The following is a 144,179-nucleotide window of genomic DNA, read 5'->3' as shown; positions in this document are numbered from 1 at the left end:
GTGCCTGTGCTTCAGACTTGGTTCAGAGCTAATTCAATGAAGACCACGGAGGAAAAAGAGAGTTCAGAATTAGATTCTTATTCCCAGCCCCCCCCCCCAATATCCTCAGAACAACATTATAATATACATGGGGTTGGGGGGTGGGGAGCAGGAAGCAGGATTCTCTAATAACATTAGTAGAATCTGAGTCTGACACAGGTCTCATACAGTAACCACTAGTATCCAGTATTCCATGTGGGCACTCCTTCCCCCAAATCTTTGGCTGCTAAAAGGAAGGAAGGCCTATTTATTTTCTAGACCAGGGTTTCTTAACCTTGGGCACCCAGATGTTAATAGACTACAATTCCATCCCCAGCCATGTCCATTGTGGCTGGGGATGATGGGAGTTGTAGTCCATCAACATCTGGGGGCCAAGGTTAAGAAACTCTGTTCTAGACTATCAAAGCCCACTACCCATATTTGGTACAACTGCCATATTTTCTTCATATAATTGTCCAGGATTACATGCCTCCCTCCACAATCTTATGGAAGGAGAATGAATGATCCAGAAGTATATGTTTGCACTTGTTTGCACGAATGCAGCAATTTCTGCAGTGGCTCAGAACAAACTCACAAACCTTTCTGTAGTCATGGGAACCACTGAATCTTCACCACTAAGTGGACATGTGTAATTTGAGTTCATGCATTACTTCATTTGAATGTGGGGAACATGAGCCTGAGAATGTGTGAAGGAAATTGGCAGTATTATTAAATTGGACCATAGTAAATATACCTTTTAAATACAATTACAGTGCCTGCTCTTATTCTTTGATGTACAAAGTTTGTTCTAAGGAAAAGAAAGTGTAGGATAAAGTAGATTTTTTTAAAAAAAATGATTGTTGAAATGGTATTTGTACAGGTTTCAAGAATGTAGAATGTGATGTATGCATTTCAAAAAACAAACTCAAGAACAGTCAAAAAATTGCAGATATTTGGGCAGCTACATCAGAAGTTGGAAAAACTTCCTGAAAATGTAGAACTGAAAAATCAAATTCTAAATGTAAAAAATCCAGATTGCAAAATTTGGATTTTTGAGATTTTGATTTCTACATGTTTGGTTTGAAAATGTTTGTGTGGCTTCATCTCTGATGATATAATACCTGGCCAATGCCTGGATGGGAAACCTTCTGGGAGCCCTAAGGAAGGGCTCCCTAGGTGGATGAGATACAAAAGTAGTAAGCAAATACATTTCAAAATCTGAATATTTATTTTAGAAGTTATTTCCTGTCCTTTGACGTGGAGTAGGATTCACTTGGCTTTCTATGTGTGAGAGAATTTTGTTTCTGCATAGGTTTTTTTACAACCTATAATTTAAGTAAAAAAAGAAAAATTAAATCATCATGAGTCATGCTATTGATACTTTACATATTCCACATAAATGACTGTTCACAAGAAGCGCCATCTTTCTTATGCAGCACATCAAGAACCCTTAATGGATTGTCATACAGGTTAACCTGAATGGGAATCATGATCTGAATGTGTTGCTTTGGACATAATTTCATTGAATGGGGCATTCTTTTGAAGTAAAACAAAGAAAAGGCGCTTCTCACTGTCACTACAATGAGCTAGAATAATCAGAATGCAACAGAGGACAAAACTCCTGTACTTTAGATAATTCTGTAGATGTCAACAAGTGCAACTTGACGTGTGATCTGGCAGGAGGGCCAAAGGCCAAACTAGCTGCTCTTTTAGATGCATGGATCAGTTCCATGCTTGAGATTCCTCATGTCTTTTTTTTTTTTTTTAATCCAAAAGCAGTTGTGGGCACTCTTATTCTGGATTGCATTAGGCAGAGGAAAGGGGTTTAGCCCTTTTATCCCACACCACTTTCCCACTTAAAATAGCCCTCCCAAACTGCTATTTCTTGCAACTTCAGGACGGGGAATAACCTTCTGTGGGAGGGCAGCTCAGGGGCCAAGTTAAGTAAGAACTCTACTAAAAAAGAGCTGTTCAACACTGAACAGCCTGCTTTGTGCAGTGGTGGGCTCTCCTTCTGTAGAGACTGGAAGACCATCCACCAGAGATCCTTTAGCTCACTCTGAACAGGAGGTTGGGTGAAAACACCTCTCAAGTTCCTTCCAATTCTAAAATTCTATTCTAAGGTCAAACCCTTCTCCTCTGGATCATAGCCCCTCCATGGCTGCTTTTGGAAAACAACAACAAAACAAACCCCAAAGACATGGAGAATCACAAGCATGGGATTCACTCATGCATATAGAGCAACATCTGCATTTTGGGTCCTATGGAAAGCTACACCCAAATGAGTCAATAAGTTAAGTGCAATCACTGCTGCTCCAGTAGACACATGCACATCTTGCTGTGCCTGTCACAGGACTTTGCTGGGTGGGGTGCACAAGTTCAGTTGCAAGCTTCCCAGCCCTAATGCTCAGAGGAACTTTTGTATCATTCAAAATATTTTAGGAAAATGGGTGATTGCTCATCTGACTAGGCACTGACTAAGCACTGATGTAGCCCTTTTAAAAAGTGGGGAAGAGGGCATTTTTGAGTTGCACGCCCCCCCTCCAATTCATGGCTGAATTAATGTGCTTTTATTTATATATTTGTATGTATATATTCCCCACCAAATTTCTGCCCATGCCTGCAGAGTAGGTCGCATCTTGGGGGGAGTAATTTTCAATGGGAAAATAACACATGGAAAAGGATCCCCCACATTCCGATTAGCAATACAGTCTTTCACAGTCAACAGGAATGATGGGGAATCCCTCTTTAGCATCATTGTTCTTCACCTTTTAAAAAACACAAGAGATCTTATTCACTGATATCCCTTGCCACATCTAGGTTGGCCCAAAGGTAATCAAAATGGTTTGGAATTTCATTCTGACATGGACCTCTGGGAGGAGGCACAGAGTGGACAAGAAAGTTTTGTGGGAGGGCCTTTTCTATCCTTGGCTCTGTGGGTTGGGCCTTAACTCTGTGTGGCACTACCTACCTATACAGGTGCCCTCATCTGAGATCTCAGGTCTGCTGTGGCTCCCTATTGAGCATATGTTGGGTTCTGAAATATGTGGAATGGTTGTGAAGCAGGATCAGGGCTAAAGGGGTACAGATCTCCCCCTATGCTTTTGAGGAGTTCCTCGTCTTTTTAGGAACCCCCACAAAACTTAATAACTCCCTCCCAATCTTTCCTCCCTCCCTTCCAATCTTTCTTTCCCTCTCCCCACCAAAAAAAAAAAAAAAAAGATGAGGAGTTGCTCCTCAAGTTTTCTCTCTGACTGCATCCTGAGGGCTAATATCACAACAGCAATAAGAGGTTGGCCCACACGTCTGTCTATAGCCAGCCTTAGCATGTGCGGTGGAAGCTGCTATTGAGAAAGATGTATGCCGTGAGAGTATGTTGTTTATCTACAGCTGTGGGTTTACTATATCATGGGAGGGAGGAAGTGGTTTTTTGTGATGCTGGTATGCTAACATCAGCTGTGGGCATAGCAACATTGACCTTATGATAATCAGCAGTGCTGATGTGGGGACTACCAATTGTCAGCTGCCCTGTGAGTGCATGAGCAAGAGCAAGATCTCTCTGGCCCAGAGGACCAAGGCGCAGTGAATAATTTCCACCACCTTCATCTTAGCAAGAACACCAGCAAGGGGGGGTCAGCATGGCCTCAACTGGACAACTGTGCTCTTTACCAAGTCTACTAGCAGTGTCAAATTGATCTCCCTCTTATCTCCACTCCTATTCCTTGGCATGGCTTGTCTTTTAGGCCCAGTCCACATGCAATGGGACGAGATGGCACAGTTCTGAGTGGGTGGGCAGAAGGGAACTCATCATTTCTGACTGCAGACAGGGGGAGCTCCCTGCAAGTAGAAAATTAACACAGCAGGACGCAGGCTGGGCCTGGGACAGAAGCTTTCTCCCCAGTGCTTTATTATTTTTGCAGCAGAATATTTGCATGGGGGAGCATTTTAAAAGGGTGTCCTCCACCTACAGCATGAAGTGGTACAGTCCACCCTTAGCTAAGGATTGTAGCAGCTCATTCTGCTGCATATTTAGACCAGGTCTAAGTATGAAAGCCTGTGGGCAGAGCCTGTGTCTTATCTTCATTTATATACAGAATATGCCAGTGACAATATGTAAGAAATTTTAGTTACAGCAAGCAAGCCACTTTGGGAAACAATTCTTGCCTGAAAAGTGGGATAAAAATATAAATAACCATAATGTAATATATTAAAGAAATCTTCAAATGGGGATTTTAAAAACAAACAGTGAATTATTCTCTGTCTTGAGCACCTCAAGACCATTTTCCACTTTCCATTGGTTGAATAATATGTATGCAATTAGTGTTCACCAAGAGACTAAAAAAGGTGAGCAACATTCAAAAAGGGAAAAGGTAAAGTGTGCCATTGAGTCAGTGTCGACTCCTGGAGACCACAGAGCACTGAGGTTGTCTATGGTAGAATACAGGAGGGGTTTACCAAAGGAAAGGTCAGTAAAAATGTTCTTGAAAATGTTTCTTTTTGTATTTAAGAGCTTGGCTGAGCTTTTTACCCCACTGCCTATTTTCCTTCATTTGTTTCTGATAATAAACAATAATAAAATCTTACTGAAAACATATTATCCCACACATTACATATCATAAGCTCAGGTAGGAGGTCATATTTCAGTGTAAGAAATGTGGCTGTCACCTGTCAATGCCAGTGAAGTTTTTTAAAAGAAAGCTTATCAGAATTCCTGCAGACACATGAAAACCCAGACCAGCAAGTAAACATAGTATTTCAAATACATCCCTCTTGTTCAAGGACAAGAGAGAAACTGAAAAGTTGAATCAAAGGCCAATTTGGGGAGGCTTTGACATTATTAACAGACATACTGGTTTGCCTCCATTTTTGAATGGAAAGCTCAGTTCCGCCAAGGGAACAGTAAGCATTTCAGGTAGGCATGGCAATGTATGGAAGTATCCCAGCTTCTCACTGTATTAGATTTTACAGCAAGTGAGAATTAAACTCAGAAAAGAAAGCATACTCTTTGTGCTCTCGTGGTGGCCTGTCTGGTACATCAGAATATTTAGAGCTTTCTGCTGTGGTTGATGAGACATGCAGGATGTGGGCGTCAGAGGTACATGGGAGGGTGCGTAAAACAAGTTCACTAGAAATCATGCATGCTTCAACTGCAATAGGGAGGATGTCTTCACATACCTCTGGCTGGAGGTAGATGGCAGTTTTTCAGAATGTTGCAGGTGATATGATACAGGCATCATTGCCCATAGGTGTACATACACATCCTGTGATGGTTTCTGGTAATTAATGTTTCTGTTTTCAAATTGTTCTAGTTTTTCAGCAACTAGAATACAGAAACTTGTTTGGCCAAGGCAGCAATAAAGAGTCTTTGTAAGGTTCCATCCAGTCTCTGAAGGGAAAGTAACTGGAGTGTCTATTTATTAATTACATTTTTACCCTGCCCTTCTTCCAAATAACTCAGAGCTCTTCTAGGTAGGGGTGAGAGAGAGAAAGCCTGGTCCAAGGTCATGGTTGTTATTTATTAAAAATGTAATATGATAGAGGGCCATTTTACATTTATACCTATGTAATGACATCCATAGATACTTATTTATTTTCATTTAAAAGTGAGCTGACTGAGCCGCAAGCAAGACGGAATGCTTAGGAGTGATTGTCTCAGGCCAGGGGTCAACAAAACTGCTCTATAATAACATGAAAATCCCCCAGAATCCATCCAGATCCATTAGATTTAAGTATATTGAATGCCTACCCGTCTATACACAACTGACTGTTGGCTACACCAACTGACTGTCTACCACTATAAAATAATACATAACCACTGGTTGACTTCCTGTCTGTTTGATCCTCAGCCCAGTCTTCATTGACATAACCTACTAATTTGGGTCCACTACTAGTAGGCAACTTTAATTTTAGATGGATTGTCCCTTTTAGGCATTTGCCTAGTGCCTTTACCACAGTCCAGTCATCTTTGCTGGGTGTGCTTACTTTCCTACTTAAGATTCTCATAGCTGCAGCTCTATCCTGTCTTGTCATCATAGCTACATAGAAAAGTTTTCCAATCGCTGTCCTGTACTCACTGTTGTCTGGCAGAAATTCACTCTCCTCTTTCTGTTTTAGGTAACCTGTTTCCATAGGTGTACTTGTTTCTTTGGCCTCTGTAAGTCCCAAATAAACTAGCAAATCATTTATTTTCTGTTTTTGGTTAAGCAAATCGCTTCCATCCTCTTCTCTCTCTATGTGTATCCCTAGATAGTGTGAAACAGGCCCAAGTTCTTTTACTTCTACCTCACTATTGAGGTGCTTTATTTTTTCAAGGCTACCCTCTCTATTTTCATAACAAATTATCAGATCATCAACTGAAGTAAGTATATAGGTCCAACTGTTGTCCTTGAGCCTCGAGTACAGGCAAGGGCCAGCCTTTCCTTGGGTAATTCGCTCATTGACAACTGTTTTAATTTGACATTCCAGGCTCTTGCAGCCTGCTCTAGTTCATAGATAGCTTTGTAATGCTAGACATCTCCTTCTGCATTTTGTTTAATTTTAAAATTCAATTGCACCCCACAGTCTTTCTTCCCTCAGGTAGCTCTGTGAGTGTACATGGGTTTATTTTTGTGCAATTATTCCATTTCTTCTTTCTCAGCTTCCTTCCAGTATTGTGCTTCACTTGCAGGTAAGTTATCCATTTCTTTCCATGTGCTTGGTTCTTGAAACCTTTCTCCCTTTGCAATGTAGTAAAATTTCTTAGGTGACACTCCTTTATTTTGTTGTGCTGAACGCCGCACCCTTTGCTCATCATCAGCATCCTCCTCTGCTGAATTGCTGCTAGGTGTAAAACTTCAAGGGGATCCTTCCTTTCGGGCATACTGCCTTGATTCTTTCTCCAACTGAAAATTGGGCTCTAAGTTTGGCAGTTGACTAGTAGCTGGTTTTTCATTTTCACTGAAGGATGCTACATTGCATAATTCATGAATGCACCACTGAGAGACCTTAAAGGTCAAGTTGAAGATAGGTAATTGCGGGAATCTATCTATGTGGTTGCTAAGAGTCGACACCAACTTGACGGCACTTAATCAATCAATCAATGCTACATTGCATATTTTAATTGTTTCTGTGACAATTTCTTAACTCCTATATTCTTTAAATCCTATGGAATAGCCAACAAGTATTCCTTTCTCAGATCTACAGTTGAGTTTGGTCCTTTTGGCTTTTGGTATATAGGTGTATGCTTTAGATCTAAACACTCTACATGACTCAAAGTGGGCTTGTTGCCATGCCATAACTCATGCCATAACTCATGCGGTGTTGTCCCTGTGGCCTTTGTTGGCAATCTGTTTTGCAAGTAAGTAGCAGTCATTATTGCCTCTCCCCAAAATTTAGTAGCCAACTCAGCATCTACAAGCATATATATGCAAACCAAATCATTTCCATAAAAGAACGGTTCTTTCTTTCCGCCACTCCATTTTTCTCTGGAGTATAAAGAACAGTCTTTTGGTGTTCAATGCCTCCCTCCTTTAGGAATCTTATGGCAGCATTCCCAGTGTATCCTCCACCATTGTCAGTGTGGAGGATCTGTGGCTTTCTCCCAGACTTTTTGCACACTCCTTGCAGTTGCCTAGGAACATAGGAACATAGGAAACTGCCATATACTGAGTCAGACCACTGGTCTATCTAGCTCAGTATTGTCTTCAAAGACTGGCAGCGGCTTCTCCAAGATTGCAGACAGGAATCTCTCTCAGCCCTATCTTGGAGAAGCCGGGGAGGGAACTTGAAACCTTCTGCTCTTCCCAGAGTGGCTCCATCCCCTGAGGGGAATATCTTACAGTGCTCACACATAAAGTCTCCCATTCAGATGCAACCATGGCAGACCCTGCTTAGCTATGGGGACAAGTCATGCTTGCTACCACAAGACCAGGTCTCCTCCATGATCTTTCCAACATTTCATCTATGTGCTTGGACAGACTTTTTCCTTCTCTAAGTCTTTTATTGCTCAGTTTTCATACTAGATGCACTTTGGAAACCACAGACTTCTTTTTATATAAGCCCTTCAGAGTTTCCCACATATTATTTGCATTTTCTTTGTCTTTTGGTTTTGGATGCACTAAGATTGGGTCACTCACCACTAAGCAAATCATTCCTGATGACTTTTCATCTGATCTGTCCCATTCTTTCTGCTCCTTTCCTGCATGTTCAGGATGCTGGGTGTGCAGAATATTGTCAAATCCCTGACTCTTGAGGAGTATCTCCATTTTGAAAGACCAGAGCTCATATTCAAGACCTTGCAATTTTTCAGTCATCTGGAATCCTTGTGTTGTCTTCATTTTCAAAGCTTTTCTCTTTGCTTTGCTTTCTATTTAATTCTCTAGGCCTTTCTCTTTCATTTACTGGCTTCTGGGCCTCATAACCCATTATAGGGCAAGAATGGCAGTTCAACTCCCATTAGCAGAGCAAAGCCATTTGGGAGGGAATTCAGCCAAGCAAGAGGTCTGGAGACAGTTCTTTAACTTTGAAGAACAACAAGGATTTATTTAGAAGTTACAAAAGGATAGGAAAGCTGATCTTAAGGCTGAAAGGGGGAGAGACTAAACAAACAGCCATCTCTGGAGAGACAAAATGGAGACTAACACTGGAAGAACAAAGAGGGGAGGAGTCCAGTACTTTTATCCATGACCCTAACCCCCACCCCCAGTGGTCACTATGAGACATTGCAGCTAAAAGCTGATGCTGCCAGTGTCCTAGCTCCAACACAAACAAGATGGTATCCTGCCCTCCCGCAGTGAGGTATTAATGATATCAGCCAGGCCAGCTCCAACAACCTTCCTGCAAGATGAAATCAGCCATGGTTCTTTAGATCAGTGTTTCTCAACCACCGGTCCCTGGACCGCTGCCGGTCCCCGAAGGGTTGAGTGCCGGTCCCTGACTGGGAGTCAACCCACCCCCAACTGAAATCAAGGCACTCACTTCCTCAATTTTGCACATGGCATGGAAGAGGAAGAGTATCACGGAGGCATGGGACCCTTCTTGTGCCTTGCCTCCACGTGCTGCTGAGATCTTCCTACAGCTATCTTATTCCCTATCTTTACAGCTTCAAACTGTATGCGATGCGGGGGCATGGAGGAAAAAGTATGGCAGTGGGCGCCACTTGAAGGGCTGCTGGTTCTTGCATGCTCATTGTTTGCAGCCAAAGGTTGGTTGATTGAAACCCAGCTGCCTGTTGTGGTCGAGGCGCCTTGAGAGGGAACGCTGTTTCCCTCTTGCATCAGTGGGGCTTGCTTGTATGTTGTTTTCATTGGCCCCATGTAGCTTTTGAATTTTTCTAATGGCCCAACATCCCCTCTCCATTGAGTAATCACAAGCACCTCCACTCCAGACATACTGGAGACAAATTTGTTCACCCAGGTTTTAGATTCAGGGGTTCTCAACCTTGGGTACCCAGACGTTGGTGGACTTCTACTCCCATAATCCCCAGCCATAATAGCCAAATGCCATTGTTGTTGGGGGTTATGGGAGTTTAACTGAGGGACCCAAGGTTAAGAACCCCTAATATTCAATGTTTGCAAAAGATTCCAAATTTTATTATTTTAATGCTTATATTATTTTCATTCTAAACTGCCCAGAGATGCAAGTTTTGGGCAGTATAGAAGTCTGATAGATAGACAGACAGACAGACAGACAGACTTGAAACCCCTTTACTAACTCCTGGTCGGGAAACTGCGCATGAAGAATGTAGCGGTCCTTGAAACGCTGCACGAAGAATTTAGCGGTCCTTGACTCCAAAAAGTTTGAGAAACACTGCTTTAGATCCTTTTGTTTGGTTGTTGGATCCATTTTATTTAGATTTAGGAGATTGTTGACTAGACGATCTAAATAGGGGAATGGAATCATGATAGACTATTTAAACACAGTCTCTCTAATCACTAGGTCTAGGCTGTGGCTGCACTGAAAAAGCTGGTGGACAGAACTTAGACAAGTTAAGATCACTCAGCTCATCCAGCCTCGTTTTTGTGCTGCATGTTGGCTTACTCATCCAGGATCAGGTCCTGGATAGCAGAGCTCTTGTTCTTTACTGACTTGGCATTTAGCAGCAACAATATAAGATCAGGAGGGATGTCACCAAGACAGCTAGGGAGAAGTTCTGTAAGGAGGAGCAGCCTTCAAGAATATGATCCCCCAATGATTTGTCCTGCTCTACTCTCAACCCGCCACCAGGACATTTTTAAAAACATAGTGAGGCTATTCCCACGATCACTGGAAAGCTCCCTTAGCTGATTTCCAGTTATCATTGGAACTACTGGGCTTGCCCGCGAGCCCAGTGGTTCCATTGCGGCTAGGTCATCTAGGAACGCCTGCCCTTAAATAAGGTTAACGGAGCTCTCGCTCCATTAACCACATTTTTACAGTTGTGAGATAGTGTGGTGCAGCTTTGTGCTGTGACCACTCTCAAGGAGATCCCGACCAGGAGGCTCCAACAAGCCTCCTAGCCTCGGGGGTCTCTCCAGGATGCCCTATGCACTTGCGCGGGGCATCCTGGGACTTCTGGGGGCTGCACTGCCCCCGATGCCTGCCACCCCTGCCAGCTCCTTGACAGAGCCAGCAATCATGTGGGCAGTTGCTTTGGTCACCCAGGGACGGCTTCCTGCCCATGTGTGGGGAGAGTGGGCTAAGCCCGCTCTCCCCGCACAGACCCTAATGGCGCTCCACACTAATTGTGTGAAGCGCCTCATAAAGTGTAAGGGCTCTCATGTATCCCTCACAGATCTCATGTATTCCACCTCCATTGAATTCAAGTTCTCCCTCCACCCAGTGAAGTTCCTTTTAATTCTGCTTGGCCTCTCCAAATGTGGTTTATTTGGAGTACTCAGTACTACAGTACTGCAGTGGTAAGTCTAAGATGGAAATTAGGGGAGGTTGCTCCCACAGAGTCCAGCCCTACAGTCCACCCTAACATTACAAAATAGTTCAAAAAACCCACTTTTTTGGCAGAGCATCCCAATAGTCAAACCCTCCCCCCACCGCCCAAGGTAGAAATAAGATGGTTCTACATTGCAACAAGACACGCACCCATTCACAAAAATTTCAAGAGCCCAATGGAGTTACTCTTGCTCCTTGGAAAAGTTAAAAGGCTTTTGCTCATCATTAGTGGGCTAGACCTAGGGAACTCCATGGCTTTAAACGCCTAGTGTCATATGTGGTAAATACTCCCTGTATTAAATTCTAAGCCACACAATTGAAATATGCTTCAATTGAGTCTATGGAAGACACAAGGGTGTAGTTAGGGAAGAAGGGGCCCGTGCTCACCCCTCTCCCTGGCAGCCCCTCAGAGTGGGGGAGATAATGAAGAAAATAGAGAGGGGTGGAGCTGGGGCCCCCGGGTTCTTTGAACCCATTTGCTTAATTATAGTTACAACCCTAGGGAAACTGCTCAGTTATCTGCAAGACTGTTCATTCTTCTGCTTTGTCAATCTCTGCTTGAAAAAGACTTTTAGGGAGTCCTGAGAGGTTACAAAAAGAAGTAGCTAACAGACCTTGTACAGCTTCTGGACCGTATGGTGTGAAGGCCTGCTCTAAATTTGCAGAATGCATTTGGGGACAGATCCTGCTTTCCCTCTGTGGACAAATAACTTGTATCCACCCATAAAGTTTCACTCATTGTGAAGGAGAACTTAGAGTGAAAGTAATAGTGTGTCTGCAAACTCTACAGATTAATTGGAGAAATGAGCAATGATCATCTGGGGAAGAGCAAATTAATAGTCATTTAATTTTCCCTCGTTGCTTGGAATAGTATTATTGACTCCAAAGATGCATATAATCTTCAGAGAGATAGGCTTGATATTTATATATATTGATATGATGTTTATATTCCAGGAGTGGCCTACCTGAGGCTCTCCAGCTGTTGTTAGACCACAACTCCCACAGTTGCCAGTGAAATTTATTGCTGCTGAGAATGACATTGCAGGGAAAGTAGTCATCACTATCTTGACTCCTAGTTATGTTTGGAGTTCATTGAGGTTTGTCTGCCAGGAACAATGCTGGAAGAGTGTGTGTATGTTATGCCAATGCAGTGCAGCAAAACAGCAGATCATGCTCATGGGCTTGAATTTCAGTTCAGTTTTTCATGTGAAAGCGGCTCATGTTTAGGGAAGATAAATTAACAGGCCCATGGGAAGAAGGAAAAAAAAATGGTTTCTACTCTTACATCATTTTCCCCACACCCATTGTTTCCCAATCTGGTGACTATTTATTTGCTTGAAAGGGTTTCTTCACTCCATGATCCCAGCCAACGAGAGATCATGCAGTAGACATGATGATGCCCACAACAGTATGTAGCCAATCAGATGTGACCAGATAATGATGTCACTGAGAGCAGATATAGACCTCTCATTGCCTTACTCTGAATGGGAGAAGAAAGAGGAAATGTATCTCTTGCACCAGCAGCTGGGTTAACATTTCCTGTCTTGCTGTGCTGGTGGTTTCAACAAGAGTCCCACCCTAATTCAACTCTAGTTCTGCATAATTATGCATGGCTAATTGGTGCAGAATGTGGATGAGATATGCATTTAGATACACCTTCCCATCCATATTGTGCCCCAACTAATCAACTATTCCCAGTTGTATTGGGATGAGTGAGCATCAGCCCAATGTGCATCTGCCTGTTGACAATAAATTGTGGGTGGGTGCTTTGGACTATGGCCAGTGTTCCCTCTAACAGGGATTCCCAGATGTTGTTGACTACAACTCCCAGAAACCCCAGCTGCAATGGCTTTTGTGTGGGGATTATGAGAGTTGTAGTGAACAACATCTGGGAATCCCTGTTAGAGGGAACACTGGCCATGGTTCTCAGGGAACATGTTCAGAGTTGAGGAATCTCAGTGCATGGGTGAGATGGCAGGAAGGAGGAGTTTGGAATGATTAAGTACCGGGGAACATTTTGGAAGAAACCAAGCCTATACAAAAAGGAATAGATTCCACTTGAACTGAAGTAGAACTGATTGAAGGCATGCAACATCAAAGAGATCACAGAGCAGCTTTTAACCTGACCTCCTGTGAGTGGAAAGACAACAGGCACACAACATTTGGAAAGGGACTCAGCGTGTAGTGTTTATATGCTCATGCTAGAAGCCTCAGAGCCAAGACTTGAGTGCTTAGTTGCAACTGAGAACATAGATTTGGGCTGGCACAATTGACACCTGGTGAAATTGAGAGAACTGGTGGCATATAGTTATTCCTGTATAGAAACTCCTTAGAAAGGACAGGGAGAAGTTCGCTGGGGTGGAGGTGGGGGAAGTGTAGCTCTATATTATTATTATTGATTTACACAGTCAGACGGGTGTTATTGACTGGTTTGTTTTATCCAGACATCGAGTCCTTCCCAAGGACCTGGGATGGCTGAATTTTATTGTCAGTGTTGTTGCTGTTAAAGATATCGTCGCAGAATATAGGCTGTTGCTTTTTGTAAGTGGCTGAAGGTGATTTCTGTGGCCTCTATGGTGTTGAGGTGCTCTTCAACATCTTTTGGAACTGCACCCAGGGCGCCAATTACCACTGGGATTATTTTGGTCTTTTTCTGCCACAGCCTTTCAATTTCAATTTGTAGATCTTTGTATTTGGTGATTTTTTCTATTTCTTTTTCTTCTATTCTGCTATCCCCTGGTATTGCTATGTCGATTATTTTGACTTGTTTTTCTTTCTTCTCGACTACAGTGATATCTGGTGTATTGTGTGGCAGATGTTTGTCTGTTTGTAGTCGGAAGTCCCATAATATTTTTACATCTTCATTTTCTTCAACTTTTTCAATTTTATGGTCCCACCAATGTTTGGCTACAGGTAGCTTGTATTTTTTGCAGATGTTCCAGTGTATCATCCCTGCTACCTTGTCATGCCTTTGTTTGTAGTCAGTCTGTACGATCTTTTTACAACAGCTGAATAGGTGGTCCACTGTTTCATCTGCTTCTTTGCAAAGGCGGCACTTGCTTTTTGTTGTGGATTTTTCTACTTTTGCGCTTATTGCATTTGTTCTTAGTGCCTGTTCTTGTGCAGCCAGTATTACACACTCTGTTTCTTTCTTCAAGTTGCCATTCTTAAACCATTGCCAGGTCTTGGTGATGTCTGATTTTCCACTTATATTGTGCAAATATTGACCATGCAGGGGCTTATTTCTCCATTTTTCTGCTCGGTTCTTGACTTGTTCTTTCTTGTAGGCCTGCTTTGTTTCATTGGTGTTTAATAGTTTCTCATTATTGACCATTTGAAGTGCATCTTCTTCACTGTCCTTGATATATTCTGCAAGGCCTCTTTTCTCCTCCTCTACTGTTTGATGGACTTGCAGCATTCCTCTTCCACCTGAGCTGTGAGGGAGGTATAGCCTATCTACATCACTGCAAGGGTGCAGAGCATGATTGATGGTCATTCTTTTCCTGGTCTTATGATCTAGCGTCTCTAGCTTTGCCTGGGTCCAGTCTATTATTCTTGCAGTGTATCTGATAACAGGTATAGCCCAGGTGTTTATGGTTTGTATGGTGTTCCCGCCATTGAGTTTGGACTTATCAGCCTGGAGAATGTCCAAGTATTTGTAATGTTCTTTCTCTTCCAGGTTCTTGATCTTGCTTCCATTGGGCAGTTCTATTCCTTCTGTTTTTCTTATTTTCCCTCTGTTCATTATTAATGCAACACACTTGTCTAGTCCAAACTACATTGTTATATCACTACTGAATATACGGACAGTGTTTAGCAGTGATTCGATTTCTGACTGGGACTTTCCATACAACTTCAGGTCGTCCATGTACAGCAGATGGTTGATTTGACTTGATGTTTTAGGTGTTTGGTATCCGAGGCCTGTTTTGTTTAGTATTTGTGAAAGCGGGGTCATGGCGATTACAAACAACAGAGGGGATAGTGAGTCCCCTTGGAAAATGCCTCTTCTAATGCTAACCTGTCCAAGTGTCTCGCCATTGATTGTTAACTGTGTACTCCACATGCTCATTGCTTTAAAAAATATATATATATCTGAATGTTTTTTCTGACACCAGTTGTTTCTAAACATTTTAGTATCCATGTGTGAGGCAGTGAATCAAAGGCTTTCTTGTAGTCAATCCATGCAACACTTGGATTTGTTTTTCTTCTCTTGCAATTTTCTAAAATCATTTTGTCAATCAGCAGCTGGTCTTTTGTGCCTCTGGTGTCCGGGCAATTTCCTTTCTGTTCAACTGGAAGCTGTTTGTTAGTTAATAAGTGTTGCATGACTTTATCTGCTATTATTCCAGTTAATAATTTGAACATGGTTGGCAGGCAGGTTATCGGTCTATAATTACTTGGAACTGCACCTTTTGCTGGGTCTTTCATGATGAGATTAGTCTTCCCAGTTGTTAGCCATTGTTCAATATCACCTCCTTGCAAAATGTGATTGAACTGTAGTTCAAAATGAATGAACTGTAGTTCAAAATGTGATTGTAGTGTAGCTCTATATTATTATTATTATTTAAATTTATACCCCGCCCAAACTTACGTCTCTGGGCGGCTAACAACAATTAAAACACATATAAAAGTTAAAACAGTTAAACATATAACATATATAAAAGTTAAAACAATACAGTAATTTAAAAACCATAAAATTAACAGTACTTTTTAATTAAAAACCTGAGAAGGCTTGGGTAAAAAAATGGGTTTTCAAATGTTTTTTAAAAATAGCCAGAGATGGGGAGGATCGTAACTCAGCAGGGAGCGCATTCCACAATCTCGGGGCAGCAGCCGAGAAGGCCCGTCTCTGTGTGACCACCAAACGAGTTGGCGGTAACTGCAGACGGACCTCCTTAGATGACCTCAATGAGCGGTGGGGTTCGTAGCGAAGAAGATGCTCTCTTAAATACCTAGGACCTAAGCCAGGGCTTTATAAGTTATAACTAGCACTTTGTATTTTGCCTGGAAACCTATCACAGCCAGTGTAGCTCCATCAACAGAGGATATGCTGAAGAAAGCATAGAAATCACCACCTGGAAAACCTAGGAGGACCAGACTCCTCCATGGAAGCGTTCCCAGATGGCAATTTTACTTTGCTTAACCATGGAAGGGCAAGTGTTCATTCACATATTGTCCAGCTTTAAATCAAAGTCCCTGCGAGCTATCATGGAGCACTTCATACACAATTCAGGTTTTTCATTGTGCATTGGAACTTAGCCCAATTTATTTCAGGGGTAAAAAAAACACACCAACTTTTTGCATTGGTTTTTAAAAGGCAAATTCTAAATATCCGTAACTCGCAGTACTTTACCCCTCTTAATCCTGCAGTAAAGACTGCTATCTGGGAAAACTCCAGGTGGTATAATACCAGGCCCAAAAGTAATTTAGTATTGGGAACATACTCTTGCCCTCATCAACTGGCTGAAAATGATCTGAGTTGGTGAAAGAACTCAGGGAGACATCCAAGGGAGAAAGGTATAATAATGAGTAACTTCAGCTGCTCTCACATAGACTGGATAAATGTGTGTTCATGGCCCTGACAAAGAAATCAGTGCTCTAGATATCCTCAGTGACTCTGTCTAAGAACAATTGCTCAATCAGAGGGGAGGTGACCCTGCCTTAATTCTGCGTCCAGGACCTGGTGTTGAGATGACAGTGTTGAACTGTTAGGGACCATAATGCTATCAAAGTCAATGAGGCTGTTCCCACAATTACTGGAAACCGGGCTAAGGGAGCCCAGCCGAAAGACCGTCGGAACCACTGGGCTCGTGGCCCAGTGGTTCCATGGCAGTTAGCTCACCTAACAGCCCCTCCCTCTAAATGAGGTTTTCTTCATTAACCTTGTTTTTGCAGTCGTGTGTCAGCTGCGGCTGACACACTCGGGGTGGGGGGGAGGGGATGGGGGACCCCAGGAAGGTACCATGCACTTGCACATGGTTATGTTGGGAGGCTCCTGGGGCTCTGGGTGCCGGGGGGTGGTGCAGTGGTGCTCCCCTTCCTCCGGAGCTCCCTGGCGAGCCGCGGCCGGGCACAGGAGCTCCTGACCAAAGCCGCCACTTGTCTGGGCGGTCGATTCGGCTGCCCAGCAATGTGGCTGCTCGTGTGCGGGGAGAGAGGGCTAAGCCCACTCTTCCCGCCGAACCCCATGAGGCGCTACACATCGTGTGTAGAGCCTCAATATATATCTGAGTGCGGAACTGCCATGTCCAACACAGACATATTTGAGTTCAAAAGAGGAAACTTATTCTTTTTTTAAAGATAAATAAAATTGAATCTAAAAGAGAAAGTCAAGATGATAAAATAAACCACAATAATTAAAAACTCAGCTAGAATGTTCCCCACAGAATAAGAAGATACCATTAAGCCCAAACGGATGCCTAGCATAGCTAACTAGTGTGGAGGAAAGGAAGTGGTAAAAGGCAAGAAGGCTTCCTTCAGAAAATAAAGGTTTGCCCAAGTGAGAACAAAAAGAAAACAAACTCTAGCAAAAGGAATACAAGCATAGGGGTGTGGGGTGGGGGTAGGGTGGGGAAATACATTGAGAAGTGTCTGGCTTAAAACATCAAGACAAACAATATACACTTATTTAAATAGATCAGAAGCAGGAAACCTGCCAGACAGGTGACTGGACTGTTAGATGACAAGGGAGTAAAAAGGATGTTTAAGGAGGATAGGGAGATTGCAAAGAAGCCGAACAATCATTTGTATCTATCTACATGTCAGAAGAGAGATACAGCACATATAGCCTTGCTTTAACTGACCTTCTCAGGGAGGAAGTTTGAAGAACTCAGTCAAATAGAGGTGACCAGAGATTATGTTTTAGGTTGTATCAACACATTACAAATTTACACCCATTTTGTGTGATTTTTGTAGTGGTGGAAGAGTGCAATTGTGTGCACGCAACCTCATGTGTATGTTGTATAGAATGTGGGCTGATATGTTTAAACACAATGTGCCCCAGTTGCATAGGAAGAAGGAAACAGATGTCTGTTTTTAATAGCAAAACCGGCATGTGGGTGACCATTACAGAATATACCTACTTGCAGTTTGTCCATCTCTCCTCAGTTGTTCTTCTCCTCAGTTTAGTTCTGTTATTGAAAATATGCTTGAGTGAAAGAAAAGCAGGGATTAGGGGCTGCGGCCAGATACCCAGTCGGCAGAGGGAAGGTTCTGCACTCCTCACCCATGCAGTGAGGATGTGCAGAACCTTTGGCTGTTAAAATGAACCCTCAGCCACTTTTTCTACATGATTGGGCTAGAGCCATCTGTCAGCATCTGAATCTGCTCCCAGTGCCTCTAGCTGGTCCCTTTAAATCTAATTTTAAAAAGAATGATAGACATCAAAGGCCATTGGGAGGCATTAATTTCTAAAATTGCTTGGTACATCATTTAGGTGTGTCAGAGAAAAGGATTCTATGAATGGGTTCTAATTAAAGCAATTAGTTAAAATTAAATGTGTTTCATGATGGGGTGGGGGTGCTAGGCCTTCACATTCATTGGTTTGAGAGAGAATGTGTCGCCGTGACTCACAGCGTTAGGAGCAAACTGGCTGTCCTTTCTCTGTGAAGCACATTGTGTACCTCCAACAAGAGGTACATGCAGCTTTCACTGCTTCTAGGTCTTAATGGCTTTCTTGCAGTCCTAAGAATCAGGGGATTGCTTTATTCCCTGCTTATCCTTTGGATAAATAGGGTAACTAATTTATTAGCAATGGGAATAAGAGGAGAGAGAGAGAGAGAGAGAGAGAGAGAGAGAGATTGTTAGGGAAGCTCATTCTACCAAATGTCATGAATATGCTGGCATGTTGCTTTTTATGAGGAATTAGACCTCTGATCATTTGCCTCAACTTGTTTTATTCATCCTAGTATAAATGTATCAATATCAGTGAATCAAACGTGTCCAGCTGTATTTCTGCGGACACACAAATCATTTCTCACAGAATCTGATGTCATGTGAACAATAGTATCTCCTGGTCCTCTGCCCTCCTGGCTGTCATGGGCTGCTTCTGATGACTGCTGGGCTGGGTGCAGGACAGGTCAGTCCTGGTGTTTATCCAGCTCTGAAAATGGTCACTCAGATGGGCATTTATAAATGTGCTCCATTCCTTGATGGAGGATTGAGATTGTACCCACCAGTCCTGGTCCCTGATGCGCAGTGCATTTGGACTTGTATTTATGTAATGTATGTGGGCCCAAACTACACCAGGGTAAGCAGAAGAAAAAAGGAGGGTGGATGCATCCCAAAGAAAGAAAAAGGAGAGGGTACCCTAAGATTATTTGCAGGTGTTTTTATTACACCCAATGTATTTCAGAAAAAAAACATTTTTCAAGGGCAGCAGAGTTGAAATGCATGGTTCTAGTCTTCTTTTTAAATAATGTTTTTGACCAAGCCCTGAAAGCGCCCTTGAAAAAGGATTATTCCGAAATGCATCAGGCCTAATTAAAAAAAAACCCTGTGAGGCATCTGAGAGCCCCCCCCTTTTGTTTCAGTCTATACACTAGGAAGTTTTGTTAAACCTATACACCAGGAAATGGAGTGTAAAGTGCATGATTGGGTCTATACTTGTGTAGGCCTGTCCTAAATGCCAGGTATGCCATGGGGGAAGTGGAGCAGGCCAGCAGGATCCCATTTCCCATTGTTTGGGGGGGGGAATGACCAGGTGGGAGCTCCTGTATAATTAAGGGAGGAATTTGAAAAATGTTCTACCTTATTAAAGCCCAAAGCATTCTCTGTTATCAAAACTAAACAATTCATCCAATCCACCTCCAGTTTGACCTGGAGTAACTAGGTGACAAGCTTTACCATCTAGCCAAATTTCGCATAGATCTGCTGATAAATGAATGATATAGTATTTTGAAAACTTACCCCCAAAGAAGCTGATTTTCACATGCTTGCAACCTTTTAAAGGTGAAGATTGTGTATCTTCCTTTTTTCCTTGCCTCTCTAAATGGGTTACAAATTTCAGATCAATTGAATAGAAAAACTTCACGGGCATACAAGGTTTGCCTTGGGGGAAAAAATCTAACTTGAATATTTCTCAAGTTAATAGGCATTGAAGTCCCAAAGATTTTAATAGGGGAATAAGTTCTGGCACACCATACAGTGCATAGCAGTAGCAGGACTTGACAATTTATGATAGACCAAATGCCCTAAGGGGAAATGATTGCTGCCTGCCTAGCAGAATTTGGAACCCTGAATATTCTAGTGGCCATAAAACCCATTTGTCCAATCTGCCTGAAATTTAAAGGTAAAGTAAAGTGTGCTGTCAAGTCAATTTCAACTCCTGGCTCCCACAGAGACCTGTGGTTTTCTTTGGTAGAATACAGGAGGGGTTTACCATTGCCTCCTCCCGTGCAGTATGAGAAGATGCCTTTCAGCATCTTCCTATATCGCTGCTGCCCGATATAGTAGCAGCGGGGATTCAAACCAGCAACCTTCTGCTTGTTAGTCAAGCATTTCCTCGCTGTACTACTTAAGGTGATGCCTGAAATTAGAACAGACCAAAAAGGTGGCAAGTGCCACTACCTGTCCAAATTTGGTGCAGCTCCACAGAGAATTGACCAAAATACAGGCATTTCAAAGCAAATCCCAAATAATGTTTAAAAATGAATTTTTAATTCAAAATTTCTGTGCAATTATAATACACTGAATACCTTAAGCACCTTAACTTGACATGCTTTTTGGAAGATGAGTGAAAATTGTAAGAACATTTGTATAGATTTTTAGCCTATTTTTCAAAGGAAAGGATGCTTATGAGAATGCCCTGTCTGTCTGTGTGTACATGTGTGTGTATGTATCCCCCTCTCGAATAACTGTTGTGTTAACATTCTGATACACGTCAGATTCAAAGTGCATGGGAAGGTGTCTTAGGTAAGAGTCACCATGTTAAAAGAAGCCGAAAGTAAGCTTCAGTGCTGGCCTAAGTATTGGCACTGCCCCAGACCGTGCTATGTTGACACTGGCCACATCCCTTACAATCACCATGGGTCTCTCCCTTCTCACACCACTGTAGCTTTTCAGCACAGGGGCACAGATGAAGTTTTAACCCCATCCACCTCAACATGCTGAGAAGCTACAGTGGCGCGAGAAAGAAAAGGCTGCGGACAGCTCGGGGAGCATCAGGCAGGTGAGGTAAAGCTGGCAGGTGGGTGAGATGATGCCTGCGGGGTGTGTGTGTGAGTGGCGTGGGATGCCTGCACTTGCCGCCTCGAGGTGAAGGCACTGCCTGAGGCCATTACATCATGTTGTCTCATTAGTGAGTTTCCCCTGGTCAGCTCTGTTCATTCTACTTAAAACTACTCGTTACTCCGCTGGAGAGCTGCCTTGGCTACTTTGATAGAAAAGCAGCGTAGAAATTAAACAATAGTATACTATTATTTAATTACTATTAAAACAACATGAATGTGTAATGTGTAATACTATTTCATCATCATCATCATCATCATCATTAATACTGTTTTGTTGAATGTCTTCGAACTGAAGCTATTCTATAATGGACAACCCGTTATATTGTGAAAGTGAGTTTCCTAATTTTTTAAAAAAATTACTATGGTTGAAATTTGGAAGGCACTCTTGGAGAGACAATTGCAGAGCAAATAAGTACTTTGTAAAGCAGTATGGTTTATATGTATTGGTAGAAGGCAGGTGATGATTAGGCAATGATCCTTGAAGAGATCTTATTTTTTTGAGGAGTTAACACAAAAATATATGCCTTTCATCTGTGAAATGTTGGAATGTAATCAGTGATACACATAAGAGTGGATTCCTTCAGTTTAGGACATAATATGGAGAATATCTGTTTACACTTTCCCTAATTGCAAAGGTATATGTGTCTGATAACAGGTGGCACTGATAACAGCAAGATGTGCTGTTTGTTGTACCGTTCTAGAAAACATATAGTGTGGAAGTGGATTAAAAGAAGCCTTTTTATTTGATGCATTAAAAATCAGAGATGTGCATGAAATGAATTTTTCAATTCATTTTGAATTTGAATCTTGTCTGAAAATTTGTTTTGAATCAAATTTGAATTGATTCAACCCTGTTTTGGTGGCTTTTAAAGCAATCAGAGGGCCTGAATGGGCTTTAAAAGGAGCCAGACAGCTCTTGAATAGAATTTGAATCAAAATTTGAAAATTTGATACAAATTCAAATCGAATTTCCCTTTTAAGGGTTGACTTGATTTGAATTCAAATCACTCAAATCACCCAGATTTGAGTCAAATCAATTCAAATTCAAATTGATTTGCACATCCCTATTAAAAATATGTTGTTCTAGAGGGTGCTGCCGCCATCTGCTTATGGGATATCCTTTCTGAAGTTTCTGCTAGGTAATATAGTTTTAATTTTACTTCTGCAAGCCAAAGAAAGTGCAAAAGCAGTGTAAAACAGCACTGATGCAATGCAATCCTTTAAAATCTGAGAGAAACAGGGTTTTTTGTTGTTGTTTTTTTAAAGCTTCCATTGTTTCCTCACTCATTGCACTGTATGATTTTCAGCTCAAGAAAGCTCAGTGCCTCATTTTTCAAAGTGCTTCTGCTGGCAGGGTAGTTTCTTCTCAATTCAGTTCATTGGCAGTACTAGGGGGGAAAATTGAGCAGGGGGGTGCAGAAGCAGCAGAGTGCATTTCTGGGTGGGTGAGCTGTGTTTGATTTCAGAAACAGAAAGGGAGGAAGTTGGGGGAAATGAGGGGGGGTTTGCCCCCCACCACACACCTCTGGAGTCACCTTTGCTTCAGTTCCCAGTTAGGATGGATTTTCAAGGGAACTTCATCAGCTTGTGGACGAGCTCTGTAAAATAAATAAACATCAACATCAACAAATACCTCCCTATTCGCTTCTATGATGGAGTTCAAGACAGTTTGTACTGGGTTAGGGTTCTCTGGTGATCTCCCATTCAGGCAATGACCAGACCAGATCTGTTTAGCTTCCTAGTTTGCTATTTCATGTGCCTGCAGTCCATGTCCTTGGGATCTCGAGGCTTCCTGCCTTTCGTGTAAACTTGCATTGGATGCTTGTATTCATCAAGGATTCATATGTCATGTGGCCTGCTGAGTGCCAAGCCAGAGCTTGTTTGTTCATCTTCCCTTCTGAGTGAGACATTCTCGTGGCTAGTATAATTGGAGGCTCTCTAATTACTCTCCTGTATTGTGGCCATAGGGATTGCTGGTGGCAGAAAAATGTTTGAGGCAGCCCCTGAAATGTAGCAGAGATTTGAGGATATTATTATTATTATTATTATTATTATTATTATTATTATTATTATTATTATTTTGTCAGGGCTGTCTGTACTCTATGCTAAACAAGTCCAAACAATCCTACACTAAGGTAATCCAACTTCTGCAATTCAGGAAAGATGAATTATATGAGCTGCATAAATTATGCAAATATGCACAATTTCTCTTACTTTGCTTAACTTATTCTATGAGGCTTATTCTTATTTGTTCAAGAAACAGCCTTGAAACCATGTGGTTTGGTGGGAGCCAATCCACATACTAAGTAAGTATCCATGAAATGCTGGTACTATTACCTGGCCTCTGTATGACAGCTATATCATGATAAACAGCCCTAAGCCATTCCATTTCAAGGCTATGATCAGCCTAGGGGACACAATAAAGGTCACGTAGGTGGGTGTGTGGTGGTGGTGGTGGTGGGGCTTCAGTGTTAATTTCTACCCAGTAAGCTACTGGAGTCAGCTTACAACAAAGTTGAAAACAATAAACAAAATATAAGAAATAAAACAAAGTCAAAACTAAAAACAAAAAAACCCAAAAGAAATGTTCATTGATTAATCAATTATGTCTGCACAACTTTGCAGCTGACCAAAATAATAGTGCATGGCAGGGAGCACACTCTGCAAGGTGGGGCAATTGCTGATGCCTAAGGAGATCTGAGGAAATTGGAATAAATCTTCAAAACCTGTTCTCTCCTTAAGTAAACTTCTTGTTGCTCTCAGCTGAAAAAACAAAAAATTTTCAAGGTGTACATATATACCTTGGAGTTGTACATATGGAGTACATATACACCTTGGAGGGGTACATATAAACCTCCAGGACAGTATTGTATTTGGCATATGACTCAGCTTGTTGCTGGGCAAAAAACTCTGAGGTATTCCCTGAGTTTGTGCATTCCATTCCCTCTAGTCCTCACTTGTGATAGGAGCTTAATGACAGTGTTTTGTCCAATTGTCTCCATATCCTTAAGTGGGCCCTGGGTCAAAATACAGAACCTTGCCTCAAATGACTTGAAGCAGCATCTGAAGCTTTTAAGAGAAGAAAAGGAAAACCACAGGTGAAGAGAAAAGCACAAAGCATAATAATATGCAAGCAACTATATTCTGATGAGAAGCAGCCAGTGAACTTTCCTGATGTCTGTCTATCGAAAACATTTTAGGCTACTTTCCTCAACTACTCAAAGTGGCTCTTTTCATACCTTAAAATGCATCTGATTAAAACACACTGTGACAGAATAAAACATTAACCACACTGCAAAAAGCTCAAGGAGCTGGCCACAGAATCAACCAAACTACAGGCAAGTTGAAACAAACCTTTAAAAAAATTAACATTAGGAAAACTAGAAACCTTGCAAAAATCAGCTAAAGAGAAGGACCTCCTCACTACAATAGGTGAGTTATGCAAAAGCTAGTGCCCGTGGCAGCAAAGGGCCTACGTTTTGCTGCCTGATTCCATTCTAATCTGAAGCAGGGATGATAAAAAAGCAAATCCTGATTTCCCAACTGCAACTGACACATGGAATGAGAGAGGCAGTCTCTTGGGTATGTCGGTCCCAGACCATGTAGCCTTTCCCTTGATGGGGAACAGATTCCTCCTCGTGGCAGTTTTATCTGCATAGATCTAACTCCAAAGCCTTTCAACCTGTTCAACTTCCATGAAGAACGATAGTGATAATCAACCAGCTCCCCTCAGTTCATTTTTATGATGGTGAAGGCAACTATTGATCTAGATATATGAGCTTGATGATGATTGGTAACTGTCTGGGCTTTGCATCCATTTCCCAATGCTGGATCTCATCCCAGCAGGAGGGTTGAAAAAACAAATTAAGAAAAATGAAAGCTAAAGGATGCCAGAGCTCTGCTTCTAGCAGAAATGAAAAGCCCTTTGAAGCAGCAAATTATTACCTTTATGTGGCTTCAGATGCTGTGCCAGTGACAGAGGTAGGCAGCAAGAGGCAGCTATGTTGAAAGATAGTGAGCAGCATCCAGTCTAGTTTACATAATGATTAAGCACTATGGAAATAAATGAAATGTTAGTTATGCGTAACTCATTCATTTCAATGGGACTTAGCCATGGCTAACTTCCTCTGGATGCTGCCCATTGTTCCCACTGCAGTCAGACTAGTGTTTGAGTGGGTGGTGGTTGCTTAAATAAAAGCAATGAAGTTGTTGCATTTTATACGAATGCGTTTCTTTCAAATTCCATGGCACTAATCTTCTAGATACACTCATGTGTCACCACATGCATGTAGCTTCATCCAGTACTTGGGAAGGCACATTTCCCTCCTGCATCACAAATCCACACTCCCATGACTCTGTGCAGTGTGAATGAGTGCCGCTCAGTCCAGTCTCCTAAGGAAGCATTGACCAAGCATCACTGATTCAGCTCAACATGTTTATTTCATTTGCTCTCTTGTTGTTTCTCTTATTTCATTTCTATTCTAAGGGCCAGTTTCTGAGAAGGGCTGAACTTTTATAATCCCAGAAGTATAGGCTTTGCAGAGTTGAAAGGAACTTGATGGTCATGTTCTCCAATGTTCTCTTGCATTAAGGCAGGCTCTTCTAAATCCAGCCCTTCATTGGATTAGCCTATTTCACCCACAAGCAGGAATCAAGAACGAGGCCCACCGTGCCAGGTGGCTCTTTAGGCCGAGGAGCATGTTCAGTAAAATACAGCCAGCTGGCTCAAACAAGCTAGCAATCAAAGCTTAGAGGAGAAGGTGAACATTTTACCATGGTTAAACAGACTTAGGAAAAATTTCCTTCTTTACTCCAAACATGGGCTCTCCCTCCACAAAACTGACCCCTAACCCAAGCCGATAGGGTACTCCATAGTCCTTCCAGGTCTGATAGGAAACATTTACTTCTAGTGCCAGACTGCAATCCAGTCCCCACTTAATTGATAGCAAACTTGACTGAACCCAGTGGAACTTACTTTTGAACAAGCATGTATAGGATTGGGGCTGTTTGGAGACTATTCCTGAAGCACCAGATTCCTGAAGCACCAGATTTAAAAAGTGGTCTCAGCTGCCGTTCAGTATGTCATTTAGACATACTGTGGAAGTGTGTGTGTGTGTGTGTGTGTGTGAGAGAGAGAGAGAGCGAGAGAGCGAGAGCAAGAGCGTGCACACAAGCTTAAAATGTACATGTTGTTTTTAGAGATAGCCTCCTCCTGCAGGTTGTGTCTTGAATTATTTATTTATTTGACATATTTTTATACCGCCCCAAATTCACATCTCTGGGTGGTTTACAACAAAGCAAACAGAAAAAGTAAAAACATTAGTTAAAATAAATGACAACAGAAAACTTAAAACTGACAACTGAAAACTGAACTTTGAATACCACAAAGTTTGGTTCCTCATGATCACTTCCATGCACTACGTTTATATGACATGTAGCTATGTATGTTCCTCTTTAGTTCCAGAATGTCTATAAACCACAAAGTGGGGAGCCGTGCTATATATTCCTCTGATGTCTGTCTGTCTGTCAAAATGTGCAGCATTTGCATGTTAGTAATGCATAGTTTTAGGGGGAGCTTGTGTTTGCTGTGGGGGAGGGAACTGGAGGCGCCAGTGCACTGCCCCGCAAAGCTATGTGATGCAGCAATGTTGTAGATCAGGCTGGTAGATCTTACTCCCTGTGGGAGCACTGGGGAAGGGCTTCTCTGTGGCAACTGAGGGTGGTTAGCAGTAATATGTCTACTCTATCGGCCCTGACAAAAAGCAAAATATTTCTTCCTGAAATGATGATAAACCTTTTAAATCTAGGCAAGCATTCTGTGGACTAAGGTGAGCAGAACTCTTGAGTCTCCTTAGCAGAGTGGCCAGATGCTACTGAAGACTCTTCTGCTTTCAATGGTTCTGTAGGAGGAGGAGTTTGGACAGGTGAAATTTGTCATGTCCTGGTTCTTCAAGTAGAAGTAAAACAGCACCAGCTACATTATTTTAACCCATCATGAAAGGCACAGGAGCCCTGCCCTTTATCTTCTAGTGGCTAGTTTTTAGTTAATTATGAATAAGGTCAGGTTAAAAATGGAAATAAATAACTGTGATGGGGAGGAGGAATCAGGGGCATATCTAGGGTAGGGCAGGCAGGGTATGTGCCCTGGGCGCCACTTGAAGGGGCGCCATTTTTTTTAAATCGCCACCAAAAACAAAACGGCCACCACGCATGCTCAGATGGCTTCTGTGAGGCCCTAGGCCATGCCAAGCCTCGCAGAGGCCATTTGAGCATGTGCAGTGGCCATTTTGTTTCCAGCAGCCTTTTTTTAAAAAAAAAAATATTTTAAAAATGGCCACCACACATGCTCATATGATCCCTGTGAGGCCCTAGAGGCCAGTGGGGGGGGAAACCTTTGCAGACCCCCCTCTGGCCTTTAGGAAGCCCCTCGAAGGGCCTACAGATAAAAATACTAATTTTTAAATTTAATATAATATAAATAACTGTACACATATTCAGTTTGGCATTATGTACAGAGAATTAGGGCTTGTGAATACTGAGATGAAGCTTATGAGCTAGGACTGTATTCATTTGCTCTTACTTTGCTTCTTGTGATAAGTGTGTTAAATGTGATGTCTTAATAATATGGCTATTAATGGTGAGTTTGTCTTTGAATCAGTGTGAAAGCCTTAGTATTAAGGCCCACTGGGAGTTTCTTGCTCTCTTTCTCTCATTTTAATTGTCTTTCTGAAATACTAGAATATATTCCAAGCAGTGACACAGTTTACTCTGCATATCCTTTAATTATTTTCAGAGTATCTGGGAAAAGTCAAATTCTCCGTTTATTTTTTAAACTTATGTAATAGTGATGCTACAACGCATAACAGAGAATTAGACAGGCACTTTGTTTCATTTTCCAAGTACACCTCCATAGAGTATTTGGGTATTTCATGAGCCCCAGCACACTGAAATTTGTAGTTTTCCAGCATCTTTTGGTCTGGCTACATCCACTGCTAAATAGTTTTTGAAATATTAAAAGATTAACGAGCTTGACTTGTATTTTTCAGCTGATATTATGGTGAAGTTATCTGAAAGATGGGTGTCAGGTGTTTGGACAGGGGGCACAATTTCAGTGCTTGCCCTAGGCACTATTTTCCCTAGATATGTCTCTGGGAGGAATACAGTTAAACAGAAAAACTATATGTGAAAGTAAGTGGCCCAGTTACTCACAAGTCCCCCCCCCTTAACACCTACCTCCCACAAATTGTAAAAGAACTCATTGTCTGCCTAACAGTATTTCAAGATTTAACCTGTTTGGAAATGTTAAGCTGGTTACACAGTGCTAATGTGACTCAAGGTGGTCACTCGCTGTGGCTTAAAGATTTTGAACAATTGCCACTCCTGTTCTAAGGCCAGCATAAAAAGAGCCATTATGATGTGAGGACAACAATCTCTCTTGATTACTGCTGGGCTGACATGCTGAAAGCCCCGCTCTGAATGCCAGCACAAAAAGCTTTGTTGCTTGTAGATTGTTTGTTTATGTAAATGGAAATGGTGCATTTTATTATGCAACCGAGAGGCTCTAAATGACAAGAAAGGTGCTGATTGGACAGCCTCCTGCAAAGGGATCGCTGACAAATCCTGACACTGTTACTCTGTTCTCTGTTTGGCTACAACAACTTGAGGAGAAGGGAAACTTGTTGCCTCTTCAAGGAAATTTTTAAAAAGCATTTGTTGACAGTCAATTGGTATTGATTTCTACAGCAGTTACAGAGTAAAATTACCCCTGGACACAACAAACCACTGGATCCTACAGTAATCATGACAGAAGACATTCCAGTTCCAGCCAGCATACCTGAGTATAATCGGAATGTGCCCTCTGAAAAACCTCAGCTACAGGTCATTGATATTATTGATCAAATAGCAAATTCTGTTGAGATATTTCCATATGAAAGCACAGAGCCTGGCTCTCCATTTATACAAGGCAATCAAGAAGAAGCCAATCATTTAGTAGAGAACGCAGCATATGAAGTTTCAGGTGAGGAGAAGGAACTTCAAGGTAAAATTCTATTCTGTAATTTTGTCCTCAGCTTGGCAATTAAGAGACTTTGATATTATAAAACTAGATTTTTTGCGGGGTAGCTTTCTTTTTTAAAATTTGTGCCTGCAATACTGCAAAATCATTGTGCATGAATAAATAACAGTGAATCAAGGTTATTGGCACCAAAAAGCCTATTCAACTGTTAAAAAAAGAAAGAAAGAATGTTCAAGACAAATGCTGATCTGGCCCAAAACATGATCTAATCAACATTCAGCACTTCGAAGACTACTAATTCCAATGCGAGACATTTCAGTTTGTGCTACATGCTCCCACTGAAGGGAAAAAATGGCGCTTAATGCTTAGCTTTGGCTGGATTGTGCCCACGGCTTGGAAGTTCTATTAATTTTAATTGAATTTGCTTCTAAGTTTTTAGTGTGCTTCAAAAATCTACCATCCTAAAGTGATGTACTTGAAAGTCAGACCATTGAGTTCAGTGGAATGGATCTACACTGTAGTAGATCAAAACGGTCGCTCCAGGCAGAGACATTTAAGAGCTATATTTTATGGCTAAAGAGATTAGTAATTGCTGCTGTAATCACTAATCGCTTTTTGGAAGATGTCACATTTACAATGTCTTGTATCTTCTAAAGGAAAGGAAGAGGGAAACAAGGACAGAAAATCTGGCATCTTTTCCCAGGAAACCAGAGACTGGGGAAAAGAATCTGGAAAAGGTGAGAAGTATAGAGGAGGAATGGTGGTGGTGGTGGTGGTGATGCTGCTCTTGTTTAAGTGGAAAATGTAGTGAAATTTGTGATCTAACGAAGTTAAGCACTTTGAACTCCAACTGATTTAAATGGCCACTTAAATGCATATTGAGATCTTTCCCATTGTAATCAATATGACTTTAAAGTGTATTTTGTCCCATAGGAAGTGGGCAATTGTTTGGGTCCTGAATAAAAAGTTATTGTGTTTATGTCCTCAAAAATGTCAAATGACTTTACAGGAATCATTCAGTTCCCCATGTTTTCTGACAATGGTACAGGATGGTACAGGATACGTGCATTAGAGCACAGCTGAAACCATGCCCTACAGCTGGGATTGTTTATTTTCCCTATTCATTCATTCATGTGTTCATTCAGCTAACAAATATCATTCATTCACTCTCGTAATCTTCTCCCATATTTGGAAATGGGGCCATAGCATTTGTTTTGCATGCAGAAGGTCCTAGCCTCCCAGTTCCACTCCCTGGCATTTCCAGGAAGGACTGGAAAAGACTCCTATCTGAAACTCTGGAGAGCTGCTGCCAGTCAGAGTAGACAGTACTGAGCTAGATGAACCAATGGTCTGACTCAGTACAAGGTAGGCAACTTCTTATGTTGCTATGTTCTAGATCAGGGTTTCTTAACCTTGGGCCCCCAGATGTTGTTGGACTACAACTCCCATTATCCTCAGCCACAAAGGCTATGTCTGGGGATGATGGTGATGATGTCTGGGGATGATGGGAATTGTAGTCCAACAACATCTGGTGGCCCACGGTTAAGAAACCCTGTTCTAGATGTACGAACAGCAAGCATGCAAACCTCTCATGTTAAAGGATGTGAGACCTTTCTAGAGCCTTCCAAAATGGTTGAAAAAATAACATGTGTTATATCCTCAGAATTGAAATAAGACTAATTATAGTTAATTATTGTGAACTGCCTGATGCATATTTATACTGAAGGGCAATGTAGAAACTGAATAAAGGGAATAACAATGATGATAAAGTGTAAGGTAATTTCAGCATGGAGCATTGCCCTAGATTACTTCAGAATAGATGCAAACAGCGGAAAAGCCACTAAGACTGTCATCCTATTCAAGCTTATTTGGGAGTAAGCTTTATTGAACTAAATGAAACCTACCTCTGAATAAGCATACATAGGACTGTGTTCTGAGAGTGGTAGAGAAAACTCAGAGGTTATTCATTGTATAGCTATTTTGGATTCAAAAAGGTGGTGATGGTGGTACTGGGAAATCAACACATTTATTAGTGGTTACCTAGTTTCTCATAAAACCACAACAGTTAAGAACCTGACTCATAAAAATTGGCTTTTCTCACCAATGCAGAAAACCACACTCACACTTTATTGCAAGTGCGCAATAAAACCCATTAAGTAATCTTTGACACACACCCCACTACCCAAACTCCCAGCCACAAGCATTTTATCTCTAAACTGCAGACAGCTTTTTAGTGCCTATCCAATTGAACCTAATTAATACTTGAGACACCACAGGCAAAAGTTGAATGGAACATTTGTTGCAACATTAAAGAACCAATTAAGCCAAGAGAGGAGCCGAACAGGACAAGTGTGTGACATCCATCTAAATGATGTAGCCTACCATCTTTGGGTAAAGAAAAAAGAAAACTTGCAATATGGCACTTGGGAAATCCCTATAGAACACACGTGTTCTGAAGAAACACACACACACACACACACACACACACACACAGAGTACATTACTTATGATTAATATTGTTGTGCAATAAAAAAATAATAATACTGTACAGAATGATAGGCAAGATGTTTGGCTTAAGAGTACAGCTAATGGGAAGCTGGTCTGGACCTCTGAAGCAGCCAGATAAGACAGCAAAGTCAAGCTCCTGAGCACTACGGTGGTGAAACTGCAGCGGGGACATGGACAATAGAGTCAAGTGCCCAGTGCAAACTGGACAAGAGTACAGAATGGGCTTCAACAATACAGCTTTTAAACTATGTTTCAGTTTGGAATAATTAGGCATGTATTCAGGTTGGCTGGTGAAGCATCAGTCATCAGCTTGCTGAGAGACATAGTGAGGGAAGCAAGCCAGGCAGGCTGAATTCTTGAAGCTGATGGTTGGCTCTGTGCATAAAGCCTAACACTGTAATAATAATAATAATAATAATAATAAATTTACTGGGAACAGCCTATATTCTGCGACGATATCTATAACAACAGCAACAACATTGACAATAAAATTCTGGCATCCCAGGTCCTTGGGAAGGACTCGATGTCTGGATAAAACAAACCAGTCAATAACACCTGTCTGACTGTGTAAAATAATAATAATAATAATAATAATAATAATAATAATAAAGTGAGGCACTACCTTGCCCGCCAGTGAGGCACTACCTTGGCGTGGTTGTGGGGCTTGCGTGCTTTGAGGAAGGTGAGAGCTATGCCAGAGGTCCAACCATACTGGACAGGTCTCACCAGAGGAGCCAGACAAAGAGTGCCTCTCCCATCAACAATATGGTGAGACGTAACTTTAATAAATCTATACCGGATCGGTCGTCACCCGGGTCAACAAGGACCGCACCAGGTGCTGGAGTCCCTGGACATCTGGTGGCAAGTGGGCAACAGGACTCAGGATCTTCAGTTGAGCAACCAAGGCTGAAGACAGCAAAGTTACTGGAAGAAATGTCGCTTAACCGAAAAAAATATACAAAAAATGCCAACAAGGAAATAATGATCTGCTATTACAAGTCTAGTCCAACTAGAAGAGGTTATTTAAAAAGAATGTACCAAATTTGGAAAGAGAAGCATCCAGATACAGAAATAACAGAACAAAGGCTAGCAGACCAGAGAAGATTCATAATAAGAAATAAAGTATTCACAGGAGTTGAGCTGGAAGAACTGCAAAGAGCAACACAGGCTCAAGATATGGAAGAAGAATTACCACCAACTGAAGCAGTTGCTCAGGCACAGGTGGAGGAGGTGTAGGAAATCAAGGATGCCAGTTGTTGAACTGTTTCAAAATCAAAACCAGGCAACCGCCCCTTTGCCTTCACCTCAAAAATACAAATGCCGTTTAACAGAAAAGCAACAAGAACTAAAGCAAAAAATAACTGAGCACATGAACCAAGCAACCACCAGGGTTCGACTTCCCGCTCTAAAAACAGTTGCCAAAAAAACAACTTGCTCAGGTATTAAAAGATGTCAATGCTGAACTTGCAGAAATAATAACCAATAATTTGCAAGAAGCAAACCAACTAATGTACAGTGCAGCAACAATAACAACACAAGAGCTCGGATATAAGATCAATGGACCTGTCAAAAAAGAAAGTAGTACATCACCTAAATGGAAGATTAGATTAGAAAATAAAATCTCCAGGCTTAGATCAGATGCTAGTAAATTGAAAGATATGAAAGACAAGAAGCTGAAGAATGAAAACACCAAAGAGTATCTGATCCAAAAATACCACCCAGATTCAAGGAAAATTAGAGAAGTCCTGGAAATAATAAAGCAGCAAATAACAGCAGTGTCATAGAAGATTAGCAGATATGAAGCCAGAACTACACAACACAGGCAGAATCTCCAATTCCAGTCGAATCAGAGACGTTTCTACCAAAGCATAGAAGGAGAAACTGCAAGAAACCTAGAAACATCAAATAAAGAAGAAACAGTGCAATTCTGGGGGAAATTATGGGACAATCCAATAGATCAGTGTTTCTCAACCACCGGTCCCTGGACCGCTGCCGGTCCCCGAAGGGTTGAGTGCCGGTCCCTGACTGGGAGTCAACCCCCCCCCAACTGAAATCAAGGCACTCACTTACTCAATTTTGCACATGGCACGGAAGAGGAAGAGTATCACGGAGGCATGGGACCCTTCTTGTGCCTTGCCTCCACGTGCTGCTGAGATCTTCCTACAGCTATCTTATTCCCTATCTTTACAGCTTCAAACTGTATGCGATGTGGGGGCATGGAGGAAAAAGTATGGCAGTGGGCGCCACTTGAAGGGCTGCTGGTTCTTGCATGCTCATTGTTTGCAGCCAAAGGTTGGTTGATTGAAACCCAGCTGCCTGTTGTGGTCAAGGCACCTTGAGAGGGAACGCTGTTTCCCTCTTGCATCAGTGGGGCTTGCTTGTATGTTGTTTTCATTGGCCCCATGTAGCTTTTGAATTTTTCTAATGGCCCAACATCCCCTCTCCACTGAGTAATCACAAGCACCTCCACTCCAGACATACTGGAGACAAATTTGTTCACCCAGGCTTTTAGATTCAGGGGTTCTCAACCTTGGGTACCCAGATGTTGGTGGACTTCTACTCCCATAATCCCCAGCCATAATGGCCAAATGCCATTGTTGCTGGGGGTTATGGGAGTTTAACTGAGGGACCCAAGGTTAAGAACCCCTAATATTCCATGTTTGCAAAAGATTCCAAATTTAATTATTTTAATGCTTATATTATTTTCATTCTAAACTGCCCAGAGATGCAAGTTTTGGGCAGTATAGAAGTCTGATAGATAGACAGATAGATAGATAGACAGACTTGAAACCCCTTTACTAACTGCTGGTCCGGGAAACTGCACATGAAGAATGTAGCGGTCCTTGAAACGCTGCACGAAGAATTTAGCGGTCCTTGACTCCAAAAAGTTTGAGAAACACTGCAATAGATTATAATAAAAAAGCAGGCTGGATGAAAGAGGTCAAAAAATGTAACCAACAAATGCAAGATCTAATAATAACACGAGAATTAATAAGTGAAAGAGCAAAGAAAATTAAAAATTGGACTGCTCCAGGCAACGATGAACTGCATGGCTTTTGGCTTAAACACCTAACAAGCCTTCATAAACAACTATCAAAACAGTTCAATCACATTTTGCAAAGAGGCAGGTGATATTGAACAATGGCTAACAACTGGGAAGACTCATCTCATCATGAAAGACCCAGCAAAAGGTGCAGTTCCAAGTAATTATAGACCGATAACCTGCCTGCCAACCATGTTCAAATTATTAACTGGAATAATAGCAGATGAAGTGATGCAACACTTATTAACTAACAAACAGCTTCCAGTTGAACAGAAAGGAAATTGCCTGAACACCAGAGGAACAAAAGACCAGCTGCTGATTGACAAAATGATTTTAGAAAATTGCAAGAGAAGAAAAACCAATCTAAGTGTTTCATGGATTGACTACAAGAAAGCCTTTGATTCACTGCCTCACACATGGATACTAAAATGTTTAGAAACAACTGGTGTCAGCAAAAACATTCAGATATTTATTTTAAAAAGCAATGAGCATGTGGAGTACACAGTTAACAATCAATGGCGAGACACTTGGACAGGTTAGCATTAGAAGAGGCATTTTCCAAGGGGACTCACTATCCCCTCTGTTGTTTGTAATCGCCATGACCCCACAAATACTAAACAAAACAGTCCTCGGATACCAAACATCTAAAACATCAAGTAAAATCAACCATCTGCTGTACATGGACGATCTGAAGTTGTATGGAAAGTCCCAGTCAGAAATCCAATCACTGCTAAACACTGTCCGTATATTCAGTAGTGATATAGCAATGGAGTTTGGACTAGACAAGTGTGTTGCATTAATAATGAACAGAGGGAAAATAAGAAAAACAGAAGGAATAGAACTGCCCAATGGAAGCAAGATCAAGAACCTGGAAGAGAAAGAACATTACAAATACTTGGGCATTCTCCAGGCTGATAACATTGCACACACTGAAGTGAAAAGGAAAATTGGAAGTGAATACATCAGGAGAGTTAGAAAAATCCTCAAGTCCAAACTCAATGGCGGGAACACCATACACGCCATAAATACCTGGGCTATACCTGTTATCAGATACACTGCAAGAATAATAGACTGGACCCAGGCAGAGCTAGAGACGCTAGATCGTAAGACCAGGAAAAGAATGACCATCAATCATGCTCTGCACCCCCGCAGTGATGTCAATAGGCTATACCTCCCTCGCAGCTCAGGTGGAAGAGGAATGCTGCAAGTCCATCAAACAGTAGAGGAGGAGAAAAGAGGCCTTGCAGAATATATCAAGGACAGTGAAGAAGATGCACTTCAAATGGTCAATAATGAGAAACTATTCCTCACCAATGAAACAAGGCAGTCCTACAAGAAAGAACAAGTCAAGAACCGAGCAGAAAAATGGAGAAATAAGCCACTGCATGGTCAATATTTGCACAATATAAGTGGAAATCAGACATCACCAAGACTTGGCAATGGCTTAAGAATGGCAACTTGAAGAAAGAAACTAAGGGTTTAATACTGGCTGCACAAGAACAGGCACTAAGAATAAATGCAATAAAAGCAAAAGTAGAAAAATCAACCACAAACAGCAAGTGCCGCCTTTGTAAAGAAGCAGATGAAACAGTGGACCACCTAATCAGCTGTTGTAAAAAGATCACACAGACTGACTACAAACAAAGGCATGACAAGGTAGCAGGGATGATACACTGGAACATCTGCAAAAATACAAGCTACCTGTAGCCAAGAATTGGTGGTACCATAAAATTGAAAAAGTTGTCAAAAATGAAGATGGAAAAATATTATGGGACTTCTGACTACAAACAGACAAACATCTGCCACACAATACACCAGATATCACTGTAGTCAAGAAGAAAGAAAAACAAGTCAAAATAATCGACATAGCAATACCAGGGGATAGCAGAATATAAGAAAAAGAAATAGAAAAAAATAACCAAATACAAAGATCTACAAATTGAAATTGAAAGGCTGTGGCAGAAAAAGACCAAAAAAGACCAAAAAGACCAAAAAAGACCAAAAAGACCAAAAAAGACCAAAAAGACCAAAAAGACCAAATTATCATCCCAGTGGTAATTGGTGCCCTAGGTGCAATTCCAAAACAACTTGAAGAGCACCTTAACACCATAGGGGCCACAGAAATCACCATCAGCCAATTACAAAAAGGAACTTTACTGGTAACAGCCTATATTTTGCGACGATATCTATAATAACCAACAGTATTCATGTTAAAATTCAGCCATCCCAGGTCCTTGGGAAGGACTCGATGTCTGGATAAAACAAACCAGTCAATAACACCTGCCTGACTGTGTAAACAAGAAATCATCATCATCATTAGCAGCAGCAGCCACTGAATGCTTTAGTGTAGGGAGACAACTATTGATTTATTTGAACAATTTCTGCCCTGCCATACAGGCAGGGCCGTATCTAGGGTGGGGCAGGCAGGGCAAGTGCCCCGGGCGCCACTTGAAGGGGCCGCAATTTCTTAAAATTAAACAAAAAAATTAAAAATGGCCACCAAAAACAAAATGGCCACTGGGCATGCTCAAATGGCCTCTGTGAGGCCCTCGGGCATGCCACGCCTCACAGAGGCCATTTGAGCATGCACCGCAGCCATTTTGTTTCAGCAGCCTTTTTTTTTTAAATTATTTTAAAAAATGACCACTGCACATGCTCAAATGGTGCCTGTGAGACCCTAGAGGCCAGTGGGAGGAAGGGGAAACTTTGCAGATCCCCCACAACCTTTAGGAAGCCCCCCAAAGGGGCTACAGGTAATTTCTTTTTAAAATTAATATAATATAAGTCACTGTACACATATTCAGACTGGCACTATGAACAGAGAATCATGGCTTGTGAATACTGAGCTGAAGTTTATGAGCTAAGATTGTATCCATTTGCTCTTACTTTGCTTCTTGTGATAAGTGAGTTAAATGTGATGTGTTAATAATATGGCTATTAATGGTGAGTTTGTCTTTGAATCAATGTGAAATCCTTAGTATTTAGGCCCACTGGGAGTTTCTTGCTCTTTCTCTCATTTTAACTGTCTTTCTGAAATACTAGAATATATTCCAAGCAGTGACACCGTTTACTCTGCATATCCTTTAATTATTTTCAGAGTATCTGGGAAAAGTCAAATTCTCCATTTATTTTTAAAACTTATGTATTCATGATGCTATAATGCATAGCAGAGAATTAGACAGGCACTTCTATTTAGTTTTTCCAAGTACACCTCCACATAATATTTGGGTATTTAATGAGCCCCAGCATACTGAAATTTGTAGTTTTCCAGCATTTTCTTGGTCTGGCTACATCCACTGCTAAATAGTTTTTGAAATATTAAAAGATTAACAAGCTTGACTTTTATTTTTCAGCTGACATTAAGGTAAAGTTATCTGAAAGATGGGTGTCAGATGTTTGGACAGGGGGCGCAATTGCAGTGCTTGCCCTAGGCCCTATTTTCCCTAGATACACCTCTGCATACAGGGCCCTACAATCTGTTTTACAAACGATAAAGAATACCCCATCTAAAACAGTTCAAAATTCCAGCTACATATCTTACCAGCAAGAACTGCTCACTAGAGAAGTACCTAGCTTGTGTCATAGTTTACGAGCTGACTCATTGTACAGTAGCAAGCAGCTGGAGCAATATACCTAAGCAATAGTTGATATCTTGGAATTTCAGCAGCAGTGGTACCCTGAGAGATTCACAGCTATTCCTGGCTCATCCCAAATATTACCAATCACCAGAGCCAAATTAAGATAAGGTAATCTAGGTGTCTGCCCGAGGTATTAAGCTTGAGCATGGGAAGGGTAGCATTTCAGATTTCTGCAGTATTAGAGGAAATTAAAAAATGAATTTATTTGCTTATATATTGCATGAATCAATACAGATTTACAGATCCTTGTGCAGAATAGATATTTCTAGACCATTTACTGAGGGATGGACCTTTGTATAATAGCGTGCTCTGCTGTGTTGTACTCCCTCCACTGTGATGGACCTCTGTATAGTACTGGGCCCTGCTGTGTTGGGGAATGACTGTAAAACAAGAAGAAGTTTGGGGCTTAGGAGTGACTATTTAATAAAGAAAACAGTGCCTTTAATCATATACACAGAGTTTCCTTCTCTCATCATCACAAAGTAGTCTTAATCATCCTCATTCATGTAGGATTAGGATTAAGGACTTCAAGAGAAGGTGTGGCTTTCAGGCAGGCTTGATCCTCATCAGATGTCTTTTCACAGCTATCAGTCAGTTTAAAGTCCTGCTCTCTTTAAAACATCTGCAGTCTTGGTTGCTACACAGAAATCAGGTTTCTTTCCATCTCTAAAGTGGAGTCAGAACTGGAGAATATCTGGAGAACACTTCAGAACAATTCCCAAGAGAGAACAATTCCCAAGCCCAGTACAATATCTTTTATGTCAGAGGGCACATCCAGCCTGTTAAGTTGATATATATTTTTTAAAAGATACAAATTGAGAGGAATTGTACAATTGTTTGAAGAGATATTTCATGCTTTTCTGCACAATGATGTTTCAGGATTCAGGAACAATTCTCACATTGCGGAGGGCAGGGGGAGTCCAGATTTCTCATTCTGCTTCTCAGATATCTGACTTGGAGAGCCAGTTAGGCCATTAGGCCCCTTGTTCATGCAAGTGGTTGTCTGACTGATCCTCCTGAGCAGGGGGGACTCAAGGGGGCATACACCATCGCCCTCCTGCAGCAAGGGCACTATGTTTGGAAGCAGGCTGCTGCAGCATAAGCTTGGACCATGATGGTAATCTTCCAGGGTGGGGTGGACAGAGTCCAGACCTCTTTTCCCAAACAGGAGTGTGATGTCAAAGCTGACAGTTTGGTAATTAAGGGGGCACATTTGTGTGGCAGGTAGATGTATGCAGAGCGGTGGACTGAGGCTGATGTGTGAACTGGCTGATTCCTTGGCTGTTAGAAAACCTGACAGCTAATCTGAATTCAGTTCTAGCAAATCCTGCATAGGGTTCTTACTAATCATGTTAAGAAACAAACACAGTATTCTAGATATTGGTATTGAGCTGGTCTGGACAGCAACTTCTACTTAAGAACATGAGAGGATGACCCCCCCACCCCGACCCTGCCGTCTCCTAAGCACACACACTGAGGTGTCAAGAACATTTACATTGCAGGGGGAAGTAAATGTTTGGGCAGCTCATGCATATGCATATAAGATACATTTACCATTTACCTTTCCCTGACTTGGATTCCCCAAAGGAAGCTTGTGTAATAATTTAAGCAAGGATGAATATCACTATGGACCAACGTCTTATTTGAGAGGGGACTGGTAAGCAACGATAGTAGCTGGAAACACCAAGTGGGGGAGAGGAGATATTTAACTTTGAGCAGAACATTTGTTTCACCATGTTTATGAGTGTAACATTAAAGTTCCCAGCTCTGGCAAAATTGAGCAAATGGTGCTCTTGCAGTGAGTGTTCAGACTCCAGTCCCAGCATGGGCACAGTAGCAGTGTTTTGCCTCCATCCCCAAGGACATCTCTGGAGACTGAAAAAAGATTTGGCTCAGGAGAGGTAGCCATCATCCCTGTCTCTTTGTCTGACAAGCAGGCAGGCCCTTTTGAATTATCTGAAAGGCCTGAAGGCTGAAGGTTCATTTTAGGGGGCCCTTTCCTTCCCATTGTGCCTTTTGTCAATGACATTTCCCCCACAGCTGGAGTATATGGTTTGCCTATATCAATATTGCCCCCTCCATATATGAAGTCCGGTGCAATTGCCCCTCCCCTAAAAGGCAGTGCTGTAAGCAGTGATCGAATTATGGGCGAGAAGGTTGGGGAGCTCTTAATGAACTTCATAAGTCCTGCCTGAGCCCCACAATTGCCATACCCCCATTCTTCTCTTCCAGGGGTACTGTACAAAATATACATATGAATACTTTCCATAATGGAAAAAGTATGGAGGCATTAACTGAAAGGAATAAACTGTATTTTTACAACATGAGGGAAACTTCCCATTTTAAACAAATCAACATTTTCAGAGATTCCCCCAAGGAAAGTGTATTCTGTTAAGTGCTTATGATGCTGAATGAGCACTTAATCGAATTAGGCTGATTCAGTCCACCTCAGTTCAATGTCAGTCTGGCAACTGAATCCCAGCCCGATCTGCACTTATTGGGTCGGCAGTTTGGGAAGGCATTGGTGAGGGAGCAGCAGGTGCAGTGACTTCCACTTTTGAAAAGGTACCTGGAAGAGAGCTTTTCTTTTCTTTTTAACTTTGCAAGTTCTGGGAAAGGCACAGGTGCTCTTGGTACCTACAGGGTTTTTTTGGGAGTTTGGCTATTTGGGAGTTTGGCCCCTGAAAAGACTATAGTTCCCAAGAACATCTGCACTTTTCCTGGGATTTGCAGAGACAAAACCCCATCTCTTCCAAACATATTTTTGAGCAGACATTGCATCTGCTGCTCCCTTTCTACCAGGAACAACAACAAAGGTAAGGAGAATGCCTCCCAAACTCCTGCCTGCCTGGTAAGTACAGAGCTTGGGGATATAGGTTTGAATTGGGGATGGGTGAAGCTTTGGCTCTTAATCAAAGCAGCTGCTTCAGATCAGTAAAATCTAATCAGCCTAGGAACACAAAGCATTGGGGATATATTAAAGATTAAAGCAACAACTGTACAGGTGATGGTACTGAATTACTATGGTTCTGCCTTTCCAAAAGGCCATTGTTCATCTGTAACATTTTTTGTCAGGCAGATATATGTCTGCCTATCTCCTAGTCTATATATTATATATATTCCATATATACGATGGAATACATACACACACACACACACACACACACACACACACACGATGGAAAGGACTTTGATATCTCCCTTTCACTCTGAACATCCATGCAGAAAGCTTGTAGAAATTTCACCCTACAGTATAGGTAGAATTATAATTCTACTATAAATTAGTTTTTATAAGAGAAGGCATTTTTATAATTTGCCTTATAATTTTTATAAGAGAAGTGTATGATTTCCTGACCTCCACACTGCATTAATGCTGACTAGTTGCATTTGTACATAACACAGCCTGGTAAATCATACCACACATTTAGATCCACTGTAACCACATGTCAAAAGCCATCATTATTCAGTGCCATAGTGGAGCACAAAATAATACTATTTATCAGTTTTGCAGAGCCTACAGAGATGCATTGTGGTTTATAAAATGATTTTGTGTAGAATCCTCGAAACTCTGAAAAAGCTATAGTGGAAGGCCTAGCAAGTTATTATCTTGAAGATGAAATTCCTGGTGGTAAACTCATGTCCAAATGCTAGCATCCACTGGTTGGTCTAGACCAGGGCTGCACAACTCCAGCCCTCCTGCAGATGTTGGACTACAACTTCCATCATCCTTGACTATTGGCAACTGTGGCTGGGGATGATAGAAGTTGTATTCCAAAAACAGCTGGAGGGCCAAAGCTGTGCAGCCCTAATACAGACAGCAGAAAATAACACTATGTTTTTCTCTGAATCCCGATCCATTGTTCTGTCTAGCAGGCCATACTAGACATTATGTTGTACATACATTCAAGTTCAAGTGTATGTTCGCATCTACACATATTTGTGTAAATGATTGTACCTGCCTTCATATTAAATTTAAACCTGGTTACAGGCCCCCTAAAATGCAGGTTATAGATAAGAAGTGCACTGCTGTATCTGTGTCCAGAACATGTGGATAACAACAACTATTTATATACGGCTTTTCAACAAAAGTTTCCAAAGCAGTTTATATAGGGAAATAAATAAATAAAATAAAATAAAATAAAGATGGAACCCTGTCTCTGAAGGGCTCACAGTCTAAAAAGAAATGTGTCAGACACAGCAACAATCACTGGAGGGACTGGATAGGGCCAGACCTACAGAATGACTGTACTGGTGTACAGATCTGTACCTGGATACACTGGATACAGAATGTGTGAGTGCTGAACATAATGTGTGAACTACAGTGTCTCCAAGTTGAAGTGGTTGATATGTGGCACAGTGGACACATGAACAGAGGGATGAAATGTATACACAGCTTGGGAATGCTTCTGGATCCCAAATTTTCCTTGGTTTCTCAGGTTGAGGAAGGGGCCAGGAGCTTCGGCTGATACGTCAGCTAGGGATGTGCACAGAACCAGCTGGCCTGACCAGGCCAGTTTGATCTGGAACCTCCCTCAAACCCCCACGGTTTGGTTTGGTCGGGGGGGGGGTTCACAAGCTTCACATGGGGGAGTTCCTGGAGGCAGCAGGGTGGTAGGGATGTGCACAAAACTGATTTGCCTGGTTCGGTTCGAATTCAAGCCAGGTTTGAACCAGGAGGGGGAGGTTCACTTTTGGTTTTGCTTGAACCTCCCCCTGGTTCGGTTCAAATTTGAACCATTTTGAACTGGTTTGAACTGGTTCAGACCTCCAAAAATGGGTGGGGTGGTAGCTGGTACCCATGGGTACCTACCACCCAAACCCCAAAGCAATCGGACATTGGTATGATTTTTTTAAATGAATTTTTGACATTTATTTTTATTTTTCTCTCATAGGTTATAATGGGACTTGAATCAGCCCATCATCCCCTATTTTGTAGCACCTAGGGGCACAAAAGTGGGGTGTATGGTAGGCACCCATGGGTGCCTAGCACTCAAAAAACCCCAAGGCAATCGGACACTCCTCCGATTATTGGTGAATTTTTAAAGTATTTTTGAATTCTTCATAGGAAATAGTGAGGATTGCAGCAAATGTATAGCTTCACATAGGGGGGAAAGGGGTGTCCTAGAGCAGAGTGTGGTGGGTGGTAGTTCCCAAGGTGGTCAGGGAAGCTATCAGAATTATTTGAAAGGAATTGGGCAAAAGGCTGATTTTTAAGTGATTTTTGAAGTTTTTTGAAGTTTACGTGTCTTTAAGGTTTTTCTCCATGAAGAAGCATGGAGGTGTCAGCAAATGTATAACTTCAAGTTGGGGGCAAAGGGGTGGCCTAGAGCAGAGTGTGGTGGGTGGTAGTGCCCAAGGGGGGTAAGGAAGCTATCAGAATTATTTGAAAGGAATGGGCAAAGGGCTAGTTTTTAAGTGATTTTTGAAGTTTACGTGTCTTTAAGGTTAGCAAATGCTCTAGGGCAGGGTTTCTCAACGTGTGGGTCCCCAGATGTTACTGGACTTCAACTCCCATAAGCCTTTGGTTGGGAATTATGGGAGTTGAAGTCCAATTACATCTGGGGACCCACACGTTGAGAATCCCTGCTCTAGGCCACCCCTTTGCCCCCAATGTGAAGTTATACATTTGCTGCCCTAGGACAGGAGATCTGGTCTTGTGGTAGCAAGCATGACTTGTCCCCATAGCTAAGCAGGGTCTGTCCTGGTTGCATCTGAATGGGAGACTTGATGTGTGAGCACTGCAAGATCTTCTCCTCAGGGGATGAAGCCGCTCTGGGAAGAGCAGAAGGTTTCAAGTTCCCTCCCTGGCTTCTCCAAGATAGGGCTGAGATTCCTGCCTGCATCCTTGGAGAAGCCACTGCCAGTCTGTGAAGACAATACTGAGCTAGATAGACCAATGGTCTGACTCAGTATATGGCAGTTCCCTATGTTCCTATGTTCCTATGACACCCCTTTCCCCCCCTGATGTGAAGCTATACATTTGCTGCAATCCTCATTATTCCCTATGAGGAATTCAAAAATACTTTTTAAATTCACCAATAATCGGAGGAGTGTCCGATTGCCGTGGGATTTTTTGGGTGGTAGGAACCCCTTAGTGCCTACCACCCACCCCACTTTTGTGCTCCACAATAAGGGATAATGGGATGGTTTGGGTCCCATTATACCCTATGAGAAAAATAATTAAAAATATTTCAAATATTCATAAAAAATCGTAGGAGTGTCCGATTGCTTTGGGGCTTGGGTGGTTGTTGGCACCCATGGGTGCTCCACAATAGAGAATAATGGGCTGGTTCAAGTCCCATTATACCCTATGAGAGAAAAATAAAAATTAATTTCAAAAAATCATACAAAATTGTACGAATGTCCGGTTGCTTTGGGATTTGGGTGGTAGGTATCCATGGGTGCCAGCTACCACCCCACCTACTTTTGGAGGTTCAAACCCATTTGAACCGGTTCAAATCAAACCATCCCCTGTTTGGTTCAAATTCAAACCTGCAGCTCGAACCTGATGGCTAGTTTGGTTCAAATTCAAACCTTCGAACCACCCCGGTTCGAATTTGAACTGGTTCAAATTCAAACCAGTTCGCACATCCCTACAGGGTGGGGGTTCCACGGAGATTCCCCCTCTCCCTCCCAGCCTTCCTCATGGCCCCCTTGTCCGGTTTGGCCAGTCTTCAGCTGGTTTTCGGCCTTCACTCAGCAGCCATTATGCAGACCATGCGCATGTGCACATGGCCTCTGCGTGGTCCGGGCCATGCAGAGGCCATGTGTGTATGTGCGTGGCTGCATAATGGCCGCTGGGCCACTGGGTGAAGGCCGAAAACCGGCCAAAGGGTGGCCAAACCAGCCGAAGGGGCTATGAGGAAGGCCAGCAGGGGGAGGAGGAACCTCTGTGGACCCCCCACCGCATCCAGGAACTCCCCCAAGGGGAGTAAAGGTTAAAAAATTTTTTTAAAAAAATTGTGAAGCTTGCGAACCCCCCGAACATTGGGAGTGTTCGGTCCAGGGTCTGTGAAGGCAATACTGAGCTAGATAGACCAATGGTCTGACTCAGTATATGGCAGTTTCTTATATTTCCTATATTTCTATACCATCCAGAACATGCTTCTCTATGCATTTTACAATTAAAATCATTTAAACATTAATTCAATTAAACAATTAAAATCATTAACATCAAAATAATTAAAAATCCAACATTAAAAATATCAAAACTATACATCTAATTAAAAGCCTGGGTGAATAAATGTGTCTTCAGTGCCTTTTTAAAAGTTGCCAGAGATGGAGAGGCTCTTATTTCAACAGGGAGCATATTCCAAAGTCCAGGGGCAGCAATAGAGAAGGCCCATTCCCGGGTAGCCTCCAGATGAGTTGGTGGCAACCACAGACGAACCTCTCCAGATGATCTTAACAAGCGATGGAGCTCATCGTGAAGGAGACATGCTTTAAATGACCTTAAAACAGTGGTACATATGCTGGTAATCTCCAGGCTTGACTACTGTAATGCACTCTATGTGGGGATGCCTTTGTATGTAGTCCAGAAACTACAATTAGTACAGAATGTGGCAGCCAGATTGGTCTCTGGGAGAACCTGAAGGGATCACATAACAGCAAACTGCACTGGCTTTTAAAATTGATTTAAAAAGAACTGCACTGGCTGCCAATATGTTTCTGGGCGAAATACAAAGTGCTGGTTATTACCTATACTTAACAGCTTGGGCCCTGGGTATTTAAGAGAACGCCTTCTTTGTCATGAGCCTGTTCCTTATTAGAGTCTTCTGGAGAGGTCTGGTTATGGTTATGGTTATGGTCATGGTCATGGTTACCGCCAGCTCGTTTGGTAGGGTTGCTTTCTCTGTGGCTGCCCCGGGGCTTTGGAATATGCTCCCTGTTGAAATAAGTGCATCTCCTTCTCTGTTTGTTTTCAGGAAGACCCTCAAGACACACCTGTTCTTGCAGGCTTTTAACTGGAATTAATTATAACTAGTTGACCGGGCGCATAGCATCTGTGCCCCTAGTTCTCCCTGGCTACCCCCCTTCAGCCCCTTCTCCCTAACTCTTCCCCCAGGTGTCTCTAACCTCCACCGCCCACCCTCTCGCTTCTCTCCCCCACCCCCGCTTGTGGTTTCTGACCGGCTTGCTGGCCCATTTGCTCCTGCTGCCGCTTCCTCACACTGGCGGCGCGCAGTGCCCTCCACGGCTGGTCCCGCCGCCGTCCACCCACCCGTCCGCCATTTCCCTGGGCAGCAGCTCAACAGTCTCATGAATCCTGCCGCGCGTGAGCTCCACCGCCCAGCCAATCTGGCGCCTCAGCTTCCCAGCCAATCTGCTGGGTTGCCGGGACACATCCCCACTGAGGCACGTCTACGGGGATTAATAATATAGATAATTTGTTTTGTTTTATGAGATTGTTTTTATTGCATTTTGTGGATTTTTAATCTGTGTTTGCTTTTTAAATATCATTTTAAATTTTGTACACTGCCTTGAGAGGCGGTATAAAAATATAATAGATAGATAAATAAATAAATAAATTCAGGAGGGTAGCATTGTCAGCAAGGTTCCCCTTGCTTCCTCATCTCTGCCCCTTTGTGAATATTTATTTAGTTATTTATTTATTAACATATTTTAATACCGTCCAAAGCTTACATCTCTGAGTGGTTTACAAAAAATAAAGACAAAATAAAGTAAAGCATTAATTAAAACAAAAATGAAAAGTTACATTACAACAATTTAATTTTTTAAAAGAATATTTTAAAGCAGCATTAAAACCATTAAAACCATATTAATTAAATGCCTGCATCTTTAAAGCCTTTTTAAAAGCTGTCAGAGATGGGGAGGCTCTTATTTCACTTGGGAGTGCATTCCAAAGCTCGGGGAAGCAGCAGAGAAGGCCCGTCCCTGAGTGGCCACCAGACGAGCCGGTGGCAACTGCAGACAGACTTCTCTAGCGGAGCTCAGTGGGCGGTGGGGTTCATGATGAAGAAAGCGTTCTCTTAGATACCCAGGGCCCAAGCTGTTTAGGGCTTTATAGGTTGTAACCAAAACCTTGTATTTTGCCAATATGGAAACATATTCCAAAAGCAATATGGAAACATATTGGCAGCCAGTGTAGCTCCTTCAATAGAGGAGTTATATGGTTTCTCCGAGATGACCCAGAGACCAACCTGGCTGCCACATTCTGCACCAACTGTAGTTTCCGGGCTACATACAAGGGCAGCCCCACATAGAGTGCATTGCAGTAATCCAGTCTGGAGGTTACCAGCAGATGTACCACTGTTTTGAGGTTGTTCACCTCAAGAAATGGATGCAGCTGGACTATCAGCCGAAGCTGATAGAAGGCACTTCTGGCAACCACCTCAACCTGAGAGACCAGGGAGAGGCTCGGATCCAGAAGCACCCCTAGACTGCATACCTGTTCCTTCCGGGGAAGTGTGACCTCATCCAGACCAGGCAGATCAAAATCGTCTCTCGAGTTCTGACTTCGCTCAACGAGTACCTCCATCTTAGCTGGATTCAGTCTCAGTTTGTTATCCCTCATCCAGCCCATCACCTACTCCAGGCAGGCATTTAGGGAGGTTATGCCCTCTCCTGATGATGCTGACATGGAAAAATAGATTTGGGTGTCATCAGCATACTGATAGCACCTGAGAACATGAAATTGCTGAATATTTATATCTTTAAGATGCTCAAAGAAAGTCCATCACTGGAGGTATCTGGAAAAGGAGACTTGGGAAAAGGGCAGGGAAAAGTAATTATATGACATTTATATTTTTTCCCCCTTGTCCTGGCAAAGTCTGAACCAGGGACTTCCTCATCAGATTTCTACCCACTCTGCTTTCTTAGCTCTGCTACATTATTTATTTACTTACACATTATTTATTTATGACCAATGTTATGTGTTACAGGGCTTTGTGAAGATAGTTCTCCGGGAAGCACCGAAGAACATGAGGTATCTGAGCAGGAAGAAATGAAAGCACAGCAGCCTTGTGAGGAAAAGGCCTACTGCACTAATGAGATGGAGGAGGATCAGGAAGGAGTGCAGTTGTGTGAACCTGTGGAGAAAATTCAAGAGGAAACATCATCAGAAGTACATGAGAATGCAACAGAGGGAGATTTGGATGGCACAGAAGAAGGAACGCAGAAGGAAAGCAATGGGGCGTTTCATAAAAAAGAGGAGAACGGCAGTAAAGAATTCCTTCCCATGAGTCCCAGCTGTAACTCTCCGATTGAGAAATGTGATGAGCAGACAAGCTCAGTGAAAAAAAATGATATATCCCGGCACAGTTATTCTCGATACAATACAATATCTTACCGGAAGATCCGGAAAGGGAACACTAAACAGAGAATTGATGAATTTGAGTCCATGATGCATTCATAAATAGAAGCAGAGAATTTGATCAGTATGCTGCAATCTCCCGCCCCCCGCTCCCCGGGACAGTCCTCCACTCTACCTATAACAACAAGCTATCAAAATATCCTTTGTGGCTTTAATCCAGCTAAATGTCGTCATGACCAAGGCAGTAATCCTTTGCATCCTTTCTTGAGAGTAAACCCCACTGAGCACACTGAGACTTACTTCTAAGTAAATATGTATGGAATTGGGTGGCATGATGCAATCCTAAGCACACTTACCTAGGAATTAGTCCTACTGAATATAGTGGGTCTTACTTCTGAGTAAATATGCATAAGATTGGGTTGTAAAATTCATTGAAATTTACAACAGAACAAGTTAAGCATCATGACTAATTTCAGTTCCACTGCTTTTCAGCTTATTTGAGCTGGACTGAGGCCAGTATGTGTAATTTGAATATAGACTTCAAACATGTAACTTTTCATCATGAAGTAACAAATAAACAGCTGGAGGAGATACATCAGCAGCTTGATATGTTTAACATCACTTGATTTTAATTATACCCCCGCTTCCCCCCACTTTTGGTACTGGAATTGAGAGAATAGACAGTCTTGGACTAACTGGTAATCTTTTAAATGCATACAAAATAATCAAGACCATTGTCTAGTCCGATGATTTCCTGACAATAGACAAGAATAGAGGGTGCGGCTACAATAATAAACGAGATAACTCTTTTGCACTTGCTTTGGTCTCTGTCTTAGCGGGTTATGTTACCATGTAATATAATATAAACCATCTCCAACAACCATCTGTCAGTTTTCCCAGTGTTACTCTATGTTGTGATAAAACAATTGTGTACTAACATTTGCATTAGCTAGTCATGTTGGTCTTTGACTGTAGGTTTTGAAAAATGGAGTCCAGTAGCACCTTTAAGCCATCCGCACAAATGTGTGGTGTAGAAGTGTGCTTCCAGTCAGAAGTGCCTCTTTTGTTAAAAACTACCATACAAGAGGCTTTTGTCAGGACTGGGATGTGTGGGAAAAGGGAGGTTTGCTCTTTCTCTGTTTCAAAAATTGCCTGCCATCTAAAGCAGCAATTTGTTCCTGAAGTGATTATTTCCTCAATTTGCCACTTTGAAGTAAATAGCTTTAGGGCACAAATAGTCACTTCAGGAAGGCAGTTTTCAGTGGGAAAAATGTGCAGGAAAAAATGAGCCTCCTCCATGCATTCCCTGCTCCTGCCTAGGTTCATCCCTGTGTGGCTTTTTTTTTTAAACAAAAAGAAAGCAATTCCAGTTGGAAGCACACATTTAGAGTATACCTTTTGTGTGCACATCTAACTTGACCCTAAGATGAAGGTAGTAATCCCATACACATTTACATGGAAGTAAGGATCATGTAACACCATGAGAATTCTGAGTAAACTAGGGAGGACAGAGCTGATGGACTGCAATCCTGTACACACTTCCTAGCTTGGAATAAGTTCTGTCAAATTCTATGGGTCTTATTCAGAGTAAGCATGCCTAAGATTTGTTGCATTCCCATTCACACTTTCTAGGTAGTAAATTCCATTGGAATTAATGAGACCAATTTTTGAGTAAATATGCTTAAATTGGACTGGCTTAAGTTTCATTAGTAGCAATTTTTTGTTTTACAGCTGCTTTCCTTACAACCACGAAGTAATCGAATACAGATTAACTAAGAAGTTATTCAGAAACAGCTCCATTTTCTCCCCCCCAACCTTTCCCTATAATCTCCACCCTGCACACTCTCTCCAGGATCCCCACTGGAACAAACTTCTAAACAATAAAACATAAAAGATACTGGATAGAATACAACAGTTTTCTTGAGTTGTAGGTGCCAGTGTTGGAATTGTTTGCAGTAATTAATATAGCCCGTGAAACCTTATGCCCAATTCATAAAATTGGTGTTAAACATGCTCATGGGCTTGGTTTGTCATTGCATAAATTTGTAATCCCAATTAGAATTGATTGGTCCATTTCACAAGCAAATAATTATATATCCGATATTCCCACCAAAACAATTACACTTTGCAATTTCATCTGCCAAATACTTTCATCATATTTAAACCAGAATCTGATATTTTCAGCATTACATACTTAGTAGCAACTGTTAATTTACAACCTGAATGTTGACACCATGTACATTTGTGAATGCACTTTTAAAATATATTTACTTCAACTATTAGAAATCCATAGTTAATCTACTGAGAATATTTTGAAAATGCAGGGTTCCATGTTTTGTAAAATCTTTTTTTTTAGAATAAACTTTTATTTTCAAAATGGAAATAGATTCTTTTCCTTCCCCTCATCCTTATATTTTAGCAAATAGGATGAAATACAATTGAAAAACCTTTCAAATCCCACTGAATAATATTTCCAGCAGGTGAAATGCAACACCTATTGGCAAAATGGGGTAATTAGTAGGCTTGTGCAGTCAGATCAGATGACCTCTGCTGGTCTTTGTCAAAGAGACTTCCAAAATGACAGTTGGGAAATGCTGAGTTCTGACATCTCTCTCAGACTCCTGCCTTGCCCCCGCTTGCTCCTCCCACTGCTTTACCTGAGGCTGACCGGGTGCAGCAGGAGGAGGCAGCTTCATGAGGAAGGCTTCTCTTAGGCCCAGAGGGAGCACTACAGAAGCCACCTCACCTTCTTCGGGCTGTACTGTATTTTAAAAGGCACTTTCCCCACCCTTAAATTCTTTTTTAGGTCCTTAAGTAGCATAAGAGTTTCTAGGATTCATTTCCCCCCCCCTGAGGTTGCAGCCATAGACCAAGCGGTACAGTCCAGCTGAAGAAAAAATTGACATTAAGGCAAGAGGCAGTGAGAAGGAAGGTGGACTTCAAATAAAGATTCAGGCCTTGGGCCTTACAGGGTCTTAAAGGGGGCCTTTATTTCTTGAGCTTTGCAAAAGAAAAACTATGTGAAATTTGGCCTGCTAACTGGGCAAAGAAGCACTTTTCAAAGGGTGATTATTATTAAGCAAGGGGAGAGAGCAACTGTCCCTATCCAAGTCCAGCACAGCATCCCTCCAGGGACTATAGTGGATGTTTACCTTTGTGTTTCTTTTTAGACTGTGAGCCCTTTGAGGGCAGAGAACCACCTTTTCCTTATTCCCCCTTCCCCCCACATAATCCATTTTGCAAACTTTTTTTGTTGAAAAAGCAGTATATAAAACATAGTAATAATAATAATTAATAATAATAATGTTCAATGTAATTTCCCCCTGACTTGTTTTTCAAGTGAAAAGCAGCCTCTGGGAGCTGCAGTAAGTGGTGGAGAAAAGGTAGATGACAAGGGACAATTCATTCTTTCCCTACCAGAGGTTTCCTCTCTCCAAATCTTCCCCTCTATAAGGCTGTGCACAGTAGTGGCCTGTACAGGTGTGGGTGGGCAGTAAATGAACCACAGGTGCTCTTGCAAATGAGCAGCCTGCTTTCCTGAGGTCAACATGGTGGTGAGGGAGGTGAGGCAGAATAAGGCAGCCAGAAGAGAGTGGGAACGAGCTGCACCTGAGGCTCATTTACTGCTCCCCGGTTTGCCTCACACCTGCCATATGAACAGGCTGGCCATTGAACTTGCTGGTCTCAGGTAGTATGTTCAATAACCACACACGAAGCCTTTGAAAAACCTGACATATGGAAAGCTTCTTCTGTGCTTGATTCCGCCACTGAAGAAATGTGGGGGAAGTGTTGCTGGGAAAAGGGTAACATGGACATTGGCTTAGAACTGGAGGCTGGATCTATAGGGGCCTATACTACTAAAGGGTTCCTTGATAATGAGTTTTGTATTTCTGGCAGGGTCAAATATTGTTTTGGAAAAAATCTGTTCATCATACAAGGCAATTCTTTATTGTCTAAATTAAAAAAAAAGACTGTCCTGTATTGTACAAACTAAACAGTACCCTCATTGTACAAATGTGAGCTGTTTGTTTGCCCTCTGGCTTGAATAAGCCCTGACGATATCTCTTCCCAAGTTATCGTATTAGAGTCATTATTACTGTTGCCCTGCAAAATATATAAACAAATCCTGGATCCTCAAAGGAGATTTCATATTTAGCAATAGCAATAGCAATAGCACTTACATTTATATACCGCTCTATAGCCGGAGCTCTCTAAGCGGTTTACAATGATTTAGCATATTGCCCCCAACATTCTGGGTACTCATTTTACCGACCTCGGAAGGATGGAAGGCTGAGTCAACCTTGAGCCCCTGGTCAGGATCGAACTTGTAGCCTTCTGGTTACAGGGCGGCAGTTTTACCACTGCGCCACCAGGAGCTCTTGAAATATTTCAAGCTATTTCATTCTGAGCTTATCTTCTGAACAAGACCCTTTAGTCCTTGCAGTTCTGATGAATGAGAAAAGAAAAATGTTGGTGTGTGTGTGTGTGTGTACACACACATACATACTAAGTATCTCTTGAGGTTAAATATTTGAGCGGAAATTAAATCATGGCTCACAGCCTCCTTCAATTTACCTCTTGCTATCCAACAAAACAGATATCCAACAGCTGTAGCTTTTCCTATATCAATGCATAGAGAAATGTAACCAGTTATATATATCTGCCTGCCATGCAGTTTTTAAAGGCATAGAACCCTTTCACCCGTGAAAACTGGTGAATCCTTTCACCTCCTTACAAATAACATTTTGGTGGTCAGAGTTAGCAATATGTTTTCTATCATTATCAAGGTGGTTTCTTGTTGTTGTTTTTGCTTCATGATGACAAGGTAACAGCCTTCAACATTCTTTCTCTTGGCTTTCCTGTAGAGATACCAAGCTAAATTTCCATAGTTCCTGCTCAAACCACTGGAATAGACCTATTGACTTCAATAGATTAAATGGGTTGACTATAATGTCTTTACCCCCTTCAATAAGGGATTCCCCCCGTTCTTGATCAGACTACAATTCAATGTTTTAAACACTGCAGAAACCATTTGGAGAATATCAATTGGCCTTTAAGAGATTCCAGAGAGATGCCAACAAGACCCTTTTTCTGTTTTTAAAAATATCCAATTTGTAATAAGTTTATTGTCATGTTTTGTAATGTTTTTCTTCTGAATACATCAAAATGGAATACTATCTATACATAAAGGTACAATCTAAACACCAGGTATGAAATTTTCCATTTTAAAAATCACATTTTATAAAAGACTTCTGTTCCCATTGGAAAAAATACATACACCTTAAAAATAAGGAATGAAGGCACTATCCTTTAGTTTGCATAGAGATGTGGGTTAATCTTTGAACTATTAACATTGCACAGTACATATGTAAAATTCACAGAGGATAAGCTTGCTCAAACTAATCATCTTACAAAGTTTCACTGGGTTGTGTGTCAGATTTAAAACAACACAGGCATTAAAATCAAACAAATGATTTTTTGCTACAGAAATTAAACATATACAGAGCTCTTATCCAGAATGACATCTGGATCTATATTGTCCTATAGAGGGTAGTCAACAGAATAATAATGACTCAGGCCGCCTTTGGGCGTTACAGGAAACCTGAGGCAAACCCACCCCAGGTTGGCCCTCTGAGACATCCGAATAATTCGAACCATGGTTCCTGGACCCAACCACAGTTCCAATTCCTGCCCCAAACCTCCAAATGAACCCTCCGTTGTAAGTCAGGTTCATTTACAAAACCGAGGGTCTAGAGCAGGCATCCCCAAACTGCGGCCCTCCAGATGTTGCTGAACTACAACTCCCAGCATACCCAGCCACAAAAAATTGTGTCTAGGGATGCTGGGAGTTGTAGTTCAGCAACATCTGGAGGGCTGCAGTTTGGGGATGCATGGTCTAGAGGCTCCAATGTGTCATCTGGTTTGGGACACCCGCCCAAACCGGAGTTGAGGAAGCACCTCCCACCCCTTAAATTCTATTGGCTGGAACGGCTTTCTTTTCAGTGTTGGAGGAAGCCCACACAGTCAGTTCTGTCCGCTTTGTGGTCTCCTGCTGGGGGTCTGGGAGGCAAACTGCAGGTCCGTTGGACCAGCAGTGTAAGGTACATCCGAAGGTGGCCAAAGAGTCAGAGTTTAGTCCATAATTGACCTGAGTTGTGCTTCTTCAGTGGCATAAAGTAACATTCAAGTTTTCTTAAGTGTTTAGGTCATGATTCCATTGCAGATCATGTAGCCATAGAGGAAAGAGGACAACACAACACAATGCTGTGTCTGAGTAATCTCCTTAATCCAGTTCAAGCACTAAACATTGAGTAACAGAATGCTCCTTACTAGCAAGCAAAGGATGAACTCTTTTCCTCTCAGGATTGGCTCACATGTCAAGGCAGTTAGTGCAATGCATGCATAAAAGTGGGTTTCTTGCCTGATCCTTTTTCTGCCTGGAACGGGGAACTGGGTGCTGCAATGGGAGCTATTGCACACACAAAAGGATACTGTGCACAATCGCATGATTCCTGTGGTGGATAACTGCATCTGACACTCTGGGCTGTGATTCTTGGCACTGGAGTGGGGACTGTGGTGCTAATCCAGTGAGTGCTAGTTGTGCTGAAGTTACACTGAAATCAGTGGGGCATTAGATGCAACTAAGGGACAAGCTATATGTTGTATGCACTTCACTAATTAATGGGTTTAATAGAGAAAGTAAATCAGAAGTGCCTCTTTGCTGTAAAAAGCAGTTGTGGGAGCCCCTGATCTAGCTCAGGACCAAGTGTCCCAGGAGGGGGTTGTTAGCATTCCCCCCTACCCGTGCTATTTCCCCTCCTTCCTGAAGCAGCTGCTTGCAACTAATAGCCACTTGGGAGATGATTGTCAGCAGGAAGACAGGACCATGTTCCGCTGAAATCTGTTAACCCATCTCCCCTCCCCACAGATCAGGCTACATCCATAGCTGCTTTTTAGAAATAAAAATCAAAGCAACACTTCCAGATTACTTCTGGCATTACTGCTGCCATTAAGCTTATCAGTTAATGATGGACGTAACATGTTGTTTGGCCTCAATTTAAATCCCTTTAATTTCAATGTGGATTGGGGCTGAGCAGATTCAGTGCTGTCAGTGTTGGCAAATGATCACATACAGTCTTTGGGGAGGTGACAGCAACACCTATTTGTGGTGTTGCTGAAACTGACAGCACTAGCCATCTCTTGGTAGTAGGCACTGCAAAGCATCTATCTGGACAGGCCATTGCTGCACATGTGAATCTCTGGCTTAGGGACATCATGTTTTCCAAGACACAAATCACTTCTATGTCACAACACACAGAGGGGAAGGATTTATTCTTGTCCACTTTCAAAAGAAGAGAACTGCATTATGAGCATGCAAAGTTCTGATTACCAGCTCACCATGATCACATCACACCCCTCAATCTGAGTTTCATTCATGAGCACAAATAAATGGGTGTTAGGAATCTAAGGTGACTGGGCTGAGGCGAACACACAAGGCAACTTGCTTTGGCATGTTTCCGAGGAGGGGGTGCACAAACATTTGCAAAGTTTAGCTTAGAGGAAAAGGAAGATGGAGACTTGGGAGGGAGGGAACCAGTTCTTCCCGGTGTGTTTTGGTCTCTTCTCCTCCTTTCAGCAATTCACACAGGAAGAGAAGACATCCCTGACCTGCCTTCTTCACCAGAGAGGAGGTGCTCCTGTGGTAGCAAGCATGAATTGTCCCATTTGCTAAGCAGGGTCCATCCTGGTTTGCATTTGAATGGGCAACTACAGGTGTGAGTACTGTAAGATATTCCCCTCAGGGGATGGGACCACTCTGGGAAGGGCACCTGTATGCTTGCATGCAGAAGGTTCCAAGTTCACTTCCTGCCATCTCCAAGATAGTGCTGAGAGAGATTCCTGCCTACAACCTTGGAAAAGCTGCTGCCAGTCTGTGAAGACAATGCTGAGCTAGATGGACCAATGGCCTGACTCGGTATAAGGCAGCTCCCTATGTTCCTGCCAGACAAGTCACTTGTGGTGACTGCATGCCTGGATTTTTGCAACCATGCAAAGCTAAGCATGACTGAAAAACAGCTGGAAACATATTTCTGTTAGTAAAAGAGTTTGCAGAAAAAATAAGGTGTATTGTATCCTGGTAAATGGTGTTACACTATTTGAAGCCATGCCCATTTATGTGTTTGAACTGGAAATGACATTTGGATATTCTGTGTAGGGATATCAAGATGGAAGAATGGCACTGGTGCACATTCTTTTGGGACCATTTCTGTCATGTGTCTTGTGCCAAGAGCCCACAGGAAACACACAAGATGCTTAAAAAAACCCATAAGTGATACCAACACTGAATGGACATCTACACAAATGAAGAACGAGAGTGCAAATGACAGGGAGGGAGATGTAAGCTGATCGTGGCATATGGCCATTCTGTGCCTGCTCAGTGACACATGATGGGATGTCAGCACACAGAATGTATTGAAATTCATACCATTGATAAAAACATGAGTGCACAGACATCTGTGCAATTTTTCAGATAGTGACTGCAGGGTAGCTAGACATGAAGGGTGGGGGAGGGGAAGGGAATCAGATAGACAGCTGGAAATGAAGCTGACTGTGAAGTCTGTTAGGCAAATCAATATTTTGGCAAGCTTGGCTTGTCAAACATTGTCAGTGTTGATACGTGATGTGATGGTAGCATTCTACAGGGGCCCTCTTGGGCACAAAGCAGTCTTGTAATGGGCTGTAAACATTATGGAGGATGAAACCTTGGCTGTCACCTAGGGTTTGTCTTGTGAAGTACAAATGCAATATAATGCTCTGCCTATGTGAATTCTCAAATCTGTTACTCTAGTGGTCTCACTGCTTTTGCGGATTCTGAAGATTACAGCAGGTGCAAACCTTGGAGAAACCAATTCTGCAGTGGTCCTTTTGTGGGGACTGGTCTGACATAAAATGGTCTGAGAATCGCAACTAAAGGGCTCAGTTCTGCAAAATGACAAAAAGGCTCCTTAACTAGGGTTGCCATTCTCAAACAACAAAGAGCCAAGGTACAGCCAACAGCCCCACATACTGAATCCTTGAAAAGAGCACGGGTTCATGACTATTGTTTTTTTATATCTCATATTAACCAGAGAGAGAGAGAGAGAGAAAGAGAGAGAGACTGTATGTATGTGTATATCTATCTATCTATCTACACACACACACAGACACACACACCCCTGAGGATTAAATTACAGAGAAGGGAGGATGATTGGATCCTATTCTTAAACAGTACTCCTATTAGGTAGCACTTTAAAAAAGAAAAGAATGAACATTCCTAGGATTGATTTTGCATCGTCAGTGGGAACAGCAGATATACCAGGTGGGGCTGCTGACTTTGTGCTTTTATTTTTTACTCTGGAAAGGTTCCACTTTACTCTGCCTTAAGTATGTATATTCATGTTTTGAGAAATCAACTCCTCAAGATAAATGGTGGAATCATGTTACTATGTACCAGGCAGGGGCTGCTTTCAAACACTGGTGGCTGGCAAGCAGCATAGTGAGTCGGTTGTCCATAGCCAGGTTGTAAGCCAAGTGTTAATGCTATCCCCCACGTCCCTGTATTTCCAAGTGGCTGCAGGGTGAGAATACTTGGTTCTCTGTGCAGCTGAAAGCTAGAGACAACTGGCTCTTTATGTGGTTAAAAAATCACTAGGGAGTTTTAAAGTGGTTCCCACATGGTATGGTTGTGTGATTCTTTCACCAAAGAGTTTTAGCACAATAATGAGAACTTTTATTGCTGCTGCCCACACAGGTTTACATGACCCCTCATGAAGACAGTATTTCTGTTCCTTGCTAGCCAGAAACGTTGGCCTACACTTCTCTCCATTCTTTCTTGAAGGTTGTCAGCATTAGGGCTTTGCCTACTCACCTCATGAAACCTTTCCAACCCTTTGCTTTCTACAGTCAAGTCAGACTTTTGCTATGACTCCAAAGGAGGCACTCAGCTGGAAAACAAAATCAAACCACTTTGACAGCTGCCAGCTCCTGTGCTCAGCCATGCATTTTGGGATGGAGGCTTTACATACGTAAGCCTACGAGGTTGCTAATAGGCTGATATTCTGAGAGAGAAAACTGCCTAGCAAACAGTAGTTTCCAAAATGTGTTTTTAAAAGGTCAACACCGCTGCATTGATTCATTTGCTTTACTCTCTGGGAGTTAAGCCCCATAAGTCTTTTAAGGAAGTACTTTGGAAATACTTCTCGATTCTGACTCCCCCCACCTGCTGGATTCGTGCCAAGCACCCCTTAAAGTTACATGCCTGGCTTGTGTTAAGTCACATTAAACCAGCTGAGCTCTCGCTCCCTCTTCTGAGCTCTCCATATGCTTCTTTTAATGTGATGGGTTGCAGTTGTAGCATGGAAGTGAGTTGCCAGTTTTGTACTTGCTATCAGAAGTTGCACAGCTGTCATTCGCTGGATTACAAAACGACCCCCATGTCTGGTGTGCTCATCTTTCACCTCAGTCAGCATAATAATTTCCAAACTGCCACTTCTGATAAGGATTGGAAGAGGAACAAACATTGGCCCTCAGGACTTTCTGAGACTGATCCGCTTCCAAACACGTGGTCCTCGGAAGGTGTTCTGAAATAATGTGATTCATCTAAAGAAAGAGAACAAGAAAGGAGATTGGCAAGGCCTTGATGAGCTTGTTAGTTATCATTTACTTGGGACTAGAGAGGATATTAACAAATGATGGTGGTGATTAAAATATGCACATACTGCTTTTTGACTTTAAAAGTTCTTACCTTGCAAAAATGTAAAGAAAATGGTGCCCTGTCCCAAAGGGAGACACCACCAGCAACCACTGGATAGTTGCTATTGTGGGCTGAATAGGGCCAGTTGTTCTCCCCCTCCTAAATGCAAGACACTACTCTTAAGAGCAACCCCCCTTCTCAGCCCATATTATGTGCTTATGGGTTTCCCAGACAATGCCAGGACTTTTCAGGTCCACAGTGGCACTACCACAAGCCAAACAGGAAAAGACACTTAATAATGAAAGGTCAGAGAAGGTTTGGCATCAGGGCCCCTTTCCCCATTCTTGATAACCATAACAAAAGGGTTGAACAGGTTGCTCAGTGAATCAGATGACTTGACAGGTCTCTAGAACAACCACAAGCAGGTTTGGTATGCATATACTAAGAAACCTTCTCCAGAATAGTAGAGGTATCACTAATGAAAAAGTTCCTCAATGGAGCAATCTGCATATCCAAATATAAAAACCTATTTCTAGGGATGTGCACAAAACCGGTTTACCTGGTTTGGTTCAAATCTGAACCGGATTTGAACCAGACCAGGCATGTTCAGTTTTGCCCACCCACCCCCAGCTGGGCCCAAATTTGAGGGTGGTGGGGGTGTTAAAATAGTGTAAAATAAGGGAGTACTAACCACCACTGGTGGCTGTGATAGCTTTGGGGGGTACTGCAGCAGCTGCAGGGGGGCTCTGGAAGCTCCCCTCCCCCTGCCGGTCTCCCTCCTGAGTCTCCTGGGGCTGGTTTGGCCCATTTCAGGGCTGTTTCAGTCCTCTGCATGTGCATGGTGGCCAATTTTTGGTCTGCTGTACATGCACATGGGCCATTTGCGTGACCATTGCATGGTCACGCAAATGGCCTGTGCACACGCATGGCCGCCTCCAAATGGCCACTGTATGTGTGTAGAGGGCCTAAATGTCACCTTAATGGGCTGAACCAGCCCTGGGAGACTGTGGGGGAGGCCAGTGAGTGGGCAGGCCACTGCAGCACTCCCTGATGATGCCGCAGCATCCTCTGAGGCTGGCGGCATTAAATAATTCCTCATTTTACCATGCCCCACCACTTTTGAACCGGGCCAAAACCAGCTCGAGAGGTTCGGTTCTACCTCCGTCTGTATCAGGTCCAATTTAGTTTGAGGTTGAACATCCAAACCGGCCTGGTTTGAGTGCGGACCGGTTCCATATTGAACCAGTTTTCACTTCCCTACCGATTTTCCACTACTGATTAACCAACCCCCCAAATAGAACTGCATGATCAAATCAATTCCAGAGGTCAAGCCTCATACCCATAGTTATCACCTGCAGGACAGGTAGATATAGCCCCTTATCACAAGCATCCACTTCAGAACAGGGATTCCTTCCCCCTTCTTTCTATTTCTCTTTTATTATTTATCGTAAATTCGGGGGCTTGGGCTTTCTGTGTTCCCCGCCTTGCAAAAACTAGTCTAACTGCACGCTTTCAGAGCAATGTGCAGCTGCTGTTAATTTAAGCCACCTGATAAACTCGAAATGTAGCTGCATTGCATTAATGTATTTTGCCTATCTCCTCCTTTTCTAACTCACCTATTTCTCTGATTTGTCATTCCCCATGCCAATTAACTCCTTGCCTGTCTCAGGAACCATGCCCATGTAGTGTTTCTGTGTTAAGCAGCTCGTTTAACACCAAAGAGACTTGCTAGGAGTCACATTTCTTAAAACTCTAGTTATTCCATTCATTTCAGTAAACGCTATTTAATGCATTGCTTTTCTGTGTTCTGTGTGCCAAGAAGATTAGTCTATTGAAATTCTTCATGTTAACAATTCGGTTTGCTAGCAATACAGTTAAGTATCTATTCTATTGAGTCCCCCAAATGAGAATGTATATTTTGATTAGAATTTTGCATTAGACATTTGTTGTCTCCCAGTTGTATCATTCCCACGTCTTCGCCCAGGTTAGCCCTCACTGTAAAGTTCCCACAGTATACACGTGTCTTGCCCTGCAAGTTATAACGCAACTTCAAAGGTGCCTACATTATGTCCTCTCTAGCTGCCTCTTCTTCAGTATGTTTAACTCATTTATAAGCTGAAAAGTAATGTTGAGCAGTATCCAAAATTTCCACCTGTTCTTGGACCAGACCTTTATTACACCTTCTGTGCTGCATGGCTTTTTAATTCTTTGATGAGACAACGTAAAGAGCAGAACTCTTACTGTCTGAATGGTAATTATCAGGCAAAGGAAATAATCCCAGATGGCATTTGCAATATAAGATAACTTATGGCAGGAGATCTTGGCTTTCATATTGTATTATTTCTCAGCTGATGAAGTAGAAGAACACTTACCCTGATGAAAAGTGGGCTGGGTAATTTGTTAATTAAGTCTAAGTGCTGGGATGTAAAATTGTATTATGAAATCGTGAGAAGTTTGAATGAGCAGGGATTGTATTCTGATTATTTTGCATTTAGGTGCAACTGTCTTTGTCTAATTATGCAGAATGTTATTATGACAATACTTCTTTCCTATATTCTCAAGAGAAGGTCTAGCCTTTCTTTGAGAAAGATGTTAATATTTCATAACATCATTTCATCAGAATAGCTAATTCTAAAAATGGAAATGTGTGATATATAGGGAAACATAATCATATTTATACATATTAAATATTATAAATGTTAACACATTAATGTTAATGTTAATAAATGTTAATACACATTAAATATTAGAGAGTCCCAACATTTAATGAATGTCAACATTCACAAATGAACATTGAAAATCCTCCTGAATATTTCCCCATTTTTCAAATATACACAAGTGAATGCTGCCAATCACATTTAAGTGACTGTTATTGCTCACTGGAGTATCTGTTTTAGATATTCACATAATGTATCCTTTTCCATCTGCAACTGAAGCATTTCCAGTATCCAACCTAGCATAGGGGCTGGTTTTAAAAGGTATGTGCAAAGCTTGATTATTGCCACATCAACTGCTGATTTCCTTGTGTGAATGGGGCCTGGCCATTCCAGAGCTGACACCACAAACACAACTGTTACATCAGTGCAAATGCAATGCTTTCCAACGGAGTCAGTTCACACATTCAGCCACTATTCATTTAAGTGTACAGTAGCTCGGAGCTGGTTTGTGCATGCATGTTTATTATGGGATGATGTCATTGTGTACTCCTGATTTACTTCACTGGCTGTCACTTGCAAGGAGTGGAGAAACCCTAGCATGATACACCCTGCATCTTCTTTATCTTGACATTAGCAGGGAAATGCAGGGAAATGAAGATACAGGTCAGCAGCAGCCACCCATAACGTGTGGTTTGGGCCTTATGCTGTTTAGAATAAAGTTTGTGTCTTAAAAAAAAAAAAATCAAGTCAGGTTGATCTTATTACAACACCAGGAAACAGTTGCCTAATATATGTACCTAAAGGTGCTCTTACCCTGGGGGCCTCGGGTAAGAGAGGCCTGCATACCCCCTGGGGGTCCCCAAATCCTTTTTAGTCTGTCCCACGTGGTGTAGTCACATTAAAAATGTGTTAACAATACTTTGCAGGGGGAGCCTCCAGAGGCCTTTAGATCCAGGTTCCAAAATTTTCATAATTTCATAATTTCTTCTGTTTGTATCTGCTGAGCTTTGGACTTTGGTTTACAGGATGCAAAGGCCACTGGCTGAATGCAAAGTGAATATGTTCCACATTAAGCAGGGGGAGGCAAGGTAGCTGCAGTGTGGATGTGCTCACAGCCAAATTTCTTTATGCTGCTTTGGTGCATTGTGACTTATCATAAACCTTGGTCATTAGTGGCCAAATGTCCCCCCCCCCCAACCCCCGCCGGAAAAAAGATCATATAATACAATGGATATATCCCATAATATGGTTTTAGGTGGTATGTTCTTTTTTTACCGCCACCTGCCAGTATCTGAGGCACTGGTTGGCGTTTCCATGTCTGATATCTTATTACACTCACATCGGTGGAGCAAATATCTGGACACAGTACAGAACTATTTGTTTGAAGATGACATTCATTCAGCATGCATTCATCTTTAATGATTTATACTAGTTAGTATGGACATTTATGGACATTAGCCTTGAGTATCATTCCGTCAGTATTCAAAAACATATTTATTCTGATATATGTGTTAGGGATGGGCCCGAACCGGTCCGGAGCTGGGTGGTTCGGTCCAGAGTGGGGGGTCGCTTTAAGAGCGGCGGGAGGGTTTACTTACCCCTCCCGCCGCTTTCCCTCTCTGGCGCCATAAACATACGAGTAATTGGGGCGGCAGGTTACCTCCCTGCAGCCCCTTCCCCGACGTTACTTTGAAAACCTCCCAGGAGTGCATTGTGTGCGTGCGCAATGCACTCCTGGGAGGTTTTCAAAGTAACGTCGGGGAAGGGGCTGCAGGGAGGTAACCTGCCGCCCCAATTACTCATATGTTTATGGTGCCAGAGAGGGAAAGCGGCGGGAGGGGTAAGTAAACCCTCCCGCTGCTATTAAAGAGACCCCCCCACCCCAGTGCCGGACCGCAGTTGGCGGTTCCGTGCATACCCCTAATATGTGTACATATACTTTTTGTTCATTCATTTATTCATTCATTGTTTCATTTTTTCTTATTGGTAATTATTAGGATTTCATTTAGAGTTTATATATATTACTATTATCCTTTACAGTGTTGTAATCATTTTCTATTTTGGTTTTGGTTTATGCAGTAAATGTCCTTGTTCATACTATATGGTGTATGGTATTTTTAGGGGCAACCAATTTCCCAGTATTGAGTACATGTGCACAACTTTGTACCCTATAGATGCACAGATTCTGGTAGTATTCTTCAGACACATACTTTTTTGTCTGACACAGGGTTTTTTTTGTTATTGTTTGTAGTATGCCATTTCCAGTTTGTAACCATCTTTGGAATGACAGAATAGTTTCCATGAGTTGACATTTGCTAGAAACGTGGAAAACACCCCCATCTTTATAATCTCTGAATTTGCTTTCCTTCATGGCCAATTTTACTTCCTGGAAACTGCCTTTAAGATTCCAAACGTTTACAGCTTTTAATTTTCCCTAATGCTGCATGCAATAAAATACAAAATGTTAAATCACAACCAGTACATATCTCAAACTAATTTGTTTTTTTAGAAATAGCTCTATAGGGTGCCAACAAATTCACTCTGGGAATTAGGGCTGAAGAAAGGACACACCTGAAATTAAAAGTACATACAAAGAACCTAACCTGAATTCTTATACTTCTTAAACGCAACATGATTACCACTTATCTACATTTAAAAACCAGTGGCTAAAATGTTGGGTAGAGGTATGGGCAATCCAGACTCACTGGATGGCCCTAGGCAAAGCACAGCTATGTCTACCTCACAGAGTTGTTTATGAGGCTAAAATGCCACTAACTCCTTGGAGAAGGGATGGAATACAAATAGGGTTGCCAACATTGCATTGACCAAAACTGGGACAAAAGCGGGTGGAGTCAGGGGGAACGAGGGGCCAGGAGTCTTGGGGGTGAGTGCACCTGGGGGGTGGGGACTTGGCTTCAGGTGGCAAGGTCATGCACTAACAGTGACGTGTGCAGAGAGGTCTGAAATTGGCCTGATCTGCCTCATTTGGGGGGAAGGCAGGTCCGAGGGAGGAGCTCCTTCACCGCTGTCTGTCCGCCTGCTTCCAGTGTGCTCACACTCCTGCCCTCCCACCCCGACCTCACCTGTTAGGGTTTGGGAGGCAGGCGCAGAGCTCTCATCGCCATCTCCGTTGCACTGCTGCTGCACAGTGGCAGCTTTAAAAAGTAAAACAAAGTCAAAAAGCGGGAGAAATTGAATCCCGAACCGGATGAGAATTTCTCCCCAGGAAATAGGGACATCCTGTGCAATGCGGGACAGTTGGAAACCCTGAACTCACTTTTTTTTAACAAGCGAGGAGTTCAAAATAAGTTATCTTTACTTTGTTCCAATCTTAAAATGGCTATGATCTCTGCTGCCAATGTAATGACGTCAATGCATGATGTCAGTATATGAAGTGTGGGTTACAAAGAGGGAACAGAGACCATGATGTGGAGCTGCTATTTTTGGTGCAATTTTGGTGCCTGAAAACATGCAGTTCCACCCGAGGCTTCATCAGGAACAGATTATTCCAGAGCTTCAGGATTTGCACAAACATTCCAGAAGCAGAATTCAAGAAGCTAGTTTTGACGTAAAAAGCCCAAAATGGCTTAGGTGTTTGCTTTTGTTTTTACAAAAGGAAAAGCAGAAGATTCTCTCCAGCAGGTAACTTCTCTGCAGAGTAACATGCATCGTTTTATAAAGTAAAACAGTCTTTAGTAAAGGCCAGGCAACATGGGTTTGTGGCATCAATCACCTGCTGGAGAGAATCTTCTGTTTTTACTTTTGTATATTTGTGAGCATTTGCTTCAGTACATTCCAATTTTTATTCATTTTATTTAGCCCTTTGGAACAGTTTTCTTATATCCTGCTGGTTTTGTGCTGCAGATTTATTCCAGTTGTGTGTATATGTTTTAATGTGGTTTTGAATCGTGTCAGTTCATTTTTTATAGTTTTATTTTTGGTTCTTCTTGATCGTGTATTTCCTTTTTATATTTTAATACTTGTGTGTTTTTATTTTATAACCACCTGCAGAAGCGTTTTTCACCTTGAAACACACTGGGGCCTGCAGACCTGAGACCAGTTCCTCACCTAAGTCCTCTCAGAGTCTTTATTATACAAAAACAATAAGGCTGTTCACACGAGCAGTGCTACCTGGGCTTGCGCAGCCCTACAAGGCAGGGCAGGGCTGCTAATGTGAGACACACCAGGATTGGGACTGATCCCGGCACTGCCCTGCTGGATAGCCCTGCGTATGCTACCTGGGCTTTTATTATTGAGATAGGAGGGCATGTGCATGGCCTCTTACCTCAATCCACAGTCATGTCTCTGCTTGGGCTGCAGGCGGCCTGAGCAGACACAGAGCTGTTTGCCTAGAGCGTCTGGCTTGTGGGGAAATCCCCCAATGCACCACACTCCTTGCATGGTGTATTGAGGGATATCTGGAAGCCGGGCTGCATGTGGGCACATGAGCAGCAATGCCAGTAAAACGAGGATTGTCTGGGGGGAAGGTAGGTGTGATCCTGCCCCCGCCCCACTCCCCAATCCTTCCTAGCCCTCTCACAGGTCATAAAAATGACCGTAGTGTCTTTTTGAATATAGAGCCCATTCACTAATTCTAACAATGAGGGTGCTGATAGAGTAACTTCCCTCCTCCATTCTAGATCTCTTTTGCTTTTGAGTTCACCCAAGCCATTAGCCCAGATATTTTTCAGAAGCAATGTAAGTCTTATTTGGGCAAACATTTAATGAACAAGGGAAATTAAGGGTTATACATCATGTTCCACATCCTCAGAAGTTTGTGTGCTGGTGGGTGAGTGGGTACAGCACTGGGCTGCACTTGCACAGATGTATGTGCAAATAGTTGTGCACTTGCACAGCTCAACACATAGTCAGTGCTTGCCATGTTCTAACCACCTGTTTGGAGGAGTAGGGTAGGAGGAAAGTGTGTGGAGGTGGGGAGGGAGGGTTTTTTGGATTCAGTGGTGCTAACTTGACTGGTACTTGCAAAGCACCTGTAGCACAAGGGGCACCTATAGAGTCTGAGGCTCAAACGGAAATGTACAAAATAACACACAACTCTTCCAATGTAACTTTAGCTTCCTGGTTACCCCAAAGAACAGGCTACTCTATGGATGACAAAGATATAAGATGAGACTGCAGAGGATGGCTATTACCTCTGCAGAAGATAAATCCACCTATTTTGTTTCATATTACAGTGATAACTTTAGGTTTCATTTCTCCCGCAGGGCTGGTACTATGTTCCTTCAACATCTGAAGCTTTCATAAAAACTAATCTGATCTCTTACCTCCATGGATAAAATTGTATATCCCACGCTTGGTGCTAGCTCAATCTCATACAGGTGCAATCACCTGTGTCCAATTGTGCTAAACTGAGTATTATGGCTTTGTAAAAAAAAAAAAAAAAAGGAAACACAACTTCTTTATGGTGGCAGGGACTGATTGGTCTTAAGACCCCAAAGTTCAGCATTCGATCAAGGGACACCAATGTTACCTGACAAGCTACCTCGTAACTTAAATAGCTGATCATTTTTCATATACTTTCACAAAACCTCTTAGCCTCCCAAAGAAGCATTTTCATTTCCAGAATGTTTTGCACTAAGATTGATAAAAGGGGAACAACTGGAAAGAACCAAAATATGAGAATATTGTGCAAAATTATTGATCAGATTCTATAATTGCTATAGCCCCTTGCGGGTACTGAACCACTCTGGTAAAAAAAAAATTTAATCTTTACAGATGGGGGATAAAACATTCCAATTTACTTCAGCATTGTTGTCTGTTTAGGGTTATTTCTAAAATCAACACTAGGAAGGATTTCTTTAAAGGGCCAATACCTTGATTTTACACAGTACAGAGAAATTATTTTTGCTTATTAGACTGCTAAATATGAGCTTTTTTGATGTATGGGCATGATGTATTGACATCTGTTGTTAAATGCAAAGATCCTTGACAGACTAAAACAATAATGTTTGGCAAGGCAAGGTTTAGATTTTAAATGAGTAAAAAACATGAGGCATGAGGTCTGGTATCAATAAGTTCTACAAAACACTGAGTCTGTGTAGAACTTTAAAGAACATTTGCTAACATCTAACATTTGCCTGCTAACTTGGCAAAGAGGCACCTTTTAACATGGTGATTCTCTTTATTTAGCAGGGGGAGAGTAACTGGCCCTATCCACCCCCAGCACAGTACCTCCAGTGACTGTTGCTAGTGTCTATCTGATATTGCTTTTTAGATTGTGAGTCCTTTGAGACAGGGATCCATCTTATTGATTTATTATTTCTCTGTGTAAACCACCCTGAGCCATTTTTGGAAGGGCGGTATAGAAATCAAATAAATAATTAAAATTAAGTAATATAAACATCAGAGGCACAACTGGGCACAGACAGAGCTTTGTAACCAAAATACTTGGTATATCCAGTGCTATGGCAGAAGGAACTTCTTTATACTGAGTCAAACCAAGAATCAGTCCAGCCCAATACTGACTATTGTTACTGCAGTAGCTCAGTGGAAGCACATACTTTGTATGCAGAAGATCTTAGATCCAGTCGCTTTCTCAAGATCGCATGAGAGGGCTTGAGGGCAGGTGGCGGGGAAGGCAGAAGAAGCTTGTCTTCCCGGCAGACAATCCAGCTGCCAGGTCTGGGTGGGTCAGAGGATTTGCTATTGCCCCAGGCAGCGTGGAGGTGCGGGGGTTGGGATGTCCTGGCCCCCAGAAATCCCACAATGCACCTTGCGGACAGCCAGCACTTGCTCGCATCCTTAATCTCAGCTAACGGGCTCCATGGGCAGGTTTGCTGCTGATTGTAAGAATCAGCCTCCTAGTATCCCCAAGGTAGGGCTGGGAAAGAATCCTGTCTGACTAGTCAGTATAGAGAACATGGATCTAGTTGCTCAGTAGAAGGCAGCATTAGACAATGTAGTTCTCCATGGTTTTACAGAGGCCTTTCTCAGCCTTGTTACTTGGAACCTTTAAGAGAGCCAGCATGGTGTAGTGTTTAGAGTGCTGGACTAGGACCGGAGAGACCTGAGTTCAAATCCCCACTCAGCCATGAGACTAGCTGGGTGTCTCTGGGCCAGTCACTTCTCTCTCAGCCTAACCTACTTCACAGGGTTGTTGTGAGGAGAAACTTAAGTATGTAGTACACTGCTCTGGGCTCCTTGGAGGAAGAGCGGGATCTAAAATGTAATAAATAAATAAAATTGGAAATGCCAGGGACTGGATCTTGAATCTTTTATGTGTATTCTGTCACTGAGCCACAGTTCTTTCTCAAACCAAGATTGTGAGTTTCAATCTATTAGGACTAGATTGTGGTCCTGCTATAGAATAATACTGACCCAGGTGTTGAATGCTACTCGGAGACAATTAATTCAATCTTTTGGGAGATGATGTAAGCAACAGCATTTCAAATTCTCTGCCATTTCAACCCATTGAAATGAATGGGGCTAGTCCCCATTGACAACAATGTTAAACAAGAGGCATGAAGGTGAGTTTCCATGTGACACCACTATCACTGAATTCTGCTTCAGACACTGCTTTTATAGGGACTCATTTTCAGACTTGTCTTAAGATGTGCCCAATGTTTCCTGAGGACAATGAGATATGTATCCTATTTCACATTTGGAAATGTTTTATAAATGTGTTGGCCTGCCCAAATGCCCCCAACTTAATGTGGAGTGAACTCCATTGACTATAGTGGTTGACATACTGTGCAAACTTCAGTGCATGTTGTAACACAATGTACATGTAGCTGTGCAAATGCACTGTCGTGCACATGCAAAAACTGCACAATCAGGGCTGTGCAATAATGCAGCCATTATTTCCAATGGTCATACTACCGTGCAACTGCATTTGTGTAATCTGTGTATGTAGAAGAAACACAAGTGAAACTGGATGCCTGTTGTATTACAATGGGCATGGAAGTTTTGTTATTCAATGAGGTTTACTTCTGAGTAAACATGGACAAGATTGCACTATTAGGATTACATGTAAGCAACCCTAATGACCCCTTTAATCCTCATCTTAATTAATTCTGCACCCGTTGGAGTTTGCCTATGTTGATCCTTGAAAGAGTTCAAAAACTGAGTTCTTATCCTCAACTTTTAAGCTATATTTTATAGGTAATGTTAAATAAACCCTTTCTTTGCTTGAATGATGAGTGTCTGTCATTGCCATACAAATGTAAATGATGTAAAAGGCCCCCTTTGTTTTGCACCATTTCCAGTTTAGCCACAATGAGGGGCAATCGTCTTTTGCAAATGCTGCACTTACGAGTTCTGGATGAAAAGCGACCAGAGATTTATGCAACCATTTCAGACTATTGTTTCTTTTATCGCAAGGGTGCAGGCCCAGAGTTCCTTTTGCATCAGCTTGTGCCACACAGAAGTCGCCATGCTGGATCAATCTCAGCCAAGTGTAGTTGAACTGTTGGTTCTGCATATGGGAAATAATCAGGAATAGACTAAGCTTTGCCCTTGGGCTATCAGAGTTAATTTCCTTCTCCTCCCGCCCCCACGCCCTTGGTCCTAAACTGCAGAAGCTATAGTCAAATAAACATACTTTCAGGTGTCATGAGTAAGCATGGTGTCTGCCAATTCACATAATCGCAGCTCAGTGTTTAGGCCTTGAGCCACCAAAAACCTCATGACAGTGCCTGTAGCCCCTCATCAGTTTAGCAAATACCATTGCTTTACAGCATGGTATGACTCAGTCAATATTCACAGTGTTTGTCACTTCTCCTTCTGTCTTGTAGCAACCAGTTTCTAAATCATCTTCCTCAGTTTTGGGTCCTCCTAGCAACAACTGAGACCTGCTGAGACCCCTCTGGGGTCTCGAAATACCCGTCTCCCAAGACCATTCTGAGATACTGTTTTCAAAAGCTGGTTACCAGAATTGAAACTCTAAATGGTTGTTTCAAATGAGCGGTTCCCTTCTCAATTATGCCAATGCAGGGCTGGCCTTAGGGATGGGCGAGCTGGGTAGCCGTTCAGGTTGCACACCCGAAGGGGTCCTTGAGCTGAGCTTGGTGGCTTGCTGTTTGCTGTACTGTCTGCAGTGGAGCAGCAGAAGGCCTGTGAGAGTTCAGTGAGATCCCAGAAATGGAGCAGGAGAGCACTGGCAGCAAAGCAGCACATTGTTGAGAGGTAGTTCTGGGCTCTTTTCATGGGAAATTCTGGGAAAGTCTGAGAACCGTAGGATCTGTTACATTGCTATGTTTTGCAATCCTGCACAAGTTGGCAACCGTGATGAACTAACCATGAAGGGGTTGCCTAAAGCACTCCTTGCCCAGGACGCTATTTGTCCTAAAGCCAGCCCTGCACAATGTGAATTGAAACAAGTGGCACCAGCCTGCACAGCCTGCAACCCACCAAATCAAAATGCAGCATCAGTCATGTATGATGGTGGATGAGAAGCCTGTTTTCATTGCTCACCTTGGGCTACAAATGAAGAGTCACATTATGCTCGGCAGGCTAAATACACAAGCTAAATACAGTGGTGGACTGCATTTGGCTTCGGGTGGGGTTGTCACAATGTTTGCTGGAAAAAAAATCCTGATTCAAATACAGGATTCAAAATTTCCTTTCTGGCATGGCTTCTATTAGGGGTGTGCATGGAACTGGTTTTGGCAGTTCAGTTGAACCACATTTGAACTGAACTCCTGGTCCGCGAGCTGGTTCAGTTGAACCAGCTGGTGGTCCTGTTAGTTTGGTCCAACTGGTTCAAACTAGTTTGAGGGGCTCTGATTGTAACGGGGAATCTGGTGAGGATTCCCCCTTAAAAGCAAAGGGGAATCCTGCCTCTAAAAGGGTTCTAAGGGCAGCATGGGGTGGGAGGCGAGAGGGCATCTTACTGGCAGTGCTGGTGGTGTCATGGTGGCAGCTCCTCTAACCCCCTCTGGCACTCCCCCCAGCTCTATGGGCCAGTGGCTCATACCGTGGCTGGCGGGATTTAGAGGAGGTGCCGCCACTGCCAACCCCCACCTTCCCGCCCACCCTTAGGGATTCCCCTCTAGAAGCAGAGCCCTTTGAACCAGGTCAAACCAGTCCATATTGGAACGGGCCCTGTACGGTTCAAATTCAGACAGGCCACCTTTTTTTGAGGCTGGTCCAGTTTGAACTGGTTCAGCACACTCCTAGCTTCTATGACCATGTTTTTTCAGAGATGCCACTTCAATTAATTTTTGTTTTACTGTATCTAGTGTCATTGAGTTCCACCAGGGGCGTAACTACAAGGGGAGGCGGGGAGGCAAGGGGAGGTGGTTGCCTGGGGGCCCCACTGCCTTGCCCCCCCGAGACACCTCACATGACTCCCCATTGCCCCCTGCCCAGCCCCAAGTCCCCTCAGCCACTTGCCCTGTTCGCCCTCTCTACTGCTTGTCCTCCTGGCCAGCAATCTAAGCAGCAGACAAGCTGCCTGCAAAGAGCTCCTCTTCTCCCCGCCAATCAGCGGGTGGGCGGGGCTCCCAGGGAGGCCTCCGTGTAGGCCTCCGTGAAGCCTGAATTGGAGTAGGCTTGCAGGGAGGCCCCAAGGAAGGAAGGAGGCAGGCAGGCAGAGTGGCCCCCACAGCTCTCTGCAGCAGACCCCTCTGCCCAGCCCAGCATTTTCCAGGTAGAATGTGAACTCCTTTTTGTGGTCAACCCCCCCCCCCGCCACCCATATATAGGGATCTGCTTGCCATAGGGCTTTGATATGGGGGGGAAGAGACTGAGAAGTCTCTGGATATTTAATTTAAAACAGATTGGAAAATTTGCTGGCTTAAAAAAAAACACCTATCTAAAATGTCCTATAAGTGGCTTGTTTCATGGCAGAAAATTACAAAAACTTCTGGAACAAACAATATTATATTCATTCATTCATTCATAAATGCACTTATGCTTAAGTTGTTTTGCAACCCAGAAGGGCTGAGTGAGAACTGTGAAGCATGTGTGGTGCTTTTATTTTATTTTATTTTTCTTGTGTGTGAACTGCTCCCCAATAACTCACAGGGACTTCAGGGTCAATCTGGCCAACATGTGAATGCAGCACCTCTATTCCAGAGGAGATGTGTGTTAAAGGGCTTTAAAAGCCTCCTGTGAAAAACCTCCTGAAATCCAACTTTACTGAATTTGTTCAAAATTCTCAGAAAACATACATAGGCTCACACTGCATGGTTGAAAGTCTCCTTTGCTAATCTGCAGCGAGGGTCCTATTTTAATAATTAGTGTTTCTAGTGTGTTCTAGGCATTAAAAGTAGCACAAATATATAGTACTCAATGTATATCACTATATATTGTGAAGTGTGCATGTGTGTATTCAGTGAAATGTGTTTCTAGGCAGCATACTTATTTTGAAATATCAGACTTAAATCCTTGGGGGCCTGGGGTGTGTGGAGGCCCTGGACTTTGTGGGGCTGGGGGGCCATTTTAAAATCTCATCTCTGGGCCCACTCCAACCTTGCTACGCCCCTAAGTTCCACAAATCAATTGGCAAAATAAATGGTAATGGATATGGAATATTGTCTATTTCCAGACACATTAGCCCTGGACTATGCAGAGAAATGGGCACTGGGTATTTAAAAAATGCCAATACTTAAACCATATGCCATCTATCTATCTATCTATCTATCTATCTATCTATCTATCTAATTCTCTAAGGCGTACCCTTGGCTAATCCCATGTGTGGTAACTCTCATGAGAGTACGCGAGCAGAAGCACCTGACTGGGCAGTGGGGATTCCATATGCAGATGGGGAGGAGGAGCCCGTGAGAGCAGAAGCACCATGGTGATTCGGCAGTGAGGATTCCATATGCAGATAGGGAGGAGGAGCCTGTGGCACCGTGGTGATTGGGCAGTTGGGATTCAATGTGCAGATATGGGGAAGGAGGCGCCTGTGATGGTTAAGATCAGTTGGAATGCAACTGTTACTGGTCAGAAGATGTTCTTGATTGGCAGGAGGCTGCCACTGTGTGAATTACATGAGGAAACAAGATGAACAAGATCTGTTAATTCAGGAAGTGGGGGAGAGAGAAGGGGGGGGAAGAAAGACAGGAGTGAGTGGAGGAGAGAGAAAGAGAGAAAAAGGGAGGGGAAGAAAGAAGGAAGGGTGAGGGACAGGCCCGAGCCTGTCAGAGGCCTGGGGAGAATGAGAGGCCATGGTGGCGGTGGCAGCAGCAAGGAAGGGCCCAGTCAACCACTGTTGCTGTTTGGGGCTACCGAGTCCATTGATGGAAGAAGGGAGGGAGGCAGGCAAAGGATGGCCCTGTGCCTGTCAGTGGCCTGAGGGGAACGGGCGGCCATGGTGGTGGTGGCAGCGAGGAAAGGCCCAGTCAACCACTGCTGTTGCTACTCCTGTGGGAGAAGCGGGGCTCGGGTGAAGGTGGGGAGGTCACTGGGGATAGGGGGCTACAGCTTGGCCAATAGGTGCCAGCAGTGCCGCAGCTGCATCCAAGAGAGGTGAGGGGGATGGTGCCATGGCTCAGACTTCTGACTCAGAAGAGTCAGAGCAGGAACGGGACGATTCGCCTGCTAGTGAGGGCTCAGAGGCACAGCAACAGGAGTTCGCATGGAGACCAGACTCTGGCGCTGAGGATTCACAACAGCTGCCAGACATGATTTCTGATGGGGAGGAGCCTGGGATTTCACCTGTCTTGAGAAGGCGTCTCAAGAGGCAAGCTCAGTGGCAGTCACACAGGCGCAGGAGATCACAAGAGAGGAAGCTGAAGTGATGACTCAGGGAAGCCTGATTGGCTGCTGGTTCTCTTGAGCCATATATATTTAGCAGTCTCTCACTTGCTCACATGCTGTTTGCAACTTTCGCTGGTGGCAGACAGTGTGCTATTTAAATTCCAGACTTTTCCGAGTTCCAGTTTGCCTTGTTTATGCTTTCCTGCTTTGTTCCATTAATTCCTTGTTCTGCTGTCTTTCGCTCGTTTCATTCCTTGCTTTGTGTTTTCTTTTCACTTATTACTCAGTTATTGTTAGAGTGGGGTACCTAGTTCAGTTCAGGGGACTTAATTCGTTTACTATTTTCTTTGTGAGCCTTTTCTTTTCCTTTTTGCAGTTTTGCTGCTGCTTTCTGTTATCTCACAGGGGGAGTGCTGAAGGGGGTTGTAAATCCTGTTGGGTTAGCCGAGCTAACAGATTTACAACAGATGGAAGCAACGGGATGGAGGAGGAGGAGCAGGAATGCAGCTCAGGTGAGGATGCAGAGATCGCTGAGGTGAAGGGGGCTGTGGCAGGGGGCGAGGGGAACAATCAAGTACTAGCCTGCAGATGCTCTGCATAGGTTAAGCAAGTTTTAAATAATATTTCTATATCATTATTAAAGACATCATTAAACCCAACTATATTTAATATTTACAAAATACTCATGGATTAAACTTAAATTGAACTCTTAAATCATCGTCTATTTTTAAAGTGTTTCCTCAATATACAATTACGTTTATTTCTATATCCTCTTATTTCCAAATATACCTACCAATAGTCTAGCCAGAAAACACACACAAAAAAACCACCCCACAATACCTATGCCAGCTACCTTTTGGCAATTACATCCCAAACCACTACTTCACCATTTCTTCAAAATACAGAAGCCAACACGATAACCTTTCTAAACAGAACTATACTAAAATTCAAAAGCCCAGATATAGGGCTGCTCATTTTAAATTGATATTAAAACCAGCATTAAAGCAATCACATATGGCCTCTAATATGCCAAATATACCTTACCTTGTTATTAAGATCACATGTTTCAAACACCAGATTGGATTTATCCACAGTGATGCACTTTGCCAATGCTATATTAATCATCTATAAATAAATATAAAATAAAATTTTAGAAAAGTGATTTCAAAGAACATATAAAATATAGCTCAGAAGGCAGAATGTGTCAAGGAAAACTTTGATACACTTGATTCTTGTAGTAATTGGTTACTTTTAGCTATCTTCTGGATGGATCATCATTAGAAAAAACTAAAAAATGATGGAACCATATTATAAAGTTAAAATTATCTTTAGGATAACTTCTCACATATCCACAAATCTCTCTAGCCCTATTCAGACATTATGTTGTATGGGCATTCAGTACACACATACATGTTTTTGTATGAATGACTGTACCGTTTATTTTTAAAGTGAAACTGGGTAAAGGCCTCCTGAAATACAAGACACAGATACAAGCATACTGCTGCACGTGAATCCAACATAACATGTGAATACTGTGTATAAATCTGAACGTGCGCTCAGCATACACAGATTGTATGTGTGTTGACTATAACACGTAAATGGAGCATCTGTCTGCCTACCTACTTTTGCTGAAATGCTTTGCTGATGTGGGCAGGTACATTCAGGGAGAAAGTGGAAGGGAGGGAGAGGTAATAGACTATGTGTGTTTCACCTGAGAGAGCCCCCTTCCCCCAAGAAATGCCCATGACATATTACTGTTTCCCCCCTTGTGACATAACCAGCCATTACTCCAATCTCCATTATCATTTCAGACCTTTGTTCATGCCTAGAAACCAGCACACCTCATACTAAGGAAAGAGCAAAGACTGACGTTCTTGACTGGCATGGAAAGTCAAGAATGAATGTGAGCAATAACTGCCACAGCTACACCATATATATTCTTACAGTTTGATGGGCATTTCACCAGTTGGTATTGCTGGTATGCATCTGATCTAAAAAGACAGCCTGCAACCATTAAGCATCAAAATTGAAACCTGCAGCCTATAATCATTAACAGGAGTTTTGCTGTTGTGGACTGAAGCATCATGCACAGAAATATAAGTGCCTGACTAGATCAGACCAAATGCCCTCCATTCTCAGGTGTGTACATTTATTGTAGGGAGTTGGTTGCATTGAAACAGTGCATACGATCCTCTGAAAAAGAGCCAAATGGATAGCTATGACCAGCAGACTTTTTTCTACAAAGAGAAGGCTTGAATTATCCAAGGTTGCAAGCTTGAATTGGTAGATAAATCCACAGAAAACTAATTGGCTGGACTCAATTTTAATTAGTTGGGCTCAAAATTAAGGGCACACTTGTGTATCCTTTGAGGCTATTTTGATTGGTATGTGACTGTACAATGGAATGATTTTGAAAATATTAAAGATAACCTTTACATCCAGCACTGTGATGGTATCTGTTTATTAAACTGTTAGTTTTCTCATACTTTCATCATTATCTCAAAGAGACATTCAAAGGGAAGTTTTGATTACAAGCAAATGTATTTACATTTCATTAATCAGCTCAGAGGCAGGTGATTAATCCACTAAAATTCTTAAGTCTGCTTATAGCCCTACAATTAAATCTTTTTGTTCTGGTACAGCAAACTCCTTTTATTGCTTCAATAGCTGTGAATCAGTTTTCAGAGGAAGTCATCTCTATTTGCTGCAGTACCATATTGCCAGCCTAAGTGAGGGACAGGTAAGAGAGCAATTCTCCACAGCTGACCTTATGCAGTCAATTTGGTTGCCCAGACCATCATAACAGCTGTCTGCTATCTTAAAATTGTCTTTTCTAACCAAGACTAATCCAGAGTTTTAAAAAACTCTTCTGAGTTAATGATGTGAGCTGTAATTTGTTAACACAAAGGTCAAAAAAATAAATATAAATAAGTGGCGAAGGCCTCCTGCTGTCATCAGATCTCCATTTGCTAATGGATTTGGAAGGTGACATGTTGCATTTTTCCAGTCATCTTCTAAGTGGCTGATCAAGGATCTCTAACCTGTGAGTTTCTTTTCTTTCTTCACTCCTCACAACAGCCTTCTCTTGTGAAAATCATCCTAAAGCAGATGGCATGGGAATTAAGTATGCCAATAACCCACTCCCTGCTTGCCAGCTATTCAATAAAGGCTGGTCTTGTAGAAATAAGTTCATGTTATGGTCAGAGACTGGACAATAGGAATGCAATGATCTCAGCATTTCAGCCTGTGCTCGTCATGAAACGAATGGGACCAACCCATGGTAGGATCAGAAGACTGTGTGAATACACACACAGGAAGAGGTATATTGTTTTAAATGTTTTAAATGTTTTAGAAACCACCTTGAGATCGTTTTAATGAAAGGCGGTATAAAAATTTAACAATAAATAAATAAGATGTAAAGTTACCACTCTATGGGACAAATAGTGATATTTCACTCATTTCCAGGTTTTGTTGTTGGATAAGTTACTGCCTCATTACAATGGTAGAATTCTATGACTGTATAGTCCAATTTACCTGTTCATTTATTTTGTAGCTGTTAGTACAAAATTGCTTCCACATGTTCAGTTTTCAAGTTGTATTGGTAACATATTCATGATCATAAACATTAATGTTTCAGCCAGTGCAGTATTAATTACATGCAAATGAGTGAAAGATTAAATGCAAAGAAGATATTCTTACTGGAATATCTGGTAACTTGAGTATACCAGAGTAACTTGATTGCTCGAGTATACTAGAGTAAGTCATCTTTATGCAGATGTGACACTGCCATAAGCCCCATTCAGACATTATGTTGCATGTGTGTACAAATGTCTGTACACATGTGTCTTTGTATGAATGATTGCACATGTGTTCATTTTAAAAGTAAACCGGGGTATAGGCCCCTTCAAATGTAGGCTACATAGAGGAAGTGAACTACTGTACATGCATTTAACGTAATATGTGTACAGATCTGTACATGCATACACTGTCCACAGATTGCATGTGTGATGAACATAAAGTATGAATAGTTGCCAGACAAATCTGACCTTTGGTAGGATATGGGCTCAAATCATAATGGCGGTGGTATGAAAACCTTGAGTTTGCTTTTTTGAGCCACCTCAATACAAAAATGCTGTCATCTCTACCAATGACAGTTGTTAAATCAACACTGGAATTGAGTGGGTGCTCAGAGTTTGTTAAGATGCAACATCACTGTTTCCTGGAAGTTACTTTTGGTATGGAAATAGACACAAACAATCCTGATTTTATTCCAGGAAAAAAATGGATTTGTGGTGCACTCTAGTGGCTGCAAGCTAGAAGTGTAAAAAAAAAAATCCTTGAAAATTGTGTCTGTATTTTAAATACATCAGTAAGAAATGTAAGGAGAAAATCTACACACTTTTAAACATAAAACTCTGATAACTCAGGACGTACTTAAATACCTGTTTAGTATCAGCAGAACTACTTTAGCTGCTGAGTGGCCATTTTTTCTTGCCAGGCATTATTAAAGAGGCTATGGTAAAATAGGAACAGGGGAAGCTGCCTTATACAAAGTCAGACTATATGTCCATCTAGCTCAGCCCTACCTGAAATATGCCAGGGATTGAACCTGGGACCTTCTGCATGCAAAGCAGATGCTATGCTACTGAGCTACAGCCCCATGCCTTTGGCCAGTCATTGTCTCGGTCTTAACCTAACTCACAACATTCTTCTGAGGATAAATGGGAAGCCGGTGAGGATGCTGCAAGCCACCTTCAGTGACTTGGAGGGAAGTGAACATACCAGTCCAGAGGCTTTAACAAGTGGTGCCCCTAAATCGGGATAAACATTCTCCAGATACCACTTGAAGCTTTTGCATTGAAGCCGCTTCCTCAGTTCTCTTTGCTGAGTCAAATTTCCAACATCCAGATTTTTTAGGATGAGGTGGTAGGCATGTCCATAGAAGAGGTCTTTGTATTCGTCCAGCCAAACCTCTGCAACACGGGCCAAATTCCGCTCCACTGTGGTAACACGGTCTTTAGGGAAGGAGTAAGGGTTATCATTCCGGAAAATGTGGCCAACTCTGGAACACGGGATGATTTCTATTTCCCCTCCACACATCCAAACCTAATCAAGAGGAAGGGTACACTTTATTTGTTGTTGTTAAAAAATATCCTGCTTTTCAAAAAAACCAAAAAATAATCTTAAAGCAACTTACATACCAAAAGGAATGAGAGAGTGGTTCCCTGTCTCAAAAAGGGTGACAGACTTAAAAGAAACACAGGGGGATGCTAGCAATAACCACTGGAAGAGGTGCTATAGTGGGACAAAAAGGAACAGTTGTCCCCACCCCCTGCCCTGCTGAATATGAGAGCTGCCACTTCAAAAGGTACCTCCTTGCCCAGTTTGCAGGAGTGAACATGAGATTTAGCTACCAGGAAATGTATTCTATCTATCTATCTATCTATCTATCTATCTATCTATCTAATTTGTAGATCACCCCAAACTTCCATATCTGGGCGGTTTACAACAAGACAAAACACATTAAAACAAAAATGAAAACCTTAAAACAATTTAAAGTCACAATCAAGTTAAAAAGCTTGGGTCAAAAAATGAGTCTCTAATGACTTTTTAAAAGTTGTCAGAGATGGAGAAGCTCTTACTTCAGCAGGGAGAGCATTCCAGAGTCTCGGAGTGACAACAGAGAAGGCCAGTCCCTGTGTAGCCACCAGAGGAGCTGGTGGCAACTGCAGAATGAACCTCTCCGGATGATTTCAATGGGCAATGGGGCTCATGGTGAAGTTCTAGGTAACTATGGTCTGTCAATTCAGACATCACACTAAACCACACTAAAGATTATTTAATAACTAGCTGACCCCGAACAGAGCATCTGTGCAGTTGTGCACTGAGCCTGTGGAATCGCCCGCAGCGCTCTCTCTCGCTCCCCCGCCTGCAGCGCTCCCCTCAGGACACTCGCTCGCTCTCCCCCCCCACGGCCCGCCGGCCCGCTCTCCCCCCCGCCGCCGGCCCGCTCTCCCCCCCCGCCGCCGGCCCGCCCGCTCCCCCCCCCCGCGCAGCCCGCCCGCTCTCCCCCCCCCGGCGGCCCGCCCGCCCGCTCTCCCCCCCCCCGGCGGCCCGCCCGCCCGCTCTCCCCCCCCCGGCGGCCCGCCCGCCCGCTCTCCCCCCCCCGGCGGCCCGCCCGCCCGCTCTCCCCCCCCCGGCGGCCCGCCCGCCCGCTCTCCCCCCCCCCGGCGGCCCGCCCGCCCGCCCGCTCTCCCCCCCCCGGCGGCCCGCCCGCCCGCTCTCCCCCCCCCCGGCGGCCCGCCCGCCCGCTCTCCCCCCCCCCGGCCGGCCCGCCCGCCCGCTCTCCCCCCCCCGGCGGCCCGCCCGCCCGCTCTCCCCCCCCCCCGGCGGCCCGCCCGCCCGCTCTCCCCCCCCCCCGGCGGCCCGCCCGCCCGCTCTCCCCCCCCCCCGGCGGCCCGCCCGCCCGCTCTCCCCCCCCCGGCGGCCCGCCCGCCCGCTCTCCCCCCCCCCCGGCGGCCCGCCCGCCCGCTCTCCCCCCCCCCGGCGGCCCGCCCGCCCGCTCTCCCCCCCCCGGCGGCCCGCCCGCCCGCCCTCCCCCCCCGGCGGCCCGCCCGCCCGCTCTCCCCGCCTCCTTCCCTGAGTTAACAGATTTTGTTCATCTTGTTTCCTCATTTAAGTCACACAACGGCATCCTCCTTCTCCTGAAGGGGCTCCTTCCTCCCTCACCACCCGTCTTTTTGCAGACCCCTGCCTGCTATCCTTTTATATAGATAGATTCCTCTCCTCTACAATCAAGAACGTCTTCCGACCAGTAACAGTTGCATTCCAACTGACCATAACCATCATAGGCTCCTTCTCGTTATCTGCATAGGGAATCCTCACTGCCCAATCACCACAGTGCCACAGGCTCCTCCCCCCCCATCTGCATATGGAATCCCCACTGCCCAATCACCAGGTGCTTCTGCTTGCAAACTCTGTCAGCCAATCACCTCCTTTCTACCACGTACCCACGCATGGCCCGTCTTGGAGAATTAATAATATAGATAGCTTCATGATCAAGCCAATATGTGATCTGTCACCACCATTTCATCCAGATTTCTGGTCTGATGAGATAGCGATATAAAATGTTCAAACAGGAATAATTTTTATATGTTGGGATAGCGATATAAAATGTTCAAACAGGAATAATTTTTATTTGTATCAGAGATACAATATGCAGTTTGTCCTGAGGAGACTATTTTGAAACATTGACTGACATATTGTAAGATTCCATTTGTGTTTTAATGCTTCTGTATAGTGCCTGTTATGTCCATGCAAATACAAAACAACATGGGGAGTGGAAGTAAAAAAATACTGCTTCAGTGATGCATCATACCTTGAATGAGATCTCCATGTTTTCTCCTCCCCAAACATCAAGGCCAGGATCATATGTCCCAAGTTCAAAAAGTATTTCTTATCAATAGAAAATAATCCACCTGCCATCACAGGGCACCTAATAATTGAACCAGAAATTAGGGATATGCATTGTGCTTTGTGGAAAAATACAGATTTTGTTAATGCAGGACTCCTATCAAAAACACCTAGAAAACAAGTTCTAGTAAGAACTAATCTGTCTATTTTCCTTTACTATCCCTACAACTAGACTAAATTTGGTCCAAATTGGTTAGGCAGTTCATAAGTAAGCCCACTTGTGCCTCAAACATTCACGTGTCTGTCATCTTGAATTGGGGTGAATGACCTCATCACAATCTATGCATTTGAGTTGTCCCTATGTGTCCCTATAACTGTACCACATTTGGTCCAAATCAGTTCCCACATGCACCGCAAATGCATGCAGTTGTCATGTTCGCCATCTTGAATCAGAGCGGATGACATCATTACAAACTATGCCCCTGAGCCATCCCTATGTATCCCTACACCTGTAGCAAATTTGGTTCAAATCTGTTAGGTAGTTCAAAAGTTAGGCCAATTGCGCCTCTAATGTTCACATGTCCGCCATCTTGAACTGGAGTGGATTACATCATCACAAACCATACTGTTGAGGTGTCACTCACTTCAACTGTACAAAATGTGGTTCAAATTGGTTAGGCAGTCCACAAGTTAGCCCTTTTGCACATCAAATGTTCATCCGTCTGCCATTTTGGATCAAGGTAAATGGCATCACTGCAAACTGCACCATTGAGGTGTCCCTATGTGTCACTCACTACAACTGGACCAAATTTAGTTTGAATCAGTTAGACGGTCCACAAGAGCCCACTTGCACCTCAAATGTTCATGCGTCTGCCATCTTCAATACCATCGAAGTATCACAAAATACTCATGCATTGGACGATTCGATACCATCAACCATGGTATCCTTCTGCACCACCTCTTGAGTATGGGAATAGGAGGTACTGTTTTGGAGTGGCTCTGGTCCTTTCTTGGGAGGAGGGTCCAGCAGCTGGTGCTGGGGGACTATTGCTTGGCTTTGTGGCCATTGGCCTGCGGGTTCCCGCAGGGTTTAGTTTTGTCCCCTGTGCTGTTTAACATCTACATGAAACCGCTGGGAGAGGTCATCTAGGGACTTGAACTGAGTTGTCAGCAATATGCAGATGACACTCAGCTCTATCTCTCCTTGTCACTTGATCCTAGGGAGGCAGTGGATGTCTTGAATGGGGGGCTGGAGGCTGTGATGGGTTGGTTGTGGGCTAATAAACTGAGTCTGAATCTGGACAAGATGGAGGTAATGTTGGTCAGTAGGAGAGCCAATAGGGATGAGGAGATTCTACCAGTTCTGGATGGGGTTGCACTCCCCTTGAAGGAGCAAGTATGAGGCTTGAGGGTATTGCTGGACCCGGCTCTGCTTTTGGAGGCTCAGGTGGAGGTGGTGACCAGGGGTGCCTTTGCACGGCTTCGGCTAGTGCGCCAGCTGTGTCCCTTTCTTGAGAAGGCAGATCTGGCCACAGTTACCCCTGCCTTAGTCATGTCATGACTAGATTACTGTAACACGCTCTACACTGGGCTGCCCTTGAAGAATATTCGGAAACTGCAGCTAGTGCAAAATGTGGCTGCTAGGGTCTTATTTGGAGCTGTGCATTGGGATTACATCACACCCATTTTGAAAGAGCTGCACTGGTCACCAGTTTGTTTCCAGGTCCAATTTAAGGTGCTGTTTTTGGTCTTTAAAGGCTTTAACGATTTGGGCCCTAGAACATAGGAAACTGCCTTATACTGAGTCAGACCATTGGTCTATCTAGCTCAGTATTGTCTTCACAGACTGGCAGCGGCTTCTCCAAGGTTGCAGGCAGGAATCTCTCTCAGCCCTATCTTGGAGAAGCCAGAGAGGGAAGCTGAAACCTTCTGCTCTTCCCAGAGTGGCTTCATCCCCTGAGGGGAAGATCTTGCAGTGCTCACACATCAAGTCTCCCATTCAGATGCAACCAGGGCGGACCCTGCTTAGCTATGGGGACAAGTCATGCTTGCTACCACAAGACCAGCTCTCCTCTCCTGGATACATGAGGGAATGCCGCCTCCCAAGGGTTGCTGCCCACTTGATGAGGTCATCTGAGGGGGCACTGCACCGGGTGCTGACAATGAGGGAGGTGTTGTGCACATGGGACAGGGCCTTCTTTGTTGCTGCCCCCAGACTCTGAAATGCTATCCCGGTGGCTATTCACTCCTCTATCTCCATCACAGTTTTCAGAAAGCATTTGAAATCTTGACTTTTTACCCAGGCTTTTATATGGTTGTCTCTATTGCTGCTTCTTTGTATTTTGTATAGTTATTTTATGTTTGTATTTTAAATGTTTTAGTCAGATTTATGCCATTGAGGTGTCCCTATGCTTCGCTACAGCTATAGCAAATGTGGTGCAAATCGGTCAGGCGGTTCACAAGTTAGCCCATTTGCAACAAATGTTTACGCTCCTACCATCTTGAATCAGGTGGATGACATCATCACAAACCATGCTGTTGAGGTGTCCCTGTGTGTCACTCACTACAATTGTACCAAATTTGGTTCGAATCAGTTAGACGGTCCACAAGTTAGCCCACTTGCACCTCAAATGTTCATGTGTCCGCCATCTTGAATTAGGATGGATGACATCTTCACAAACTATGCCATTGAGCCATCCCTGTGTGTCCCTACATCTGTAGCAAATCTGGTTCAAATCATTTAAGTGGTTCCCAAGTTAGCCCATTTGCACCTTAAATGTTTACGCATCCACAATCTTGAATTGGGGTGGATAACATCATCACAAACCATGCTGTTAAGGAGTCCCTGTGTGTCACTACAACTGTACTAAATTTGGTTTGCATCAGTTAGACTGTCCATACGTTAGCCCACTTGCAGCTCAAATGTTTGTGTTTGCCTCAAATGTTTATGTGATGGATGACATCATCACAAACTACATCACTGAGGTTTCCCTATGAGCCCCTTCAACTGTACCTGATTTGGTTCATATTGCTCCTGGAGTTGCAAAGCTGATGGGGACAAACACATGGAATGCCAGGTAATCTCATAAGCCTACTGGAAAGTAGGTTATTAACAACGTTCTGTGCCCAGTAATGCTTACATAGAAGTCCCCCTAATAGCCACCGAGAATGAGTCAAAGTCCCCTTAATAGCCACAGAATGGATCATGGCCTTTCATAGCCATGGTAGCAGCTGCCTGTGTTGCTGTTATGCATTTTAAAAATAATATTGTTATATTGATGAAGTTTTGAATATGGTGGGGTTACATAGCCAGTTCAAAATACTGAAAATGTACAGCTTGGGTGAAATTGCATCTAGGCTTAGATTCCTTGCACATGTGGGAGTTGTTAAAATCCTATAAACTGAAGTCTGCTCCCTGCTCATGCTAACACGCTTAAAGGAACATCTGCTATTGTATTAGGACCCTCAGAGCTGTGCTTGCTGTGTTTTATATTGTGCTGATTTATACCCAAGAATGAACAAGGTTCTACCCCATACAATTTCCATAATAGACATCCTTCTCCCATCTTAGGAGTTCATTTAGTGCTTAAGGAGGAATCTTGCCCACAAAAACTTATCTTCGTATTCTTACCTAATGATATCGGTTTCCTTCATCTTATTTTTCTTGATGACATCTGGAGGAATTGGCTTCCACCCAAAATTCATTGGCCATGTAAAAATACCACGTTGAAAGCTGTCCACAGTCATGTAGCTATAGAAAAGAAGCAAACAACAGGTATTAATTTCAGAAACAGAGGCCTTATCAGACAAGGCTGACGGGAAATTGTCATACGACATATTGGAGTACGGCATGTTATAAAGGCCCAACATGAAAACAAGCACCCTGCAAAATTATGACATTATGAATTATGTAGGATTTATGAAATGTGTGACATTTTCATATTACTTTGTTTAATTTCCAAGACCTCCACAACCAGAAAAAGGCTTAAGGAGAGAAGAATGACTAATCCAACTATTCAGGAAACGTAGCACAAGATTGCTACACAAAGCACATAAAAGCCTGCTATGAGGAAGACAACAGATTGCCTCAAGCAATGTAGACTGCCACATAAGAGCAAGCTTGTATATTAGACAGTGTTTCTTCACATGCATAGCAGCATGTCCATGGGCTACAGCTGCCCCACAGGGCACTAATATGGTTGATTCTCGGCTCTCCGATTTGGAAGGGGGGAAAAGAAAGCACTGGCAGCCAAATAACCAAGCATTTCAAGGACCTAATCTTGTAAAAGATAGTTTCGCTGGCTGACATGAGGAAAATTACCCAAAGCAGTTCCAATGAAATTAAAAGAACAAATTAGGCAATACCCAACTGTGCCACCCCAGGCCACTCCGGAGATGCCGTTTCTGTGCTTGCCCAGTGTCTAGAGGCTGTCAGGGTCTGGATGGGCCAAAACAAGCTCAGATTTCATCTTTCCAAGACTGAGCTGCTTTTGCTTACTCCTTGATCTGGCCAGTTGCCAAATCTGAGTCTCTCTCTAGACGGGGTTGCGCTGCCCTTAAAGGAGGTGGTCCACAACTTGGGGGTCCTCTTGGACTTGCAGCTCCTGCTTGAACAGCAGGTGGAGGCCATGGCCAGAGTGCCTTTTCCCAGTTTCGGCTAGTCTGCCAGTTGCGGCCTTATCTTGACTGGCAGGCCCTGGCAACGGTAACTCATGCCCTTGTCACCTCTCGTTTGGATTACTGTAATGTGCTCTACCTGGGGTTGCCTTTGAAGATGACCCGGAAGCTTCCACTGGTCCAGAATGCAGTGGCCCGCCTGCTTATGGGCGCTAGGAGATATGATCGTGTGACACCACTCTTGCGGTCACTGCACTGGTTACCTATTTGCTTCTGGGTCCAATTCAAAGTGCTGGTTCTCACCTTTAAAACCCTTCAGGGCGCTTAGCGCCTGTATACCTTCAGGACTGCCTCTCCCGACCAGTCCTGCCCCGTCCTGTGAGATCTTCTCAGGTTGCCCTGATTCTGTCCCTGGTCTCAGAGAGGTCCATAGTACTAGGGCCCATGGAAGGGCTTTCTCTGTTGCTGCCCCTCCACTTTGGAATTCTCTTTCCCCCCAGATTCAGTCTGCCTCCTCCTTTTTAGCCTTTAAAACCTTATTGAAGACATTTCTTTTCCACCAGGCGTTTGCCCTTTCAATCTTTAAAAATAAATAAATCTCAGATGCTGTTCTTGTTTTGTACACTGCCCTGCGTCTGTGGATTGGGCAGTATATTAAATCCATAAATAAACAAACAAACAAAACAAACAAACAGCCACCGAAAGCAATAGGATAATAATTTGGGCCAAACTTGATGTGACATTTGTCGCCCCCCCCCCCCAGGGGAAATAGCCACCATGGCAGGAGGTGGCAATCAGGATTGGAAATCTGGTGTGGGTGGAAGTTAATCCTGTACTCTCCCTGTCATAGCTGCTATTTGCCTCCAAAAGGGAAGCTGCCATTGGTACTGCAGGGGGGTAATTTTTGTCACAACACAGTGCAGAGGTAAAGAGTTAAAAAAACACCTCCCCCCCATTAAGTCACCTACAGCTGCTATTCACTTGAAAACACACACACACACACACACACACACACACACACACACACACACACACTCACGTTTAAGCACTTTTCAGCTAATCATTTTCATGAAACACCTCCAACTATGTTGTTCTTCTGAATTAGAACACAATATTTGAAATCCTCCACTATGCATGCAACTCCAATGTGTTGTACTCAGGGTGTATCCAGAGCGGCATGTTTTCCCTTAATCTTCCTATTTGTCCCTGACTTTGGGCGAACCTCATTGTATCCCTCCCCCCACCCCTTTATGATGTTTTATGGTCAGATGTATCCCCCACCCCTGCTCGCCTTTATGATGTTTTATCTCAGATGTTAGAGGTTTGTTTTTCTTTCCTGTCTTCTTGTGCATGGGTTTGTGTGTGGCCACAGAAAGATGCCCACCACAGTAACTCCTTGTTCTCAGAGTTAGATCTAGGGATGTTAAACCCAATTCGAAGGGTTACATGTGATTTTGCAAGAAAAGAAAGTAAGGGCTGATGCAACTTTGCAGCAATATGCCTAAAGAAAATGATTATTATTTAATGAGACAGAAAATTCTAGTCTTCTTTATAGAATAGAGTTATATCAGCAACAGCATGTTGACAATATATGTTGGGAGGGAAGTGCTTTTTAAAATGAAATTTGAGAACTGCGGAATGCTATGTGAGTGTAATTCACGTGCATAGCACGTTCTTCTGCAATACACACCTGTGTATTTTTCTGATTTGTGCACAAATACTTTGTAGCCTGGAGTCACAATCAATAACATTTAGAAGCCTAAATAAAGAGGCAGAAAATCCACATAACTGGAAAGCACTATTGCAGAATAATGTTACATTTCTTGTGAAGACTCTGTGGGGAGTAGCGATGGAATCTGTGGGAAGCATCTTTGTCTGTTGCGGGGGGATGGGAGAAATGAGCATGCCTGCACTTGCAGTAACAACTTTGGCACACAAGTTGCTCTCTCACACAGCATTATGACTTGGTCCTTATTTTCCAGCATTGCAAAAGCTGCCACAGCAGCACCCTTAGCAACAGCAAACATAGCCATAAGCTCAAATCCAGAAATGTCTTCAGCCACATTTTGAGTAAGTACACCTTGCAATGCAGAAGGCAGATTGCAGAGCAGATTAGAGCAGTGAGTGAAGTACTAGTTTCTCAAGGCCATACATGGAGCAATTCTCGCAGCAATCACCAAGAAAATATTACAGCATATTATTCTCAGTGTAGAGAAAAGAAAACCACAAAAATCAAATCTTCCTTGTTTCCTTCCTCTTCTCCTGATGTATCCTGCTCAAGGGTACACTAAGGGCTCTCTCTCTCTCTGCCTCCCAGGTCCTTTGAAAGCATTTTGAAATTCCCTCATTTTATTTTGTTCCCCTCCCTCCCCCCAACCCAGCCAATGGGGGCACAGCTGCCCTTGACAACACTTGATTTGAATGACAACAAGCCAACCAAGAAGCAAGGAGATCTCAAGCCAATTGGAAGCCAGTGCCAGAAAACTAGTCATCGAGGGGGAAACACCCATCAAAATGCCTGCTTGAATCACAGGAATCAATTCATGTCAAATTGGGGCAATTTAGATTCTAATGTATTTACTTTAAGGACAATTTGATTCATGTTACAATCGTGTGAATTACCCCAGCTCAGTGCAAACTGATTCACACACAAATTGAATTGCAATCTCTTACTACTACTACATCTACTAAACAGACCTATGCTCAGTCTGAAATGTTGTGCTCTGCCCAGCTTTCAAAAAATAACCAGACTTGCTAGAAAACAGACTTGCCTGGAGTTTCAACTATCATGGAAGGACTTATAATAAGCCTCCAGAGGCAGATACTGGCACCATCCAATCAACAAGTGAAAGGCATTGTCAAAGTGGATGCCTAGGAAGGATCTGCCCTGCAGCGGTGTTCCATGTGTAAAACTCTCTTTCCATGTACTGTAATCATGATGGCTGGAGTGGGGCAAACATGGAAGGTACTGAAATTACCTCATGTCTTTGTCACTGATTACTTCGATAACGGGACAAACAACTTTCTTTCTGTTTAAACGGATGCGGTCCAGTAGCGGCTCAAGCCACCCTACGTTGCACTCCACGTGAGAATCTAAGAATGTTAGCACGTCACCTAGAGAAGAAAATGAATTATTTCCATTACAGAAGGGGATTGGCATGGATCCCACCGTGCTGTTACCACACGTCACAGCCCAGCCTCAACCAGCCCCATGATCCTAAGCTTCACCGCTTCCACCAAGTAGACTTTTGCTCCCCACCTCTAGCTGGGTCTACTAAAACAGCCATCCAAACCTCTGTCTTATTCAAAATTAGGTAGGGTGGAAAGGCTTCTAACCGCGAGATGGGGAAACAGACAGCAGCTATGAATTTTTAACTTTAAAACAAGGACACTTTACTTTAAAATAGTTCTATTCAAAACAATCGTTCTTGTACAAAACAGCAATCAAAGGAGCACAAGGAAGAAATAAAATATGAGCAAAACGTTTCCAATCTATCCTGCACTAATACTGGGTCCTAACTCAGAGTTCTTACCAAGAGTCCTCTTGCGATAATCCCTAATCAGCTTCTGCAGCAAACCTGGCTTATCCCTTGCTCAGCCTCAGGTACTGCTCTCCCTTCCCATTTCTGGGGATTCAATCCCAGACTGTTCCTTCAGCTGCTTTGGGGGTGATTTGGTCCTCCAATCATCTAACTCTCCTAGTGACATCAGCTCTCTTTCCAGCACCAGTTCTGATTGTCTCGGTCTGTGACAGCAACTCCTTCTCTTGAACTCTCTTCAGCTCTCCAACTTGCACTGCACTACACCTTGCTGAAGGTAGCCTCCTTATATTCTCTTTTCCCCTCCAAATGTATTCAAAGAAACCAATCAACACAACTCAAATTCCTTCCATTATTTTAAAACACACCCAATCAAATCAAACCCTCTCTTCCCTTCAGAATCAAACCAGTATATTTCCTCTCCCTCCAAAACCAAACTGTAGAACAGGCGCTGTGAACTTTTGACTCCTGGGATTTTTTACACACAGAAGGCTTTACTGTGAGTTTATGGGGAGGTTTTACTATGAACTCTAAGTTGTCCCCCAAACCAATGCAAACAGGGGATTTTTTTTTACCCTGGATATAAATCAGGCTATATGATCACCTTAAGTGGTGCAGTGGGGAAATGTTTGACTAACAAGCAGAAGGTTGCCAGTTCAAATCCCTACTGGTATGTTTCCCAGAATATGGGAAATACCTATATCAGGAAGCAGCAATATAGGAAGATGCTGAAAGGCACCATCTCATACTGTGTGGGAGGAGGCAGTGGTAAACCCCTCCTGTATTCTACCAAAAGAAAACCACAGGGCTATGTGGGCGCTAGGAGTTGAAACCGACTTGGCAGCACACTTCACCTTTTACCTTACACTCTAGCACACAGTGAAAAACCCAAATTGTGTCTTAACTGCTCCCTGATAACTCACAGGGACTTCGGAGTAAATCTAGCCAATATGTGAACCCACCCCCACCATTCTGGAAGAGATGCAAGTTAAAGGGCTTTAAAAGCCCCGTGTGAAAAACTTCTTTCTCAGCATTTTAACATAGGGAGTAGGAAAAGCAATTGCAACACAGAAGTCTTATATACAAAAAGAGGAGGTCCAGGCCTCATTCCTTCACAGGGATCAAGAAAAATGTGGAGTCTTACATAGGAAGCTGCCATATACTGAGTCAGACCATAGGTCCATCTCGCTCAGTATTGTCTGCCCAGACTGGCAGCGGCTTTTCCAAGGTTGCAGGCAGGAATCTCTCTCAGCCCTTTCTTGGAGATACCAAGGAGGGAACTTGGAACCAGAGCAGCTCCATCCCCTAAGGGGACTATTTTACAGTGCTCACACATCAAGTCTGCAATTCAAATGTAACCAGGGTGGACTCTGTTTAGCTAAGGGGACAGGTCATGCTTGCTACCACAAGACCAGCTCTCCTCCCCTTATTTGATGGGTCCTTGTGGAAATGTTGCTGAAATAAGCTGATAACACTAACTGTGTAATATGGAGCTCACTGCGGGGAGTCTTGCCCACTTCATTTATGTTGAAGATTTTTTAATGCTGCTTTTACTTCAGAAAACGTACAACTTAAGGTGGGAGGAGGTGTTAGAAAGTAGTTGATAAACCAGGGATGTTGTAGTAAAAGTTAATCTCACGTTTACATCATCTCTGTGACTTTGCAAACTAGGGAATATATGAGCATGAGTGATTTGGGTTGGGATCTTCTACTGCCCCAGCTATCTAGTGGATCCTCCTGTTGATTTTGCATTGTGCTATACCATCCTAGTCGACTTTCCCTATTGATTACTCGGAGACAGCAGAGTTGTTGGCAGGGTATTAACAGCACCGTCCAAGACTTACTTGCTGATCCCAACCCAGAGATTATCACACATAGCAATAGTTTTGCCCACCCTGCAGTGCATGAGAATCCTCTCATAAACAGATGGTGGTGGTCAGCTTTAGTAGCACTGATGATCCATTGAGGAAGAGCCTGTCTGGTTTGAGTTGGATGTGATAGTTCCCAGGCACAGGAATCAGTACTACCAGCTCTAAATATTTGCCCTTGACCAGGACCAGGAAGGGGCGCTGTGCATGTAGCACTGGAAGTGCTTTGAAGCTTATTTCCCACTCAGAGCTCTTCTGCACATGCAGATTTCAAACCAGAGGGCAGACCACTTGTGAACACCCATGTACCCTTGCTTGCTTAGGTAATCTGGTGGACTCTTCTTAATCATCTTTGGAGAAATTAACCAGCCATAACTGGACTCTGATATAGGTTTTTTGTTTGTTTGTTGCATCTGAGCCAGCGTGGTGTAGTGGTTAGAGTGCTAGACTAGGACTGGGGAGACCTGAGTTCAAATCCCCATTCAGCCATGAAACTAGCTGGGTGACTCTGGGCCAGTCACGCATCTCTCAGCCTAACCTACTTCACAGGGTTGTTGTGAAAGAGAAACTCAAGTATGTAGTACACCACTCTGGGCTCCTTGGAGGAAGAGCAGGATATAAATATAAAATAATAATAATAAAAATAATAATAACTTGGACTAAAATGACACCTGAACTGGGAATGATATGAGTGGGCTGATTTGTGGATAAATAAGGTAAGAACTGTAAAATCACTGTTCACACTGAGAAGTGCTATGGAAACTTAAAAATATAATGAATACATAATTAATACTCAAACCTACATCCACAACACAATTTTTTAATAGCTCTGGAAAATCCATCCTATGGAGCTCACTAAAATGCCATAAAGCCCTCAGGGCCAATTCTAACATGAACATCATAATAAGCATGCCTCCTTAGATGACTCCTGTATTCACAAACTCAGGAAAATTCTAGCCTTATACTCATAACATATCCAGGGTGAGTGAACACCTGTTGAAAGGCAGGATTTTTGGGAGGAGTCCTGTAATAACAAAAAATATTTTTTCTACAAAGCACACGCCCAATTTCTGATTCAGTTGTATTATTAATATAGATTTTTATGTTCAAGCACTGCAGCTGGATTGACATAACAAGACTTTCACCTTGAATAGATGCATATGTCTTCTTAAGGGGCAGGTAATTGAGTCTCTTTAAGATTACCTCATAAGTTGAGTGCCCCCATAAAGTTGTTATATACACAAAATAGTAAATAAAAATAACAGAGGAATTTAAATTAGAAAGCATAAAGAAGTAGACATGGAGGGGAATAGACAGGAAATAGGAAATAGATTATTGCAGCAAGCAGGCAGTCTGCTATTTATTGATCACTTGCGCATATTTTCTCAAATTTGTCTGGGATTGTTATCATTGAAGGCTACATTTCCCCCCTGTACCAAGGTTCATTTCCCAGAGAAATTTGCTCTTTGATTTTTGTAGTTCAACTGCTTACATACTAAAATACACATTAGCTGTTTGTGGGGGGCAAGCAAGACCAGAAATGTTCATGCCAACTACTAACTGCAATAGGTACTTTATTTATTTAAGGAAATGAAACGGAGGCAAAAGTGTAGGGGGAGGGAAGGAGGAGTGACAAATATGTTAAGCCAAACCTCCTCACTGTGTTTCAAGAAGGCTTTTCAGCAGTGTCAAAAAGCATCTCCTGTTGATGATTTTCAAGAAACACTGGAAAAATGACTTCCTGTTCATTTACATGGTGCGATAGCTCTGATTTTTTTTTGCCTTTAGTGATATAATCACATAGGTAATCTACCTATATAGTGTAATAATGTCCTCCACGCACTGTATCATCCTGTACTGCTTAAGATCATTCATATTCAGAGTGTGAGGATGTGCATAAATTGAAAATCTTGATTCAATTCAAGTTTGAATTCAAACATGCTTTTTCGATTCAAACATGAATCGAATCAGCCCGAAACAGCCCAATTTGATTTGGACTTGAATTGATTCAAATTCAATCTGAATCAGTTTGAACTATATGGGGGAAGGAGGGGGGAGAGGGAGGAGAGCCTCCTTTAAGCATTTTTTTAAAGAAAGAGGCACTGAGGTGTTGGGAAATTAGTTTTGATGTGCAGAACCCACAATGCGGGGGAGGTGGTAACCTGGCCCACCATACCCCTGCTGCCCACTGGCTGTCATTTTTAAAAACAAGAGGTGTAGAAGTGCCTTTGAACCACTCCTGTGAGTGGTAACTACAGAGCGTGCAGTTGTGAGGAGGTGACAACCCAACCCATCATCCCTCTCTGCAGCCACTGAGCGCTCACACAGGGCTATCACTTTAAATGGCCTCTGCATATGCTTGGGAAGGCCATTTGAAGGGACAGCCCAGTGTTCATTTCACTAGAACACAGGTGTGTTTGCGCAAAAACCTGCACATCAGAGATAGTTTCCTGGTGCCCCAGCACGCCAGCCTCTTTCTTTTAAAGAAAAATGCTGAAAGGAGGGTCTCCTCCCCCCTCCCCCTATACAGGTTGAATCAATTCAGATTGATTAAATTCAAATTGGGCTGATTCCATTTGATTTTGAATTGAATCACTTGATTCAAATTCAAATTGCTTCAATCAGCCAGATTTGAGTTGATTCAAATTTGAATCGATTTGTACATCCCTATCAGAGTATATTGCCCTCACTCTCAATTGATTTCATTTGTCCTCACTGACATTATCACATAGCCAAATCTGTTTAGTCATGGAGCTGTTGGACATCATCCCATTCATTATGTGATCTCATGTTGACTGGGATTGTCCATGACTAATTCAAAAACTGGAAGTTAAAAATAGTGTTGAAGCAGCAGCAGCTTGGTAAAACTAGCATTAACTAATACCCAAAAAGTGAATATTCTTACCATCAAAAGTTTTTAATATAAGAACATATGAACTTGCAAATCATGACTTTTGGCCCAAAAATCAAAACATGGGAATATTTTGGTGTAGCCTTAGTCTTAACATGATACTGATTCTATACCTCTAGATGGGAAACTATCTCCTTCTAACTGCTTTATCTTCACTGTTCGATGTTTTAAAATGGCGTGGAGACTGGATGCAGTCCCTTCAGTGTTAAGCATGCCTAAATCCTATCCAACTTAATGGGACATAACTTTGCCACTTATATTACTGCAACTGAGGTCAGTCAAATTTTCAGCTTAGCAACTTAGGTCACAAGGATTGCTCCCAATGACTCCTTTACATTTTTATAATGAACAGTTAATGCCAAATAAATCACCAAGCCCAATTTGACAAGGCACAACTCTACTTACCGTTAGCCATCTCCGCTCCAGCCAGTCTAGCTCGTATTAAACCATGCCTTTCTTTGAGATGGAGGACCCGGACTTTGGGAAACTGTGCCATGTATTGGTCTAATTTATCCTTGAGGTATGCTAGATCAAAACAGAGGGGAAATAGGCAAAGAGTCTAGAAAGACTGTACAGTTGTTCTCATTACCATACAATTGGGTGGGGAGGGTGTGGGAAGGAAGGCAAGATCAATCTTATCTTTCCCCACAGACGATCTGCATTCTGCTGTGGGACGTGTGGGTTGCGTGCCCACATGAGCTGAGCTGCTCCTGGCAGCATGGTGTTCTGGAGGCCGGGAGAATGCAGCCCAGCCTCAAGATATCCCTAAATGCACCGTGCAAGGAGCATCGTGCACTGAGGGATTGTGCCTCAGCCAGGCACTCTAGGTGCCCAGGTCTTTGTCTGCTTGAGTTGCCTGCAGCCTGAGCAGACACATGACTGGGGACCTGAGTAGCAGGGCACGCTTGCATCCTGATACCCAGGTAAAAGCCTGGGTAAAGACCCTGGGCAGCCTGGCAGGGCAGTGCCAGGATTGGCCACAATCTCGTCACTTCTCACGAGCAACCCTACCCTGGTAGAGCTGCACAAGCCTAGGTAGGCTGCTCATGTGAACAGCTTCTATATCTACTTCCAATCTAATTAATGAGGGAATGAGAAGAACCAGCCTATCCTCAACCACTGCCTCTGTGACTTTCTAAGCTGCTGGGAAATGGCTGCAGATCTTCTGGTGGTCAAGACAGGAGCAGAGACTATGGAGTGGTTTCAGTACTCACCTTCTCCCCTCCACCCCGCCTCGCTCCCATTAGCTACATTTTTGTGTGAAGCTTAGTAGAGTGCTTTTGGGGGGCAGGGGGTGAATCCTTGCTCTGTATCAACAGCAACTGCCATATTTCCTTTCTTTTAATAAGCCCTCCTAAGTTATCGACTTATTTGTCATGTGAAAAGGGCAGTTAGCATGTCATTTACATTACATCCACAATGAGACTGAGTTGTGGAGTTTATGTGAAGCTGATAGGTATTCTAGCTCACGGTGAAATCCAACCACTTTTCTCCCCTTTTGAAGCAACCCATTTAAGAGAGCCCATCTGATGAAACTGTGCACAATGGATCCTTGAACTGTATACTTGTCATCAAAATGAGTTCTCTGTGTACCCACTGTTTCCAACACAGAGAGAATAATCTCTTTTCATGTAGGAAAAATAATTCTATGCAGTCCCAACGAAAGGTGACAAAACTAGTTTGAAATTACAGGGAAATTAAGGCAACAAAATTTGACCAGGTCATGGCAATAACCACTTGTACCATCATGAAAAGCAACGATATCAAATCATATTAGAGCAAATTGCCTGAAAAGCAGAATGCTTTTTAATTCTGAGGCATACTAGAATGTATGGAAAATATTGGCTTACCTTTTGTGCTGAAGTCATCCACCAAAATAACTTCTTTAATAAATTGAGGAGGGGATCGATTGAGGACACTATGAACAGAGCGGAGGAGAGTGGACCACACTTCATCAACAAAGCACATGATGATGCTGGTGGTGGGGAGGTCATTGTGAACAAGAAGATCAGAACATCTGCAGTGACAGCAACACAGATAAACAGCATTTACAGTAGACTTTGATTGATACAGAAGACCAGAAGCAGTGATGCCATTAGACTGAGAATGGCCTGTGTTCGCCACTGCTGCCTCAGCCCGCTCCTGTCACAGTTCCCCACTGCAGCCCTCCAACTTACCCACTGCTGCCTTTGGTAACTGCAGTCCCACTAACCACCACAGCAGCTGTGGCTAGCAAAAAAAAAGCAAGCTGGCCACATAATGATGAGCCAGTACCTGTGACCAGCCTTTCTGACACCCTCCTCTTCTCCAGGAAGCCCTCTGTACCACCTTAAAATAGGTCCTTGGGGGTTGCGCAGCCCTCAGAAACATATTATTAGGTGGCACAGAGGGCCTCCTTGCGAAGGGAAGGGCGTCAAAAACTTCCGGCTTCCTCACTGTACCGGTGCAGTTAATTTGGAAAGCTCTCTTAGGCTGCTCTCTCACTGCACTGGTGCATCCTTGCTCTATATGTCGCATCACTCCTATCTGTTGTCTGTCTACTCTACCAGCTCATTCTGCTGCATGTAATAAATAGGCCCTGAAAGCTATAAAAAAAGAACTGCCTAATAGTGCTGAATCTCTCTCTGATGTAAATCAACAGAAACGTTTATCAAACACAGTAGAGAATCATTCTACACACCTAGCATGATTTCAGCAGTAGCTTCAAGAGCTGTTGCTTACACATCTACGTTTGCTCTCTCTACATTATTGGGAGACGTGGAGCATAGCAGGGAAGGGAAGGAATGGCAGAAAAAGAAATGTTCATATTAAGATTGTGTTGGTTTTGTTCCAGACACAACTCCTGCTGCTCTGGATGTCTTCTGCCTCTCTGATTTCTAGAGAACAAGTTAGAGGCCATTGTAGTCACTGGAGTCTTGTTAGTGGGTCATCATTAGGTGCTGGAGACATTTAAGCACATGGGATTTAGCTGACACTCACCCCAGCTACCTGAATCTAAAGATAAGGAGTGCTGTCTGGCAGACTAGTGTGTTGGATGTGAGGTGATTCACAGGTGCTTTTTCAGTCTACCCATAAATCTTTGGCTAAGAGTCAGAAAACTTATTTTATTGCTGGGCAGAGTCTAAAGCAGGCCCCCCAGCTGTTGTTGGACAACAACTCCCCTCACCCCGAGCCACAGTGGCCAATAGTGAGGGATGATAAGTCTGCAAATGAGACAAGGCAAAATTGTATGGATGCAGGGCCGGATTATGACATGCTGAGGCCTTCAGCTACATCAAGCTTAAAAGGCCCCATAGCATAACAAAAAAACCCAATATTATTCTAAGAAAAAGGGCAATGAAAATAAAAAAGCTTTATTCTACTTGGCAAAGATGCAATGAAAAACAAATAATCTGACAACAGTTACCTTGCAATAAGCTTAAGTGCATAAGAAATGCATTTAAATGAAAGCATATTATGTAACCAGTTACCTTGCAATAAGTTACCTTGCAATAAGCTTAAGTGCATTAGAAATACATTTAAATGAAAGCATATGATGTAACCGTTGAACTTTAGTCTTTAAAAAATAAACTGGAGGCCCCTCATAATGTGAGGCCCTAAACTGTAGCTTACTTAGCTTGTGCCTATATCTGGCACTGTATGGATGAGTCCCCTTCAACTGTCCCCTCACAAAAGATTTGTTTCTGACCACTCCTACAGTCTGATGGCTGGCAGAGAATTGCCCCTAGCTGATGATTTTAAAGACTCAGGCAACAGGCTGGATTGCTGTTACCAGTTTTAAGCTGTATTTATGACAACGCCAGCCTCTTCAGAACAAGCAGGGTGGCCAGCATAGCCTTGAAACACCAGGGCGCACAAATTATTTTTCCAGAGGAATAACTGTTTTTAAAAAACCAGGGCTTGGCAACTGTAGTGTACTATAATGAACTGGAAGTTGGGAGAACTGAAAAATACTGTAGCGGAGAAGTCCTGTGAATTCTGTGGTGTATGGAATTAAGCTGTAGAGAAAAATCCCATGGCATATTTGACATGTAAGCAATCAGTCACCCCTAAATAGAAAAGGCTGTGTAACATCTGTAGTTCTCTGACAGAGATGAGCTTGCCCAAGAATATGCAGAACAATTATTCACTTCTGGCATTCCTCTTGGTGGCCAGGCTCCCCTACAACAGGCAACTAACTGCTCTTTGTTACCTCCATTCATTGGGATAACTTGAAGGCATCAGTGAAGGCAAGTGAAAACCACATTATAAATAGTACTGAAGCTGTAGAGGAGCTGATTTCTTATCCTGAGCTATAAAAAGGTATCTGGGTACAAGAAAATGAACTTGTAAGAGTCAGTTCAGTGTAGTGGGTAGCACATCCTAATCGTGGCAGGAAGATTGGGGTTCATATCTCGGCTCAGTCACTAAATTTACTGGGTGACCTTTGGCCTGTAATGCTCCAACTAATCTATCTCAGAGTTATGGGGGTGGGGGTGGGGAGGGTAAATGATATAAACATCCTTGAGATCAGAACTCAAGCTGCCTGACAAGACTAGACCTGTTAGATTCCAGGGCCTATGCAATGTTGAAGACAGTTGAACCACAGGATGCTGAGGGTGTCACTTAAAGCGGGGGCGGGGGGGGACTGAGGTTGGGGGGAGAGAGAAGGAGCCGGTTTTCTCAAGCCCCTAAGTTTATAGTAAGCAGCATCATTCTTGGGGGATGAATGTCATACGGTTAAAACCTCCTCAACCAGTATTACACATGGAGCTTTTAGGGAGGAGGGGCTTTCAGCCCCAAACCTGTATTGTTGTATATCAGGGGGCAGTCCACCTCCCCACCCCCAGTGTGAGCATCAAATAGGGTTATGACGTTCCTGTTACAGACTGGTTGGAGCCCTGAACAGGAGGATTCCCATAGGGGCTGAGGATGCATTGCAACATTTTGTTGCAGGTCTCCACTTCTAAAAAGATATATCTTGCCATTCACAAAATAATTTCAAGGCAGCTTACAGCAAAACGAACAGAATACAATAAAACCTACATTAAAAAAACAAACAAACCTACCAACCCAGCACATTTGATATAATAGCTAAAATCTCATTTAAAAAGCAACAATAAAACACACACCCAATGAGTAAAAACACAGGTTAAAAAGGAGCATTTAAAAGAGGGTCAGACATCATAAAAACCCATTTGTGGCTTAAGAGAACAGTTTGCACTGTGTCACATAGGGGTGTGCACGGAACCGCAGAGCTGCGGTCCGGCACTGTGGGGTGGGTTCCTTTAAGGGCGGGGAGGGTTTACTTACCCCCCCCCCCCGCCGCTTGCCCCCGTCCAGCGTGCGTATTTAATGTAATAATTGGGGCAGCAGGATACTTCCCTGCTGCCCCTTGTCCCTCTGCAATGCCGCCAGCCGCTTTGACTCACAGTTTTGAAAAGTTATTACTGCTGCCCAGTGCCAATAATGAAGTCGAAGAAGCCGGCCTCTCCGCCCGGCGGCTCCCCCAGGAGCCGCCGCCGCCTCCCAGCAGCCACTGAGAACGGCTCTGCCATGGAGGACGCGCCGACGCGCCGCGGCAACCCTCACTTCCGGCTACCATGCGACTTTCCCCCACATACAGAGTCCTCCATGGCAGAGCCATTCTCAGTGGCTGCTGGGAGGTGGCAGCGGCTCCTGGGGGAGCCGCCGGGCGGAGAGGCCGGCTTCTTCGACTTCATTATTGGCACTGGGCAGCAGTAATAACTTTTCAAAACTGTGAGTCAAAGCGGCTGGCGGCATTGCAGAGGGACAAGGGGCAGCAGGGAAGTATCCTGCTGCCCCAATTATTACATTAAATACGCGCGCTGGACGGGGGCAAGCGGCGGGGGGGTAAGTAAACCCTCCCCGCCCTTAAAGGAACCCACCCACCCGGACCTGAACCAGCCAGATCCGAACCGGTCTGGACAGTCCGGAGGCCTTTACAATGGCCTCCGGACCGGTTCGGACACACCCCTAGTGTCACACTCTGAATGAGGTAACTGGGTGGCGACAGGACCTGGAGAATTTCTCGCCCACTTGTCTTTCCTTAAAACGGACTTGGCAGTGGCTGCAGTGGCAACTGGCTGTCTTTAAAACGGGGCCTTCATTAGGCTCTAGGCACATCCACTTCCACTGTCCTAGATGTAAAATAACCATGAGGAATGGACCTTCCATGGCTCTTTATGTCACTAGGGGTCATGTGCAGCAGCAACCCAGGTATAGGGTACCATGGGAAAAGCAGTCCTTCTGGCTCCTGACATTCCTATTGGCCACCAAGAGCCATGGGGACTACATGTTCTGTGCTTCTTTATATTTAGAATACTGTCATGGCAGTACCAGTGGCCTAATGGAACACCTACAGTGATCCATTGGTGAGAAAGGAAGAAAACAGTTGATGCAGACAAGCTGCAAGTCATTATGAATCAAGCCTGAACTTCAGTGGCATTTGGGCTCCATTTGCAACTATGGTGGGGTAGAAACCTTAAGTTCATCCCCCTTTAAGAACATTGGTGCCACTATTACTAATTAGTGTTATTAAATTAATGTTGGAATTGAAGAGTGAGTTTTGAAGTTCCTTAGAATGCCATACCACTGTTTTATAGAAGTTATTTTGGATCTGGAAAGTTGGAAACTGATACAGACAATCTTGATTTTATTCCAGGAGGGGGGAAAATAGATTTCTAGTGCACTCTAGTGGCTGCATGCTAGAAGTGTGAAATCTGAAATAAATTAGTCTCTCTGCTTTGAATAAGCTATTAAATAGCAAGAAATGTAAAGTAAAAAGCTAAGAGGGCCCCAATAGGAACTACTACCAGCAAAGGAAAATATGTCTCCATCAAAGACTGAATGAGCTTCAGCTGCTGAGCTCCTCTCCCTTGCCTCAAGAGTCCTCAACAGGAGGCTCACCTCTTGCTGCCTGAAAGGCAGGGGCCAAGAGTGACATGAAACGGACACTGGGAATGACAAAAGTTGAGGACAGGTGATCCTGCCTGAACAGTCCTGATGGCTCATGTGAAAACCACATCATTTCTGTTCCTGGTACTAGCCTTTAATGTGATTTTTACCATGAGAATCTTTCGGAAGGTGATCTGAAAGCCCCTTGGGGCTATACAATGGGACATACATTTTAAAAGAAATAAATCATTTGAAACCAATCAGACATAAAATTCTGCTAATTATGATAAATTAACATACTTGTTTGTGATCAAGAAATCTGCTTTAGCTGCTACATGGCTGTTTCTCCCCCTAACTGCACCCATTGTTCTTAATTTGCTGGTGTTAACTTGCCCCCCTGCTTTAAGCATGTGAGAAGAGCTCCCCCACCCCGGACAAGGGTCATCTCATTTTTGTAAGGGCAAATTAGTAGTGGGGTAATGGGGGCCATGTAGATCCTTAAAGCAGGGAGTGAGATAAACAAGTACTTTTAGAAACCCTCTCCCCTAGGATTGTTATTCTTCTCTGTACTCCTTGTTCAAAAGAAGAGGCTTGCAGGGGGTGGCTTGCCCTTGATTGTACTTTGCCAGATTGTTCATATTCATATTTCAATGGGCAATTTAAAATATGCAGACCGAGCAGCCACAGTTGCTTCTGATGCCCTAGTTTTATATTTATCTGCTTAACAGAAAGGGATATGTTCAGAGATCGGATAGCCTTTGACAAAAGGATAGTTGCAAAACTACTTTTCGGTCATTTGTAGAAATAAAAGCCTCTTCTTTCCCCACACATAAGCCAGTGAATAGTGACTGCTCATTGACAGTCTGCAAGGCAACAAGGTTTGAATGTAGCCCACTAAGTCTATCAAGAAGGAACAGCAGAAAATCTGTAGATCTGAGGGGTGATAAAAATATGTCTCCCATTTCAATGAATTTGTCATTTTTATATCCTGGCAGTAAAAAAGGAAGCAGCGGCAGCAAAGGGCTGGGTCAGGTCTAAGTCTTCCCTGTTTGAACAAAAGGCTGAAGGAAAAGCATTTCTCAATGTCTATTTGCAATTCAACTATGGGTCTGACATGTGCCTTAAGGGGACGTCACTCCCTGAGCTCCAATATCTTCAAGTGGATCTTGAGAAGGCTACAACATCTTACCAAAGAACTCCACACAGAGTCCATTCTCTTGATTGTTTCTTACAAAGGTTTTATGTGGTTCTTGTCCCTCTTCCAGATCTAAAACCCCCTCTTGCTCCTGGGTCATTTGTGTGTGAGTGTGTGTGTGGGATGGCATTGAATTGCTAAGCAACTCTCTGCCATGACTGATGCTGTACAGGGGAGAGTACAGGGCAGGTGAAACCAAACTATGTTTCCTAGGGGCATTGGATAACGCACATGTACACAGCACCATCAAGACACATGAGCCCAGATTCTGAGCAAGGAAAGCAGCCTTGGAAAACAGAAGATTTTTCCAAATGCTAACCAAGGAAGCTTGTAACTACTGAGCTAATTCTGAAATGAGCCAAGGGAAGCTTGCTCATCACTATAAATGACTAGAGAATCACAACATGGCTTAAATGAGAAATAAAAGAGATTCCCTGAGATGTAAAATCCAGTCAGTCCAACCAAATGATTGGACCAAGTATTATCTTTTAGTCGGATTTAGCTCCCACTAAAATCAACGGTAAAAATAGCTGCCTTAGTTACTTATTCAGAGGATTGCTGGCATTGGTAGATCTGTCCTAGGGAAAGTGAAGGGATCAATGGTCAAAGAGGGTGCATGATGGCTACTTGAAATCTGTTCAGCTTCTAGTTCATCTTGTATCGCTTGGATAAAATAGGTACCGGGCAAAGAATCACACAATTTTGCATGGCACTGCAAAAGATGGTGGCACGCAAGTGGTCTGATTCTGTGCACAAGACCAGATCAATGCCCAAGCGAAGAGCAATTATGTTAACAAATGTAAAGCCTCTGCAGTGCACCAGGATTCCCCCAGCTTGATTCTTACGCTAGCTTGATTTTTACAAGCTCCCAGAGCATGACTTTTGACTTAAATGTTTCCAAATATTAGCAAGAATCTAAAAGAAATCTTCAAAAGAGAGTGAAAAAAAGCGATGAGGCTATATTAAAGGGAAAAAATGTGACTGGGTCACAGCTAGGCAAATTTTACAGCACATTCATTGCAGAAAGAAATACTTCCAGAACTAGAAATGTGATCAAGTTTCCTTGCCAGCATATGGAGAGCAAAGAACTTGGTTGCTGATGTGGACTTAAGTAAGGCCTCCACGTCAACGTCTATATGTTTGTACTCCATAACTGGCCTCTCCCAGTTGGTACATACTGACACACTTCTGAAACTGATTTCAAGTGCTGTTTTATTTTAAAGCCAGCTGCTACAAAAGCTGGCTCTGTTAGCAGGAATCTTGTTTCTTTAAGGCTAACTGCATTCACTCAGCAAAGCAAATGGGAAATCCTAATTCTCTACTACAGAAACTGCCTTTTTCCTTCAGCCAGTTCAGCACATCGTAAAATGTTATCTTTTCAGTAGTAATGTAAGCAACCCAATCTGATGGGCAATTTTCCTTATGTGTTCTGATGCCTGTAATAGTACTCTCATAGCTGGCAGGGCAGTTTCAGCAAGAATTCTGAAGGCACTCTGTTTTTCCCTATGACTCTAACATACCACCCTAAATACACTTACTTACAGATAACTATGGCTGATTGCCCCAAAGGCTGCAACCCCATGGACTCTTAAGAGGCCAGTCCTTTGTGCACTTAATAAGACTAAGTCTCAATGAATTATGTGGCTCTTACTTCTAAGTCCATGCATAGGACTAGGCTGTGACTATATTTCGGCCTAGAGCCCACAAACCCTTTTATTAATGTTTGCCCCCTCAATGTACTTGTGCAGTAATTGATTAGAACCAAAAACACTGATTACTTAGATATGAGACTCTCTCCGTAGGCCAGTTCCATCATATGATTGTTTAGGAGTTTTGTCCTCTCTTAACAGTAGTGCTCTCAGTACTCTAATGGGGTGTGTGTGTGTGTGTGTGTGTGTGTAATAAAGGCCTCCTTACCTTTTTGTGTTGTTTCCCTTAGTTGCTGTTTTTAAGAGCTTATGGGGCTTGATTTGGTTAAAATGGGGGGGGAGTTGGGGGGATCCAGAGGCCTCTAAGAATGTTATAGAAATATGGAGGCTGTTCTCACATGCAGGCAAAACCAAACTAATGAAGCCCAGCCCAGTCTTGCCCACATGTGAGAACCGCTGGCTGGAATCATACCCAACCCTGGCAGTGCCAAGCCAGCCACCCTCTTAAATGAGGTTAAGAGAACTAGTGCTCTCTTCACCCCATTTTTCTGGATCATCTGCCAGCCCCGGCTGCTTGCAGCCAGGCCAGAGAGACTGTGGGGCTCCTGGCCAGCGTTGGGGCAATCCTCATAATGCCCCGCACACCCGCGCAGTGCATTATGAGAGTTCCGGGGGCTGGGACAAAGTGTCCCAGCCCCCAGCCCTCCACGCTGCCAGCGGCTGCCAGCAATCGTGTGGACGGGTGGTCCACCCATCCAGGGGGTGAAAAGGGATTGTCTGCGGGAAGGTAAGTGCAAGCAGCCTCCCTCCCCGCTCTCCCTCAAGCCCTTTCTCAAGGATCGTGAGAAAGGGCTCATGGCGTTCTCTTGCCAACCATTTGAAACCTAAAACTTGGTTTCTTTCTATAGGGAGGCACTCTGTCCTCTGCATACTTACTTAAAGAAGTTCCATTGAACAAAATACCGAGTAAACATGCCTGGGATTGTGTTGCATGATTGTCAACTAGTTGGTCCTGCTCCTGTGCCTTTAAGAACAGCTTAGGGCAAAGAAATTAAGCAGATGACACTCCCCCCCACCATCACTTTCTCTCCCTACCAGGCAAAACTTCACCTACTACACTGCTATGTGACAAGTTTTTTTTTTATAAAAAAGGGCCAGTAAAAAAGGATAGCAACCCTCAAACACATTGGAATCTCGCACATACATGTTCTGGAACCAGTGGCACACCTAGGTAATTTTGGCACCTGGGATCACTCCTGCCGTGAGGCCCTCTCCCCCACTGCGAGGCCTCCCCGAAACCGACTTTGGGGGCCTCCTGCTGCCACCCCGCACCCACCCCACCTCTGCCCCACCCTGCCGAACCTCTGATTTCCCCTCCATAATTTCAGCCACCATGTGCATGGATGATGGGTGGCGCCCTTGGGGTGAGTCGAGCAGGCCACCTCCCTGTGGCAGCGGTGGACAGAGTGACCACTGGGTCTGACTGTCCAGCCAAGCGGCTCTTGAGAACTGCAAGGCGCTCCAGCACGCCTGCACAGTTGAAATAGATCGTCACAAACCCGTGACACCTCACAGTTCTTAAGAGCCGCTGGACCGGAGTGACAAGCCCAGTGGTCACTCCGTCCACTGCCACGGGGGGGAGGCCTACTTGGCTCACGCCTGGCCGCCACCCCTCGGCTGCCACCTCTCGGCCATGCACAAGATGGCTGAAATTATGGGGGAGGGATCGGAGGTCAAGTGTTAGAGCAAAAGCAAAGCTTTTGCAAGAGAGTGACTCCCCCAGTGGGTCAAAATTGAACAGAACACCCTTTCAAAGCTATCATTACCTAACATATCTTTGTACATCCCAATGATCTGGAAACCTAGTGTGATCCAGTTGGAAAGGAAAGGTTGGAGAACCTTTCCAACCGGCAACCTTGGAAAAGCCGCTGTCAGTCTGTGAAGACAACACTGAGCTAGATAGACCAATGGTCTGACTCAGTATGTGGCAGCTTCCTATGTTCCTATGTTGTGCTGTTGAGTTGGTGTTGACTCCTGGAGACCACAGAGCCCTGTGGCTTTCTTGGTAGAATACAGGAGGGGTTTACCATTGCCATCTTCCACGCAGTATGAGATGATGGCTTTCAGCACCTTCCTATATCACTGCTGCCCAATATAGGAATTTCTCATATTCTGAGAAACATACCCAGAGGGATTTGAACCAACAGCCTCCTGCTCTCTAGGCAGGTGGCTTCCCCACTGCACCATTAGGTAACAACCTACAAAAGCAAGCTTTAACTACCAGCTCAGCTATAGAATCACTGGGAAATTTGTTCACACTTCAGTTCACCTCACCTTTAAAATGGGAACAATATTAACATCTCATTGAATGACTACGTGTACCATGAATGGTGACAATAGTTTAGAGCATCATTAGCAATCTTGTGGTTAGGGAGGTTTTTAAGAAATAATAACTGGGAAAACGGGCATTCATGTATTGTAAGTATTGATATAGCATGATAGGTATCTAAAGTTTGGATATACAGTAAAGCTTGCAAAATGGTGCATGATATTAAAAGGATATGTCTCCTCCCTCTTCCCCCCGCCACCCCAGTTGACACAGAAGTTAGGATTAAAATGTGAGCTGCAGTCTTGAAGTGTGCATCTGACCTCTTGAAATTCTATATACACCTTGGGGGAAACTGGTAAATAATATATATCCTCCAGTTTATGAAAAAGCAGGCAAGCAGATCCTTGTGGCTCTCCCCTTCAAGTTAATGGGGATGTTTTTATGAATGTGAATGTTTCCATTGCTGCCCAAGATTACCTAACTCAAAGCAAAGGGAAGAAAACGATGTGTTTGATAAACCATTTTATACTAGCCCCAAATCTGTGCTGTGAGATGCAACAAAACTGATCTTACCCAGGGGGCCTTGTGTCCTCAATGGCTCGGTCTACTGGGATTAAGTCACTGAGATAGACATTGAAGTTCCCCTCATTCCATCTCCTTTTTGCCTCTTCTTGCTTCTCACCTGGGACCACCGCAGGGCGCCCAAATTGACCCGGTGCACTGGGGTCCCTTGGGACAAGTACCCTATCAATGGCTAACACTTTGTGCAGTCGAGTATTTTCTGCGAAATGAGCCACACCATCACTTTGACTGGTTTCCCTTAATTGGCCCAAAGTGACTAAAGTGACTTTTTGCATTTCCCCTAGCTCCGCTCCTTCAGCCAGACGTGCTTTCGGAGTCATGGCCTTAAGATCAGCTACTTTGGTGACATTAATAATAACTTTCCATTTATCTTTGCTTTTGTCATCAACCGGCTGCATACTTGTTTCCATCAGTCTCTTTGTAAGGTTTGCCTTGACATCCGTTTGGAGAGTGCGAGTCCCTGGAAAGACCACTTGAGCTCTCTCCTTGCTAATCAGGACCACTGGATTTTCCAGAGGAATTTTCTTTGCATGGGCAATTTTTATATCCTCCTCTTTGGACAGCTTCTCTGGACCTGTTGAGTTTGTAGACTCTTCTTTCCCCTCTGAAGCAGCTGCCCTGCTGCCAGGTACATCCAAGCCCCTTGCTGCATTTGGGATGTTTCCTCTCGCCTGGGTCTTGTTCCCTGGAAAGTCTGTCACTCTCAGCAGCCCCCAGTGGCTGTCCTGAGGTTCCTCGGGTTTGCTTCCCTCTGGCAATCCTTGCTTTAATCCAGCCCAAGAATCTTGATCCACTAATCCAACTTTGAATAAGACCTCCTTTCTTCCCTGGGCTCCCTGAGTGAACGGCCTGTGCCGTTGTGGAGTGCCTTGCTTCCTGACAGCGGCTGCACTGTGTGTTGAGTTGACAAGTGGCCGCCCCGGAGCAGCTGCTAACTGGGTCGGCTGAAACCCCCTGGGAAGAGCGGCCTTTGTCTGCAGGAGGCTGCTGGCGTTCCCTGCCCCCTTGGCTTTCTTTTCCATGGGAACTGAGGGCAGAGGGCTCCACAGTTTGCCTGGGATGGTCCTGCGCAGGACAATGACTGCCTCAGGCGCTTCGGCTGCTGTGGATGCTGCGCTCCTCTTTTCAGTCCGCCCCTGCATCTTCTTTGCTCTGCTGCGGAGCCCATTCCCAGCCCCGCCAGCAGCATCCTCATCCCCGGCCCTGGAGTCGCTGGCCTCCCTCCCCAGCCCTCTGAGGGGAGGCCGGGGGGGCTCCCCTCTGGACCTGTGGAGGACACTCTCTGGGTGGACTCGCCACCCTCTGAATCGCTCCCTCTCCTTCCTGATCAGCTCCTCTCTCAGGACCTTGGTGTTGATCTCACTGAATGAAAACTTGAGAGCTGCCATGTCAAAGAGCAGCCAGAGGACGGAGGCGGCGAAGATGAAAGCCAAGGCTCTCCCACTGCCTCGGAAAAGCTTCCGGATTTTGTTCATCGTGGGGAAAGTGGAGTGGGTCCTCGGCTCGGCAGCCCCCCGACTTCCTTCCTTCCTTCCTTCCGTCCGTCCTTCCCCTCGGGGCCTCCTCCTTACCTACTGAGGCGGCCGGGCACACACACAGCCCCTAGCGCCCGCCACACGTCTGCATGTCGCTCTAGGGGGAAGCCTCCTCCGCGCCTGCCGCCCGTTGCTGCTTGCCTGCGTGGCGTCCACGTCTCCTCGGCTCCGCGCGGGCGATCCCAGAGCGGGACATGACCTAATCCACACGTAACGCGGCAGGCCAAGTGGCCCACTCGCCTCGCCTGCGCGACCCTTCTCCGCCGCCGCCGCCGACGCGTCGGCTTTGATCCACGCTGCTGTCCCGAGAAAGAGGGGGGAAGGCTGCAGATCAGCTGGGGAACTGGGCTCCCCCTCTCTTCCACCCAGTTCTCATTCCTTCCCTGTAACCGAACACCTCCGTCATAGACGAAAAACAATGTCAAGCTTGCAAACTTCTGGGGAGTGTGGCTGGAGGTTCTCCTACACCTTCCGAGTCACTCCGGCTGTTTTAAAGACTTTTTGCAAAGTCGTGCCCAAGGAGCAATATGCTCATTTTTGGCTGATGATGATTCCTTGTTGTCACAAGGAAATTAACCCTCCGTTAGCCCTCTCTCCTCAGAAGGGATGATCCTACAACTGGTTCTCTTTAAAACTAGAGCCATGTTGTCATACACAGTTTATGGACAGTCGTTTTCTTTCTTTCTTTCTTTCTTTCTTTCTTTCTTTCTTTCTTTCTTTCTTTCTTTCTTTCTTTCTTTCTTTGCTAATGGACAGTCTCTTTCTCTCTCTCTGTCTCTTGGCTTATAGATGGTCTTTCTTTCTTTCTTTCTTTCTTTCTTTCTTTCTTTCTTTCTTTCTTTCTTTCTTTCTTGGCTTATGGACAGTCTTTCTTTCTTTCTTTCTTTCTTTCTTTCTTTCTTTCTTGGCTTATAGACAGTCTCTTTCTTTCTTGACTTATGGACAGTCTTTCTTTCTTTCTTTCTTTCTTTCTTTCTTTCTTTCTTTCTTTCTTTCTTTCTTTCTTTCATGCAGGGCTTAATTTCAAGTAGAGCTCAGCTGTGTTCAATCACAAGGTGTATGCAACAATGGGGGAAAAATTGTCTCTGAGCAAATGTGAAACGTTTTCCCTTACCACTAAGTAAGTTATTTGCTACATTTCTGTCCCACCCTTCATCCAAAGAATACAGGTAGTTTTGGCACAGACATAAGTCTTATTCATAGGTTCAACATGATTATACTAGTATATAATAGACTGTACACTTGTACAGTCTTGTACAAGTGTATCTGTATACAGGTACAGTTATTCACATAGGCTGAATGTAGGCATAGCAGTACCCTTCCTTGCTATACCATGCCCTTTTAAAGGCCTGTCCCCAGGTTTACTTTTTAAATGAATGCACAGAGAGTCATTCACAGAAAAGCATGTATGAATGCATGGGCGTCTGAATGCAGGTGCAACATAATGTCCAAGTAGGGCTATAGTAATTGGCCCAAGCAATCACTAGTAGAAATTTGAACCCAGCTCTCCCTAGTCAAGGAGAGTCAGCTGTAGGGGTGCACATGGAAACGGTTTTGAATGAACTGGTTTTGACCCAGTCTGGTTCCGGGTTCAGCCAACCTGGGTCTGGTCCAGTTCAGCCATCAAATTGGGCTGAACCAATTCATGGGCTGGTTAGGGGATATATTTGTTAGGGAGAACCTGGTGAGAATTCACCTTTACAAGTAAAGGGGACATTACCTATCCTAAAGGCCGGTGGGGGGAGAAAGGGTGTACCCCTGCTAACTTGGCAAAGAGGCAGAGGCGTAACTAGGGAAAACGGCGCCCGGGGCAAGCACTGAAATTGCGCCCCCCCACCGTGTCCCCCCCGCCGCCCCCCCCCACATACATCTGACTGACACACATGTTTCAGAAAACTTTTATTTTAAAAATTAAAAAAAAATTACCAAAATTACCAAAAATATCAAAATGCACTACATACTTAGGTTTTTCCTCACAACAACCCTGTGAAGTTGGCTTGTATCTCAAACATCAGAATTATGATGCAATGATGATACATACTACATTATACTTAGGTTTTTCCTCACAACAACCCTGTGAAGTTGGCTTGTATCTCAAACATCAGAATTATGATGCAATGATGATTATTATGATTATGATGCCCCTCCCTCACACCCTGGTTCTGTTCCTGACTTTCCCTTGTGAGTGACTGTATTTTAACAAAACAAAAACCAAGGACTCCAAAGTAATTCGAGGGACTAGGGTGATAGTGCTAAAGACTCCTTATTCTCCCGCTGTTAAAGAAAGACTCCCCTTTTCCCAAACCGCATGCTATTTACACCAGAAAAGGTTTCAAATGGAGGGGGAAGCATTTATGCATTTATGCTTTGTTTTATGTTACGATTTCAAAGTTAGAAAAACTATAAAAGGGCCATTTTAGAGAAGATATGCACTGCCTTAGTTGCAAATCCTGCTTTTTTGAGATTCCCTGAAGTTGAATAAAGCGATAATATACACCTTTGCTATTTAAATTGGTTGGAGAGTATTTATGACAATGAAAAATGAAATGGCATTTCAGATGCAACATTGGTTGCCTAAGACCACTCAGATTTAACTAATCTTCATCACATTGACAAAAAGAGCAATTAAAATTAAAATCAATGACTAAAACCAAACCACTTTGGGGTTGTTTTTAATGAAAGGTGGTATATAAATTTAACAATAAATTTTTAGAAGTATATACTTTCACCCCCTGCCCAACCTACAATTAATTCCAGGTTATTTTCAAAGGGCTTCTAGTTTTATTTACAAATTGCTTGGCAGCACCAATGTTTAAGTAATCGCTAATTGCTCCTAATGATAGTTTTACTTATTGTTAATTTTATATACCACCTTTCATTAAAACATTCTCTGTTCATCTGATTTTCAGTCTAGTTAATTAAATTGGTGGAGGTTTAGACTTTCCTGATGGGCTGAAACAGCTAATCCATTTTGATGATGACATATAATTAAATTAGCTTGCATTACATAGTGAAAAAGTCCAGGAAGGGAGAGATGGGGGGATGTGGAACCCAAGGTTCCACATCCCCCCATCTCCCCCTCCCTGAACCTTTTCAGTTAAAATGTGGTTAGATTATAGGGGAGGAAGGACTTGAATGAGCAAAAAGGGGAACTGGTTCAGGCGTTCAGGAAGTTGTTCAGAAGAGGGAGTTGTTCAGGAAGTTTGCTCTGGTGCGTGTCCTCCTCTTGACGCATGCGCAACTGGTGGCGGGGCGGCAGGGCGCGCCGGGGAGTGAGAGTCAGAGACTTGGACTATGAAGACGCCGCGGTGCCCAGTGCTGGATGAGCAATGCCAATGGGGGCGGCGGCGCCGGGACCGGGGGAGGGGGACTGCTCTGCAAAAATAAAATAAATCAAAACATAAATTAAAAAAAAAAATTCTGGCAAATCGGCGGGGGCACTTTTCGGTGCCCCCTGCCAAGTGGCGCCCGGGGCACGTTCCCCCCTGCCCCCCCTATAGTTACGCCTATGCAAAGAGGCTCCTTTATTTCCCCCATATAACCCTAACCCCTGCTAACTTGGCAAAGAGGCACCTTTAACATGGTGATTCTCTTTATTTAGCAGGGGGAGAGTAACTGGCCTCATCCACCCCCAGCACAGTACTTCCAGTGACTGTTGCTGGTGTCTATCTTGCGTTTCTTTTTAGACTGTGAGCCCTTTGGTGACAAGGAGCCATCTTATTTATTTATTATTTCTCTGTGTAAACTGCCCTGAGCCATTTTTGGAAGGGCGGTATAGAAATTGAATTATTATTATTATTATTATTATTAGAAGAAGAAGAAATAGAAAAAAATCACAAAATACAAAGATCTACAAACTGAAATTGAAAGGCTGTGGCAGAAAAAGACCCAGATAATCCCAGTGGTAATTGGCGCCCTGGGTGCAGTTCCAAAAGACCTTGAAGAGCACCTCAACACCATAGGGGCCACAGAAATCACCATCAGCCAATTACAAAAAGCAACTTTACTGGGAACAGCCTGTATTCTGCGACAACATCTCTAATAACAGCAACAACATTGATAATAAATTTCAGCCATCCCAGGTCCATGGGAAAGACTCGATGTCTGGATAAAACAAACCAGTCAATAACACCTGTCTGACTGTGTAAACAAGAAATAATATATAATGGAGGCTGCTGCGGAGGTGACAGAGACACTGGTGTTGGTGGAGGTGGTGGCAGGGGCTTCTCCAAGCCTCCCACTGGCTTCCTGAAGGTTCGAGCCTCCATGCATGTGTGGAGGTCACAAAAATGGCCAGCCGGCCTGGGTTGTCCTTCAGGAGACTGGCAGGAGACATGGAGGAGCCCCTGCTATGTCCCACGCCCCAACCACGGCTGATGACTCCATTGCCTCCGCTGCCTCTGCAGCAGCTTCTGCTAAGGCATGGAGTACCCTTTCTCTCACCACCACCCCCAGCCTTTAGGATAGGGCATGACCCCTTTACCTGTAAAGGGGAATCCTCATCAGTTTCCCCTTTACAAGTACATCCCCTAACTGGCTCATGAACTGGTCCTTAGAACCGAGGCCAGTCCGGTTCGAACTTGGACTGACACGCTCCTTTTGGGGGCTGATCCAGTTCGTACTCTGACCTCCTGAACCAGGCCAGTTTGGTTTGAACCACGGTTCAAATCAAGTAAGCTCACACATCCCTAATCAGCGTCCCAAGTCAAGGAGAGCCCTTTTTGTATTAGGAAACATAGGAAACTGCCATATACTGAGTCAGACCATTGGACCATCTAGCTCAGTATTGTCTTCACAGACTGGCAGCGGCTTCTCCAAGGTGGCAGGCAGGAATCTCTCTGAGCCCTATCTTGGAGAAGACAGGGAGGGAACTTGAAACCTTCTGCTCTTCCCAGAGCGGCTTCATCCCCTGAGGGGAATCTCTTGCAGTGCTCACACATCAAGTCTCCCATTCAGATGCAACCAGGGCAGACCCTGCTTAGCTATGGTGACAAGTCATGCTTGCCCCCATAGAGGAACATAGAGGAACAGCAACAAATCAGTATGTGAATGAGTATCAGTTCTGCTTTTTATGCTTCTGAAGAAAGCGTGAAGAGGAATCCTGTGGCATGACGCATGAGTTTCAGCCAAGTAAGAGCTGGTGTAATACTCAGAGCCAAGAATAATACTCAGAGCCAAGAAGCCTCCAGTTCAGGCATGAGCATGCTAATTGAATCCGAGTACCTTTCCTTCAAGAAATGAAACAGTAAGGGTGGGTCAGGTGCAACGTGGGTGGTACTGCAATGCTTATGAGTGAGGTTTCAGCCTTCTTTGGCCCATAGCCAGGAGTTTGAAGCACACTGCTTGATCCTCTTGTTTACTTATAATTGCACACACCAGGGATTCTAAACCTTTGGTCCCCAGGTATTGTTGTACTAAACTCCCATCATCCCCAGCCACAATGGCCTTTGGCTATTGTGGCTGTGGATGGTGGAACTTGTAGTTCAACATCTGGGGATCCAAGGTTGAGAAGAACTGGTGCATGGCACTGGAACATAAATCAGGAGGAAATGATCCAAATGGAGGCAGTCTTTTGAATATCTGACCAGTATGAGTTTCATGTCCTGCCTCTGCCCCCAATCTAGTTCCACATTCAGCAGCAGGATGCCTCTTCATTTCCAAGGAATATTTTTCAGGTTTGGCCCTGAGTCCAGTGCCTGAGACCATGCAGCAGAATGAGGTGGTGGAATGGATGACACAGATGTTCTCTTTTGTTAAAACCTTCCTGTAAATAGAAAAGATTCTATTAGCTGGGACAGAATCTTTCTCCTTTATGCACTAGTTTTTTTGCTTGCAGGGAGGTGATATAGATAGGAACATTCAAACTGGAACCCCCTGTCTGTAGTATGGAGTAGTACAGTGCATGCTAGCTACCCCCTAATCCTTCTACTTTCTTCTTCCCATCTAAATGTGCTGCACATATAGGCAAGATCCAGTTCTCCATTTGGGGAAGATGAGGCATGGAGGTCTTCTGTGTTGATGAGCAAGGGATTGGTGAGGAGGCAGCATGCAGAGTAAGGCTGCTCTCCTTGATCCTTTGTCTCACCTCCCACCAAGAGCCTGAATCACGGAGTAGCAGGTGACAGGAACAGGCAGGGAAAAACCTGATCAAACATCTGCCCTCCTGTCCACCCCTGTGCTGCTCACCAGGTTCAAAGCCACCTCTAATCATGTAATGTGTGGCACATAGGACCCACTGCATGAGGTGGTTTATTTGTGCTCCTGGAAGGTGAAGCATGAATGCATGGAGGCTGGGACATCCTGTGCTCCAAAGGGAAAAGCAGAGGGTTTCAGAATGTCATGCTGCGATTTAGCCGGAGCTTCCATACCCTATGGCAAACAGAGAGGAGGGTGATCATATCCAGAGGTGCACCTAGGTAATTTTGGAGCCTGTACCTAAAGGCCTTTGGAGGACTCCCTCCCTAAGCATCATCCCGCTGCGCACGCACACACACACACACACACACAACCCATGACGCACGCAGTATTTTTAACATGTGGGTTCTTGAAGGCACAAACAGCAACTGAATTCAGAAGAATATAAGAATATAAAACAGGTATATTTTTGCAAATAAGCCGTTGCAGAAACATTTCCACACACAATGTAACATATCCCCATCCCACATATTTCTTTCCCCACTCTCCCCTCTGTCTCTAAAACAGAGGTCACACTCGGTGCCCAGCACAGGTCACAGTCATTCTTGGCTACCTGGCCCAGCGCGGGCCAGCAGCGCAGCGACCACACCACTCAGGATAGACTAAAGAGGATTGGGAGCCCCCAGGGGGTATATAGGCCTGGACTTTGGCCCGGAAGTCCAGAGGTAAGAGCGCCTCTGATTGTATCTTTGATTAGCAACAAATTACTGAGAATAGGTGGCCAAAATAAAATGGAATGTTCTTAGCACATTCTTATAGCCACCAAATGAATGCATTGTTCAGAGTGAATGAAGGAGAATTACCCCCCTCCATAAGCTTTGCTTGCATATTATGAATCATGAAACATTCGCAGCTGGGAACGGCATGGTCAAACAGCCCCACTGTAAACTTCACAGTCTGGTTTTCCTGCTCAGCAAATACAAATGTTCGGCATTTGTTTGAACAGACTTGCTCAACACAAGTCAGCAGCCTTTATGGGTATAAACTGATTAATTAACTCCAGACCACTTTAACATTAAAATAATATTGAGGGTCAGTGTCACATAAGCAAGGATATCTGGTATTTAAAACACAAGGGTTTTTATTCTTTTCTTTTTTAAAAAAAATCAGGTATTCAGAAAAGGAAGTGATTTTACTCTGCCTAAGCCTGCAGTTTAGTCATACAGGGAGAAATCGAGGCATCTCAGAGTAGCCGTCAGGGTTCAGAAAGTACTCTACAAAGTTTGGTTTTACATTACACAGTGGGAAATCATTTGCTTTGTGTGTGGTAGACTGCAGAGCTGGCAATCTTTAATCTGAAATTACAGCTTCTTACAGTACTAAATCTTTTATGGTACTTTATAATAAAGGAAGGCATTAACTAATGTTTAATCTGAGAATTGGACAGCTAAGATTCAGCCAGCCAGCCAGCATTTTACTGGTCTGACCAGCAAAACTGGTCAGGTAACCATTTCACTGGGATCTAGAGAGCCAGTATAATCCAGATTCTGCCCAGCAGTTACCCCTGCTACCTGGATCTCTCATATTTAGCAGGGAGGAACCAGAGTGTCCCTCCCTCCCACTTGCAGTTGATGGTATCTTGCTTACATCCTTTTGAGTCTGTGAGCTCCCTTGGGAAAGGGAGCCATCTTCTCATTCCTCTTGCTGTGTAAACAGCTTTGAGAACTTTTGTTGCCGTTGTTGTTGGAAAGTGGTATATACATAAAATATATCATCCTTTGAGGTGGTTCTCATGAGCAGTGGGAAGCGCCTGCATGGGGTTAGCGAGGAGAGCGGGCTTAGCCCACTCTCCCCGCACACAAGCACACAACTGCTGGCTCTCTCGTGGAGCTGGTGGTGGCTGTGGGGATCGGGGGCCATGTGGGGGCATCCTGGAGAGAACCCCAGGGCCAGGAGGCTTGTTTCAGCCTCCCGGCAGGAGTCTCTTCATGTGTTGCCACGCTGTGGAGCTGCACCACAGCAATACATGATCAAATAGATGGGGTTAGAGGAGCGCTCGTTCCACTAACCTCGTCTAAGGGGAGGGCTACTTAAACAGGTTATTTTGCTTTTAGGGAACCAGGCTTACCTGCGAGCCCGGTGGTTCTCATGCTCACCCAAAAGCAGGCTAGGTTCCCTTAGCCTGCTTTTGGCCAATCGTGAGAATAGCCTCAGAATTTCTGTCCTGGCTCTGCCCTTGGCTTTATCTAGACTCTGCCCTGGTTCAAATTTCTGCTCTGTTTCTATTCTGCTGATTTCAGGATTACTCTTGCGCTGGCTGTACTTCATGGCCTGCTCTGGAAGACAAGTATTATTGAAATAAAACATTTAGAACTCTATGAAGGGCTTGAGGTACAAAGGCTATGGTCAGCAGCCTCACGTAAATTATCTCTTGCTGTGTGACATCACCTTAGACTACAGAGGCATCTTTGCATGATGCTCCTTCATGTTCAAATAAAAATACCCCTCTGCACATACCAAACTAGTTCATCAGGAAGGAAACCCTAGCTGAATCTTAATGTGGTTGACATGCTAGTTTTCAGTTTGCAGGGATTGTCTTTAACCAAGGGCACATTCAAACATCCACGCAGCTCCTGTTGTCCAAAGCGGTACAGTTCAGAAGCAGACACATGTTAGCGCCATTCAGAGATCGAGGCTCTTACACACGATCCATGTGTAGAGCCTAACCGGGCTGTGTGGGGAGAGCAGGCTTAGCTCTGGGCAGCTTGCCCTGGGCAGCCGGATTGGCTGCCCATGTGATTACCGGTTCTGTCATGAAGCCGGTAGGGGTGGTGGGGATCAGGGGCCACCTAGCCCCCGGAAGTCCCAGCATGTCCCACACGAGTTCATGGGGCATGCTGGGGAGGCCCTCCAGGCCAGGAGGCGTGCTGTAGCCTCCCAACCGGGAGTCTCCTCATGAGTCACCACAGTGCAGAGCCATGCCGTGGTGACTCACGATTGGTGAGACGGGGTAAGTGAGCACTCGCACCATTAACCTCATTTAAGCGTGGGGGCAGTTAAGGAGGTTTGCTGCTGGGAGCCAAGTGGCTCCCATTGCAGCACATGACCTCTGAAAACCGGGCTGGGCTCCCCTAGTCCATTTTTCCGAGGTTGTGAGGATAGCCTCTTTATCAGGGGTGTAGTGTGGTTTCCGGTGGCCAGGGGCAAAGTTAGGCAGGGAGCCCCCAGTGCCGAAGCCACACCACTTTCAGCTGAGAGCCACCCATTAATTACCTCTGGGGTGGAGGGTCTTGCCCCGATGGCTCTGCCACTGCCACTTCACATATTCACCACCAGGAGAGTGGAGGCGGCGGGCAGGCTTCTCCCTGGCTTCCACCCACTCTACTATTGCTGGCGCGTGGGTTTCCCTTCTTCCAAACAGCGCTTCTGCGCTGTTTGAGTATGGAGACTGTTGTGTGCCATGATGTTATGATACGCGGCAGTCTCCATACTCAATTAGCACAGAAGTGCTGTTCAGAGGAAGGGAAGCTCGCACACCAGTGGTAAGAAAGTGGGGAGAAGCCCACCTGACTCCCCTGGCGGCGAAGATGGGAAGTAGCGGTGAGCACGGCAGGGCGGCAGGGGCGACGGTGACTCATGGACAAGGGGGGACTGTCCTGGGGGCCCTTGGGGACCTCTCAAACCATGTGGGCCCAGGTGCAACTGTCCCCCCTTGTCCAAAGGAAGCTACGACCATGCTCCCTATGTTGTATGTGCTTACAGTTGTCTTTACATGGACATGACTGTCCATGTATTCACTTTAAAAGTAAACTGGGTATAAGCACCCTCAAATTCAGGGTACAGATAGGAAGTGTATAACTCTATGCAGCTGAGCATAATAAGTGAATGAGCATATGTGAGTATAGATTTCAGCGTGCATGTACACAGATTGCATGTGCATTAAATATAAGGTGTGAATAAGGCTCACTTCAGGTTGCTGACCATGAGTTTTGTCGTACTGGGCCCCATAATCCTATCAGAATTAAGTTTCAGCTTGTTCACTCTCACTTTCAAACTTCGATTAAAGACTTCCACTGTCTTCCTTGGATCAGAAGATTAGGGGTGGGGGAGAAAAGAGGAAGGGTTGCATGTTGTGAGTGTACTGGTGACATCTCAGCCCAAACCTCTCTAGATGATCTCTTCCAATGACTTCATGTAGATGTAAAAGACATACTAGACAAGATGAAGCTCTGTGACCCCTGATAAGCTAAAGGACATGGGTGTGGAGCAGTAGTCCCCTAGCACCACCTTTTGGTCCAGGAAGGACTGGAGCTATAGCATAATGGTGCACACTTCTACTCCCACCCCAGCAAGGTGGTCCAAAAGGATACCATGGTGAATGGCATCAAAAGTCAATGAGAGATCCAGGAGGATTGGCATGATCCCCTGCACATTTCCTGCCATAGGTCATTCACTAAAGTGACCAAGGCTTTTTTTGTTGGAGTTCAAACTGGAAAGAATCCAAATAATGCATTTTGAAATTGATGCTGGAAGGAGCTTCCTTTCTGGGGCAAATAGGAGGCAATAGCAATCGCTCTGGAGGGACGATTGCTATTGAAACAGCAGTATGTATGTCTGTGTTGGGCATGTTAAATCCACTCCCTCCATGCCACGGTCCTGTATCTGGTCACCCTTCCTGGCTGTTTGTTTAAGAAAGAAAACATAAAAATGAAGGGCAGACCTATGTGTTTAATATAACTTGTTTAGCCTTCAAGGACTATCAAAAGGAGAGGGGGGAAAGGAGTTTTACTGCCTCTATAATAGCCTGTATGGAGGACTGTCTAGAAAAAACTAAGAACATTCTTATGTGACTTTCAAGGAGGTTATGCATACCTAAGCAGTTTGCCTTGATGTTGTCACTCCAAACACTGTTCTCGAAAGCCTGAACTCGTGGGTTATTACCAGTTAGTAACTGAGGACCTAAGAAAGTTTCAGACTGTGGGCCGGTTCACACAATGAATCTAATGAGTGTTTTATGGGATTTGTACTCTTTTAGGGGGAGATTTTTAGCCTACTTTCCTTAGGAACATAAGTTTATGAGATCACCCAGCTGTCTGTGTGTGTGTCCATATGTGTGCCCGTGTGTCCATGTGTGTCCCCCAGCTTTGCAATGCCTGGACCAATATGAATCAAATTGGGTACAGTTGTAGGGACACATAGGGACACCTCAGCAGCATAGTTTATGATAATGTTATCCACCCTAATTCAAGATGGCGGACACGTAAACATTTGAGATACAAGTGGGCTAACTTGTGAATTGCCTAACCAATTGGAACCAAATTTGGTACAGTTGTAGTGAGTGATACATAGGGACACCTCAATGGTGTAGTTTGTGATGACGGACACATGAATGTTTGAGGCACAAGTGGGCTAACCTGTGGACTGTCTAACCAATTTTAAGAAAATTTGCTACAGCTGTAGGGACATAGGGACGGCTCAAGGGCATAGTTTGTAATGATGTCATCTACCCCAATTCAAGATGGCAGACATGTGAACACTTGAGGTGCAAATGGGAACCGATTTGGACCAAATTTGGTACAGTTGTAGGGATACATAGGGACAACTCAAAGGTATAGTTTGTGATTATGTCATCCACCCTACTCAAGATGGCAGACACATGAACATTTGAGGTGCAAGTGGGCTAACTTGTAATGCCTGATTTTGACCAAATTTATTCCAGTTGTAGGGATAGTGAAAGGAAAGTAGGCAGATTAGTTCTTACCAGAACAACATATTCTTCTTCTTGTTTGTGATCTTCAGTTGGCAATATGCCAACCTGGCATGGAACCAACATGAAGTTGAGATCCACAATCAGGATCTGAAGTCTGCTTGTCTGTGTTGGTTCCAATCAGTTTTCAGAAATCACTGAAAAATTCTGAGTTCACATGACACTGTAGGAGTGTGTGGTGGGAATCAGTGTTCCCTGTAACAGGAATCCCCAAATGTTGTTTATTACAGCTCTCATAACACCAGCCAAAGACCATTGCAGCTCAGAATGTTGGGAGTTGTAGCCAACAACATTTGAGAATCCCTATTACAGGGAACATTGGTGGGGATCTCACCAAAAGAGTAGCAACTGCTCTTCTGAAACATCCTGCACTAAGCCATGGGGAGCTAGAGATAAGAACTGTAATGCAGAGAGCACTTCGATGACCAGGCTGGAGGGTGAGAACAGAACAATATTTTCTGAGACCAGGACCCTGAAGGATGGTGTCAAGAATGGCACGTTTACCCCCTGATGGATGTGGGCACCCCAGGGACTATCAATGGCCAAGGAGAGTATAAGACTTTGAGAGCCAGGCCAGATCATCATATGGCAGTTCCTGAAGACACGTCTTCACCCTCTCCAACACTGCAGCATTCTTCGCACTCTAGCTTCATGCACCCCATCTTTGCTTTGAACCCCAGCATTGCTGATCAGAGAAACAGTGAACTGCCCATTCACTGGTTCCCTGCCCCTTGGTAACAAACCTTTTCCGCTTTTCCCTCCCCCTCCTTCCCCTTTTCCCCTTCCCCCACTCTCCCCTGATAGATAGATTTGCTTCTATCTAGATTAAAAGCATTAGCCTTTGCTTGCCAGGTCCCATTACCTGCTGCAATTCTGAACCTATTTCTTAAGTAAAAATACAAAAGACAATTTTGGTTTGGATTTTGTGTCTCCTCACACACCCACTGGTGTTCCTCCCATGACAGAGCAGCCCCACCCTTAGACTCCTGAGCCAGGGCAAACCACCCCTGCTAGGTGTAGCATTCCTGAGCTCCTGAGTAGGGTGCAGAACAGCTGAGAGCTTCTACAATTGGTGAAGTCCCCTGGGTCTTGAGGCTGGGCAAAACCACCCCTGCTGGGTGCAGCACTCCAACACCTCCTGAACGGTAACTACAATCCATTCGGTAGAACAGGCTAGGCAATCTCGGTCTTGAGGCTGAGCAGAACCACCCCTGCTGGGTGCAGCACCCTAACACCTCCTGAACGAGAGCCATAATCCAATTAGCATGACTGGTAACATCCTCCGAGTCCCTTCTGGGCCGGGCGGAAACCCCGCTGCGGGCGGAAACCCCAGTGCCCTAGTAACAAGGATTAAAATCCAATCGTAAGTAACAAACCCAGGGAAAGTTTCTCCCTGTTATTTGGAACATTGAGCAGCCAATATTCCACATCAAAAGGAAAATATCTGCCCAGGTCTTTGTAAACAAGCTCTGAACCTGGGGCAAGCAGGCATGTGGCTGGAGTGGAGCATAGCAGTGCAAGGGCATGGCTAGCTAGAGCAACAAGCCCTTTCCCCCTGCACCTAGGCACACTGTACTCACTTGTATAAGCCTGCATAAGGCTCCTACAAGGCCACTTCATATGTCCGTTACTTAAAAATCTGGTGGTGTTGGAGAGCACAGTTGTCTGCTTCTGTTCTGATTAAAGCATCTTAACTAATCTGACTGTAAATGCACCATTAAGGAATGGCAAACCTTATCTATGTTTGTGTACTGTGGTACAATCTGAAGAGAAGTTCCTGCTAATTTCAGTGGAGCAGGGGGAGTCCCCAGTGGATTGCACTCTTATCTTTTATAACCCTGTTAACTGGGCAAAGAGGCACCTTTTTTGTTAGAGGTTGTTGATTTTTACCCACAATGGGTAAAACAGCAGAGCACTAAGGAATGAGCACACACTCCAGTTACAGAGTAGGTAGCAGAGGATGGTTCGGATATTGCAGCTGTTTAGAGAAAACACATGGAGATCCTTGTGTGACTAAACACTAAATATTTATTGGTTAAATACACTTAGACAGGGAAGACCTATCTCTAATCTAAAGGACTACATAGTGGATAGGTAAAGAAAGAGAGAGAGATGTTTCCATCTGCTCTCTAGGAGGAAAGGAAGGATTGTGACTCAGTACAGGAAGTGCTGCAGAGTCAGTTCAGGGGTCATAGAGTAGGGACAGATAGGGAGACCCTGACTCACTGTCTCTACTCCCAATGCCCCTAGTGGTCATTAGGACAGTTGGTGCAAAAGGTCGATGCACTGGAAGTTCATCTCCAACATTTTTAACATGGTGATTCTCTTTATTTAGCAGGGGGCGAGTAACAGGCCCTATCTACCCCCAGCACAGTACCTCCAGTGACTGTTGCTGGTGTCTATCTTATGTTTCTTTTAGATTGTGAACCCTTTGGGGACAGGGAGCCATCTTACTTACTTACTTACTTACTTACTTACTTACTTACTTACTTGTTTGTCTGTTTGTTATTTCCGTATGTAAACTGCTTTGGAAACTTTTGTTGAAAAGTGGTATATAAATATTTGTTGTTGTTATTGTTATTTGAGTGGCATAAGTATGGATAGAAATGCACTTGAATATAGAATATAAGTTTGTGATTATGTGGGATTTATTGTTTGTCGTGGAGAAGCTGCTGTCTAGTAATATGCATGGCAGTGATTCCACTGTGTGAAATAGAAATGGGTAGATTTTTGAAAGACAATAAAAATAATGATTATTTTAATATTTCTTTAAGTACATTTAATAATAATAATAATAATAATAATAATAATAATAATAATAATTCAATTTCTATACCGCCCTTCCAAAAATGGCTCAGAGCGGTTTACACAGAGAAATAATAAATAAATAAGATGGATCCCTGTCCCCAAACAGCTCACAATCTAAAAGAAACATAAGATAGACACCAGCAACAGTCACTGGAGGTACAGTGCTGGGGATGGATAGGGCCAATTACTCTCCCCCTAGTTCTTATGAGGGAAACATTGGGGATCAACTGGAGAGAGAAATGAATGCAAATTTGAGCCAATGTTCAGAAACCAGAGTGGGGAGAACTTTGGGTGAAGAAATGATGGGACCTCCCAGTTACTCTTTATCCTCTTTGTCCTCTCGTCCTCTTGGGGACAGGTTCATGCCTTCCTCCTGTGACAGGCACCCCAGTCCTTCCCGGAAGGTCTGTCTGCCTTGCATTTATACATTCTGCACACATAAGTGGCTGGCCCTTGGCTTCTGTGATGGGTAATTACCCCAGCTACGACCTCCCCTCCCCTCCCCTCCTTTCCCCCCCCCCCCCGCCTCCTCTGAAGGAATAGCACAGACGCCAGGAAAAGCTGGGCCTTATCAATCAAGGCTGAAGAGGGGAGTGGAAGTGAGAGATGCAGAAGAACACCAAGGCACTTCCCAGCCCAGGACATGGGCACAGGGGATAAGAATTGTAGGGATGAACCAACCGTGGCACCAGGGTGAGAGGATGAGAACTAGGCAACGTTTTCTGATACAGGGACCCCAGAGATGGCATGGTTGCACCCCAATGAAGGACATGAGAAGGATGACATCAAAGACCATCAAAGGCTGAGAAGAGTATAACAACTCCAGGTCTGGAAGATTAAGACAAAGGGCTGATACCAGACCCAGAGAGAGGCGACTCCCCCTCTCCAACACTGCACGGTGCTCCGCTTCTTTGCTGCCCAGCTCATCGCTCCCCAGGAACTTTACTTGTTGGGAAAGCTGTGGGCAGGCCACCCACCAGCACTTTCCGGCTCCTTGGTCAAACAACTCCCCGTCTTCCCCCATGTCCCTCTACCAATTTTTCCTCCCTTAGAAGCATTTCGTTGGTAAGCTAGGCAGTAGCATTCTCTGCTGGCCAGGTCTCCGTTTTTCTGTAATCATTTGAATCTATTTTTTAAAGGAAAAATTGCAAAGGCATCCCTGGTTAGGGTCGCCATACTCAAGCTTCTCAAATCTGGGTATTATGCAAATTATGCAGCAACTAATTTGCATTTTATTTATTTATTTATTTATTCGACAGATTTGTATACTGCCTGCCACTACCCAAGTCTCTAAGTGGTTTAGAACAATAAAACAAACCAATGACTGCGGAGAAACTGCAGAGCCAATGGCAGGAGGCAAAGCTGCAGAGCTGTCCTTTCTTTCCCCTCCTTCTCTTTCCTCCCATGTGATCGGATCCAGAGTTAAATCCAGGGAAACCGGGTGGCACATTTGAAATCTGGGGAAATCCAGGTGGAATTTAGCAGCTGGGTGGAGGAGCCAAAATCCGGTGGCTACCCTAAATTCCGGGGGACATGGCAAGGCTATCCCTGGTCTGGTCACTGAGTCTCCTCACACATCCATAGGCAAAGGGCCCATAGTATGGGTAAGAACTGCTCTGGTTCATAGCACTGCCACTCCACAGCTATTATTTCCCAGGGTTCTTGTCTCTCTTCCTTGTTCCTCAGAACCATACTTCTGACAGTAGTGGGGAACAAAGTAGAGCCTCTCCCACGCAATGTAATGGATGGGCAGGTTCATACAGAAGGAGGACATCCTTCAGTTATCTTGGTCTGTCCCAAGCCATTGGTTTTAAACTAGGTGAATCTTGTTTGTGTTAGATCCAGTAACATGGCTCCTAGCTCATGGTCTGAAGGCACATGGTACAGCAATGTTACTATAGTACAGTGCCAGTTGCAGGTCTTCAGCAAATTGCCATCTATGGCAATTTGCTCTTCAAGTTGAAGCAAATTGCCCTCCAAATTGACCTACCTGAGAGTGTGGCCTCAACAGAGTTATTCCCCCCGCCCCACATACACAAGAAGGCTGTGGGTGCCGAGGTATTCTCAGGAATGAGATGTAGGTCCTTCTGAGGGCTTTGAGCCCTCGGCATATGACCAACCATGCCAACCTTGGACCTGGGTTAATGCCTGGGTGGGAGACAGCCTGGAACCCCAGTACCATCTCTTGAGCTCCAAAGAAGAAAGCCAGGATAGAAGTGTAATGGAATAAATTAATTGAGCAAAGAGACACCTGTTAAAGTGGTGATTCTCTAAGATTTAGTCGGGGGAGAGCAACTGGCCCTATCCAGCCCCAGCACAGCATCCCTCCCGTGACTGTTGCTGGTGTCTGCCTTACGTTTCTTTTTAGATTGTGAACCCTTTAGGGACAGGGAGCCATCTTATTTATTTATTTATTATTTTTCTATATAAACCGCTTTGAGAATGTTGTTGAAGAGTGTATATAAATATCAGTAGTAGTAATAGGAGGAGGAGGAGGAGGAGGCGGAGGGTATTTGAAAAATCTGTGACTTTGAATCTGTGGCATCGTTTTTCTTTTGTGTAGAAATACCTGGAATCAGGACATGACAGTCCAATCTTGAGCACACACAGAAGCAAATCCAGCTGCTGCCGCTGGGACTTTACTCTTATAGTTCCATAAACCGCTTTTCTTCTCAGTAGTGTAGCCTTTCCATGGCGCTCAGTGGACTTCTTACGTTACTGCTTTGATGGTTAGCTTAGCAGCCTGTTCAGAAAACTGAGATGGCTTTGAATATTCTTTTTAAGTATTTCCTGCTCAGAATTTTCTAATTGAATTTTGAATCCAGTGCTTCAGATTGGTACCATCCATGTGGAAAATTTGCAACTTCACACTTTACCTCTTTGCCAACAGTTGCCAGTTTACTAATGTTTTGTTAGCAGTTACAGAAGTGGTAATTGGATGTTAACATTCTCGCATGCCTAAAGACTTGTTATGTGTCTAAAGACACAATGATCAGAATAGTTTTTTTCCTATTTTCCTTGCTAATCTTCTAACAGCAAGTAGGAACAGCTCTCTTTTGTAGAAGAAGCAAACCTGAGCCTGAGTACTTCTGCAGCTTTTCTAATTTCATTACCAATCAATCCTTTATTACGGTCCGAGACCAGCATATAATTCCATGACTGAAACCATTGCTAGACTACCTCATCTAAGGATGCATAAAAAGAGATTTTGATGCACAATCTTCAGCAGTAGGTTTCTAGATGCCAGGTAGCAGAAGTCTGGTAACTGCACCTCCCAATTCCTTTTTCCAAACACGTGAGCAAATTCTTAAATGAGCAGCCAGCCAAACTATTTGCCATTTTTAGAATATTTAAAATCTGTGGTTAAGTAAAGGCTCTCTGAAGCAGAGCATTCCATAGCTGCTTCTTCCAGTGGTTCTCATTCTTCACACACTTTACCAACAAAGCAGTTTAAAGTGCGGCAGATCACTGATCTATGCCAGGCAACCTTCAGTTCTAGGCAGACAAAACTGTTTAATATTCGCTCCCAAGTCCATGAGAGAGCAGAGTTCTTTAGGCACTGCTGCTGTTGTATTTGATTATTTTGCTTCTTGGGGGAAATGTACTGGCTGGCATTCCCACCACTGAGCCAGCAGGAGAGCTACGCTCAACTTTTCAGAAGAACCAGTGCTTCTCCTCTTGCACTGGTGCTTCATGAGTCAAGATTATCAGCCACAGTTAAGTAACAAAGGTGGAAAATGTGTCCCCACCTACATTTTATCCTCACAATAACCTTGTTGGGTTCCAAGACCCTCGACAACATTCTAACTGCAGCAGTACACCGGCTCTTCAAATTGCTTTATTGCAGGGCTGCTCAACTTTGGCCCTCCTGCAGATGTTGGCCTACAATTCCCATAATCCCTGGCTATTGGCTCACAAGTCCATTAGGGAGTAGAGTTCTTTAGGCACTGCTTATGGATTTGATTATTTTGATTATTATGGGAGCTGTAGTTCAAAAACAGCTGGGGGGCCTAAGTTGAGCAGGCCTGCTTTATTGGGACCAACTGAAATGCCCGGAAGTAATGAGCAAGTTTTCAAATTCCTCAGAGTTCTTCTTTGGGCTGGATGTTAAGCAAGAAAGAAAGTGGCCAAGAGACAAAGTTGTTTCTGGACACGGAGGGGGGGGGGAGGGAGGACCAAAAGGTCATTCACACAATCATCAAGCCAGCGGGGAGGACAGGAAGGAAGGCAGGATCATACCTGCCTTCCTCCCAGATGATCTCTCCTATTCTTCTGGCCACATTGCTCATGCATGTGCCCACACGAGTGGCTCTCCCGGGAGCTGTGCGGCCATCGGGAGGCCAGGGAAATGCAGCCCGGCCTTCAGATATCCCTAAATGCACTGCACGAGGGCTCTAGGTGCCCGGCTTTGTGTCTGCAGGAAGCCCAAGCAGACACGTGATCAGGGGCATGGGTACCAGGGCACCCTTGCACCCTTGTACCCAGGTAAAAGCATAGGTGAAATTCCTAGGCTACCCAGAGAGGTAGTGAATGAACAGCCTTCAAGGCTGTAGCTTGTAAGATGGAGTAGAAGAACAGGTGCCCAGCAATTCCAAAAATGTATAAGTAAGTTTTCCTGTGTTCATTGGGGCTTATTCCTAGGAAAGTGTAGATACATGATTAGACCACGTGAGGTGCAAAATACAAAATCCAGCAGTTATTAAAAATAAATAAATCTGAGCACTAATCAGAACACGAGAGTCCCTTGTGAGGCAGAGGACAGAACAAATGCTCTCTAATGTCAAGACGGACCTCCTATAGTGTGTGGTTTGTGACATCCTACATCCTATTGCAATTTTTCAATGTTTTGTTTTGTTTTTAAATTTCAGTAAAGACTTGATTTAAAAGCAAATGTTGCAGAGATACAATATTATGTAATGTTAGTTTCTTCTTCTCAGGAAGAAAAACAGTTTAGTAAAACCAAATGAATCTTCTGAATAATCAGAAACAAGACTACGTTTGCTTTGGAACCGTTCATAAGGGCCTCGAATTAAAACAACAGCAGTTCTCTGCTATTTGCATAGAGGTTATGTTTAGTTAATATGTGTCTTGTAAAAGCAGACAGCATGTTTTAAATAAATTATGATAAAACCTGACCTAGCGCTGTTTTAAAATTTCAAATCATGCATAAAGTGTGCATTAAATTAATTAGGGACTTCATTAAGAAGAAAGTAAAATAACTAGTTAGCAGAATGCAGCATTCAGTAATATGAGGTATTTTCTATCACTGCTAAATATAATCTGTCTCATAAAATGATCCTTTGATAAGTTATTGCTGGATAAAATGATATATGTAGCTTATTAACAGTACCATTAATTACTATTAGAGCAGAGAAGTACTGAAATCTGGTACACATATAAACAAATGCTGAAGCAGATGGTTGAAATTAACGAAACATGGTCCGCTGCTGAACTCGTTACCTAATTAGATTATTACACAAAACAGTTAAACCAAATTTGTCAAGTTGTTGGTGATGAGCTTAGGTTTGGGGGAATTTGTGAACGTATGTGACAACTCAAAGGCATAGGCAGGAAATAAAAGACGGTGTGCCTACTTCCACCCACTAACAGGATTTGGGCTAAAAAATATAGATCTGGTTGCTATGTCTAATGTTTAAAATACATGTTTCCTGGAACTATAATGTGATGTAAATAGTGTTTTTTAATTCTGGCTTCATAGCATATAGTGTCAGGATGTCCTAAGAGTCCAAATGTATTTCTGATGCAGAATTCTCTATAGTATTAGCACCCCCACAACAATTTCCCGTCTGTCTTCTCAGTAAGTATTTGAAGCTACTCCCATTGATTCTGTCAGATTTATGCAGCAGGAAGCTTCGGAGAACCAATGACTTCTTGAAGGAACTACTGTATAGGGGGAATTGTTTTGAGGTGCAAGGGGCTACTGGTTACAATAATAATCTCACAGGCAAATTTACTTTAATGCTGATAAGCATATGTGTTTCCCCTCTTACAATAATATATGTTTCTTATAATTATATATTACATGACAAACATTCTTCACTTTCTGTTTTGTTTCAGTTGCCTTTCTTTTGGAGTTGAAAGTAGCTATTTTGATGGACATTTCTGCAGAGCAGCACTTAGGGCATGCCTCCCCCCAGTCTGATTTGGCACCTTTTCCCCCACTGGCTGCAGCTTCACTGGAGCCATTCCCCTGTCTGGGTTCCTGCTTCTTCTTTCTTCTTGGGTTATTCCAGCCAAAGAGGTATCATGTAGTGAAAAGGATAAGGTCACAGCATAGCCAGTGAGATTTGGCTACACAATGACATCACTAAGGGCAAGTGAGAGCCATTGAACAATGAGGGAAAGTGATGGCACTTTACATTCTGAAAATGTGTGTGAACAGTGAGTAGTTCCATCTCAGCCCCACCTAGAGATGCCATATGAATAAACAGTGCTCGGTTGGTTTGTATGGTTCTGGACTTCTCTTGTATTTTCTGACACACAAGGTGATGGCATTGTCAAAAAAGACCTTGTACTGAGTTTCTGAGGTGTATACATGTGAGTGTGCTTGGTTTTATCCAATGCATGCATGTCCCAGCAGCCTTCCAGACAGAGAGTGTGTCGCTATCGTGCATTGAATGGCATTACACATTATTGGCATTACATCATTATCTCTGAACCTGCAAAGATAGGAACATAGGAACATAGGAAGTTGCCAGGGGTGTAAGTATAATAGGGCAAGGGGAGACAGTTGTCTGGGGGCCCACTGCCTTGAGGGGGCCCCAGAGGCAAGTCACATGATTGACTCCCCCAGCCATGCACCTGCCCGGGCTTCCTTCCATTGTATTCATCCTCCAAAATTGATGTTCTGGAGCTACCAGAACAGCATGTCTCTCTCTAGTACCATTAAATGACTTGCATTGTCCACAATTTACAAAACCTTTAAAAAAATAATTTACTTCATCAGGTGAGCTTCAGTGAGGGGGGCACATTTTAAAATCTTGTCTCTGGGCCCACTCCAACCTTGCTATGCTCCTGGAAGTTGCCATATACTGAGTCAGACCATAGGTCCATCTTGCTCTGTATTGTCTACACAGACTGGCAGCGTCTTCTCCAAGGTTTCAAGAATTTCTCTCAACCCTATCTTGGAGAAGCCAGGGAGGGAACCTAGAACCTTCTGCTCTTCCCAGAGCAACTCCACCCCCTAATGGAAATATCTTAACAGTGCTCACACATCAAGTCTCCCAATCATATGTAACCAGGGCAGACCCTGCTTAGCCAAGAGGACAAGTCATGCTTGCATGGGGGCGCCCTCCCTAGAGATGTCCACCTGGCATTCATTTATATGCCAGGTGAAAGCCCTGCTATTAATTCATGCTTTTGGTTTGAATAGTCTTAAAAGTTAATCTTGCTGCTCTTTTCCATTATTGGTTTAAGCTATTTAATGTCTAAAGCTTCTTTTGTCTTGATTTGTAATGTTTGATACACTTTGAGTTTTTAATTGTAAGCTGCTTTGAACAAAATGACCAAAAAAGCAGGTTATCACTATTTTAAATTCACTTGGTTATGTTCAAAGAGCAATAAAAGTATCTCTGGTTGCAATTTTTTGGTACAGTGCAAAATGAGTGTTGCAAAAACCCATTGTGACCACAAGTCCTTAGAATCTATTTTCTGGCGTGATTAAATATAGGCAATTAAATTTTCATCTTTTCCCAGCCAAGATTCTTGTTAGGAAACTCGTTTGGCGGAAAGTGAGACTAAAGTGTTACAAATAGAACTCAAAAAAAGAATTACTTACAAAATGGAAATGAATATTCATAGAAAGTTCTTCACAGTTGTATGACGTTGAGAAATGTGGGAAAGTTCCAGCAACAGGATATACATATTCGTTTTCTTTTTATTTTCTTTTTAAAATGCTTTGATATTATTAATGATGCTCAAATTTTGCTTGCCCTGAAAAAAGCCGCCACTGACCTCCCAATCCAGAATTGCTGGGATTTCCCAGACTTGGGTCTCCAAATGTTGTTGGATTACAACTCCCATCATCCCCACCCACAATGGCCTTTGTGGGTGGGAAATAAAAACATAAGAACAGCCCTGCTGGATCAAGCCAAAGGCCCATCTAGTCCATCATCCTGCCATTTTGTTGCCCACTTACCCAGTTTGGAGAGATCCTTTTGGAGCTCGTCCTCACAATCTATTTTGGATTTCACTACCCGAAAGAGTTTGGTATCATTTGCAAATTTGGCCACCTCACTGCTTACCCCTACATCTAGATCATTTATGAATAAATTAAAAAGTACCAGTCCTAGTACAGATCCCTGTTCTAGGACCCCACTTCTTTCCTCCCTCCATTGTGAAAACTCTCCATTTACCTGTATCCCTATCCTCTGTTTCCTGTCCTTGAACCAGTTAGCAATCCATACATGTACTTGTCCCCTTATCTCATGACTGCTAAATTTTCTCAGGAGTCTTTGATGAGGAATGTCCAGGTATATTATGTCAACTGGATCACTTTTACCCACACACTTGTTGACACTCTCAAAGAACCCCAAAAGGTTTGTGAGGCAAGATTTACCTTTGCAGAAGCCATGCTGGTTCTCCCACAGCAGAAACTGTTCTTCTGTGTGCTTAACAATTTTATCCTTGAGGATGCTTTCCATCAATTTGCCTGGAACAGACATTAAGCTAACCGGCTTGTAATTTCCTGGATCACCCCTGGATCCCTTTTTGAAAATCAGTGTTACATTTGCTACTTTCCAGTCCTCCGGTACGAAGCCTGATTGTAGGGATAAGTTTTTATATATATATATATATATATATATATATATATATATATATATATATACACATACTGTATATGTGTGTGTGTGTGTGTGTGTGTATATATATATATATATATATATATATATATATATATACTGTATATGTGTGTGTGTGTATATATATGTATATATATGTGTATATGTATATGTATATGTGTGTGTATATATATATATATATATATATATATATATACACACACACACACACACATACACACACACACACATACAGTATATATATATATATATATATATATATATATATATATATTGCAAGGAGGTTGGCAATTTTACATTGGAGTTCATTGAGGACTCTTGGATGGATGCCATCTGGCCCTGGCAATTTGCTGGTTTTTAATTTTTTCAGACAGTTCAGAACATCATCTCTTGTCACTTCTATCTGACTCAGTTCTTTAGCCTCCATCCCTGATAAGTCTGGTTCAGGAACAGGTATATGCTCAGTATCATCTGCCATGCAGACAGACGCGAAGAACTCATTTAGCTTCTCTGCAACCTCCATATCCTCCTTAATAATCCCTTTCACTCCCTCATTGTCTAATGGCCTAACCACCTCCCTGGCAGGTTTCCTGCTTCTAATGTATTTAAAGACATTTTTGTTATTCCCCTTGATGCTTTTAGCTAAATGTTCCTCAAACTTTCTTTTCGCCTCCCTTATTGTCACCTTGCATTTCTTTTGCCAGAATTTGTGTTCCTTTCTGTTCTCTTCATTTGGACAGGCCTTCCAGTTTCAGAAGGAAGTCCTCTTCCCCTTTATAGCTTCCTTAACTTTACCTGTTAGCCATACTGGCATCCTCCTGGACTTAGTGGTACCTTTCCTCCTTTTGGGTATACAATCTAACTGGGCTTCTAGTATTGTAGTTTTGAATAAACTCCATGCATTCTGGAGTGAAGTGACTCTCCTCATTTTCCCTTTCAGCTTTCTTTTCACCATACTCCTCATTATGGAGAAGCATGGCTCAGGCTCCGGATCAACCCAGAGTGAACTCCCCCCTCCCACACCCGGGCTGCCGAAAGCCTGAACGAACTCTCAGCTTGTTATTTTGGGAAGCACTGGCTGCCTGATAGAATGTTTTTTCCTTGGACAAACAGATTCACATTGGAGGATGTGGACATTGGAGGATGTGGACAAACAGATTCAGACTACCCTATCACCTGCTTTCTTGACCCTTGCCGAACTTGGCTTATTTAAGCTGGCAGTCACATTATTAGAGATGGTCCGGTAGATATCAGAAATGCTTCTCTGAAGAAGGGTAGGATGCCTCCCTGTCTTATTAGACCTTATTTGAAGAAACCTGCATTAGAAATCTCAGAGTTAGCTAATTAACTCTGTCTCTAATCTCCCTTGGTTGGGCAATGTAACTGAGTGAGTGGTCACTTCTCAGCTCCAGGCAGTTTTGAATGACACAGATTATCTAGACCCGTTCCAAACTGGCTTTCGGGTGGGCTATGGGGTGGAGACTGGTTTGGTCAGCCTGATGGATGATCTCCAATTGGTGATTGACAGAGGGAGTTTGACTCTGCTCATCCTTTTGGATCTCTTGGCAGCTTTCGATACCATTGACCATGGTATTCTGCTGGGTTGCTTGAAGGAGGTGGGATTGGGTGGCACTGTTCTACAGTGGTTCTGTTCCTACCTGTCTGACAGATTCCAGTTGCTGTCACTTGGAGACTGTTATTCTGCAAAGCAAGAGCTAAAATGTGGAGTTTGACAAGGCTCCATACTGTCTCCAATGCTTTTTAACATCTACATGAAACTGCTGGGAGAGATCATCAGGAGGTTTGGTCAGGGATGCTATCAATATGCTGATGACACCCAGATCTACTTCTCCATACCACTTTCATCAGGAAATGGCACAACTCCCCTAAGTGCCTGCTTGGTAGCAATAATGGGGTGGATGAGGGTTAACAGGCTGATGTTGAATCCAAACAAGATGGAGGTACTGTCTGTAGAGGGTTGGGCTCAGAGAAATGGTTTAGATCCGCCTGTTCTGGATAGGGTTACACTCCCCCTAAAAGATCAGGTCCATAGTCTGGGAGTGCTCCTGGATCCCAAACTCTCCCTGGCTTCACAGGTTGAGGCTGTGGCCAGGAGTGTTTTTTTATCAGCTTCTGCTGATACACCAGATACATCAATTTCTGGAGACAAATGATCTTAAAACAGTGGTACATATGCTGGTAACCTCTAGGCTTGACTACTGTAATGCACTCTATGTGGACCTGCCTTTGTACGTATCCCAGAAACTACAATTGGTACAGAATGCGGCTGCCAGATTGGTCACTGGGTTTACCTGAAGGGATCACATAACACTGATTCTAAAAGAACTGCACTGGTTGCCTATATGTTTCCAAATGAAATACAAAGTGCTGGTTATTACCTATAAAGCCCTCAATGGCTTGGGTCCAGGGTACTTAAGAGAGCACCTTCTCTGTCATGCACCCTGTCACCTATTAAGATAATCATCTGGAGAAGTCAGGTTACAGTTGCCGCTAACTTGTTTGGTAGCAACTCAGGACCGGACCTTCTCTTTGGCTCCCCTAGGGCTTTGGAATGTGCTCCCTGCTGAAATAAGAGCATCTCCATCTCTGTTTGTTTTCAGGAAGACCCTGAAGATGTACCTGTTTCCCCAGGCTTTCAATTGAAATTGAAAATTTAATGTGTTTTTATTTATTGAGATTTTTTTAATCAGTTTTAAGGATTTTCATTGTTCTATATTTTTATATTATGTCTTAACTTGTACACCGCTTGGAGATTTCTATATCAGGCAGTATAGAAATTCAATAAATATATACATAAATACAATAAATAAACAATATATCATTCTGTTCTCTTAGCCTGCAAAAGGTTTAGCATTTGAAACAAAAGAAGATCAAAAGGACACATGCCTTAGTAGTATCTGGAGTCCTTTTTGGTGTGAATAAAGAGTTGTGAGAAATATCCTCTTCAGATCTATCTATCTATCTATCTATCTATCTATCTATCTATCTATCTATCTATCTATCTATCATCACTATCTATCTATCTCTTGTATAGATTTTAGAAAGATGTACTCAATGGTACACATTTTAACTTGAATCTTAAGGGCTCTGCTCAGAGTTCCCACGGACCCCTCAGAGCCCCTGGGCATCCCCCTTCATATCACAGACCCTGAAAAAACCCATTCTCCTAACTGGGGAGGGGGGTGGACTTTCAGAGTGATCTCCGTCCTAATATGAGGAGTTGCCATTGACAGACATGGGAAATCAGGCAAGGCCACTCCCATGCAGAAGCACTTAGCCAGTACTTGGGGATCCTTGGATTTCAGCTGTAATATCTTGTTAATGTTAGCCACTTTTCATCTGGGGGGGAACAAAACTAAAGAGGAAGGAGGGTAAGTTAGAATATTAAATAAAGAAGGGGCAGAAAGATCAGCTACACGGGAAAAACTCTCGCTGAATGAGAGCTGCTCCCATCATTCACCACAAGGTGGTGCTTTTGCTCTCTCTCTTTCTCGGGAGAAGCACAAATATGTCTCTGGAAGGGCAGATGAATGATGCTTAATTTTAGAAATATGTTTTAGGGTTCAGGACACTTCTGATGCCTCATCCCTTCTACTCCTTGCGGTAAGAAATGTTAATGCTTGTGTAAATTAAAATTCAAAAATAAACTTTATAGGGCCATTTGGTGGGTTCTTCTCCGTTACCAGATGGTAGCTTTCATGGTGGATTTTGGGGATAGAGTAGAATAGCAACATATTACCCTTTGTGACTCCTCTCTGGATGTCCCTTTATGACTACTATGATGGAGGATCGTTTGCTATACAGAACTGGTGTTGAGTTAGAATGTTGGACTATGTGTGGGGAGACCTGGATTCAAACCTCCACTCAGTCATGAGACCTGGGTTCAGATCTCCACTCAGCCATGAAGCCCACTGAGTGAGAATGAGTGAAGCTCACTGCCTTTCAGCCAGCTGCCTAATCTATTTCTCAGAAATGTTGTGAGGAGAAAACTGAGCAAAGAATGATCCTTGAACTGGTGTGCTGGATCACTGAGTTCCTTAGAAGGGGGGTGGGGTAGAAATGGAACCAACAATATGGACCTTTTATGAGGGCTTCTAGCAACATAGAGATATCTAAGAAGTGGAGCCTCAGCCAGATAGCCAGAGCTGTGTGTCTACTGTGATATAACGTGAGCTCCAAATGGCCACAGAGTGGTATATGAATGCTGAATTCACTTTTCTGAGAACCCCACCTTTCAAGCAACTTTTCTATCCCTTCCGGTTGTGGAGATGATATGCAAAGTCTGGTGTATCTCAGAAACCAGAGGAGTTGCTGAATAAGCTGAGATTTCCAGAGTTCAGATGCCCTCTACAGAGCTCTTTACTCCAAATATAACCTGCAGAAACTGAATACATCATGCAAAAGAGATTATGTGGGAAATAATAATGCTTCCAAAAACCAACAAACCACAACGAGAGTGGTTTTTTGGCTAATGCTCTACTAGTGCTAGTCCTATTCAGTAGTAACTGTGTGTGATTAGTTCTCATGCAGCTGCAAGTTTTTCACACGGGGCTTCTACACCCCTTTAATTTGCATCTCCTCCGGAATGGAGGGGGTGTGTTCACATAACTGCCAGATTTACCTAGAAGTCCCTGTGAGTTATTGGGGAGCAGTTCACACACAATTCAGGTTTTTCACTGTGTGTTAGAATGTAGCCCGATTTATATCTGGGTTAAAAAAAAATCCACTATTTGTGTCGGTTTTTTGGGACAACTTAGAGTTCGCAGTAAAGCCTCCCAGTAAACTCGCAGTAAAGCCTCCTGTGTGTAAAAGTCCCTGGTGAGGAAACTCCACTGTTCTTTCCCCCCATACCAGTACAATCAGAAGGCAGGTCTTTCGCATCATAGTGACACTCGCCCCTTGCTGCCACCAGTATGCTGTTCCAAGGGAAGGAGGCATCCCCCCCAGCCCCACCCAAGATAGGGTTTGCAATGAAATGATTGTTGGATGTCATCTTCTTTGTAGTGCTGATGCTCTTTTTCTGCTGCATTAATTTCAAGTATTTCTCGATATACCAGATGTGTATCCTGCTTGTCTATTGAGACCACATTCAGAGCAGCTAACATAAAGAATTATAAAATGCAATACAAAATTACACTGGTGGACAGCTAAATGAGGCACTGGAGGGGCCTGTGAAAGACTCTCCCCAGCAACCTCTTGGTCCAATCATTGCCACTAGTGTCATTGAGGGGTCTGTAGTGACCCCCGGTGGGAATTGCCCTGCCCCAGGAAGTGTGTTGATGTGCATGATTTGGTTATGCTTAGCTTTGCTCTTGTAATTGTGCTTCGATCTGTTGTGAGCCGCCTGGGTGTCTTGTACTTAGTTATATAATTCAGTTAGTTCTTCAGTGTAACAGACAAGGCTTTCTCCTTACCTCTGCAGGACGCCAACTGGCAATGAAGACAGGCAGGATTAAACCTTATCACCATCCATGTCAAAAACCACGTTTCAGGGCCAGGTGTGACAATAGTGCTATTTCAGTTCATGCTACAAGCTCACACTGCAGTTATACTGGAATCTCATAATATGTTTACATATTAAGGGTGGGGGACAAGATGAGGCTGAGGAAAAGAAGGGAGTGTAGTGGTTTGAGAGGAACATTGTCTGGGTTCTCAGGAATAAATGAGTGAGCAAATGGTGCCAATACTGGGAAGAAAGAGCTAGTGTGCAAGCACCACAAGAGGCGATGCGAGCCTGCTTAATAAAAGATTGTGAAATTCAGTTTTTGTTGTCAAAGAATTTGTCACAGAATTCTGATTTTCTTTTTAAAAGCACAGATGACATGCAGAGTGCAGTGGCATTTTAAATATGCATTTTCTTTCATTCCAGTTCCCTTTAATGTTGCTTTGTATTCACAGTTTAATTTCTGAAAGATGTACAGCCTGATCCCACATATGATTACTTGGAAACAAATCTTATCAATGTCAATGGGACACTTCCAAGTACAGTAAGAATTCTTAGACCTGCAACCAGATGATGGGGCAGATGATGTTATAATATTCAATTTCTATAGATTTATGTTCAAAATTGAGAATCAGAGCATTAAAAAAAACTCCATTCATAAAGCTATGTTTCTCTAGAGTAGACCCATGGACTTTGTAAGGACTGCTCTGTAGTATAAGTGTTAAGAATTTTATTAGATGAATTATTTTTGCACATCCTGTGTATTGAAGAAAATGAGACTAAAAACAGAGCAACTGTCCACAAATCATTTAAGCATTCCATAAGTGGAATGCAATGAAAATACAGTGGCTGAAATCTGTGCACTCCAGCGTAACTGGTACATGGTTTGGGCAAATCAAGATATTGATTTCTCATTGATATTAAGCATCAAATATTAATATCCTTCTCAACATTTCTCAGCCATCTGTTGCAAGAACATATTCTGTAACCACATTCTTTAAAATGCTTCCTCCACCTATGTTAAAAAAAAAAGGGAAGTGTTGTTCACAAAGGATATGAAACATCGTATTTGCGTCAAGGTGTAAGGAAAACACTCCTGTATTTGCTCTCTGGCAGGAAATATTAGTATGAGGAGATGGAGCAAATTAGTTCTTATCCTCCTCAGATTGGGTTGGCTTCAGGAGGGGATCACGAAGGTCAATGTTCAAAATGGCACCTTCACTCTGGAAATGCTGCTGTCCCCTGGGAGCCATGTTGTATTAGAGAAAGGCTTCATTTCTTCATTGGTTTCAGATAAGGCTCTGTGAACTTGTACACTCACTGTTGATACGGCAAATTTGTTCCCTCAGGCCCTGATCATTTTTCACAGACATCTTAATGGAAATAAGATTATTGTTTATGTAAGCAATGAAGGCCTGAGCCTGTGAGCTGAACTGCTATTTTGTAACGTGCCCCCCTAACGATACCTGTTTTCTCACCAGGTATACTAGCTAACTCAATTTAGTATAGATCTCATTAGCAGTTATATAGTGTACAAAGTGCTTCATGTGTATTGTTGTAATCCTTACAACAATCTTGTAAGGTAAGTGAGTATTATTATCCCTTTATACTAGCCAGGTTCACACACAGCAGGGAACTGGTGATTCAGCCGAGCAGTCAGAACCCTGAGTGTGCACACAAGCCCTACTTCAGTCTCAGTAATGTAGGGTTGCCATGTCCCCCGAAATTCCGGGTTTCACCCAGATTTTAAGCATCTCACCCACATTGCTTAGCCCACCCAGATTGGCCTGCATTTCAGCTTTCTTTCTTTTTGTTAAAGCTAAGCTCTAGCCCTTGTAGAAGCAGAGTTATGGAGCAAAATGTGCAATCACTATTCTGCTCAAAAATTATTTTAAAGGCAGTTTACATAATGTGCAAATTAGGCACCCGAATTTGGAAAGCCAGAATATGGCGACACTACAGTAACAATATGCTGAGAATGGGCATTATTATTATTATTATTATTATTATTATTATTATTATTTCATTTAGTACATTTCTATACCATACAAAAAAATCCCTGGGTGGTTCACAATCTAAAAACAACCTTCAAAACATTAATACAATTAAAACAGTTTAAAATACATATAAAATTCTAAAACCGTAAGTTTTAAAAATAAAAAGGAAAGATTGTGCCATCAAGTCGATGGCGACTCCTGGCAACCACATAACCATGTGGTTTTCTTAGTAGAGTACAGTAGTGGTTTACTATTGCCTCCTCCCATGAAGTATGAAATGATGCCTTTGCTGTTGTCACTAAAGTGAGCATCCGCCTCCAGCCCTTTTTACTTAATTAATGCCTGATATAGGTGACTACAAATGTACACACTAGCGGGGATTCGAACTAACAGCCTCTTGCTTCCTAGACAAGTTGCTACCCCGCTGCACCACCAATGTCGCCTCTAACAAGAATTCCCAGATGTTGTTGACTACAACTCCCAGAATCCCCAAGGAAAAGCCATTGCAGCTGGGGATTCTGGGAGTTGTAGTCAACAACATCTGGGAGTCCTGTTAGAGGGAACATTGTGCGCCACCTTAAGGGCAAGTCTTCAAAACTTAACTATAAACTAAAAGCCTGGCTAAACAGGTATCTTTTCAGGTCCTTCTTAAAAGCATTTAGAGAAGGGGAAACTCAAATTTCATTAGGAAGCATGTCCAGAGTCATGGGCAGGCATGGGCCGTGAACGCACCTCCAGGGGGAAGTGCCACTTACCGCCACTTACCTGGCTCCCATGGAGGCGAGCCCCCGCCAGCGGCCAGGTGAGTGGCGGAGGCGATTCCCTGCCGCGGGGTCTGCTGGGCGGCACGGAGCACCGGCTCTGTTTACACTTAAAGACGCCTGGTCATGGGGCAATTCTAGAAAAGGCCCAGTTTTGAGTCGCCACCAACCAAGCCTGTGGCAACTGCAAGTGGACCTCCCCAGATTATTTTAATAGGCTTGTGATACAAATCTACCAATCTCAGCATATTCCACCCTACTTGTGGTGTGGCACCCAAAGTTTGTAACAAATTTCAAATGAGGGATAGATGTTGGGTTCTGTATTGCAAGCACAGTAGAATATGCTGAAATTGGTGGATTTGTACGACACACCCAATCTCGGCATATCCTTTTCAAGAGCAGAAACAGGGTTCACGCATGTGCTTATGCCAGTGCTTTGTCAGGGGCACTGGTTCCCATTCAGTTTCCGGGCCCAAATCAAAGTGCTGGTTTTAACATTTAAAGCCAATAACAACAACAACAACAACAACAACATTTATATCCCGCTCTTCCTCCAAGGAGCCCAGAGCGGTGTACTACATACTTAAGTTTCTCTTCCACAACAACCCTGTGAAGTAGGCTAGGCTGAGAGAGAAGTGACTGGCCCAGAGTCACCCAGCTAGTATTATAGCTGAATGGGGATTTGAACTCGGGTCTCCCCAGTCCTAGTCCAGCACTCTAACCACTATACCACGCTGGCTCTAAATGGCTTGGGACCAGGTTATCTGAGAGAGAGCCTTGCCTGATATGTAGCGACTCGGACCTTAAGATCTTCTTTGCAGCCCTTACTCCAAATGCCTTTTTTCAAAAGAGGTGAGTTGGGTGACTATTAGGGAGAGCGCCTTTTTGGTGGTTGCATCCCATTTATGGAATAGCCTCCCCAGTGAGGTTCACCTGGCACCATCACTTTATTCTTTTAGACACCAGGCGAAGACCTTTCTGTTCACTCAGGCTTTTTACATTTGATTTTTAAAATTGATTTTTAAAAAAGGTTTTTAAATTGTTTTATGTTGTGTTTTGTATTTTGTGTGTGTGTATATTTTGATTCAATGTGTTTTATGTGTTTTTATTAGATGTTTTAAAGTTGTGCCGTGAGCTGCCCAGAGAACAGTTTTTATGGGGAGGCTTACAAATAATGCTGTTGATTATTATTGTTGTCCAGGGCTCTGGTAGCTCAGCTGAACCACCAGGTCCTTGCTACGTTCTCTGGGGAATGGTTCCTAAAAGAGGGAAGGCTCCATCCAATAGAGGGGAATGCTACATTCCCCACTGGCTCCCCATACTCTAAAGGTTACACATGCTGGGGAAAGAGGGCAGAGAAGGGGTAGCAAGTTGGGTGAGCCCTGGAAGGACCAGCAGCCCAGCCATGGAGGTAGCAAATTGTATTGTCTTTCTGGCAGCTGAACCAGGAAAAGAGAAGCATAAAGCTACAGGCACTAGGGCCTGACACACTTCTCTGCCTGGAGCAGCAGTGACTATAATTTGTTTGGGAACAAAATCCTACTTGTAAGCAAATTCCTAATCATGAGTAGAGAGCATAGATATGGAACCAGAAATGGATGCTTTTAAAAAGCACAAGTAGCATGCACAAGCAGCATGAGAACCTGAATGGCTCTCTGAGAAAGGGGAGGAGAAGAACTGTGGGAGCACATCTGTGCATTTGGATGGACTATATGTGAGCACTGTAAGACCTTTCCTTTATGGGATGGGGCCATAACTCAGTTGAAGAGCAGGCTTACATGCAGAAGGTCTCAGGCTCATTCCCTGTCATCTCCAGGTGGTGCTGGGAGAGACTCCTGCCTGAAACCGTGGAGCGCTGCTGCCAGTCAGTGTAGACAATTTTGAGCTAGATGGACCAATGGTCTGACTTGGTATAAAGCAGCTTCCTCTGTTCTTTTGTATTGTCAAGTGGACAAGGCTAGCTCCCTGCCAACGACGAAGAAGGAAACCCAGGGGAGCTAAAGCAGAGACCCCATGACTGTCCCTTGGAGAGCAATTCTTCTTATATGACCCAAGGTCACCAAACAGTAAAGGCTTCTGTCAACTTCAACCTCAACTAGATCTGAATAAAGCGAAAGAGGCATGAGTGTTTTTATGTTGTTACCACTCACTTCCCTTAAGCCGTTCAAGTGACACAAGGCAAGACACTTTAAGATCAACCCCTAAAGCACCACCTCCTCAAATTGATACTTCTATCAACGTCACAGCGATTCATCACACAATGCATAATGCCATGTCAAAAATAATGCTTTGGGGTGTCTGATTTCCCGTAACCATGGCCTTTAACTTGGTGGTGCTTATCAAATGGACAGCTGTTCCACACACATACACTGAATGACAAAGCACTGGGAATCAGGTTGCCAAGTCCTCAGTCTCGGCAGTCGTCCTAGCCATGCCATCAACTGCATGAATTCCAAAACTCCTTTTGACTTCAGTATGGATAGAATTAGGCCATCCATTCCCTGCGTGCTCTTGAGAAAACTCACTCTGAATTCTTTTCTAACACTTGGATCAATGAAACATCTATTATGCTGCCACAACCAACAGTTTCAACTAAAAAAATCCCAATGAAACTTGACCATTCCAAAGGCCAATATAATAAAGTAACTTAGTAAAATTGCCTTACTAAGTAGGTAAGTCACTTGCGTTCCCTTCACAGAAGAACTTTTACTTGGGACCTGGGGCATTGTTAGATACTCAAAAGATCTGGGGCCCAAGTCCACAGGCCCCTTTTGATAGTTAAACGCAATCATCCCCCACCCCAAGGATAATTATATGGGGCGCTTCTCACAGAGAATTATATGGGGCGCTTCTCTAGCAGAGGCTAGCCCGATTTTTGGTGACCGTAAGAACCACCGGGCTCTCAGCCAAGCCCGGTGGTTCTGGAGCGGGTAACCTGCTCGAGAACCCCTGGTAAAAAGCAGTTTTGCGGAGTGAGCGCTCCAGCAAAGCTGCTTTTTATGATTGTGAGTAGCCACGGCCACCTTTGCACCGCACCTACTCATGAGTAGACCCCCAGCCAGGAGGCTTAAAAGCAGCCTCCCAACTCGGGGGTCTGGGCAGTAGTGCAGGGCATACTGGGGCTTGCGGGGGCCATGCAGCCCCCCCTCCCCCCCCGCCGTCTCCGTCTCAGAGCTGGCCATCGTGTGGGCGGCCAATCCGGCCGCCCGG

General features: G+C 43.6%; 3 protein-coding genes across 6 annotated transcripts in view; 2 read left to right on the top strand and 1 right to left on the bottom strand.

Moving 5' to 3' along the window:
- Positions 1 to 1,377, top strand: part of CYTIP (cytohesin 1 interacting protein) — an 18,963-nt gene extending 17,586 nt beyond the window's left edge. The window contains exon 8 of the mRNA XM_053259761.1: positions 1 to 1,377. This exon is cut by the window's left edge and continues 542 nt beyond it. The gene's annotated coding sequence lies outside the window, so the exon portion shown is untranslated.
- A 27,423-nt stretch (positions 1,378 to 28,800) lies between these two features.
- ERMN (ermin) lies at positions 28,801 to 52,691 on the top strand. Of its 4 annotated transcripts, none has more exons than XM_053259835.1 (3): positions 28,801 to 29,169; positions 29,823 to 29,903; positions 48,258 to 52,691. In XM_053259835.1, exons 1-3 carry the CDS (start codon positions 28,953 to 28,955, stop codon positions 48,728 to 48,730), a joined length of 771 nt encoding a protein of 256 aa, XP_053115810.1. In that variant the 5' UTR covers positions 28,801 to 28,952; the 3' UTR covers positions 48,731 to 52,691. The 4 variants fall into 4 exon arrangements, with proteins under 4 accessions (XP_053115810.1, XP_053115800.1, XP_053115829.1 ...); XM_053259825.1 differs by having other exon boundaries at positions 28,801 to 29,190; XM_053259854.1 differs by lacking the exon at positions 29,823 to 29,903.
- A 1,787-nt stretch (positions 52,692 to 54,478) lies between these two features.
- On the bottom strand, positions 54,479 to 109,584 carry GALNT5 (polypeptide N-acetylgalactosaminyltransferase 5). Its single transcript, XM_053259686.1, is given in 11 exon segments — positions 54,479 to 59,266; positions 70,290 to 70,451; positions 75,725 to 75,805; positions 79,463 to 79,786; positions 82,059 to 82,129; positions 82,132 to 82,175; positions 85,725 to 85,844; positions 89,689 to 89,824; positions 95,434 to 95,553; positions 96,879 to 97,045; positions 107,672 to 109,584. Coding segments are annotated over 11 exon segments (2,850 nt in total). The 5' UTR covers positions 109,156 to 109,584; the 3' UTR covers positions 54,479 to 59,125.
- Positions 109,585 to 144,179: the final 34,595 nt, after the last annotated feature.

Source organism: Hemicordylus capensis, chromosome 1 (genome assembly GCF_027244095.1).
Source record: "Hemicordylus capensis ecotype Gifberg chromosome 1, rHemCap1.1.pri, whole genome shotgun sequence".
Taxonomy (NCBI): domain Eukaryota; kingdom Metazoa; phylum Chordata; class Lepidosauria; order Squamata; family Cordylidae; genus Hemicordylus; species Hemicordylus capensis.
Note: the sequence above shows the minus strand (reverse complement) of the source record. Positions and strands in the feature narration are given on the sequence as shown.

What these genes read in the sequence shown, in the direction of transcription:
- ERMN (XM_053259825.1), top strand. Translation starts at nt 28,953, where the DNA reads ATGACAGAAGACATTCCAGTTCCAGCCAGCATACCTGAGTATAATCGG. An exon ending in TGAGGAGAAGGAACTTCAAG is followed by an intron (nt 29,191 to 29,822) that starts GTAAAATTCTAT and finishes TATCTTCTAAAG; the next exon opens with GAAAGGAAGAGGGAAACAAG. An exon ending in GGGAAAAGAATCTGGAAAAG is followed by an intron (nt 29,904 to 48,257) that starts GTGAGAAGTATA and finishes TATGTGTTACAG; the next exon opens with GGCTTTGTGAAGATAGTTCT.